We start from the raw sequence: 139,756 nt of genomic DNA, 5'->3' as shown, positions 1-139,756 counted from the left end.
TCATAAATGCAGAAAAAGGTGCTGCAAAGAGGGAGGAAATAATCTTCTATCCATGTCTAGCAGCTGGGGCAAGAAATTATGGAGTTTTACTGTAGCAAAACATATTTAGACACAGAGTTGAGATAAACCTTCCAGGAGGACAGTGCATGTCAGAATGGATTACTGGCAGGGATTGTCAAGACTCCATAACTCTGCAGAGGAAATCTTGAGGAATGCAAACTATAGATCTGTCAGGAATGCTACAGATATCATGGTTCTTCCTTGGGGAAGGGGTGTGGACTGCAGGATTTCTCATGTCCACTAGAGACGGATTATTTTTTTTTAACTGAAGAACTCTGTTTAGCTGACTTTTTTTCTCTTTTTCTTTTTTTCCCCCTCTCAGCTGGGAGATAAGAGATTAAGAGGGTGGGGTTAATAAGATCCCAAGAAAAATCAGGTGGGAAGGGCCCTCATGGGGATCTGTTGGCCAACGAGTTTCAAGCAGGGTCAGCTGTGAGCTCAGATACGGCTGCCCAGGGTTTCAACCATGTGGGTCTTGAAAACCTCCAAGGATGACGACACACAAGCAGCTGCTGTACCTCCTTCTCACAGGTGATTCCCACCTCATAAATATTCACCCTCATCCTTGTCTAAGTGCAAATGAACCCCTTACATATAGAGTTCAGCTCTAAAGGGCACTTCCTTCCTTTATAAAATTATACATGCCAATGAATACAAGATTTTTTCATAGTTTTTGATTTTAATGTTCCTGTGGATGTATTGGGGGGAACTGGAATGAAAATAATGTTTGTGTTACTTGAAAAATCATGGGAAAAATTCTGTGGAGAAAACCAAAATAGAGGAACACAAGGTAAACAGGTACCTTGGGAATGACTGATCAGCTGAATGAGTTGGAAGAAATGAATGGAAAATAGGGCATGATAGCTATTTTTGTATCAAAGGGAGAATGATGCATATTTAAAAACAGAGGGTTTTATTATTTCTTATCCACAGTGCTTATTCTTCAGTTTGTTATAATTTTCTAATTGTTCTATAATAGGATTGCTATGAGCAGGTACTCTTGCTCATAAATGGATTAATCTGCCTTCCCCTGAAGACAAGGAGACATTTCTATTGATTTCAGAGGGAAACTAATTAAGTCCATTTTCTTTAAACTTGGCACCAGTTGTCATCACTTGGAGCTACTCAGGGGAAGGTAAGCAGTAGAAAAGATGGGAATTAGTGTCTGATTGTGTTGCCCTAAATATGCTCTGGACTCGATCCAAATTAATTTCGTATTTGTGCAAACTGTCCAACATATTGAATTGTCCTTGTCCACTGACTTTTTTTCCCCTTGTTTGCTGCCATTCTGAACCATTTTATTTACTTTGCCTTCCCTCAAGCTCTGTGGACCCTCACTTTGTGGCTTTGAGAGTCTGTGGCCCTCAAACTGGGGATGGAGTTCTCATTGTGCAATGGGTTTAACAAGGACCATATGTCCTCACGATGTTTCCCTGTCCAGACCAATCCTGTCCTTTGGTGTTTGGCTCATCTAGTTTCCTTCTTTAGCAGACTGCTGAGTTGCAAACATCCACGCCAAAGTTCCCATTCCAGTGGGCTCCACTGCTGGAGTCCTATTTTATCTAACAGCTGGCTGTACGTCATTGTAAAATTGTAAATGCTTAAAACTTTTGCTCCCGTTCCCAGGGGTTCCACCATTAAAATTATTTTGCATTCACTACCTGCCAACAGGGCCTGTAAGTGAGCCAGAAAAGCAGCAGATTAGGCATAACTATGAATTCTGAGTGGAACAGAGGGGTTGGAGATTGAATTTTTAGGTGAAAAAAACGGGCCTTTCATGAGAAACAAAACTGAGTACAAAGTACTCTGTGGGGCCTTTATATTGAACTGTAGTTCACAATTAACACCTCTGCTGTTTTCTCACCATGGGAATAGAAATCCGCCCAAAAGTTCATTGTGTTAAGATTTGCCCTTCACATTTTGGAGATCTTCTTCCAGCCAGATTCTCTTATTTCTCTAGGCAGAGTAAGTCATTGTGGCTTTCTGTTTAAAAAGAAGCTGGGTATTAACTGCCCCAATCCAGTCCTTTCCCTAGGCTTGTAATCAATGGATGTAAAGTTTTAATCCTTTCAGTTTTACAGACCTGCAGAAATGAATAATGAGCAAAAAGCCTCTTGCATATTTTCACCTTTAAGTGCCCAGCTTTCCAGTGTTGTGAACAGACCGATTGTGTGGAGCAGCAGATGCTGGGGTCTTTCATCCTTCATAACAGGGAAGGAAAAAAAGTCAATTACAGATTTGCAACCTGGAAATGTTTTCTAAGGAGAGAAGCTGTCTTTCTATAATGAATATTTACAATATGATTCAGTTCTTAATTATCACAAGGAGCATCTCTCTTCCATTTTGCTTCTATAACTTATGCTTGTGGGAATGGCAATTTGATCTTTCTTGTGATGCCATTTGTTGTCAAATATGAGTTTGTGTTTCTAGCAACAGGCCATTTCTTTTAAATGATTCATCTGTTTTCCTTTCTCCTGTGATAACTTGGCCTATGTGCTAATGATTGCCTGCTGATGTTGAAATGTAGTGTCACTGTTCATGTTTTGTTAAACTGAAATGATTGTTCTTTTCTTTTAGTGTTTATTTTTGTTTGACAGGTGGGGAGAGAGAATGCTTGCCATCTTTTATTTACTATTAAAGTTCACTTAACATTGTACTGTGTTGTCTTTGGAGCTGTATTATCTTAGGTGCTTGATATTGGAAAGCTGTTAAAAAAGAGATAATTGAATACTACTTCAGCTTTGTGTAGCTGAATAAGACCTGATACCAGTATATAAATGCAGAAAGGATATTTTGGTGGTAGATATAATGGAAGAACTAAAATAGTCAAAAACAGGAAGACCAAGGCCACTTGTCAGTTTAACCTTAAGAAATCCTCCTTAGAGATGTGTTTAGAGTGGGGGTCACTCTGTAGAAGAGAACCTGAAAGGAAAACAACCCCAGCTAAGCCAAGGCAGGGCAACAGTTTCACTCTTTGTTCGTATTTGGGTTTTTTCCTCCTCTCATTCTTTAAGAGAATCCAGAAAAAAACTCCCAACTCCTATTCCCTTTCTGATAATCAATGTATAAACCAGTAGCCAGTGCCATAAATAACAGCTGTATAACTGCTGAAATGTCTGGGAACTGAAATATGTGGTGATGTATGATAGAACATTAAGTGATGGCTTTAAAATATTATTTGAGATGCATTTTGTCTTTCTCAACATAATTCAGGAAGAAAACAAGAAGGCAAATAATTGAAACAGGCTTTAAATGTGCTTGGATTTTTCTTTGAGTGGAATTGAATTAGAAGTTATATATATGTGCATGTATATATATTTTTCATGGTGTTTGACAATGTGAAGTTCTTGTGTTTAACATTCTGTATTGCCTGTAGTTTAAAATTCTTCAATCAAGTGAAGGAAAACATGCCAATATGATCATGCTGAAATATTAAACAAAATGGCATATTTCAACCAAATATAGATAGCAAGACATATAAAAACATTTTAGCTTTATTGGTTGACATATTTATCTTCCTGTTCTTCCTACTTCACAATGCTTGACTTGAGCTGTATTCTAAATTGTGACAAAGCCCATCATTGAGATTTGGAGATCTTGAAAAGAACTGGACCATGTTACAGAAATAAAGAAAGTAAATTTGGTAATTCTTACTCAGAGTCAGTTTGAAAGATGAGGAGTATACACCTCTAAGAGAATACTTGTGATAAAGCCCAACCCTTGGAGCAAGAAAATTTCAGGCAAAGTCACGGAATTACTAATTTCAAAAATACAGAAAGCTCACAACTGAACCTATGAAAGACAAGAAAAAGATCCAGTGTTTGTCTTTTACGTGGTTGTTATTGAAAATTTTGCTTGATGAGACATTCAGAATAATTTGCCATGTTTTGGCACAGGCAATTGTTCAATGTCTCTTGAACTGTCCCTCACACTGTACTTATACACCCAGTGGTTACACTTCTTGACCTGTACATGAATTAATTTCTTTTTGATTTTGTTGGCTCTGGAGAATTTTTCTCTTTCCACTCAAGAGACAGAAAGGATGATTGATCACAGGCAGCATTGCTGCTCCTCAGGTACATGATCATGTACTTATGTGCTTCATGTTCCCAGGTGGAAGGAATGAAAATTCTGGTAAAGTGACCTTCCCTGTGTCATCACAGTATTATTGATGACAGACATGTTTCTTTTATTTGCTTGCCTCTACCATTACTAAGTAATCTGTTGGTGTTGCAAATCCTTCCCCTGCCTGGTTCATGATATTCCACATTTTTATTATAAGCCTTAAGCTAATCTTTTTGCTCAAAACCCCAGACCATACCTAGTTTATTGAACAGGGATAATATAGCATGCTCTGTTTTTTCTCAGATTTGGACTAACCATAAAAAAAAAAATTGTAGCAAAATGGAGGTTAAAATGCAACTTATTTTTTACTACATCTAGTAGAATTCATTCTTAAATATTAACCCATTCTTATGAATCACAAAGTTTTAAGCTTCTATTTTCTTTCTCTTCTATATAAATCTTAAAAGTGCATTCATATTTTTAGATGAGAAAAAGATAGATGCCCTTTATAAATTGCAGTCAGGGTGGCATTAAATATAAATAAACCTGGCAAGTACAGGTACCAAGATTAGTGTGACCTTTCACAACTTAAAATGCAGTTTTGTCCTTAACTTTGATCTACACTGATGTAGTGTTATTAATAATAATCATGAGATTGTCTTTGTCTTTAAGAGTGGTTTTAAAACAATATGTTTTTATAGCAACTCATTTGGTGATTTCTGATTTTTTTTAATAGGGTTCAGTTATCACATTTTGCTTAAAAGCAGAGGTAAGCAATTGTTTTGAAATCTGACCTTCAGAACAGTCACAACTGGGATTTTAAAGAAAAACACCCAAAACAGTGAATATTTTGATAAAATTTTGTACTGACAATGTTATACTGTCTGCTTAGCCCATGCATTTTTAACAGTTAATAATACTGGAAGCATTATGCCGTAGTAGTGTTTAGATGCTTGGTATGACTGTTCACTTTGAACAGGATGGAAACTCTCTGATTATTTCATTTGAGATTTCAGAGCTCTGTCATAATTATCAGCTGCATTTGGGTTTGAAATACTGACTTGTAGGTGAACTGTGTCACACCTCTTATGAGTTTTTATTCCACTCAGAAAACATGGAGTTCCAGATATGCTCTTTTTTTCCAAATCCTTTCAATGAGTCAGAGGTACAATTTTCTGCAAAAATTCCCAGAGAACAACATGATTTAAAAAAAAAAAAAATAATTACCTGGTATCTTATAAGTTTTTGTAACCTAAAAGTGGTTTGTAACTCTTAGAAAATAGGGGACATTTCAAGAATATATTGATGCATTTTCTTTTTCACGGCTCTTTTCATCATCACTGCTGTGATACCTGAATGAAGGTTTCCACTCACCATATCCATGTGGAGGTCACTCATGGAGCTTACCTGGGAATGAATAATGCAGCTGGGAAATAACAGCAGCCTAAGAGCTGCAAATAAGGTATTTGAGCAGAGTGACATCCCAGTGATCATCAGGTATAGCTGACCTCTGAACATATTTATTGCTGGATTGGTCCTTGAAGGGGGAAAAATGTCAGAAAAGGTGGATAACGTGGCACTGACACAGGGGATGAGTTATGAGCTATCCTTCATGACATTTTATTTCTTAGAGCTCTCCTTTTCCAGTTGTGGCAAGCAGTTGGTTTTAGTTTTTCTCTTCATCCTTTCAAAAACCTCAACAGCTCCAAATCCCTAACCACAAACCAAAACAACAACAACAAAACAAAAAGTCCAGACCTGAAATGCACAGAAGAACCAGTTTTAACTCACTATTCTCCAAAAGCTCTGCTCTGGCTCTAACTTGCAGCTCCCTCCCTACCAAGTTCTCTGTCCCCCCATGAAGATGGGCTCTGCAGGGTGGGCAGACAAAAAGGGCAGTCCACAGATATCAAATCAACAGATATCCTTGGTTGATATAATTTGGCTCAGTCACACCAGGGCTGCTTTAGTTCACCTGAGAAGTCCTATATTTTCCAGGAAAAAAAGAAAAAAGGAAGATCTTGATTTCCTTCTTGGAAAGATCAGTGTAGGCTTGAAGAGATTTTACCCTGCATCATTGCTGTCCTTAAAGCCCTGAAGCAAACTTTATGTAGTGCAGTAGCAGTTTCATTTACTTGGTTGCCCTGAAAGAGAATTAGAGTCTACATTTCTGTCAGGTGAAAAAGTCATGTCTGATGCTTTTTCAAGACTGGAAAATCAAGAAGGTAGATCAACCATGGAACAGTAAGTGATGGCCTTAGAAGCAGTGCTTTTTGAAGTATGGCAGTGGTTTTAACTTTTTTTAAATGTATTTCCCATAGTTTCTATGCCTTTAGTAAGAGTGTGGCCTTTCTTATTTTCTACAAAAATAATACTTCAGGACGACTTTTGAAATAGGAATGGCTAATATTTTTACAAATACCTGTTAAATCTCAAAGCACTGCTTGTCAGCTTGAGGCAGATATTTGTGGATCTTGCATATTAAAAGTATCTCCCTTGTACCTAACAGTAATAATGATGCTATTTTGTACCTGCTTCAGTCCTTTTGAGCAGAAGAGACAGTTCATTCATTGTTCAAGATGAACAAACCTACTGAACATGAAACTTATTCTTCAGCTTTATTCATGAGTATCCTATAAGCTGAGAAGAATCTTCTCAGTTTCAGTATGCTCTCTTTCTTCCAGAGTTACAGGAGGAAATCTGATCAAGATGTTTCATTTGGGAACATCACATTTTGGAAAATATCTTGTAGAAAATTGTTTCAGGATTTTAATTCTGCAGAAATTTTCAGCTTTAAGTTTTTGGATGAGTCATACAAACAATTTTGGTGTAGTTAAAATCTGGTGTTCAATCAGGTCTTATTTTTGTCATAGGTTTTCATGGAGGCTTTCAGTGTAGTACTGAGAATCATCAGGATGTGCATGGCTAAAGGGATTAAGATTCTTCTGATAACCTTCATTCTGACATTGCTTGATTTTCTTTTAAGCATGACCTTATGAAGTTTCTCCAGTATTGTTGCTGTACCTCTAACTATAGAGGTTATATTTTATGAAGTCCTTGGTTTCTGGAATTTGTACTCCATTCCTTCCTTTGTGTTCCCTGCAGAGTTCCCATAAAGTTCCCTCTCAGCAGATCACACCAACCCTTAACCTGGAAGGCAAAGGAGAGTCATCCCCTGGAATAATTGTGTTTCCAGGGTGGGAGATGGGCAGGGGAAGCCAAGAGCTGCTGGCTGCTGCTGAGAAGGGGCTGAGTGGGCAGATTTGTGGGTGACAAACTCACTGGAGTGAGGCAGAGCAGAACATTTTCTTCCTGGCCAACCTCATTGCTGTGACCCTGCTCCCTCACCAGCAGCTTATTTCCAGAAAATGTGAGCTGTAACTGGCTGAACTCTATCACAGCAATTGGAGAAGATGCAATAGATACCCTGACATCTTGGGTGTTATTTTCAGCAGAACTTTGAAATCTGAGGGTGAGGATCACATGAGATCTGTTCAGAATCTGCCTGTGCCTCAGAGCATCTCAGTCCCAGCAGATATCAGCCATGTGACACCCAGAACTGGGAGTCATGTGTGCTCTGTGCCTGAGATACTTTGTGGGTACTTACAGACAGATTTTTCCTATCATGAAGCTGATTCAATCAAAACATTACAAATTTCTAAATAGCCTCTAACAATAAGAGCTGTATGTAAAGTAGGACAATTATCAGATGGATTTTCAAGACATGCTGACAGACTTCTCACTGATACTTTTTCCTTTTCAGCCCTGAGGTCATATTTTGTCTGTATGTTTTGCTGAGTGCCTTATAAGAACTTTATAAATAAAAAGTTATAACCATGTGTTTGCATTTTCCTTGATTAAAATGTGATGTAAATGTATTTAAAATGGCATGCAAATGATATGAAGGCTTCAGGCATATTTTTTCCAGCAAGACCCTCTGCATTGTAAAGGTTGTTAACAAAGTAAGGAATTTAAAAAAAAAAGAGAGGAGAAAAAATTAAGTCACTACTAGAAGCAAGAGGGCAATGAAGGACACCTTTTACAATTATAAAATGGGTTTAGAAAGAGGAGGCAAGACATGTTCGTACAGAATTCACTCATTGCTGGTGACTGTCAGGAAGAATTAACTGTATCCTTGGGTCTTTTGCTGAGGCTTGCTTCAGAAGCCCGTGCTATAATGTACTCTATATTTTCTACTGGTTAGAGTTTATGTATTAGGATGGAATTAGCTGAAATATCTTTCTGAAAATCAGACTTAGTATTGAAGGAATTTATGGTTTCAATTCTTTCTTGTCTGGAGTTTGACATATCACAATTTGGTGGTACATGAAATTGTGATAGGAACCTTTATGATACCATTTTGACTCCGGGTTATAAAATAAGAGGAAAAAAATGTGCCTTAAAAATGTCATGCACTGTTTGCAGGTCTGTTTTCACAAAGGGGTTTAGCATTTCCAAGCTCTGCACCTTCTCTGCTTTATTGATGCCATACTTGGGCTTTTTGAAACCATGTTTTCTTGTTTTCTATTCTCTGTGTGTGCATGCACGTATAAGGATGTGTGCATGCATAAATATGTCAGTGTGAACAACATGAAATGACTCTTCTTGAATGTCTAAACGATGGAAAACCAGATATTGCTGAATTACAGCCTTTAGACAATTCCTTACTGGATTTATAGCTCCATGTAAAAACATGGTAGGATGAGATTCTTGGGTTCATTGTGCATGCTCTACACCTGCTTGTTTAGTTTAACTGCCTTTGGAGCTGCCTTTGGTCACTGACTTGGCATAAATAAGGCATCAGGATCATATTAGTCAGCCTGTTTTGCAATAGTTTGCTGGAGGGAGGAATGGGGGCTGTGAATGAAATTGTTTAAAGGCACTTCCTTGTTAAAGAAGTCAAAACTTGCCTAAGCCTTACTGGCTGGCACAGAAAATTCATAGCCACTTCACAATACCTGCTGAAGGAGGGTAAGTCTAAGTCAATTGAGGATAGGACAGCTGAAGGTCAGAATAAAATACTTAATCAGGTAGTTTTATTTAAGCAAGAACAGAACTGTGATCCTGATTTTAACTTTTGCATATTCATTTATCTCACCACAAGTCTAAATATCTGTCATTGCAGCAGACTGTGAGTTTAAGAAAAGAAACACCTTTTCTTGGGCTGGAAGATTTTAAAGAGGAAGATGTGACCTCTGAGATATCCTTATTTTTATCCACAACAAAAGGCTCAGCAGTTCTGGGATACAACAGGATAAGTCAGATGCAATGTGCTGCAGAACTGATCAAATTCTGTGGCAACTGGATGCACAAGTTAAGAGCTGACTTGGCAGGTACTGTTCCCAAGGCAGATAATTGTTTCTAGCAGCTTTTCTTTTACTTGCTCTTTTTTAAGAACAGTTTTCCTGGGTGACAGAGAAGCCAATGCAAATATCCATAATGAGTACTGCTTTAGGTTTCATTCAGAACACAGGGCTTCCCTAACAGTGTGTGAAAACTCCAGACATTTCCCACAGCTCAGACTGAAGTGGAGTAAGAGCTGGCTTTGGACAAGAATAAATAAACCCCCATGAGAGAAAGCCAGGTTATGTGGCAGGTACCTTCTTGGGTCAGCCACCACTAAAATGAGAGAGATTAGGAGAAATTCCCTTTATGATTTAGTGTGGTATTTTACTTTTTCCCCTGAATGCTATCTTGATTAAATTAACTGGGGAAAGCCTGCCAAGGTCTCTTAAGATGTATAAAATAGGGTACGCCAATAAAGTCAAAAGGTATGTTAGTAAAGTTCAACATGTTTGTACTAATAAAAGCAGTGATTCAAGAAACTCACACTTCTGTAGCCTTTGAATGAGAGAATTTGTTCACTAGGTGTGAGTGAGTCACATTGCATGCATGTCCAGACATTTCAGGGGTTTATGTGTATGAGGCTAATGTTGTCAGAGTGCTACTGAGCTCATAAGGAATGTAGGGGGAAAAAAAATTCTTTACTCCTTACCAAGCCTTGTATGTTTTTGAGAGGCAAGGAAATATGTAGAGGAATTCATCAGATATGACCAGTATATTTAAATTGCTTGCAGTGATAACAGAACGAGATATTAATAACAGATAAAGGAGTTCTTAGTTACATACTTAAAAGCTTATTTAGAGAGCCCAGATTAGATCATAGATCAACACAGCCTCCCTGCAAAAAGCACTCGTCTTACACATCGGGCTGCACACTGCAGCACTTAACTGAGACTTTGGTGAGATAAAGCTGTTTGGCTTTTAAGTCAACCTTGAGATGACTTTCCCTTTAAAAAAAACCAAACCACTTTGATTATGTATTTGGTTTGCATGCTAAATAAGCTGCTCAGCTAAAAATATATCCCTGCAAGGAGCTTATGTCATCTCCCCCAAATGTGTGACAGAGAGTGAAAGACAGGCAAGGCAGAAGAGGCAATGTAAGAACCCAAGTTTTAATTTTTGTCAGGATGAATTGGTAAATTTGTATTAAATTATCTAATGCCTAGAGAACAAAGGTTTAGCTTTTAGATGACAAATCTATGACAGCTAGAGGTCAGATCTACAGGTAACACGATCGTGTGAATTTGGGGAACTGGGAACTTTGTTCATTCTGTGCTGTTTCACACCACTTCCAGTGCTCATGTGTAATCTCATGACCTTTCTGTTAATTTTAAAAACCACAGCACAGTCAGACATAAAACCTATGGCACTTTAGATTGACTCCTTCACCCCATTCCCACTGAGCACCTTCAAAACCAGGTGCACACTGGCTGCTGTGGGCTGGATTTTCAGAGATCCATGTGCAGTGGAGCTGCTGCTGCCCGCAGCTGGCACCCAGGAGCAGAGACAGGCTCAATAGATGTGCACTCCTTCCTGCCCTGTTTGAAAAGGACATGCCCTCCAGATAAATTCAGGCACTGGCAGAGCTGACACCTTTCTCCTGAATTAACAGGAGGCAAAGCTCTGAAATGCCAGATTCCCAGTAAATTCTCTCAGCTTTTCATTAGTTCTCTGGTTGTAGATATTTACCCCAGGAGACCTTTAAGGGCCTTTTTATTGTTCTAAGGAACTTGTTGGAGTAATTTAAATAGATAGGAACACTGTGTTCTCTGGATGGGAGGTGAAGGAACCATGATAGGGCTATTATTTTACTCGAAGGTGGAGGTTGAAAAATAGGGAGTGTTTAAATTTAGAGCTCTCCACCACTGAGCAGCTCTGCCCAAGGGCTGTGGAGAGCAAGGCAGTTTTCAAAGGCCTATTCTACTTTTTTTTTTTTTCTTTTGTAATCTCCTCAACTAAACATGGTTCAGAAATGGAAAAGGAAACCTCAACAATGCAGCCTAACCCCTGGGGAAGCAAAACTGATTAATGGACAATTTTATGGCTCATTTGTAAAAAGGGAAACTAGCAGAGTGCTCTGTTTACTTTGTCCATACGATTCATATCAGCGTTTACGGAAAAAAAACAGAAGATGTTTGGATATCTTGAATACCTTGGGAAAACAAGCAAATAGCTTATGGACATCTGCAGCGAAGAGTACAAACTACTGGAGGATTTATTACAAACACTTCATGTACTACAATGGTCAGACTCATGTAGATTTTTTCTTTAGCCTCATATTCTTCCTGTCAATTTATTTCTGAAGATTAGTTTGGAGTGTAGGGATGAGTTTCCCTCTAAGAGGGGCAGTGTTTGCAGACCTACAGCCAGCCAGACCTACAGACCTACTGTTTGGGGGGCCAATGACACTTTGGAGTCTCCCTGTATCTCTTTGTATGTTTGAGCTGCCATGGTTTGATTTGCTGCACTGCTGACTAAGTCTGGAATTAGAGCAGCAGCAACAGGCAATTATGCATTTCTGAAACTCAACAAGTTAGTTTAAGAGGCTCTGGCTTCTTTATTCTGAATTTATTTTGATTCAGTTGCCTATTTCACATGTCCTGTGTCTCCTCTCCCAAAAAAGAAGGAAAAAAAAGGAAAAAAAACAAATGGGAAGAGCTAGATAAGCCTCTGCCAAATTGTACACAGAGTGGCTGTCTTTGGCACTGAACTGACAGGACTGGGACCATTGGATTGTTTTCAAATGTGTTATGGCTATCATGAGATATCAAATGACTGGGAATCACACCTTGGGAAGAGTAAAAGGTGAAAGAGAAAAATCAGAAACAAAGAAGAGGTATTATACAAGGAGAGGTGAGCTGGGAGAATACTGGTGAAGTATCAAATACCTCCTAGATTTCGCCAAAAATAGCAAGCACATTATGTAAACCACAGAGGAGAATAGTCTCTTTAAAGTACACAGAGATCTGCATGTGAATGTACACAAACATCCATTACACACGTGGTGAGGCTCAAGGCAATGCAAGTGCACTGGAGTGAAAAGCTGTACTGAAAAATTTGCGTTTAACACCACCACCTCCTGCATCATGGATGTTAATGTTAGTGTAATGTTACACTTGTCAGATTTGCTTCTCTTTTGGTACGTGTATCTGAGTTACCTTTACTTTGATGAAAAGTTGCAGAGTGCCTCAAGGTAAAGTGAAACCTGCACTAAATACATTCTTAGTAAATGTACACAAAACTTGACTCACTATGGATAACTCTATTTTTGATAGATTCTAATGGTAATTGGCATTTTTTCACTGAGTAGTTGAGGTTGGGAGAGATGTCCAGAGATATTCAACTCCTCTGCTCAAAGCAGGACCAGCTGCAGCAGGTTGCCCATGTGTGATCAGGATTTCTCATGTTTGAATGGAATTTTCTTCTGTTGAATTTGGGCCCACTGCCTTCTTTCCTGCCACCTGTTACTGGATAGTACTAAGAACTTGGCCTGTCGTCTTAATCCTCCCCATCAGGTATTTATTTTTATTTGCCCTCCTTGTCCCAACTCCCCCACTGCATTCCCCCCAGCCCATCTCCCTGTCCCTTTCTCTTGTCCATATTCCATGTGCTGTCTGTGTGGATATTGTGGGAGACTGTGTCAAAAGGTTTGCATAGGTCAAGATAAGCAGTGCCCACAGTTCTCCCTTCCTTCTCTGCTCTAGCCATAGAATGCTGTCAGGTTGGGCAGGAATTATTTCCCTTTCATAAACCCATCTGGTTTCTTTAGGGGGTATAGCTGCACTTTGGAAAGCAAACCAGGGAAACAAAGGAGGTGAGATTAAATCAGGAAGCTTTACATGTAATGGTAAATTTTATCATATCGGATTCTCTACCCTAAGCTCAAAGTTGCAGTGTCATACACAGAATCTCCTGTGATAACATCCTACCCTAAGAGGATCTAAGGTATGTGTTATCTCTGATTTCATACCCAGCACAACTGAGAGCTCATACCTGACTGGTGGGTTCCATATTGTGCTGTATTTCAGAGTGTTAAATGAGCACCATCACTGAGATGCCCTAAATGTCTGTCTCTCCTTCCCTTTCATGACCTATGGTCTCCCTTGACCCTTCAGTGTAGGGGCTGCCCTACCAATGCATACCTGTAGTATTTGCTTTCTTGTGAGGCCACCTTACCTCACCAGACCTCTTCACTTTTCATTTAGCCTACTTTTGTATATGTTTGTACAGTGAATTCCTAAGTCTCTTGGCAGACAATTTAATTGGTTAATTGAGTTTTGTTACTCTTTCATGCAACAATCACAGTTGCCTTCGAGGGATTGTCCTTGCCTGTTGTACAGTCTTGTACATTGTGGAGATTTTGGCACTGATAATTTGCTTTTGGCCAGACTGGATGTGTGTTATTTACTCCTATTTCTTCAGAGGCAATTATTCTAAGGTTGACTGTTGCATCAAACAAATATCCAAACCTACAAATGCTTCTGATCAGCTTTTAGCTGTCTGACAATGCTGGGCTTAGTGGCATGTGTGTTATTGGGAACAAGCCATTGAGCTCTGGAGGGGATTCAGAGCCAAAAGTCAGCAGCCTAAATGAATTGGCCAGGAAACAGGAACTGAGCATTTCTCCATTCAGCACTCTGTGTTGTGAGTGCCTGTGAAAAGCTGGCCCTCCATATTTCCATGGGCATTTTAATGCCTTGGGGTACCATTTCTCAGAAGAAAAGTACAGGAAATCTGTGCTTCTCATCATCTTTCATTGCTAGATATTGGAAGTATCTTGGGGACAAGATCTCCTGTTGTTTCTTCCTCATAAGGGATTTTTTGAAGGAAACACTATCTTGGAAAAACACGGACCCATGAACCACCTCAGCTATTGAAATAATTCACTTTTAGGGGGTTTCTTGTGGGATACAGTATGCAAAGCTTGTTGAGCAAGATCCCTTCTGGGTGGCCTTTGTCCATCTCCCAGTGTTTTCATCACACATCTTTTACTGCAAAGAATAATTAAAGGCTTCACCTCAGAGGTTCATGAAGAGTGGAAGGAGTATTGCCTGAACGATGATGTGCCCAACACTTTTGTTCCTATCACTTTCCTGATAAGCTCAAGCTGTTAAACTCCCGCTAACCAATCAGGAGAACAATTTACTACCTCTGTGTCATTTTAAGTGGGCTGTCTGACTGGGGCAGGATGTATTCAAATGAAAGTTAACAAAGTATGTTTTCTTTTGAGGATTTGTCTGCTGTAAAGAGCTTGAAGGGAACTTTTGAATGGGCATTCTCATCCCGTTACAGCTGAAATATCCATTGTACCTCCCACAGCTTCAATAACTGCAGTTATTTTCATTTCCAGCACATTTAGAAACAAACGATGTTGAATCTACTTTATTTGATGGGAGAGGTTCATAAAGAAATGGCAAAGGGCTTGCATTTTTAAAATATTTGGCCTTCAGATATCCTCCTCTTTGCAGATCCTTTAAGCCATGCTCAGGTGACCCTTACAGGCTGAGCAGCAAAACCCTGCTGGGAGAGAGGGGCCCAGAGCTGCCACAGCCTCCCTTGTGGTCCCTGCCAATCAATGTCTGCTCTTATTCCACAAAGAGGCTGGACTGTCTTGGCAGGGAAAGCTTCATGGGATCAGGTATAATCCCCTGAGGAAAACAATTGTATACAATAAGAACTTGAAAGAATGAAAGGAAAAGATTTTCAACTCCTCTAAGCAGAGCTTTATTGATAAAAACTGCATCTGCCACTTTTCTCTAGTTAGTTTTCTATTATGCGAAAAACTGTGGAAAGCAAGGCTCATGCCATTCATAAATGAGCTTATCCTGTAATTGAAAATAAAATAAAGTTATTTGGCTGCAGACCGGATATAAGCTTGGTGGCTGAGTGCAAGGTATTTGTTTTCTTGTGCTGACTTCTCATATTTTCTCCTCCCCTTACTCCAATCCATCTGCAGAAATGTTTTCTTTTCTTGTTACCTCAAAGCCTGAATATTGTAGATTCTGGGTGAAAGACTTAATTCAAATCCTTTTCTCCCATTCTTCTGTAGAAATTCAAGACTTACTGGTTCAGAGAATGTGGGTTCTTCTTGTCTTTCCTCTTTTTTCCTTTCAGGATGATCATGTTGTTGAGTTTTAAAACTGAATGTTAGCTAACAGTGACATGATGGTGAAATACCTATTTACCTTTTGTGTGACTGCAGCAGCTTGTTTTCTCTAATAGAGAGTGTAAAACCAAGCAAGCTACAAGTTTATGGGTTTTTTTCCCTTTGCTGATGAGAGAGCCCTTGAGGATATTCTTAAATATTTTTATAGGACGGCCAAACCCCGCAGGTAAATGTTACCTGTAAAAAAGGAGCATTGAACTTGTGCTGCATGTACCTGAAATGTCTTTCTGTGTGACTGGGATGCCAATAGGAATTTCCCAGACACCACTCAGGACTGCAGCTGAGAAAAAAAAGGCACTAAACTGATCCTTTGTCTGCTCTGACTGCCTTGGAACTAACTTTATAGACCTACATTTTCTTTCCTTCAAATCTCTGAGCTGGCTGTGCACAAGCAGGAGGAAGGCATTGGCCTGGGCTGCTGCCTATGATGCAGGGGATGGGCAGGGCCAGAGTCCTGCTCTTGCCCCCATTCAGGGTAAGAATTGCACCTGCTTGTACCCTTGTACACTGCTCAGAGGTTATGGGCAGCATCAAAGCTTGGGGGACCTTATTGTTAGCTCATGTGTCTGCCTGACCTTTATTCAAGCCATATTTTTTTAGCCCCATGTGTAGATTATCCTGGTTTAATTATTGGGCTTTTCAAATCTCCCTAGAAGGTAGAAAATGAAGCTGCATTTTGTCTCTCTCTAGCTACCAAAGCTTAAACTTAACATCTACTCCACATTCTTGTAGTCTTAAAATCCTACCTGCTTCCAAGGAGTCTAAATGAATGTGGAGTGCAATTAAGCCAGTCTGTTTAATCTCAGCTGTGAAGAGAGGGTTCAGAAAGAATGATGTTTTTGACATCTGTCACTTGCACAATCACCTTCCAGTGCCAGCAGAAGAAATCCATTACCCTTTCTGATTAGAGAGTGATTTTAACTAGCACAGTTACAGGGTGATACCAGCCACAGTGACAGATATATATCCTGGAATGCTTTCCCAATCCTGCTGTGTTTATAAAAGGGATACAATCAAGACATTGTTATATTTTTATAGTCACATTTCTGGGAGGCAAAAAATCCTAGTCTTTCCACAAGCAATATTTTGATATGCACGTTTAAATGATATTGAAATTGCATCTATTAACTGCTAAAAGTAATAGGTGCACATTAGTATTGCAGAAAGAAAATACTACAACAGGCAAGAAGTGAAATAGAGCTGGGAAATTCAACACCATCAGTGAATGATTTGTAATGTTGGGGTTTTTTTGTTGATGATTATTTGTGATAAAAGTTCCCAGTTTTTAAAAGAAACAGCACAGAACAGGATTATATCCTGTCATGTTGGTAACACCTCTTCAAAATCAGAGACAAATGAAACCCACATTTAAATTAACTATTTAATCTGAGTAGTATTATTTAATCTAAATAAAGTAATAAGCTAAACTAGGAAATAAAGCAATGTTTAATTTAAATAAATTAGTAAACCCACATTATTATAGCTATGAACCTGTTCTGAAACTGGGGGACTGTAAAAACCTATGAGCTTCTATAAGCCATGGTCAAGTAAGTATGACTTTGTGGTGAGTCAAACCAAAGCTTCAAATCCAGAGATTCCTGAGCAGTGGAACATTTAAAATAGGACTCTGACTATGGATCTGTGGCTTGGTTCTGTGCTTCAAATAAAGGAGAAACATTTTTCCTCGGAGAAAAAAAAAAAGTAGAAGTTATAGAAAAGAAAATCAGAGGGCATTTGTATGTCATGTGCCTGCCTGAGGACCTAATGTCCCCCTCCTGTGCACAGGTGTGTATCTGACACATCTGACAAGGTGGATGCACTGATGTCCCCTAGCTGGGCTGTTATCTTTGTCTTACACACCTGCACATTCAGACTTTGCTGAGTGATGAAGAAAGGTGTTTGGATTGTTGGTAGAGAAGGTAAAAAGGAAAAGACTTTGGTCACTATGAAAAGTCAACCTTGGTATGTGGGTATGGTGATCTAGGAAAATGATGTCCTAAGGATGCCTTGGAAAATGGACTTCCAGGTGACTTCTGGTCCACAGGTCATTATTCAGTTATCTATGCTTTTAGCTGACCATCACCATAAAATCAGATGATATCTGATCAGAAATGCGCCAGGGTTTTTGCTTTTTAACTCCCAAAGCAATACCTGATAAGTCTGTTCGAATGCAGAGTAATTTATGCTGGTTTGCAGCTGAATCTTTCCAGAAGACTTTTTAGAGCACTCAAATTGCACATGCACAAAGTCAGCTGATCTTTCATGAAAATACTGTGATAATGTTTGATTAGCTTTACATCTTTCAAGTATTATAAGAGTGCATAATTGCTTGTTTTCCTTGAGTGTCAGCAGCAGTCTTTTTAAGAGGGAAATTTAATAGAAAATTTGGCAGAAAAGCTTTCAAACTTGGTGGAAGAAGGAGGCCAAACTCACCTTTTAGTATAGGAGTGTGCTGCTGATATATTTCTTGGCTCTGCTTAGCCTAAACTACAGCTAAGGTCAAGTCTTGAGAGGTCTGCAACAAATATAATTAAGCTGAGGGTCTTAGAAACTTAATATTGGTTTCAGGAGGAAAGGGCTGAACAGCACAGCTTGTTTGTCCTTGAGTTCTACTAAAAACTGGCTAAAAGTGGGGTTTGAAGGGTTCCTTGTTAAATAGTGGAGATGTTGTTTAGTAACTGATGATTTCTCCTGCCTTACCCCTGCTCTGAAATGTGCTGAAGTCCACAGAAGGATTCTTATCTCCTCAAATGAGTTTGGGATCGTGCCACATCAGCGAGGTGTGGGAAACAAAGGTAGTCTGTGCCTGGTACTCAGGAATGAGGAAGAGACACCTGTAATGTGGGTCTTGTTCTCTCCTAGTTTTCACATCCTTTTCATGCACTCATTCTTTATTTCCATGCAATTCATTGCATATCACTAAAGGCAGCTGCAGTTGTGCAAAGAGAGGCAGGAAAATGAGAGGAATTAGCGCCCCGGAGCAGTAAATGTGGATTAGGGCAGAGCAGAATCAGAGAGGGCTGGGAGCATTGTTTATGCTAAAAAGGCCATTTGCTGGTGCTCTCTGTGTTTCCCACTGTCAGGTGGCAGGGAGCCCAGTGCTGGCTGGCTGTGGCCCCAGTCAGAGCAGGGCTGCACAGAAGGTGGATGGGCTCCCTGTTGCACCGAGGGCAGAGCTATCTGCTGCCGACAGCCAGCATAGAAATGGCACCAACCCCCAGGGACCACACTCAAGGGGAACTGCAACATTCACCAAACCCCCTTTTTCAGAGCCAGCTGCCAAGTTCTGAGCCTGCCCTTATGGTCCTTTTAAAGAGACTGGCTGTGTTGAACAAGGTGAATCTCACTATTCCCCTCACCCTCCTGGTTTGTACGTGCTCCGTGTTAAACCCACTGTGAGCAGGTTTCCTGTTCACTTGGTAAAACCTGGGCTGTGAGCACTGCTTGGCCAATTAATTTTTTGTGGTACCCAGGGAGCAACAAAGCCTGAGAAAGCATGTTTTTCTTTCTTCAATTACATTCATTGTGGTAGCAAGGACAAGGTAGGAATCACTAAAATAATTTGATCCAAAGTTGTTTTGGCAGAATGCTTCTGTGATGAACTGCACTGTGTTTACTACCAATGTGGAATGATGAGGGGCTGCAGAGAGCTGCAAATAAATGAGGAGTTGGAGCAAACAGGTGAGTCAGGCTTCCTTTATGTGCCATAAGGACAAAGAGGGGCAGTGTCACACCAAGCATCCATGGTGGAGAATCAGCCTCCCAGAAGTGCTGTCATGAGAAAGCATTGTTGAATGAAGGATGGTTTAAAACAGCTGGACAAGGCAGGAGGCAGGCTACTCCAGACACTAAGCAGGTGCAGAGGACAGCAGGAGGGTAACAGAATTTGTTAGAAAGCCTGCCATTAATGATATTTTTTACTGGTAATTTTATTAGAGGAAAGGCTTTTTATTATTATTGTTTTTTCATTAGAAATAATAGTGCTTGTGTGTGAGGTATTTTTATATATTGTACCCCAGGACTAGATTTGCTCACAGAGTCTAAAAGAGCATATTGTGCAGTACTTTATATGTTTGGGGCTTTTAATTGCATCTTGTTTCCATCTCACTGAAGTGTTTCTTATTTGGAAAAGCTGACTAATCTTTGTCATTTACCTACACAGTAAGTGGTTTGAGTTTTCTAGATCTAGGACTGGGCTTTAGAAGGGAAAGAAGTGTTGTGTGTGCCTTTTATTTTGTTTGTTTGCTGGGTAGTTCTGGATGTTTGATTTTTGTTGTTTTGTATTCATGGGTTTGTTTGATTTTGTTGTTGTATTTTATTTTTTGTTTTGTTTTGGTTTTGGCTTTTTTTTTTGTTCAAGTGCTGTTTCAGGTGTCATTTTGGCAGAATAAAAGCTGCCAAGTAAAGGAAAAAAAAAATCTGTGCCAAAGTCCTGTAGAGAATTCCTGCAGGATTAAAACAGTGATAAGAATATCCTTCCTCCTCTTACATCCATGCTTTTGGCTTCACAAATACACATTTCCCTCTACCGGCACTGACCAGTTTTTGAACAAATCTCCTTTGCTGAAATTTTGCAAATGATTGCTGCCCTCTTTGAAATGGCTGCTCCAAATGCAGGTGTCTGCCATGCAGGACCTCACCAGATGGGTGGTTAAATGCCCTGCCTTTGCTGCAGCCTGCAGCTGTTCTACATTGCATGAGAGAAGTCAAAAAGTCAATTAATATGCTGACCAAGACAAAATAGTTCTTTGCACCTATAGTCAATCCCAGTGTGGACTCTCTTATGAGAAAATTATTAATAATAAGTATGTTGTAGTCTTCATGTCATCTCTCTAGGAGATACTTAATCCTACAAGTTGGATCAAGAATCTAATTTGCTTTTAATCAGATGGGATATAGCTTTGTGTATGAGGAGGAACTGCTTAATCTTTTGCATTCTGGTGGGGAGGCTGGGAGTCCAAACACCATTGTGATTTGAGGACTCATTCAGTGCTGGTAGAAGTGAATAAATTCAGTATTCCAGGGCCTTAGCATGACTCCTGTGGTTTCTTTTGCCTGTCCTTTTAGAAAGTGTTTCACTTAGATGCTCAGAAACAATCTGGGCAGGGTGAGCAGTGTGAGAGGGAGCATTTCAGGGTCCCAGGGCAGCGGCTGTCCCAATGTCTGTGGTGTCTGTGCTGCAGACTGGGAGCTCTGCAGTCCTGCAGCTGCAGCTTTGGGTGTGCAGGGTGTGTGCAGGGCCATCCCAGACACACCTGGGCATCCCCTAAAGCACCTCCTGTGCTGCACTCAGCTGGAGCTCAGGGGGGCCAGGAGTGCCCTGGCAGTGCCAGCTGCACCCAGAGGAGCCACGGGGGGAAGGTGTGACCTTCAGAGTCAGACAGGACTGCAGGTATGTGAGATTGCTGCTGATCAGCCTCAGCTCAGGCTCTCCTCCGTGTTTCAGTGTGCACCTTGGCAGCTGTGCTTGGTAAAACACAAAGTGAAATTGATCTCTGTATATGTTCTTCCCTCCAAAGATTGAGATGTGATTTTGCACTAAACACCGAAAAGCAAACTGGGATCAAGTCTGAGCCTTGACATCTTGGTTAAAGTTAGACTAAGCAATATACCTTATTTTTTCTTTTTCTCTAGGATCATTAGGAGAAGAGAATTTGGCCCATTAGACTTCATTTGCAATGCTGGGAGGTTGTGAAAATTCTACTTTTAAAAAGCTAGCTGCAATCTGTCATTTAATTTGAAGAGTCCCTGCAGCACTGAGATTCAGGTAAGAACCAATTAATGATAATGGTATTAATGAACTTTTCCAAATGCATATTTCATTTAGTTATAACAAGACAGTTATCTCTGATACACTGAATATCAAATCAGCTATCAAACTGGGAGAGAGATTAATTAGATAAATAAATAAATATACAATTCTTTTACTTTAATATGAGAGTTTAAAAGTCAAGACTAACTTGTCATCCTGGGCAGATAATGTTTAAATAATCACTACTTACAGAATTGGTAGTCCAGGGTTTTTTATATCAGTTGTAGTCTAAAATAGTGAAAGAATCACACTTGGTGATTCCTGTGGGGAACATGCCCAGGTGCAGACTGGAGGAAAATGCTGCCTTTACTTCCTTTGCTATGAGTAAATGCTGAGTAGTAAGATAGAGGTTTTTGTCAAGATACATGTGCTGTATCAAAAATGTTCCAGCAATATAACAGAAATTACACTGAATGGATAAAGAATAGGATGTATGTTTTATTATTTCCCTCATAGCCCAATTTGGTGGAAGTGGATCCTCTCTTTCTGGTGAAATTATTTTTAATGAGCTTAATATAATTCCTTCTCTACATACAGCCATTTGTTCATAACCCTGGCCAGTGAATAAGAGAAAATTATGTATTCTTTGAATCATACCAGGCACAGCTATTTTCTAGCTTCTCAAGGGCATATTTATATTAATCCTAACAGCAGCAGGCAAAAAGCCTGAGTGACAAAGCAGGCTCAAAGTGTCCTTTGTGTGTTAGGACTGCTCACCCATGTCAGCTGGGTCTGGCCATGGCAACGCTCAGGAAAGACTGGACACTACAGCAAAAGTTGTGTAGGCAAGAAGGCAGAATCATTTCCATAGATAACCTTGGGAAAAGGACAGGAGGAGAGATGGACAGAGAAATAGGGCTGGTTAACCCCCAACAGGTCAGCCATTACAGCAGAAATGAAAGAAGGGGATGCTGTGGAGGGCATGGCACGTATCTCACACAGCAGTCGTGCATCCCTGCCTCTCTGCTGAGGTGTCACATATTCAGCTGAGCTCTGGGTGTGCTACAGACATCAGTAGATGTCACAGCAGTGCCCAGGAAACTATTCCCACACTGGGCCCTCTGATGGATCAAGGTCACACCATGTCTGCTGTGTCTGTGCAAAGAGGCAGAGCAAGGTGAGGGGCTCACATCTGCCTTTCTCCCTATTCCACTCAGCAGCTCAGCCCTCAGAACACTGTAAATGTCCTCTCCTGCCAAGTGAACTTCACCCCTACACAAATAGCAGCGCTCCTTGTGGCTTTCTGCTGCCAGTAGTGATCAAAGATTGGCTTCTCACTCGGTTTCTGTGTCTTTGTGACGCCTCAAAGTGCTCAGCCCTGCCCCACACCCAAACCCCAATTACCACCCCAAGACCTGTGGTAATTTAGTCATAGTTTAGATTTATAGAAAACACAAAATGAACTTTGAAACCTGCAAACTTTTATTTGAAACCTGCAAATAATCTTGTTCCTTGATTTGAGAAAGGTGTCACCCAGCAAAACAAGGTGACAGCTGATTAGATGATGGGCACAAAGCTGTTAATGGGAATCAGCTGTTCTGTGGCAGGCGGTGCTTTAAGGGAATCCCCCTCTGCTGGTTCCTGAGCAATGCATGAGCTTCAGCTGGTGTCTAGCTGATATCTAACCTGCCTTTCTGGGCCTTGGTTTTCCATACCTAAAATGGGGACAGTAACTCTTTCCTGCATCAGAGAATTGCTGAAAGAAAACAGTGTGTAGCACTTTGGATTCACAACAAGTAGAATTGAGACAAGTAGTAAGCAGATTTACATTATATTCTAAGAGGTAATCATAGAAGACTTAACAACAGATTTCCTTTCAGAAAAGCAGCAGAACAAATAGAAATTTAACAGATATAGTTAAACAAAAGAATATTTCATTCTCTCGGTTGACTGTTTTTCATTACAGGCTAAGCAGGTACAATTCAGAAAAAGTTTCAGTGACTTGTATAAAGAAAAAAAGTAATTATCTGAGAATCTGATTGGTTTTTCAATATAGATTTTAAATTAGTTTTATGGCCCACATGGAAGAAACGAGGCAAATAAATAGTTTCCTATTTTATTAATTTTGAAATCTATAACTTAGTGTAAAGTTTGTTTATAACATTAATTGAGAGAGGTGATGAGGAATATTACTATTTAAATACTTATTACCAAAATGCATGAGCAAATCACTGTCTTAAATGTGATGCAATAGGTGGGCACTGGCCTTTGCAATGGCCTCTGAGCAGGGTCTGCAGGAGATGTAATTGACAGGGAAAATGGGAAAAGTGTTCCTAGATGTTCAGTTTGTGGCATATAGGGAAGGCATCAGGCTTGGCCCACATTTACAGTCTGACATGGCCCCTTATACTGGGACTGGGAAGAGACCCCTGATTGCACTTGGTGAGGGTACACAGGAAAAAAAGAACAAAGAGGTTTGAAAACCACTGTGTGGCTTCTGAGAAATGGTAAAAAAATATGCAGGAACACAGAAGGACCTTGGCTAGCCCAAAGGAAACTTGTGCTGGGAACATCTTAAGAACTGTCTCTGGGTTCATGTTTTGGGACCAAGGCTGGAGAAGGGGTGGGCTCTACTGTCTCTTCTGCAGTGGTAAGCAGAAGTCCAAAGCACAGAACTGTTCTGCTCCAGGAGAAGGGAAGGAAACAGGAAATGCCTGATAACAAATGTCAATTTTTGTGGACTCTTAAATCTCATATTCATTTATGTTCAGTGCTTTCAATCTGTTTTCAGAAATTCAAAGATTGAGTGTGGAAGGCTCATAGAGTGATCAGAGCTGTGCTTTTCTGTCTTTGTTTGCTTTCTCGTGACTATAAATGACCAAGCCACTTCCATTCTCTTTGAAATTAAAACTATTTCTGTCACAGCAGACAACGGTGCTGCTTTTTATGCCACAGATGAAATTTTCTGTATCAATACCAATTCTGTAGGGATTCCTGCTTTAAAACAAGAAGCCCCTTGAAAATGTGCCTGCAATAAATAGCAAAATAACATTCTGTTGTTTTCAGCTAAAACACCACAATTGTTCTGGTTGCAACTTAAGAACAGCTTTCCTTGGTTGAAGATAATTACATTTCACTAATTGTTGTGAACACTGCTATGCTTTAGTGAGTTTCTGCTCAACAAAATACCTGGGAATAAGTAAGAGAACACCTGAAGGGGAAGATAGTTAATGGTGGGTTTCAGGTACTGAAAAATGCCTCTCTCACTTGGAAACAAAAGCTGAGCAAAACGTCTGGTAAAAAGCGTCAGTGGAGGTTGGCATGAAGCAAAGCAAAGGCCTGGCTCAGTGGACTGGCTACTGCCAATTAAATGGTTTCATGCACTGCCTACCTCAGGTAATGAGGTCTGGCTAAACCTTCAGGCCCTGGGCACCCATTAGAAAAGACAAATATAGCTGGTAGGGAAAGAGAAATTCCATTGGGACATCTTTGATTTAAACAGAATCAAATGGCAAGCTGCCATGTCAGTGGTCTTTCATGGAATGCAAATAGGTCTGTCTAATGGAGAGAAAATGCACATCGCTCATTTTAGACTATAATGAGCTTTTAATTTAATCAAGTATTGGTACCAAAGCAGGCCTTGGAGAAAGATTTTGATATTAAAGCCTTCAAAGCTTCTTTGGAGAACTCTAAATGGTTTGTGTGGTAGTAAATCAAGTTGCAAAGTGGTACTATACAATGTGCATATCTTGGCTCTATCAGAGTCTATTATAAAACTTAAAACAGGGAACAAGTGGAATACAGCCCTTTTATGAAAGAGAACACTGAGTCATACTGTGAATCACTGTCTCGGGGAGACAATTTCTTTGAACGTTGGCTTTTAGTAGAGTAGTAAGAAGTACTACCAAGGACAGTGTGCAATTAAAGGTACTTCAATTTGCATTTTGGTGCTAGAGTTTATGGTATAGAATTATTAGTAAATAATGTCTAATTGCAACACAAGGGAAGAAAAATGAAATTAATAATGGATCTATCCTTTTTCATTATTATGGTCTTGTCTATGTGAGCAGATTTATTCAGTCTTATGTTCCACTCTGGCTGGTCTTTGAAAAAGGAAGAGACATCTTTGGGTTATGGAGTATGTTGGATAGTCTCCAAAATTATTTTCATCCCTGTCAGTATCCTGTCTTGTTCCTTAGGTACTCCAGCCCTGTGAAGCAGGGTGTAGCTGAACACAATGCAGCTGGAACTTCACAGTTTCTGTGGAGAGCAGTCATCACTTAGAGATCTTTCCGTTTCTAGAGTGCAGGCTGGGTTTCCTGTCCAGAGTGTCTCCCATCTTTGTCAGCAGCTGGTGTGTAAAGAACTCAGTGTTTTCTGATTGCTACTTGATAGTGAAAGCTGGGGACTTGGACCTGAGCCCTTGGAAATTAATAAGAAAACATTCTGTACTGGATCTTTCAGCAGATATTGAGTGTAGAACATGGAGAAGATCAGTATAATAATTTCATACCTGATTTTCAATTTAACATCCAAACTATAACTGGTATTATATAATCTGTATTATTTGATTTTGTAGTTGGTATTAAAAATGCACATACTCAGTTATGCATCTTAAATAATTCAAGCTCCCTTTAAATACATTTTTTTTTATGGTGGACAGAAAAGGCTTTTTTTACATTGAGTTTAGGAAAGAAAGAGGGCAAGAAAAATCCTATATTCCCTGGAAATGGTTCAGAAAAGTAACATTCTTTGATGATGAGATCTGAGCTGTGAAAGGGTGTTCCAAAACAGAAGAGGTGATCTTCAGAAATAAATACATAAAAACTGCAGCAAATGAGGACTACTGTGAATCATCATCATTGGGTCTGGACCTCAGTTTAGGAGCTGATTTTGTTCTTGCAGAGCCCACTGATTTCAAGGGAAAGCTTTAACCGGCTAGCAAGGCAGACTCTAAAAGAATTTACAGCAGGGTCGAGCTGTAAATAAGACAAAACAAACTTCATTTATGAAAAGAATAAACTTATTTTTCATCACTGACAAAGGCTTATTGACTGAACAGTCTATGCACGTTTGCAGCTCCTGCTTGGGTTAATTGTGACTTAGCAGTTTGCCTGCAAGAGGTGTCAATTTAACATCATCTGGGATAATGTGTTAACTCAAATAGCTTCTGCGTAATTAGGAGATTGCTCATTAGTTTGCCACTGTCCCTAGCAGAAATGTTACAGGCTCAGTTTCTTGGACACTGTGAGGAGTTGATTTCCTGCCCTGCATTGTTTTCTGCAAATTGTGGCTTATGAGAGCATGGGCTATTACAGTAATCACAGCAAAAGTAAACATCTTAAATTAAGACAAAGAAAGTTTGGTTGTTAGGAAGAGAACCAGTCAAGCAGGAAATGCCAATCAAAACAACATTCTTCAGGCACCTGATAGAAATATGATTTTCCAAGCAGCCTGTTCGGTCCTGCTGGCTGGGGTTTTCCTGCACCAAGTGCAGGGTTAGTGATCCTGGCTGAGGTGATTCTCATCTCATACAGAGCACAAATCTCAGACTTTATGTTTATTTTACACGGGTGTTACTCTTAGCTTGCACTGAAAGGTGAGGCAATCTTGGGACTTGCCCACTGCTCTTGGACTCTCTGAGAACTGCCAGCAGCTGCACTGTGAAATGGGAGTGTTTCCATTTGAAATATGTGGTGTGCCATTTCAAATGCAGCCTTCCAGTTTGTTCTGAAAAGTTTGTTCTACTAGTGTACATATTAAAGCATGTGGGAAACAGAAAGGATCTTGAAATACTTACCTGCATTCTTATACAATAAAAAATATTTTATTATTTCTTTTAAACACATTTTCCCACTGAAATCAATCAATGGAGAGGTGAGCCAAGAAGGCTGCTAATTTTTATGGAATTATGGATTCATATGTGTAAAATCAGGGCTATTGTTTCCATTAATAGTAGGCCTATGAGATTTCTTCTGATGGGCAAAAACTTTCTTGAAAGAGGCATTAAAAAGAGTTGTTATCTAGTTTACTGTACTTGCAAAATTTTAGTTTGATGCCATGTTGATTTCTTTGCTGTTAATGTGATTAAAATGACTTTCCCCTGCCGGTCATCATTTTAATTATGGTGCTCTCTCCTTAAACCGGATGAGAGGAGCAATAAGCAGAATGCCAACAGAGAGCCCGCAGTCTAGAGAAGCATGATCTGTACAGTGACCCTGGTGCTTCACCAAAGATCATCACTGAGGCTGCCTCAGAGCCTTGGCTCTGTAGCCACAACCTTGTGGCTGCCAAAAATGAGATCTGAAGGTTCCCTTGGGATCTGGCCTTATGATATCACCTCACAGTCCAACTTGGCCAGCCCCTCAGGTGGCCTGTGCTTACAGAAGGGCAGGAATGGGGTTCGGCATCTTGTGGGAAATGGTTTTTACTTTTACATTTGTTTCTGTAGGGTCCACTTCTTCAATGATTAGCTACCATGGGAACTGAATTCACAAATCCCTGATCTGGGTGTAGCTGGGAACACCCCTGTCCTTCCATTTCTTCATCCTTACCTTCCTCTACCATCCTGACTTGACCAAATATAGATGCATTTATAGTGGAAGACCTTAAATTTCACATTGAATTCCCAGGGCTTAACTAGAAATCTTACTTGTTCTCCTTTCTTATATTTTACATGTATTTTAATCCCTGAAGTTTCAGATCAGCATATTTTTTGCTTTAATAAACACTTAAGTTTACGGCCTTTAATCTTTTTTTTATTTAAAACCACAAATAAATGTACAACCTTTTATGAATTCAAATTAAAAATGAACTGTGATGAAAATGATTTACAGTCACTGTAGCTTAGCAGGGGAAATATACAACTCCTTTGCAGTACATCATATTCTGCTCCTTTAATTTATAAGCAAGCTGTAATGTAACATATTAATCATATGAAGAAAACGTACCTTCAGTTTGAAATATTTGTTGTAGCAGAGCTCCACGCATCTGCAAATTATTTATTCTTGAAAAAGAAAACAGGTGCAGCACACACTATTGCACTCACAAGAAAAATGGATATATTTAGAAAAATTCTGCAGGAAATTGTCTTTGTATATTTTTACCTTTTTCCTTCAACCACTTTCATCTTTCCTGAGCTCAGTTTCCATGCTCTTTCAGATGTTCTCTCCCAGGTGGAAGTTAAAGGTGGCTGGACAAAAGAAAGAAGGATGCACCCTCACCTTGGGTCACAGTTTCCTGTTTGAACTAGAAGATGCTCCTGCTACCCTACAGAGGAAAAAATAAGGTTTGATCTATTAAAATGTTTTTCAGCAACCATAGAGGTGGTTGCTATATTCACAATTTGGGTCTTTCAACCAGGAAGACAGGCAAAAAGACTGGCAGGGTGAAAAACTGTGCTAAACAAATAAATGAGCAAATAGACATACTCACAGTAGTCTTTGTTATATACCTGATTGGTAGTAGTAGAAAAGAAGGTTTCTTTTTGGTGCAGCAACACTTTTGCCAACACCTACAAACATGCACAAAAGCAGCCTCTGACTCTTTTAAGCATTTGAGTCTTGCAAGCAAGTGTAGGAGACTTGAAAGCAAGAAGTATTTGAGGCCTGATTTGCTTAAATTACAGACTTATTCACAAGGAGGACAAGATCCAGGTGGTTTGCAGCCAACATTTCAGAGGGTGCTCTGGATCCCTGCTGCTAACTTGGGCTGTGGTTTCTTTCTCTCTGCTTTCTGAATAAACCTGTCTGGCTTGAGACACCACAGTTGCCTTCACATTATGGTGATGTTTCTCTTGTTAAGTGCAAAATTATTTTGAAATGAGACTGTGGAGGAGGGAGAAATCATGATATAAATTTTGCCTTTTGTCTCCTTTCCCACCCTGAATGGGAGAGGTAGTTGGAAGATGATAAACAAAAAAGGGAGGAATGGGGAGCGAGAGGGCAGCGGCAAAACTCCCAGAGGGAATCATGAGTCTTGTTCTCACAAGTCAAAAGGCCTGCAATAATGAACCACTGGGGATAAATAAAAAGGAAAACATAAGTTGCAGGAAGCCAAATGCAGTGCCTTTGGGCATATAAGTTTGTGTAGAATGTGTGCAGGAACTTCTTTTAACTCATTCTGCACCATTGAAAGGGTAAAGTTGATCTCATGTATCCCCTGGTAGAGCAGATGCTTTATTTCCTTTACTGAAATCTCAGAAATGTGGCTGATTCTTTAGCATGCCAGCTGGCAGGAGGCGTGGCAGAAACCAGTTGCTGTTGAAGATTTCCATCAGGCTTGGGTGTTACAATTTCTGTAGGGTCACCTCTGTCTACCAGGCTTTCTGCTGTGCCTAATTCTGGTTGTCTTAAAGAAGAGAGTAGCTGCTATCATGTAATTGAGTTGCCAAGAAATAGGTTTGATTTGCTTGGCTGAACTTAATGCAGACCTGCTATTTGTCCCCATCAAATCTGATGATTCCTTTTTCATATAAGCAATATGTCTGTGAGGGCAGAGGACTTGTGACTCTGGAGCCTTTAGGTTTAACACCGCCAGATGAAGACCTAGGGACAAGGGAATGGCTTCTTCTGTTCGTTGTAGCTAGATTTATTCCCTTAGCTTTGGTGAAAAGTTAACATGCTAAATAGAGTACTGAGGAACTGAACTATACAACCATTGTCTGAGACTTCCCAATAAAGCAAAAGGAGCCTTAGCTGGAATTTGGTGGAAAAGGCATTGGTGCAGTGGGCTTGAGACAGATGAGATGTGTTCACTTTGGCTCAGGGTGCTGTTAACACCGCCATGCAGGTGCCTGACCCGGCTTGGTGTCCTCACTCACCTGTGTGGGTGGTGACTGTGGACAGGCTCCTCCTGCAGCAGCAGCACCTGTGTGTGCTGCTCTCCAGGGCATGGTGCAGTTTGGCTTTGGTTTGCAGCCTGCAATCCAGCCCCACCCTGCTGCAGGACTGTGCCTTGAAAGCACCACCTGAGACTGAAGTAGCAGCTGGCTGGGGCCCAGAAGCTCCTGCCAAGTCTGAGAGGCTTCACTGCAAGGATGGGGAAGCAGGAAGAGAAAATGAAAGAGGAGGAGGGAAGGGGAAGAGCATAAAAGGTCTGGGTATGTTTGCACAAGCCTAATTGTAGGATTCAGAGATCTGAGTCTGAATGCTTAATCTAAGCGATAGAATATGTTAAAACACAAACAAAACCCAAATCACTGCTGTCACCAGAAAGCCCACATTCCCTCCATGCTTTGGAGTGAGTAGTGTCTGGATCTGAACAGTTGACGATGTTTTTGCCTATTCTCCTCTGTTATCTCCTATTCTATAACATCCTCCATTGAATGCATCAATACTGATGGATTCAGTACATTCAAACATTTTGATCCAGAGCAATTTTTTTCAGTATCTGGAGAAGTTTTCAAATTCAGAGTGTTTGTTTCCCAGGGAAGACAAATTGAAATTGTGAAACCCTCTACAAAACTAACTTCCACCCTCCACATAAAAGGAGGATAAAAGGCCCAAGATATAAGTGATAACTTTGTTGTAGTGTTGGTGCCTTGAGAGGCTACCTAGAGCAGTGGCTAGACAGTGTTAAAGGAATGAAGTAGGTATTTATTAAAAGGGCCTTCAAAGGATAGACCTTGGGCAATACAAGAGCATGGCTGAGGCTACACCCAAGATGGACAACTGGTCACAAGTTTTCACACTTGTATAAGTATTGGTCCATTTACATATTGGGGTTAATTGTCTAATTACAGCTTCAGGTTGTGAAGTCCCATCCTCCCAGATTGCTGTCTTCAATTTGTGGTTGTTTATGCTTTTTGGGCCTGAAGTTGCAACAGTGTTCTTGGATTGGAAAAGGATGGTTTTGTCTGACTAAACTGTGAAGGGAACTTGCTAACACTTTATGTGAAGTTCGGAATTATATACTAATGCAGTACAGAATCTGGAAAATATGAAAGCTAAAACTTAAGGCATCCATGTAAGACACAAAATTCTAGTATTAAAACAGTTTATTTATTAGCAAGCTCTTGTAATGAACCAAGCACATCAGATGTGGGCAAAACTCTACTGAGCAGGTACAAACTGAAATAATAATGAAGCTAGGCAAATAGCTTGGCATTCAAATTACTGGCTAGACCAGATTTTAGTGTTGCTTTGGCTCAATCTCTAAATAGAACAAGGTAGGCTTGAACCTTTACATCACCTTTTTGCAAGGAAAGTTGGAGACACCTATCAGAAATGGCTGATGAAACTAATTCTGACTCAATTCAAAGTTCTTGTTGCTGAAATCACTGTTTTAGCAAAATGTAGCTTTTAAAGTAAATTGAGAAGAACTCATAGAAAAACTTGATTTTGGAGATTCCTCTATTTTAGCCCTCCCATACCTCCCTCCTTTACAGGTACATGTGTAGGTTCAGGTGCCCACTGACTCCAGCTGCCCTGGGCTGAGCAGTGCCCTTTGTGCTGTCTCTGATCAGCACTTACACCATGGCTTCACTTCAGATCCATGCTGTCACTGTTGTGAGGGTACAGAGGGGTTTTGTCAGCTCTTTGTGCTGCTGCCTCCTTTACAGCACTTGTCTCAACGAAGAATATTGCTTGTTGACTTTGTCTAATTTGTTGGGGAGTGTTGGTGTGTTGTTAATTGGCAAACAAACCACTGCAAGTTAGCATATGTTTGTAGTTTTTTCTATTAGTGCTCTTCCCACAATAGCAATTTAGATCCCTCCTAAAGACCTCCAGAAATGATGACAGAACAGCTTATAATTTTGTTTGGTGGTTCTAAAAGCTAATCATGTGCAGTTCTATCTTATTTTTCCTTTGTTGTATGATATTTTAGGCTTTATTTTAACCTATCAATATTCATCTAAATTTCAAAACAGGCTTGAATACTGGTTGGTTTGTGGTTTCTTGTGTTTTCTTTCTTTTTTTTTTTTTTTAAACAGGAGTGTTTGTACTTCGTGATCAGAGAGGCTTTGGAGAAACAGGTATTTCCCTCTTCTCTTTCCTCAGCCTGAGTTGATGAACTTCATGTCTTTCTTCTCAGCATTTCAGTTGTGGATTGGTCCTGTGCTGGCTGACTAAGGAAGTCCAAAGGTGTCTGTTGCTGCTCCCTGGCAATACTGTGTATGATAGGTACATATTTGAAAAGCAAGGAGGAAACTGTGAATAAGGCCAGATTCTGACTCATTTTCTGATGTTGAATAGTCTTTAGTCTTTGGGCTTCAATAGGGCTTCTTCCTTGAGTAAGCATTACTCATGGTGATTAAAGGCTCAATTTTCATGCCCTGTGTTATGTAATTAAACTATGCAAATAATTCAGCTATCCAAGACAATGCAGATTGTGAATGGAATAGTCAATTGTGCATTTCACAACTTTGGAACCTTCAGAATACATAGCTTATTTGCTGAAGAAATAAATGGAACAATTTGAAATAATGAATACATTTAGGACTCTAGGACTCTGACAATTTCTTTGTGAATGGTAATGGACAATTGGTTATGAATAAATTATTTTCCTATTTCTAGGACATCCCTTCTTCAATCTTTGTAGCTTGTGGGCTTTGCATAAAGAGGTTATCATCTATCTGCTGCAGACTCCATCCCACTCAGTAAATCACAGCTTGGCTCTTCCCTGCTGCCTTTTCATAGACAGATGATTCCAGCCTCTTTCACTTCCCAGCTGCAGAGATTACTTAAATACTTATCCATAGCACCTTGCCATGTCTGAGCACTGTTTACACCATCCTGAGGGATTGTTTTCCTTTAGTCAGTGACAGTCACATGTGCCTGCTGGGCACTGGCAGTCCTGTTCATTACTGACTGCTTAGAGTCATGCTGATGAGCCAGGACTAAATGAAAAATATTGAAATTTACTGAATTAGTTCTTGTTTCTTGCAATATTGTCTGCAAGCAAGTGATTGTCTGATAGCAGCTCATGATAGCAACTGCATGCTATAGGTTTTCGTGATATTTTCATGTAGTTGCTGGGGGTAGAGACTGAAAGCATAACGGTACAAATATACTTTTTCTTTAAATACTGCTTTGAGAAAAGTTGTGTGGTCAGTGGAGCTTTGAAATGACTCAGAAAATGCAGGGAAGTTGATTGAAGGATTCATATTGACTTTACTGGGATTTGGATCAGACCTGCCAATGTGAATCAAGAATTTACAGGAGCCTGAGCAGCAGTGTGCAGGAATTTAGTGCAGATCCTTTCAGATTTCTGGGTTAATTAACTGGGCAGATCATTGTCTTGAGTAATGCTCAGGGTCAGACAGGAGTAAATTTCTCCCACGTTTTCCTTGGCTGCCAGGCAGAGTTCCACCCTGTCCTCACTGCCTTTTCTCATGGGCAGCACCAATTCCCTGAGGGCCAGGCAGTCCCAGAGCCCTGCTGCCAGCTCCCCACCACCCACTCCCAATGCAGCTTAAAAATGTGCAAAGAGATGGTAAGGATTAGGGTGATGATTTCCTTTTACCATGGATTTAAAGGTTTCCTTTGAACTGCTAAAATCAGGCATGGAGCACCATTTTGGGGAGTGGAGATCTGCTTCTGGGAGTACCTGTGGGTTGGGAACAGTCCTGTGAGGAGCAGCTCGTGGAGATGGGGAGGTGTTTGGTAGTAGGGAATGTTTGGTAGCAGAAATGGGAGGTGCAGAGAGAGCAGGAAGGAGCTTTGTTCTCTGATGCTGCTCTGCTGGCTGCAGAGATTTCTCCCTGCCCTCTCAGGGCATTGGGCACCCATGGCAGGGCTTGTTCTGCTCATCTTTGTTTGCTGTGTACTTCTTGGGTGTGCCTAAAGTTCAGTAACTTCCCTGATCAAAAGCTGCCACTGTTTTTCAGAAGTGTGTGATCCATGGAGAGCTCCCAAGGACTGAGAAAATCTGCAACAAACACAAAAAAGGCAGGATTTTAACCCAAACCAGTACTGTCTTCCCTTCAGAGGAGAAGGAGGGGCTCATCTTACAGTGACATTAAGAATTCATTCCCCTAAATGAGATATGTCACCTTGCCATTTTAACTTGATTCATTAAAATAGTGGCTCATTAGTTATTCCCTTGTGCAGTATAGAATTTGCACATTAAAGGCTATGCATTTCATGTGCTTACTACATTTGGGGATAAATTTCTAGCCATCCTGTTTGTAAGGAAAAAGTGTGGGTTTTGAAAGAAAAAAAGGTAGAAATTCTAGTAATTTTTTTTCTCGGAAGTCTTTTCCAATCTATTCAGGCCCCTAATATTTCATTTTAGAAACTGAAGTTACTGTGACACAAGACACACTGAAGCAGCACTGATCTCTTTCCAGATGTGCTTGATGTTTATTCTCTTTTCTGCTTTGAAGTGTTGAGATTTTCCCATTGTTTCTTTTGTCTTGCCATGAGAATTATCATCTCTAATTTGAGATGATACCTAAAATTCTGGATAGGGAGGAATTCTGCCATGGTCCCAGTGAGACCACACCTCCTGAGAGTGGGGATGTACGGTTACCTTGTGTCAGCCTGGTTGGAGAAAGTTGTCACCCGCTATGTGCCAAACATAAACCTCTTCCCTATAAATTGATAGATCTTTCCATTCTCCAGTGGCAGATTTTCAGGTAAAAGCCCTGTGGTGTGAAATTCAGAGTGAAAAGGGCTGGTTCTTCCATCACCCTTGCTGTGGGAAAGCTCCTCAAGCAGAGGAGAGTAGGAATGGGCTGGGAGAAGTGCCTTGGGCAGTTGTAGTGAGCCCTCTCTGCTGAGCTGGGGAGGAAAGGACAGCACTGTCCAGCCTCCCTGCCCTCCCCTCTGGGCACACACACTCCCCAGGGCCTTGGGAGGTTCACTGGAAGGGCCACATCTCCCCAGAGTCTGAGCACTGGGCAGGTTAGGTGAAAATAGAAGAATTCAACATGACAAGGGGGATATTTCAATTGGGAATAGCCAAGAAGGAAAAGAATATGAAAATACTAAATTTGCTTGAATGGAACAGACTGGAAAGTTATTTGAGTCTTTTATGTAACATTTAGGCTTGTCCCAGAGCCTGGTTGATGAACTGCTTCCCTGTTCCTGGAATGTGAGGGCAGAGCTGTTGTTCATTTAGCGGTAAGCGCTGGGGCTGGAGGGAAGGAATGTCATTCCCAGCTAAAGTCGAAGCCTAATCCTTTGGTTTCACTGGTGACTCAGATTACAATAACTCAATATGGAGAGGGCTCATTCTCCCTCCTCCCTTTTCTTACTGGGTTACAAATGGCCAGTAAAAAAATCTAGCAAAATGCTGATCCTGCTCGAAATGCAATTAAACATATCCACATTCCATTGCCTGTATTCTCTGTGATTTTCTTGCATACAAGAACCTCAGCTCTTGTCTTCTTGCCTTGTCAGTCTCTCTCCAGCATCATCTTCTGTGCTTTCAAGATGCTTGTACTGTTAGTTTTTCACATTCTAAATGAGAACTCTTTCCCATACAATAAAGTTCCATACAAAAATAGCTAATGTCAATAAAGCTAAAAAGATATGTCAGCAAAGACCCAAACAGCCAATTTATTACAGTTAAACATCCTGCCCAGACATTTTATTTACAATCAAAGCCTGTTATATAAGGCAATCCCTCTTCCCTTGATATCTTTTTTTATCTCACAGTTTACAAATTATTCTCTTTCTTTTTGCATCCCATATGAAATACTGAATTCACTTGTGCATATTCTTTGAATGCAGCCTTTCTGTTTCCTTTCTAAAATGTTATTGAATGATCACTTGAAAGGTTGTACAAAGAAAATCTGTGTATTTGGTCTTTTTAACCAAAAGAAGTTGTACCACAATAAATTTAAGCAAATAAAAGACATAACTGAGCACTTTCTCTTGTTAACAAAGTCCCCCAAACAACTTAGAAACATGGTTTACAGAAACATGTATTTTCCTCATGATCTTAGATTTCACTCACTCTACTCTTTTCTCACTGTAAATATACATAGGAGGAAATGTGCATAACTCTTTCTATAGGTTTTCAGAATATGGCTGCCTGGGGACAGAAGAAAACCACAGGCCATTCTGATAGAAAAAGAAAATAAGCCAACTTTGTCATATATTGAGATACAAACCCAGAAATTCATATTTGCTATAAATTGGCTGCTTTTGACTTGTTATACAGACAAATCAAACCTCTTTCAGGTTTGCAAAATAACCTTTGTGTGACTTCACAATGTATGCTCCATGACTTCTAAACTGGCCCTTAGATATTGTTATGGGAACATTCAGAAAGAGACCTAATATTAAATTACACTTTCAAACAGTCACCTACATCTGTTTGTGTTTGTCAGGGAAAACCTGGGACAGGGGTGCAGCTTCTATCTGATGGAGTCTGCATCTGTGAGCAGGTTCCAGGACACTTTATCTGGCACAGGAGAACCGTAAAAGCTTCCCTTCTTTACCAGACCTGCTCCAGAGATACTGAATTCCTTCATGATAATGAGGTGTCCAGAATAGTAACAAGAGGCCAGGAGTGTGCTTTGGTTTAGGCTGTGCTGGAGTATCTGCTGACTGTGGGCAAATACTCAGCAGTGTACCTAAGTGAACCTGGGCCCAGATGAGCAGTGAAACCTCATCAGGTGCCAGATCTCCTGGGCAGCTCTAGGATTGCTGAGTGTCTGCCACAGCTGGGGCAGGCACTGCAGAGAAGACCATGATAAGTAAAGCTATTGCTCATCATGGCATTGTAGTTCCTTTTTATAAGATTTTTACCTGGGCTTTAATGCTGGTGGTGAGAAATATCTCTGTCTCTTCCACACTTTGCGTGCAAAATACTAAAAAAACAACATTCCTTTGCAGGTGCAGTTAATATGGGTACTGAGGAGTACAAATAATTACCTGCCTGGCAAAGTGGATGGAGAAATACTTCCCATTCAAGTATTTTGAGAGTGGAACCATAGAAATTCCCTGGACTGTGTCATGGTAAGTTTTGCAGATGTTCTCCCCATGGCATTTTCCTCCCATCTCCGGTTTAGCCACAGCACAAAAATATTTTGACCAACATGCAGACTCAGGAAAGGTCATACATGTACCTTCTTGTGACATGTTTTTCTAACCTCTCTACCTGCTGTGGGTAGTCTGCAACCTCCTGTGCTGACAAGCCTGCGATTGCTGGGGCTGTGATTAATGGGATTTCATTAGCGTTTGTGCAACCAGCCCTGAGAACCCTCAGAGGTGCTCTGGCCTCCTCCTCTCACTGTGAACTTTGCAATGGCAATAAGTACAGGCAGATATATTGGAGATTCTCTATCCAACACTTTTCCCCTGGGCAACACGGGTAAGTAGTGATTTGTATTGGAAAGGTAATGTATAATAATTATGGCTACAGTGTCCTGACTAGAAGGAAGAATAAAACATCCTGCTATTGCCATCATAGCATTCTACCTTTAACTGAGGTTGCTTCATGCATGACCATGTTGTAGGGTTAGCTGAGACTCCTCCTGGCTCTGAGCATGGATGGGAAGGGAGACAGAGAGAAATGCACTGGGAGAGGCTGCGCGGCAGGCATTTCTTCCTCAGTGTGAGCATACTGAGGGGTTTGTCTGCAAAGGAAATGGAAGGATTGAGTGCAGTTTTTAGGACAGGTATACAATGCTTGGGATAGACACACGTATCTTCAGTGTGCCCTTGTTCTGAGCTGACTGATGGGCTTGGTTCAAAAGTTACCTAGTTGTGTCAGCTGTGCCCAAATGAGTCAACATTTCCCCATCTTCCTTCCCTGGATTCCTTCTGTGCATATTTGACATTGTGTCATATGGCAGAGGTCTACCCTTAGGGCTTCCTTGAAATCATTAGGGTCAAACTGCTATTGCTACATTTTCCTGGTCTCTCTAAGTGTAGAACAGCATTTCATTTAAAGAGATTATTCCTGGTATTATGTATTCAATAACTGCAGTAGGCTGGAGGTATATTGGGGAAGGATTAATTGGTGTCTGCTCTCTCCTTCTACCTTTCACTGAGCATCCACAGTCAGATACAGCTCAGACTGTCTTATGCTCCAGTCTGTTTTTATCTTTACATCATGCTGCCAGCTATTTTTGTCCAAATTAGTTTAGTTTGAAATGACAGGGTTTTTTTGCTTTAATTTTGTACTATTGTGCTGTGATGACATGATATGTGAGTACACCTAAATTTCCCTGTGCCATGCTGCCTCACAGCAGGAGCTCTGGGAGGGCAAGGTGTGAATGACAGTGGGAGGCACAGAAGTCTGACTGATGTGTTATTCATCTAAAACTGACAGAAATAAAAGAAGAGCAGATTGTTGGGTTCCAGAGGACAATGTGCATTTCCACTGTTGGGTTGCATTTATACAGATTAAGGATTAAAGGTAAAATAAGATGCCATCCCATGGCTTTGGGAGAGACAGGAAAAAGGCCTGCCTTTTATCTCACCTGCAGGGTGAGAAAACAAGAGAAGAGTCAAAAACTGCTCATGGCTCTGACAACAGTAATCAAAGAGTCCACAGATTGTCCACTTCTCAAGGGTTCCTGCAGCTTCCTTGGGCAGAGAGTGCAAAATGCAGCTTTGTGCATCCCCTGGGGGACTGGAGAAGGAAGCTGGTTTAAAATCCATGTTCCAAATTCATATCTATCCTGGTTAGGGATAGCAACAAATATCCAAGTACCTGTTAGGTACAATAGTTTGTTTACAAGATGCAGAGTTGGTGCCAGAGTACACAGCCAGCAGGGCTTCTCACAGAGGGACATATGGGGCATCTCTCACAAAACTATGTTCCCAGATTCTAAAAGTAGTGAAAGAAGTTTTTCAAGCTCTTTACACTTTTCTAACCAAGGTCCCCTTGAAATGATCTAATTCTAAAAAGTGAAGTTTATTACTGTTCAGCTTTTTAGCCTATTTTAGTATAATTCTGAACTAATACTGATAATTCTCTTGAAAAAAATATTTTAGGAATCCATCTGAACTTTGTCTGATCCTTTCCAAAATCCATTTGCTTACATTAAAAATGTTTTCTTCTCCAGGATTTCTGATGCCTTCAGAAAAAGGGGTAATTGCCTTCATTGATCTTGAAGCTGTGTTATGAAATCCCACTCACAACACACTGAGTGTGTCTCTAGCACCAGGTTATGTCAGACCATGCTTAAAAACATCAACACTTTCACCCAGAGTCATTGTTTCTTTGCAGAGCACATTCTTCTTGGTGTTATTCCTCTTTTTTAAAAAATATCCTTGCACTGGGGGAACCAATGCGTTTTATATTACCACAGCCTGCTGCAGGGTATTATTCCTAAGCTGGGGATAAAGCAATTAAAATCAACAAAAAGGGCAAGACAAATAATTGATTCCTCCAGCTTTCATCTGGAGACTTAAAACACTAAATATAACTTCAAATATTCTTTAGAAAAGCTATTTGTGATGATAAAAGTGAATTCTACCTTAACTGCCTTTTCTGACACAAGCCAATAATGCAATGACATTCATCTAAGGCAGTAAGGGAGGCAGAATTCTTACAGAGTCACTCTGTAAAATAGAGTTCATATCCAATGCAGCAGTGACTGGTTCCTCCCTACCTGAATCATCCTACAGTCTTTGATGATCTCCTCCACATTTATATGGTAGGAAAGATCTTGTGGCAGACACACAAGTAAAAGGTTTCAAATTAGAAAACTCAAAGACCCAATTTCTCTCTAGTCTCAGCCCTTCAGCAATAGGTGTTTTTACTCAGGAGCACTGACACCTGGGTTTGAGGTTGGCAGAAAGTAATTCACTGAAAAGGGCTGGGGAGGTGCACTTGTGTGCTCTGGTGTTTCAGAACCAGGGTGAGCTGGATATTTCTCAAGAATAATGAAAACAGCAGAAGTGTGTGGGGCTTAAGGGTTGGATGGGTGTCTCTTTTGATTAGAAAATGTTTATTTCTTGACTAAAACTTTTGTTCAAATATTTTTTCATCGAAACTCTGCTTTTTTTTTTTTTTCCAGAAATAATTTTGTGAGTGTGCTTATACACCATTCCTCCTTAACCTCTCAAGTAAAACATTTGTCTTACTTGTCAGGTTCTTGAATTCAAATCCTTCTTTTGCCAGACTCAAATCAGTGACTTTGCAGCACCTCATATTGAATAGATTATTTTCTTTTCTAGTTGAACTCTTTCATTATTTGATGAGAGTGAGAGAGAAAATTCACAATCATTTTGAGTCTATCTTGTTGTAAAAGGGAAGTCATCATTACCATTTTCTATTTTGTCCCATTCTTATGAATATTTCAGGGGAATTGTTTAAATTTTTCCCCTGATGGTAAAATCTCTGAATTGTTTTTAATCCCAGAAGAGCTAACATTCTTTAGGCTATACTGATTTATCTTACCGTGTTTTCAGATGACCATTTCAAGAAAGTCTGGGTCTCATGCAGAATTATTACCCAACAGTCTCTACATGTCTGCTTGTTTTTTCAGATGACTCACTGTTTTGCTTAGCAGAGCTCTGTGTTGCTCTTCTACTTCCTGCTGAAGAGCAAATAAAGAGGAATTTTCTCATAGGTAATTGTGACATGGAGGTGGCCCAGACCTGCCATTAAAGCTCAGACTCATTTGGAAGGGCTGAGTGGCCCTGCCCTGGAGATCTCTCCTCTCATATCACATCAGGACACACAGTGAACAGAGGCTGTGGCCACTCTGGGCAGGGCAGGCACTGGGCACTGGCATCATGACCCAGCACACGTGGGACTCACTCAGATGTCCTGCATGAGGGTGAGTCACACAGGATGAAACCAGGAACTAGGATGAAACTGAATGGACTTTTGCTAAAATATAATAACCTCCAAAGAGGTGATCTACTCTATTTTTTAATATATTGCCTCAGTTGTGAGCTTTCTGAATGATGATTTTATACTAAAATTACAGATTGGTCTGATACTCTAAGTTTAGGGGTGTGCAAATCAAAACCAGTGAGTTTGGAGCTTGCAACTGAAGCCCTGTTCATTCTTTGGTTGCAGACTTGAAGGGTTTAATCTGAGGTTAACCTTTTTGTGTGTGTTAATATTAAAAATAGGAAATAACCCCAAAGCCCCACCCCCAAAAAACTCTTGTCAAAATTATCTAGCCATGAATGCAAGTGGAAATGAATGTGAGAAGTTTTTTTCATATTGACTGACATTCACTGCATCAACCTGCATTTTCACTTGACCCTGCAAGTACTTCTAAACAGCTGAATGTATGGAATAAAATCTATAGCCAAGATTAATAAATTGCAATGCCAGATCCTCAGTAACTGTAAATCAGTAGAAGTGCAGAAATCAAGTTGAGTTGTAATAATTTACACAGTCTTGGTGCCTGAGTGTTCAGTAGCATCATTAACATTTCTTAAGTGGTGGCAACCAAAATTTGAGAACAGCACCAAAAGCAAGGTAAAAAATATCCTCACACCTGCCCTAGGTGAAACACAAAATAATTTGACAGGTAATTAAAATTCTTGTAAAAATTATGGCTACATAGTTTTTTCTTTGCAGAAAATTAGCATAAAATCTACTGATATCAAACAGCAGCTTCCAACATACGCTAAAAGGACTCCTTGTGAGGTAAAAAACCCAGGAATTTGAATGGTTTCCAAAATTGTGTCATAAAAAGTGTTATGGTACAGCTCTTTTTATTTTCCTTTGCTTTAGACTGCATTCAAACACAAACAATTTGTGAGCCAGAAGAGCTTAATACCTGAGGAATTCTAATCTGCATATTTGCACTTTGAATCAGGTACCGCTTTCTACATTTTAAAAGAAACTTCAAAGCTCTTGATGGTTTCCCTCCAGCCAAAAGTTGGGGGGTTTGCCACATGCCATTTATTTATGTGTCTTCTTCAGCCAAGTCTCCAGGCTTGATATATGAACAGAGCCTTCCAAGCAAGCCCGTGCAAAGCTGTGTAAATGAACAGCAGGGCGATACTGCTGCGGTCAGATCGCTGCTGCTTCATTTTGGGCTGCCCTGATTGGGGTTTCAGAAAAAAAGGGAGCAATGAGAGCAGCACTCTGTCCAACAGGCTTACAGTGATGATGTCTAATTGTCAAATTCCAAACCAAACTAGAACATACTCTGAAGAAATTGTATTTTTCCCTTATGTTTACCTGCATAGAAGAGGAGTTTTGGGAGTGGGCAAATTGCAATGGCAGCTTTTTGAGTCACTGTGGAACAGCTGTTCAGTAGGTTGCAAAGTATTACCTGGATGAATTTTTAATTGAACAACAATTATTATAGGGTTTTCTTTGATTTTTTAATTTTTTACTTCCCTCCTGGAAACTTGCCTTCAAGAAGAACATTTTACAAAGCTGTGGATGTTGCTTATCTCTTGTACAGCTCCTGTCTGGCAGACAGAGCATCAATAAATCAAATCTGCCCTCATTTGAAGCTGAGCATTGCTGTGGCTCTCAGTAGAACAGAGCTTCTTGGACTCTGGTTGGCTTGTTCAGAAGTGCCTTTGGCACATTTGGAGTAGGAGCAATATGCAAAGCAAGCTGTCTCATTGGGACAGATGACTTTGCCATGACTGGATGTCTTTAGTGTGCAACTCTGTTTCCAAGGTGAACAATCACTGTCCTAAATCAAATATTTCCTTGTTATTCTGGCAAATGCTCTCAGTTTAGCAGACTGTTCATGAAAATAACCACAGTTCATTTATGTATAAACACAGTTTCAGGTCATGGAAATGTGTCCACAGACCAAATACAACTCTGTACAAAATTTGCAAAATGTTAATCAATTCTTAGAGAGGAAAAGCAATTTTTCTGGACAGAAAATAGTGATGCTCTTATCAACTATCTTACAGAATTATTTTTTCAATGATTTCCTTGTTCTTACTTATTTCTTTGGGTTTAATGGTTTGGTATTTTTGAGTAATGGAATATGTTATTTTGTATTTCTCAGCAAGCAGGATGATGGTGATTATTATAATAATAATTAGTAATGTTTTTAGATGCATTTTCTTTTCAGTACCTACAAATGGATTTGATTTAGAGTGTGTAGGATTCCCACCCTGCCCATGACAATACACCAGCTGATAAAGAACCTCCTTTAAATAAGAGACTATGCAAGGAATGAACTGGTATCTTGTGCGGTTAGTGGGGAAGAATTTGAGCTCTAATATGTGACTATCAGCTCTGCATTTCAGACTGTGGTACAATTTTGGAGCTAAAGGCTGCTTTTAGTTACTATTAAAGCCATACAGGAAGATCTTAAGAGCTAGACTAAAGCTGTCACCTCTTTACTAGCTCTCGAATCAGCCCTAGGGTGTGAAATATACCTTCTAAACAGATGGTGTGAGATATTTTTCTGTATTCCCTGATTGAATCTGTGAACCTGTTATTAAGAATGAAAGCAGTGAAAAATCACAGCCACAAACAGAGAGGCAGTCTGGGAGGTGGCTCATCCTGGTGTGTAATAAAGCCATTGATGTGATGAGGGTTCAGAAGAAATGCACAGGAGTCATTCCAGACTCTTCCTGTGCTCTTGTGACAGACTGAGGCATGAGAACTCAGCTCACAGGACAAACATTTTTATTAAGCTTTCAGATTTCCTACTCCAAGTCCTGCTTGTTGTTAGGTGACCTTCTCACCAGTGTGACAGGATGGGCACAGGAGGGACATGGGCTGGTAGTTGCACATGAGCTGTGTTATTCAGAGATAGCAAATGCCTGCTGCAAGAGGTGATGATGGTGTGTGTGTGGCACCTGCAGCCTGCTTCTTCCTGTGTGTCTGGTTGGTCCTGTTGAGCAATGAGTGCCTGTGTCCAAGGAGAACTGGCATAAACTGGATCAGCCCCTGCCCTCGTGTCCTGGAATTGCAGTGCTCACCTTGTGTAACCTACCAAGCTGGCTCTGGAAAACCACTTCAGCTGAATTCAAATAGAAAAACAAACTGGTGTAACTGCAGCTCCTCAGAACTGATCCCTTCGAGCCCTTTTTGGAGACAGCAGCATTTGTCCACTTGTTTCTTTGTGCCTCTTTTTTCCATTTAATTCTGCCTGATCTTTACTCTGTTCCACTGCGTTTCAAACATGCTCTGCCCATCTGTAACCCCTGTCTTTGTACCTAACACCTGACAAATCTCAGTGCAGAGCAGAGGGGCGCCTTGAGCTTGCTCTGGTTTAACTTTACTCCTCTGGTCACTCTTTTGGTGGTTCAGTAGTTGGTATTTGTCTCTGGTACAAGGTGAGGAGTGGCACACTCTGTTAATGTCTAATGCAGGGGAGAGAGTAAGTGCATAAATCAGCTCTCCCCTGTCACTTCTGCATTTCACTCCCTGCCCCAGGGATCCCAGATGCTCCAGAGACATCACACATGGCACTTTCTTGACATACAGAATGTCAGCAGAGGCTGAAACTAGAGATGGTGGCTGAGGTTCCTCTTTTATTAAGGAGTCACAAGGACAGCTCTAGTCACCTGTAGAATAACAATTATTTTGCTGGACTCTGTCTGCTGACTACTCTCAATTAATTAGTTGCTTCATTTGAATGGAAATGAGTCCCAGATTGCAGCCATTAATACTCTAATATGTCTTCATTGAATGTTGCTTTAAATATCAGTACTCTGTGAGTTCATTAATTTTGATTTTATGAAAATCATTGCTCTACATCCAGTAACAAGAGGGGCTAAATGGTAGCAGCATCATGTTGTTTTGAATGATCAGAAGGAAAAACAAGAATAAATGTAATGCTGATGCCTTTGTATATGGCACGTAGGAAAGCCTTCCCATCCTGCCTGGAGTTGGGTTTTGCCATGTGTTTATAACCAGCATGTCTGCAGATCAGATATAGTGCTCTCCCATATATTGAAATACCATTTCACAGCACCATTTTTTTACCCTGTTTTGATCCATGCTGTAATCCACTACAGGGTGTGCCAAAGATTTAGTCAACAGTCCAAAACAAATAATGAGGCTATCTGGTCAGATTCTATCATCATCTGAGTCAGATTTGAGTAACTTGATTAAATCAGGGCATATCCAGCACATTTAATACAGGGCTGGGTAGAGAGAGAGGTACCAGGAGGTCAGAATTCATTTCCAACAATGAAAAGGTTCAGACCCATGAATAAAAGATAGACTTGATTAATGCAGAGGTTTAGTTAGTCAATGCAGTGCAATGCTACATAGCCTGCATCACAAGAAATTCCTGGGAATGAGTTTACCTTAAATGGCACCTGAATCTGTCTATGTCCCATTAATTATTTCTCTCTTTAGCACTGGTGGTGTATAAAGAACTTGCAATGTAAGGCACAGATCCTACAAACCCTAATGCCATCTCAGCTTTGCTTGTGTGGCAAATCACATGGACAAAACTTGTAGGATCCAGATCTAAAATGACTATATTAAAATGAAAGAAAGAGGAAAATGTTAGTTCTTTCTGAGCTAATTCTAAAATATAGCAATAAATGTTTATGTTTTCCTTTAGCTTGCACATTAACACTTGTGGTTTAACTTGTGCTTTGAGCATGTGATGTAGAAGTGCCAGAAAATGTTTCTCTACTGGATTTCTACTGCAGCTCTCACAGAATTGAATCAGAGGGTTGTTTAAATATAATATATGTCTTTTCACTGTGGAAAAACTGTTAGCAAAATTTATCTCCTTGAGACAGTCTCTTTCCATCTTGTACCCATCATTCTGTAAGCCATTATTTTAAGTTAAGCTTTCATAGTTATTCTGGATAATTCACTTTGTCTCTAAGGATATTTTCCCTTGACTCCTTTGTTGTTGCAAACAGATTTAGTACTGACAGGCAGAGTCCTGTGTAGGTGTGGGAAGAAAGGCACACCTCATATAGATAAAACCCAGAAGTTTTTATAGGTAAGGTTATGGGTCAGTAAGAGATCAGCTTAGGGGAGGGTCTTTTTAGTTGTTTTGGAAAAAATATGTAGAACACAGCAATGATTTAATGTAAGATAGTATTTTCATAATTCATCTGCGAAGCAATTTGCATAACACTTGCATCTAAGAACTGCATGCTTTCCACCCTAAATAACTATGATGACCATCAGCTTTTATTTCAGGAAAGATCTTGGAAATTCCCACTTCCAACTGTACCAGAGCTTTTTGAGAAGTTTTTTATTGAAATTTCACCAAAAAAGAAACGATCCATGAGAATATAATCTCTTTAAAGAAATTTAGAAGAAAAATGTGCATAAATAGATGGTTTAGATATATTTTTACTCTTTTTATAATAAGGTATCTTGACTTTCTGCTATATTGATATATTTTGTGTGTGTTTTGGCTTTTGTGTTCACCTTACTGAAACCAAACATTAGAATTTTTACTATCTGCAATAATGTTTTCATTCTGAATTGGACAAAAAGTGAACACCCAAATTTTACAGTTGCAAGAGAAATGGAAATTCAGTTGTGCTGGAAAGAAGGGACTGGCCTTGAAAAGATAGATTTTGGAGCCACTCAGTACTTGATGTTTTTGACCACTTTGCTTATCAGACTTTTGTGGCTTGCTCAGCAAATTCTTTCCAAATAAACACAATTACTCTGTGCCTAATCTGTCCATGCCATTGCCTTGTGTAAGAGAACAACCTCACTCCTGGAGTTTCTTCATGTGGCATATGGCATATGTGGTAGGCAGAAGTGAGCCCATGGGCTTGTTCTAGAATTGGAGGATGACTTATTAGGTTTTGGTTGGGTAAAAATGTGGGCTGTTGTCTTCACCACCAGTTTATATGGGAATACAAGGCAATTTAATTGATTTTATTCTGACTGACGTGAGGGTAATGATGAACAAAGTAAGACACTGCCACCTTAAAAGGTTTTTTTTCCTCCTAATTGTTCTTTTAACTACAGGGAGCAAATTTAATTTTAAGTTTCTGTTCTTTTAATTTATTTTGTAACCATGAAAATATATCAGCCAAAAAAGTGACCAGCTTCTACCACTGTTTTGTGTGTGGGTTTGCATTTCAGGAAGAGTCTGTACTTTGTACTTTTAGGGACACCTTGAAATGGCAAGAAAAGTCAATGTTCCTCTGTTATGCTCTTTGCTCCCCGACATCTGAGAGAGAAGGATTTCCAGTCACCATGTTGTTCTTCAGTTCATCCATCTGCAGCCTGCTCCTTCTGCTTCACATTGGTGATGAATTATACTCTGCTTCCTCCGTCTAATCCTTTTCATTTATTTATATTTTATGAAGGAAACATAAAAGACTCCTCATAAAAATCCAACTGTTTTTGATAAACCTTGTCATGTGCAAATAATAGAGCCTTGTCAAGCACAAGCCCTGCTGGAAATTTATGCCTTCTAATAATAATAACAAGAGAGAATCAGGGACAAATAAGAAATATATTGAATTGGATTCAAAGTATGTTTATGGTTTTAAATTGGTGGCAATAAAGTATTTTTTATCCAGAAATGTTTTTACATGTTAGCTTAATTCAAATACCATGTTGTGCTTGAACTCTGCAGTATTTAGCAGAGCAGAGCTATGAAAGGCATCTTGTACTAAAACACAGTGGAGCAGACAGGCTTCTCTTTCCAAGGTTTGGTGGTGGAGAGAGGAAAGGATAGGCCTGACTTATTAATGCAAGAGGAAGCAAAATTTGGGGCAAGGAAGCAAACTGGTGATCATCTGAGGCCTCTCTGTGGGTTAGCAAGAAATGATAGGAACACAGAGGTTAAAGAAAACTAATCAAAGACAGATTTTTTATTAGAATAATAATTTTTTTCTCTTTCAGCAGCAGACTTTGCTGGCCAGAGTCAACTTGTCAGAAGCAGGAATGTTTATTGGTTTTGGCTGCTAAGGCTGTGGATATCTGCAAGGACAGCTTACCTGGTCATATGCAGGTAAATGAACCTCTAAAAGAAGGTATGATTGTCTCTTGTTATAGTCTTCAGCTATCCCTTAGCTGTATGACATTTTATTTCCTATTATAGTTTTTGCATTGAGAATAAAACTGAACAGAATGTTAATTGTTTGCTGATGAGACCAATTAGCATTTTATAGTACTTTACAAATGTCAGGAAATGAAGGGGATTTCTCAGGAAGAGGACTGTGTTCAACTGGCAGAGTCTAATCCAAACAAATGTGTCCCTTTAATGAAGAGGTTTCTTAGTAACACAGCAAATTCCCTGAATATATTGTCTGTGCATCTTCACAGAACTGATATTTATGCCCCCATGAGTGTTACTCTTTACATGAAATACTTGTTTTACATCTTTTCAGGAGTGAGAAAATCTGTACTTCCCTTTCAGTTTACATACCCAATCTGTCATGTTGAACTTCTGCTAGAAATAATATTAGAAAATGAAGAAACAAAGACAAAAAAATTGTTTTTCAATTTAGAAAACTAATCATCTCACGCAAGGCTTGTGTTCCAAGCTGTGTTTCACAAATATTGAAGGTTTCTATGAGAAAGGCAAGAGGAGAAGATTTACTTTCAGGGGACATGGATGTTTTAGTTTAATTTAATTTCGGTGTAGAACAAAGGCCCTTTCTGCCCATTCTCCCACCTCCTCATTCAAACCTTTCTTGGCAAGCTCAGCCTGCAGGTTTTGACTTTGCATGATAACACAACCACTGCTGAACTGGGCAGTTGCCAATCAGCCAAAGAAATAACTTAATGAGAAATCAGGCAGAATTGAGGGAGCTGGTTCTTTCACACTTCATCAATTATGGTTCCTAGAAAACAGTAGGACTTTAACAATATTTGACAAAGGTATCCTGCCCTGGCCCATGCGACATCAGTTGTAATGCATTTTAAAGGACTAGGTGAACCAATCGATTTTGCAGTGTTGTCACAAAATAGTGACCTTTATAAGAAAAGCGCCCCAAAAGGTCACAATTTAAGCTCCATAGCTTCCTTTATCAAGGAAAGTTCAGGCTTTGCAGGTATCAGCCTTTATAATGAGGTTAGTGACAACCTTCCAGCTACATGCAGCTTATACTAGATTTGGCCTTTTTGGTATTGTAAAGATTCAGCATAACTATCTGCATTATACTGTTGCCAGGTCTTTGTCTATGGCATGTATATAACTTTTAAATTACCTTCAGAACTGATGACACCCTCCCTATTACTTTTCCCACCATGAATCCCTGAAATAGAGCACGGATTGTTAAACAGAGCTCGGTGCACGTGGGTGTTTCACAGTAGTATCATTTTCATACAGCTCAGAACAGATTTAGATTTCTCCTTGTCTGAATTACACCAATGTAACTGAAGATGGAATAGAGGGCTGGCAGAGTTTTCTGGGGAATTTTACTCCAGGTGCTTGCAGTGTGACCCTTAAAGTCAAGAAGTGAATTGGCAATTGGGTGTTTGACAAGCGCCGTTTATCACTTGTGCATGATGGCACATGAGACATTACTTAAGAAAAAAGAATTGTAAATATGAATGACCTGTGGGACTTGGTTGATGTATACAAGCTGTAGATTTCTTGCTGCAGAAGGAAATTAATCAAAACCAATAATTTGGACATGATCTTTTGTATCTTGACAGATTATATATTCACATTCTTGAGACAGGTCGGTGGTTTTTTTGGTAGATTGGGATGAAGAAAATGGGGCTTCTGGTTTTATTTCTGCTTTTACTATTATGATAATTTTTGAAGGGTTACTATCTACAATATTATTGCTAAGTCTAATTGTGCTTGGATTCACCAGCCCTTTCCCAGTATCTAATGAACAGAATCTATGACATCCTGCATGAATACTATAACTAAACCTAAAAATTTTTGATTGAAAACCTTACTGGGTTTTTTTTCCCCCTCACTAGTGATGAGAAAAATAATATATATATATATATTCTGCTGTCTGTGGCAGAATATATATATACACATTCATTTATATTTGTATATATAAATTCTTTATTTTGTAATTCTGAAATCTAAATCTGATAGTAGTTTGTTCCCACACACAAAAAGGATACTTGATGAGTTGTATCAAGCAGCAAGAAAGAGCAGCTGCATTTATTTTTAATGATTTTATGTGGAACATTCTAAAACTTGACTTAGTAGTATGATACGGTCTATATGTAGTAATGCTGCTTATGAGTCACAAGAGCTTGTAAAAGTGTAATAATTAAAATTCCATGGGAAAAAGATGGTTAAATGTGTTCATTTAGAATCTGTGGGAACTCCATGTATTTTACAGAAATTGCTATTTTGGAGCACTTCACTCCTCCACTCCAGCTCCCACTGTCTCTCATGTCTCTTGCAATGCTTGGTTAGCAAAGATTGGCTCTGGCCATGTCCCCCCAGCCAGCCCAGCAAGGGCAGCACTGCCCTGGGCAGGGGGTTTGGAGCTCCCACGTCTGCTCTGGTGCTTGTGATCAACAACTGGAAGGCAAACATGGACTCTGCAAACCAAAGGAGAAACCAGATGTTTTAAATAATCCCTGAAATGCTGAAGTTTATTCTTATGATGTATACAGATTCAGGACATTAAATATGTTGATAATCTCATTCCAAAAAACCCCTTTGCTCATCTCTAGGGATTTGACCAGTGTGTCAGATGCCAAGTTTGGAAGACATATATCTTGCCTTTTTTTTTGTACAGCTGCAAATAAGACATGTTGTATTACAGTCTCCAAAATTAAGTCTGAATAAGGTCTCTCAGTCTTAGTCCTACTTTTCTTTTCTGCCTGCAATATGTGGCTGTAATAATTCATGGGGTTTATTCAGTCAGCATTTTAAATACTGTGTCTGTCCCCTCCCATCATTCATAATATGAGATGATGAAAAGCACTGCAACTAATTTTATGCAACACAATGAAATTAAAAGCTTTTGGTATTACTGTACTGCAGGTATAAATCTAACTAAATGTGGTGTTGGAAAGAGATGAACTATATAGGTAAGTGTTGGAATAATTTAAGGTTATTTGGCATTTTCTATGGATGTCTCTTCTCGTTTCTTCACAAATACCATAAGTAATTGTGTGGTTAATAAAGTCTTAAAGTGTCTGAGCTTGCAGTTTTCTACTGCCTTTATTCATTTGCTAAGAAAAAATAAAGCTAATGGAAAACAATCCATTTTAGTGAAACTGTAGATTTGCTTACCCATTATAGCAAAATATTAATATGTGTAATATTTTAGTGTCACATTATGTTAGGTACAGTATTTCAACTTATGCACTGATAAATTTCAAGGAGCTGGACAAATGATTAGATTTATATTCTTATATTTCACTTTTATCCTTCAAATTCAACATGTCTTTTGTAATTATCAGAAATGTCACTTGAGATCTAAAGGTCTGTTTTGTTCTTATATAGAAACATTTACATAGGTTAGGACACATAAGTAGCTTTTCCCACCTCCCTTATCATTTATGTACTCTGTTATTTACTTCTCCCAAACACATACCTTTCCTCTTAACAGCCCTGTTATTTCTACTGTTATCATAAGAGAAATTATGTTCTCTCTGGTATTCCTTATTGCACTTCAAGTGAATCTTCACTCATTTTTATAGACTTGGACTTGCTCCCCTGAGTCTGTTTTTGCATGCATCTTTTGTTCAGCTTTGCTTGATGAAGTTTTTCTGCCACCAAGCTCCATGTGGAAGGCATGAAGAAGACTTATTCATGAATAGGCTAAGGGCCTTTTCATGCTCAGTGGTTTGCAACAATTTTGAATTTCTTTTCTTGTCTCATTGCATTGCTGCTTTTATCTTGGAACTGCACTTGCTTAAAATTCTGTGCTCCTGATCTACTCAAGTTGCCCTGAACTCCATTGCTCTCACTTTGTATTTACAACTCTTTTCCCTCCCCTTAACCAGCATTTAGTGTTATCATCAGCTAAACTGGCATCGTGTTTCTTCAAGGTTGTTTAGCATTAAAAGAAAATCTTTTCCTCAATTAGCTGTGTGATTTTCCCTTCACAGCCTGCCCCCCTTCTTCTTCCTCCTTGTCTGCTCTTATTAAAAGCAGCCCTGAGACATGGAGCATCAGCTCATCTCCCAGCCCCTGCTTTGGTGTGTTTTATTTCTGGTGCTCACAGGGCTCCTGAGCAGCATCAAGGGCCCTTGGAGGTGTGATGTGTGTGCTCTGCACCCAGCAGCAGCCCAGGAACCACCTGCAGCAGCCCCAACACCCCAGCCTGTGCCAGCCAGAAAATACTCCCTGTCTTCTCCACCCATTGCTATACACAGCTCCCTAAACTCAGCTGAGAATAAAATATCAGTTTCTTTTACATGTCCAAGATGATCTTTAATAGTTGTTTTGAATGTTAAAAAGTTTGGAATCAAGGTGGATAGCTCTGGCTGAGCCTGGGCTCCAGTGCAGGGTGCAGTCTTTCCTCCACACGTGTTCACATGCAGGATTTTGTTATGCTGCTGCCAGTATTGCAGGGGTTGGCTCTGAAGCTCTGTGTGCAGCAAGCAGACTTTTTAAACACTTGTTTATCTTCCAGCATCTTCCTTTTCCCTCTCCATTGCTCGATCCCATTCAATTTCACCCAACATTCCCCCCTTTCTTCTTGCTGGCAAGTAATTCATGTAGTTATGCATCTTTGCAATGATGAAACTTTCTGAGCAATCTCTTCTCTGCAACAGAAAACTTTAAAAACTTTCCTGATATTAAATGCTCAGTCAAGTGCACAGTTATCTCCCCTGTGTTAACAGAAAACATTTTTCTGGGCAAAGAGTGCAGAGAATTTTCTTTTTAGTTTATTGGTTATTTCAGGACACAATGTATGCAAAACATAAGAAATCTCATTTTACTGAGATAATGCATTTTAATTACAATTATCATTTTAGGTTAGTGGTCTGAAAAGTGCCATATTTCAAGATGCAGAACCATAGACTGAGTACTACAGGAAAATCAGAGTAAACCAGCTTGACAGAAAGTTTTAGGAAATTCTTTATCTTACTCTTCACCTTTATTTTCTGTTTCTGATATTATGACACATATTTCTTGTAGACACTATTCAGTTAAGAAAGAAAACTTGGGAAATTTTAGCAGTTATCTTTCTTCTAAGTATTTTGAGAGATTGGTTGTCTAGTCAGCTTCTGGAAAGACTCTAGACAGCATCATATTTCTTAGTCAGCTCTGATATTCTGAATAAGCAGTCCTTAGTATCTCATCACCATCAGATCGAGGACTTTATGGAAAAATACCAGGACAACTGGAATGCATTATTTTTCTGAATTAATTAGCTCTCTTAAGCCGTTTTCTTTTATATGCCTTATTATACTTATTTTCAGAAAAGGAGCACCATAGTTTTCACACTAGTACTGGTGTCTCAGTTCTAAACTGACATGTGCAAGGTGGATTTTGATGGATCTCAAAAGAGATACCAGCAATTAGTTTGGGGAAAAAGGCCACATCTACTATTTTTCTGAAAATTAGAATTTAAACAAGCCTAATATGTCAGATCAGGCAGTTGAGGATTATGTAAAACATTGTTCAAGCTAATGTAATTTCACTGTTAGCTGTGTTTCTTGTGATTAAGTTTTTCATATCACAAGCCATTGTAAGACTGCCAGTAGTATATGTTGTCTGGAGTGGATGAACAAATTTATTCCTAAAGCATTGTTAGGATTGGGCAAAGCTACCTGGCAGTGCATTGTTTCCTTGTGCTTTTGCAAAAAGAGACAGAATTCATGATTAAGGAGAAAGACAAGAGGAGTGTCTCATACTTATTTGGGACCTACTGGGAAGGAAAAAGTGAATCCAGAGCAGTGCTCTGCCTGTTGGCTTCTCTATGGGGAAGCTGAACTTTGAGTACATAAAGTGACTTGTGTTGAAAATTGTGATATAGTAGGTACAGTGTTATCTTTTACCTTCAGTCATGAGTGCCAGTGATGTTATTTTAGGGCCCTGGCCCAGCCAAAAGCAAGAATGACTTTATCAGCACATCAGCACTGCAGGAACTGCCTGACTGCCAATGCTTCTGATGCCGAGTCTGATGTTGAATAACAACATTGTTCAGTAAGAGCTGTTTCCTTGAGGCTTAGTTACAGAAGTGTTTGGAACATGGTGGTTTCACTATTAGCATTTTTGGAGTGAATACTCTTCATTGTATCTTATGCAATTTATCACTAGGGTTGACTTTTCCTTCTGCAATTCACTGTAGAATGAGCCAGAAGAAGAATTAAGCATGTAAAGTTTAAAACAAATATATGTAAAAATACTTATCTGCATAAATCTTGCCATCCCATTCATCATTGATATGTTCTGAATACAGCAGGACAAAGTATGACCCCTTTTATCTTTAAATATATTTCAGGAATCAGTTTGAAGACAATGTGCAGCATTTTTATTTGATTTAACATGCTACTTTATTTCCTATATCTGGATAATGGGCTGCCTCCTCTCTCTATTGAGAAACTTCTCTGTTCAGGGTAGACAGATCCTTGTCCAAGGCTTAACCAATAGAAGATTCATAATTGACCTTAATAATTGTGCCAATGCATCCAAGACAGCAGAACGACCAAAAGGTTCGTCTCTTCATGCATCAAGATGAAACAATAAAAGTTAAAAGTTAAATATTTGATGGTATAAAGCCATGAATTCAGACTTTTGTAGTCAAAAGTTCAAGGACTTAGACTTGTCATAAAGACAAGTTAGTGTGATGTTTGGTGCTTACACATCTTTTTCTAGGTCCCAAGTGTCCCCAGAGTCCATCACTCCAAATGGAGTCATCCGTACATCAGTGTCCATGTTTTCTGTACTGTTTTCACAGGTTTCTCTGTAATTATATGTAGGTACACAGTTTGGGTAATTAGGAGTGGGTCTGTAGGAGCCTCATCCCTAATGGGCTACAGCTGTGAGCAGCAGGGGAGCAGCATTGAAGGTAACGAGCCATGGAGTGCCCAGGGGCACTGAGCAACCACCAAAGGGAACAGAGGGCACACAGGTGCAATGCATGAACCATGAGGGGCACACAGGTGTGGTGCATCAACAGGAGGGGATAAAAGGCTGGGCTAAACAACAAGGGCAGTTACTTGCAGCTTTCTGAAGTGATAGGATGTTATTCTGTATGGGTTGAAGCTTTCTGAAATTGTGTGGTGGTACTCTATGGATTGTGGCCATCTCAACTGTGACATTTGCTGCAGCAATTGCAGAAAAGATCCAAGTTCCTGCTACAGCCTTTGTTTCTCTGGTAGGCCAAGTGTGTATCCCTGGGACTGGAAAGGGTCTGAAGTGTGTGCTGTGCAAGGTAAGAACCTCACCAACACATCATGTATTTTTTACCTTGTGAATTAGATTTTGATGGAGTATGTATGTATGTATGAAATTTATATTTCAATAATTATGTAGGTTTTTTCCAGGGGGTGAATAATGAGGACATGTGGGAACTTTGTGGTTTTATGTGGATAACAAAATACTAAAACAACCCCAAACTTGTCAGTCAATGGAATTCATGCATAAAGACTGGGCTCACAGTTTGATATTTTAATTTATCCCATGGATTGCTTTAACATTCATGCACAATATATGTTGAAGTGGTTTTGGGTGGTCTTGGGCTGTTTCATGTGAAGATGATGAGAATAAAGTGTAACTAAAGCAAATCACTGATACTGCTGCTAACATGCCAGGCTAGTCAGTGAGGCTGTAGTTGAACTTTAAATCACCAGGGAATTACTTGGAAGTTCTTGCTCAGTGGACAGAGACCAGTTTCAAGCTGAAGCTTAATTTTTTTTTTCTAATGTTCCTAGAGTGTCTTGAACTTAGAGCAGGCTCAGAATTCCTTGTTTATAGTCCAGTTCATGTTAGTTTCAACAATGTTTTTTTTTTTTTCTCCTGATCAGACCTTGAAACCAACTGACTAATTCAACATGATAAGGCTCATTTCACTCCTAGGTGAATGAAGTCTATGGGACCAGGAAGAATACCTTTTTAAACAAAAGGATATTATTGAAATCTGAGAGGTACATTCAAGAACTAAACTGGCACTTTTTTCCATAATAAAACTGGCTTTGCTTCAGAAGCAGTGGCTATTTTTGAATGACTAAAGATTACAGCTTGCTAAAAAAATCTTGTTTCAATGGAAAGGAATGATTCTTATTTAAATATGGTCTATAAAGCACTGTACAAATAAAAATTTGGCAACTTGCCATTGTGCTGTTTGTCACCTACACAATGCCTATGATCTTGTTCATTTCAGCATTCATTCAGCTGAGGAATATCCTCTGTCTTCATGTTTTATACAGAGCAAGTTATATCTGCTAATTCCTGGTGGACAGATTTCTGGTTTAGTCTAAAGGCTCTTTTTAAAAAAATATGCATTTCTTTAGGAAAAAAAGTGCTTGAAGGTAGAAGTAGGACTTTGGATCTTCCCAAAGATAAGTTGGGATCAAAAACACATAAAGCACCATAAAATCCAATCCATTATTTCTATTTTAGAAGATTATGGTGTTCTCTCACTGGATGGTGCATGAAGCCCTTGTGATTGTCTTCTATAAAAAAGGACCTTCATTTAGTTTAGTGGAATTCAGCAAAATAGCATCAAAGACAACACTGAGCAAGATGAACTAACTGCCATTAACAAGTACTTGGGGAATTCAAACAACATTTTTCAACAAGGGATAATTAATTATGAATTAATTAGAAACTACACATATAGGTGAATGTGTATAAATATGACACAAAATGATTCTGAGAATGTTCACTGAAATACTCAGTGATTTAAATAACTTGGATTTGTGCTATGAGACATGTAAGAACTTTGAGACTGCTTCTCTAGATATGCAGGATTTTCAGGCAAATGTTATTCTAACTTTCCAAAAAGAAGCATTTCACATCTTACTGCTCACTGAATAAAAAATTTGTTCTGGTTTTTGAAAGCATTTATGTAAGAGTTTTGTAGGCATACAGGTAACATACAATGTACACAAGGACTGTCTTTATTTCAGACCTTGATAAGTGGTGTATGCTAATTCTGGAGTAATTGATTTCATCCCAGGTTTGGTACATCTTTAAAGTTTAATTTTTCTCTTTCAAGTCAGCTTTGGAGAAACATGTAACTGCAGTTGTTTTGCAACTTGACTAAGCGTCAGATTGAAAGGAGAAGGAACACAGATCTAAGAACATTAAACTGTTTGACACTTCCAATAGATGTGTGTAAAATCTAAAGAACGTACAACAACAGACCACTATGATGCTAAAGTAGGGACATAAAAATATACAAGCCTATCTGAGCTGTGTTGATAACTGAGCTTGAGGAATGTGCATTATGTCCTGAGCTCTGACAGCTTTAACTAGACAGGAAAACACAAGCACCTTTTCTCTGATAACAGTTGGTGCATTGATAGTCTTTACCCACCTTATCTGAAGAATAATAAATGCTTCAGTTCCTCAGTTTGTCCTTATTGCATTTCTTGGTTGATTTTTTATTTCCTTTGCCTTTTTAGTGTCAGATTCCTCAGATAATCAGGAAAAAAATCCCCAACCTTTCGACCTTCACTGAAGGGATGACTGAGGAAACTGGCAGCAAGACACTTCCAAGTGCTCTATGGATTAAGAATGGCCAGACATTTTCCAAGGCCCTGTGAAGTGGTGGCTGTGTTAACACTGATGTCAAAGGGATGCAGAGCAGTTACCCCTGTCAAGGTAAGACCCTAAAGATGCCAAAGAAGCTGCTGTGTACAAATCCCAGGGTATAAGCGTGGGCAGGTGAATTCTCTTCCCTCCAGCACACAGCCCAGGTGCTCCCCAGCCAGAACACTCATTTTGTGCAGCTGCAAGTAGCAGGAGAGTTTATAGGAAACAAACTTTCTAGAAATCCCAAGATAACCTCAGAAACATAATGAACCAAATAAATGTGAGTGGTCATCCTACACATAGCACCTTCAAGTTGGCTGGGCTGTTCAATTATTGATCAGGAGGAAAATATCACAAAAAATGTCAGACCAAAGTCTTTTGCTTTCTCTGGGCTTAATGTGTGGAGGTTTTTAGGTCAAATTCCAAAGGATACTGTGACAATCATACTGTCTTCGAGAAAACCAAACACTTACTAGTAATTTCACTATTTTACTGCATATATATTAGAGGCTGGATGTTCTCCACAGAATGTAATCCTAGTTTTTATTTTTTTTTTTAAATTGGTCTTCAGCAAGTAAAAATACTTTCATATGGTTTAAAGAATGTTACTTATTATTTAACACCATCCTTTGAATCAATTGCATAAAAGGCCACCACAAATAGTCATAAAACAAATTCAGATATTAAGCCACATCATGAGCTCTTCCTATGTTAGCCTAATTCAGTTTCTTTGTTTACAAAATAAACATCAATATAAATATTTAATACAGTTGCTGCAGTAAGGAAAAGGACAAACTGTTATTATAGTGAGAATGCTGAGCACTGTGGAAACTGTCTTTTAAATTACAACTTTCTCTTAGCTTGAGCTAGGCCCTTTTTTCATAAAGGAAAAAGTCATAGCACATTAATGGCAAATATCCATCAGGAAATAAGTCTTAAAGCAACTCAGGAAGTATATTGCTCTGAGAAAGATGGCTTTGCATTTGTGCCATGTTTATAATAAGCTCAATTCCAATATCTTGAAAATAACAGTAAATATTTAACACAAGGAATATTTCATAAGATCGCAATAAATGTTTAATACAATGTAACTTTGCAGTACTTCAAAAACTTATTGCTACAAATATTTATCTAGAAATTTAATTAAATACATGTATAATCCATGAAATAAACTAGCTCAGCTTTGATTCAGCAAGCTGCTCTGCACAAATGCAGAGATGTGTCCCCATGCAGCTGCTCTCTGTGCCAGAGCCTGACACTCTGTGTTTGAGCTCTCAGCCCTCACCCTGATTGCAGATTCATCAGTGTCAGGACTACTCCTCTTTTCCAACTATTCCTACACAAATTCACTGACTAAAAAATCAGTGTCTGGCTTGCCCCAGTGTTGTACAGAGTTGGGACTGTAACCTTTGCCTGCTACTCCTGGGAGTTAGATGATCCCTTCTCCTTGCACAGCCAGCCAAAATGGAACCATAATTGCATTAGCCTTAGGAGATATCCTCCTTCTGGATTGCTTCCCGGATCCTGAATATCCAGCCTTCCTTCCCAAGGCTTTGCTACTTGTGAAAGAAAATGCACATCCTTTAATGTGCTGGCACAGGGGTAAATTTCATTTATTTCTTGTAGTGGAAAGAATAGAGGGTGCATTGAATCTGGGGAAGGGCAACTACAAACGCTGGTAGACAGATTTGGGGGGAGGAGTTTCTAGCTGAAAATCACTCTGTGGCTTTGCCTGGAACATGAGGAAAGAGCCTGTAACCTCCTGTGGTCTCAAGTAGTTTCTGACTGTCCTGTGCCCCTCCTCAGCCCATCCTTGCACGCAAACATCCCCTGAACTCCTCAGACTGTGTCAGTTCCCAGCAGTCATCAGTCAGCCTTGCGTTTGCTCATTTTTTCTGAAATGTCCTTAAAACCACAGGCAAGGGATTACTTTTGCACAGTTAGATTTCTTGTGGCCTAAAACACTTAAAAAACTTCTGGAATACTTTCTTGTAGTGCAATGTTGCTCAGGTCTGTGACATGTTGGTAGGGCACCACTGCAGCTTTCATTAAAATGAGTTATTTATTGGCCAGCTAAACCACTCTCTACCGGAGCATCAGGACAATAAGAAAAAAATTCTGATAAATCTTGATTTAATGCTGCAGTGGAAATGTATTTCTGGCAATAACATGTTAACAAAGCAATGAACATTTCCTTCTTTTTGTAAGTCATGGTGCAGTAGTGTGTGATCTCTTTGACCTGTTTTGGAAGGATTTTCAGTGTAAAAAAATTGGCCGTCTGGGAGAGGGGAAGTGAAGAAAAGTAATGCGGGGAAGAAATTATCTGCAGCTTGAGTCTATTTGCCACTTTCTCTTTCGGAATCCATAACTTCATTTCCTGATTCTGTTTTTGTGGAACTAGTTATAAAAACAAGTAAGGAAGCAAAATATTGGTCTTGTATGTGTTCATAACCAATAACTAAACCCATTTTCTTTAAATCCCCTTCCTCTTATATTAGTTTTAACAAAATTTTATTACTCCTTTTGCTCTTTTTAATGCTGAAGAGATACTATGATTGAACAGCTAAAATACAGAATTTCATTTGACATGTTCTAGTGCTGTGAATCTCTAATTTTTTTCTACTGAAGTGCTGCTAGTCAGTAGAAATAGGCCCTGAGATGAAATAGAATTGAGTGATCTCAGTGGGATTTGGATAAAACTTCAGAACTGCAGAGATAGTGAGCATGTCATGAGAAAAAGAATCAAGATATTTCAAGGAAGAGCATCTGCATGCTTAGTGAATATTTAGTAGCGGTGATCATTGCTTCCTTTTTCTTTAGCCAAACAGCTGAGCACATTGGGAAGTGATATGGCACCAGAGCCAATGTGGAGCTCTAGAATTTGATCTACTTCTATGTGTTCTGAAAACAAGCTTAGGCCAAAAATCAAGGAGTAGTTTTCAAATTTTAAACTTTACATGACAAAATTACATTATGTTCATACCGAAATGAATTTGTAGAGCTGATTTTGGCAGGACAGCCTCAGATATTAGGGACCTGCATGACCTGACCCAGCAATTCCTTGCATGAAGAGCCTCCTCCTGATCCTCAGGCTCCTGCCTCCTTCTTATCCTTTATAATCTACCCTGGAAGATACTTGCCCCTCAAAATTCCTTCAAACCAGTGGCTATTTGCAAACAGACCATCCTGAAAGTACCATCCCCTATAATTGCTTTTCAATCTGCACCCTTTCCTTAGGAGCCCATTTGAACCATCATCAGCAGATACATGCTACAAATAAAGGCTTTTCTGAAGCCAGATTTTGATGGTGCTGAATGGGGAGCCCTTAAAAACCCCACCTCTGTGTTGCTATGTGATATGCTTAGAAAAAAATCAAGTATTGAGTCAGACAGAGAGACACTGTATGCATAGAAAAGATTTGTATCACAGCTTGATAAACCTGAATGCATCTGGGGTTGAAGAACTTTTAAAAAAACCCACTATTCCTGTAGTTTGGGCCATTAGTTATTCCATGCTGGGATCTGTATTCTTTGTGTGGAATACTTTGATAGAAGCATTCCTTTCTTATGAACTGTGCACTGTTTGTCATAACAGCATGGGATGTTGTGAAAGTTAAAAATGACTCTGTCAGATTAATCTTTTAAAAAGATTTCTTTTACTTGTTGTACAAAAGGATAACCTTTGAAAGTGCAAAGATGAAGGCAAGTAAACAGCTTTTTAGAGGACAAAACTGGTTTAGATTTTTTCAGCTGACTTGGTGTTCTGTTGTTGTTTATGTCTTGTAGTTTAGTGTTTCTGGTCCTCAGCAGACTTTGTGTCCTGCAGCCTGGCTCAGTTATTGCAGTGGGATGTCTCAGTTGATTTACCTGCATATCCCCTTCCCTGGTGCTCTTTCCAGAGTGGATCCATGCATTCTCTCTCTTTCCTGACAGTTAGACTGGCTTTTTCCAAACACAGTGCATGGTGAAAAGGCAGGAAGGCAAATCATCATTATACATGAAGCATCAACCAATGCTAATTGCAGTTTGAAGGGAACATTGAGAGACATATTTGTAAGGAAAATATTTCCTCTAAACAATAATATAGAGGCCTATGCCCATTCCACCTGTGAGGAGTAGGGAATTTGGCTTTACTTCCTTGTGCTTCTGTTTAGGTAGGTGGCAATCTCAGCCCTAACAGATACAGGGACAATGTTTACAAAACAGGAATATTTCCACCCAGATTACTTTCTGGAGAAGCTGCGTGTATCTGAGCAATGTTCAGAAATCTGGGGCCAAAGTCCTGTGTGCTACATTCATGGCACAAGCTTGAAGAAAATCTGTGTGGAGTGTTGGAAAGAGGGGATAAATGTGAACAATTGGTTGTGAACCTCACCTCAGGGTTAACAGCCATTTTCAAAATGTTGTAGGAAGACAATCATGTCTTCCTACAAAGAGCAAAGGTGCAACCGGTTAGAGGAGTCAGTGTTTACTGCTCCTGTCTCTGCTGTTTACAGACCCACTTGGACACGTGGAATGCTGAGCCTGTGATTCACACATGAGAATTCTGCATCACATTCTTTCCCTCTCCTGTCCTGAGATCTGGCTCACTCCTTTGGCAGCACTGGGAGGAGAGTCCTGGGACCTTCCATCCACAGCACCAGGGCTCTGTGGGGGTCCCTGTGACTGCTCTGCAGCTGGGGCTGTGCCACATTTGCTGGCAGGACCCCAGGGAGGCAGAGCAGACCCCACCAGCTGCTGGACTGGGATTTGTCCCCCGTGTGGGACCTCAGATCCTGGAGCTGTGCCTGACAGTGGGACAGGTCATTGTGCTGACACAGCCACCAGCAAAGGAGGTGCTTGAAGGACCTGCAGAAGAGGTGACAGCTGTAGATAAGCACACAGACATGCTTCATGTCAACAGGAACTGCTCATGGCCAAGCACTTCTGAAAATGTTGGGATGCTGCAGTGAGATGGCTGAATGGGTGCCAGGGCCTCTGGAAAATCAGGGCTCCATTGTGAGGGCTGAGCACTTGTGCAGAGGCAGCCTGCAGACCTGGTGCAGATGGCCTGGCCCCCTCTCAACAGGCTCAGATCACAGTTCCAAGGGCAGCAAGAGGGATTGGGGACTTGGGGAGAGGAGGCAGACAGGAGCTGGCAAAGGATAGGCTGTGTCAGGTGCAGCAGCTGTCCCAACAGGCACGTTTGCCATGTCAGGATGCTGCTCTCTCTCTGATCCAAGCACTAAACTCTAATTATATTTGCTGTGTCTTGATTATCATGGTCAATCTTGTATTTTTGTTTGAGAGTTGTGTATTTTTGTTGTTTGAAATGGTTCCAACTGCTGGCTGAAGAGATGAACTAAAACCACAGTATTAACTACAGCCACCTGAGAATATTAGAAATTCCCAAAGAGGGAACTCAACTGTAATCTTGACTCTCTTATTCACTAAGAAAAAAATCTATCTGATCCCGAAATTCCCTAGGCTAAAAGAGACATATTCTTCCCCTCCTTTTTTTCTTTTGAGACAATTTATTGATTGCCTCAACCTTTTCTACCCCCTGTATTAACCCTTAGAGAAATGCTGTAGTATTTCAGATCCTATAAAAGCAAACTTGAGAACCTTTTAGGAAAAACCCCTCAAAAATAGTTAAGCTTATGACACAGTAAAAATTTAAGTTATTGTCACTCAAGTAACCTTGACTCTGAACCTGACTGGTTCCTTGACTCTGAACCTAACCATTTCCTGAAATGGAAACAAAATTTGGGTCAGCCTCAGCTTCCTGCTCCCTCAAGAGCAAATCACTCCAGCAGGCAATGAGGACATAGCAGAGAGCTCAATACCTTGTCCCAAAGGTTTGCAAATATGGATGCAGATGAGCTGTTGGAAGGAAGCCATTGCACCCTGTGAGGTGTCATTCTGTGGAAAGTTAAAAAACAGAGTATGGGAAACAAGTTTCAATGGTGAAGGCAACAAATACTAATAATGATTGCTGTAGATAGACAAGCAATGCATTGCTTGCCACAAAACTTAGTAGAGGAGGATTTACCTGAGCCACTCCTGCTGTGGAGAGCAAACCTCTGCTGCTTCCAGCTCTGGCACACAGGGAGAACAAATCCTGAACACTCACCTGGGCCTTGGCACCACTGAGCCAACACAGTCTGAGGTTTTGGGTAAATCACCTGTATTCCAAATGATTACACAGAATATTTTTGTAATAATTTAGTGTACAAAAATTTGAGTTCAGAAATGACACAAAGAGGATTGAAGTGGTGGGACTTTGAAGAGAAGATTGATACAAACTAAGTTGAAGATCTTTATTAGACATAAATCTTTGCTCTGATCTTTTCAATATTCAACTAGGCAAAAGGAAAGATTATTTGAAGAATGATAAATTACCAGGAATCTCAGGGTTTTATTCTATGAATGAAATATGTTGAGCTTCCACAAGATCATGCTGATGACTTGATCCACCCAAATATTTTCATTGCTGTAGTGGACACGCTCCATACCAGGAGGGGATTTCAAAGGGAAAGGCTTTGAGGAGAAGGTCCCAGGGTTGGAAAAAAGACAAATTCTATATCAGAGCTCAGCACATGGAGTTCTGCCACTGCAGGCTGCTGTGCTGACATGTTCATTTATGGGGTGTCCTAAGGAAATGGGGCCCTGTATTTTAGACAGTGGCACCTCCATAAGAGGAGATTCTGGTCTCTGGAGCTTTCAGAAGATTAAAGCAAGGGATCAGAAAAGAAATTAATTTTGCCAAGCTGTACATGCTATTTTTGATCAGTGAGCTGTGCTGAGTGATAATCTACATAGCTGAATTAGGGGTGATACGTTGCATTATATCTGATTAAAAGCATTGAAAACCCTAAAATAATAATTTTGCCAAAAATGACCTACTGACCTTTCTAGTTGGTTTTCCTATATAGATGGTTATCCTAGACATTAAAACTAGACCATGTCTGTAATTTTTTTTCAGGTGATATTTTGCCTAGCTTTCTCATGGCAGTCTCCTCTAATATAAAAAGATGCTTTTCTAGACCTTGATGCAAATAATATGCTTCTTCTATCCTAAAATTAACTCCTCAAACCCCAAACACAATGTCAGAGTGGGATTTTATAGCTGATAGGTGAGATTACCTTGCACCAAAACTAAAATAACTACAGTTTGACTTCCTTTTTGCAGGAGAGGACCCTTAATGTGATAAGCTGTGTTGTTCAAGAGTCACACGCATTTCACTGCCTGAAAACTGCTCTACCCTTACCTTTTGCTACCCTTCAGCAGCAGTTAATCATTAGGGCAGGATCATTAGAGCAGGATCATTGCTCTGTGTGAGCAGAAAAGGGGCATTGTTCCTGATTGCAGCTCTAATGACTCCAAGGGTGCAATCTCATAATTAGCTATGTCTTTAAATGTTGTTTACTTTACTTCACAGAATTCAAGGAAGTGCAGTTACTGTGGGGAAGTTTTTGCAAGTGTTGATGGCTTGCTTAAAAATTCTACCCAACCTGTCTCCATCTCAGGTCCTTGTGACTTGAGCATTACAAAACTTTGGAAAAATTTGGATTCCCTTCTGAACCAGCATCTGATGGTTATCACCCAGGCACAACCTTCATTTTCAGCAAGTGACCTGGGCTGAACAAACACAGAGTGCTTACATATTTTACTAACCCACAGTTTATACAGAGATTATTTTATGTTTAGATACCACTCTCGAGCAACTGGGACAAAGCCAGCTTCAGATCTGTATAAACAACAGATTTTGCACATTAGGTAGTTCTAAAGGATCTGTTATAGTATGAAGTAAAGTGAAAATCTAGCAGTGGAAATCTAGCTCCACCCAACAGATTTTTTTTTTTTTTTTTTGCCAAGAAAAGCAATAGGGTGGCATTTAGACCAAGAAAATATTGAAAGCAAATTGGATAGGTGTTGTGTTCTGAAAGAGGAGTTGCTTGGGCTTTAAATGACTGCCAGATGTCAAATAACAAAAAGCCCCTCCCTCCAAAAGAATTCCAAAAAAATAGTTGACTAATAATTCACTTTAGAAGACTGGGAGACCAGATCTCTGTCAGAGATGTATTTGAGCTGTAACATTTGATATGGGATGGGAGAGAAGATGCAAATATGGATGTAATAGAGTTTACCCTGTAATCAAAAGAAGAGGGAGAAAAGTCTTTGCATTTTTGGATACTGGATCTCCATAAAACAAGAATTAATAACAAATGCCAAGAGCAACTTTTCTTTCTTCTACCAGAGAAGCAGCAGTAAATTATGACATTGGTTAGAGACTGATGGTCAGTCTGTGGGCATACATTTCCCTGTAAAAAATTCTCATATTGCAGGAGGAACCATGGCTGATCACAATGTGATGCACTTCTACACACACATGCAGACACCTACATCCCTATGAGTGACACTAAGCTGAAATTCCATCTGTTTAGGAGGCTTTAATTTCTATATTTTAAATATCTTTTATCATATACAGAAATTAAACCCAGCTTAGTTCATGTCTCCTATATAATCAAAACCTACCATGTTTATGAATTGAGATTTTTCAAAATCATGTCCTTAAACTGGCTGTGCCACCACAGGTTCAGCTAAAGAATATCATGTTGCACTGTTTGCTAGTGTAGGTGGAAGGAATCCTGCAGCAGTGGAAAGAAGGCATTCTGACTCTATAACTTGTTTACATTTCAAAAGGCTTTGGAGAGGTTTAATCACAAGAGACTGGAGAAAAAGAGAAGTGAGGAAGTTAAAGTTCAGTAATTCATCAAGAGACTGTGTGAGGCAAAAAATATGAGTAGTAAGGATAAAAGGTGAACTTTTATAATGGAAATCATAAAGTTTTGTGCTAGGACTAGACCTGATCTGGAAAGAGAAGATAGGCAGAAAAATGACAAAATCTGTTACTTTTGTGAAAGACAAGGAGAAAGTTTTGGAGAGAGTTGGAGAAGCATGGTGTGATAATAACGTCAAATTCTATTTTTTCTTCTGCTGGGGTGAGTTTACATGCAAAAGAAGCTAATGTGCTAAATCTACTGAATGGTCCTACAATAAATTTAATAATTTTTGCATTAAGCTATGGTTACTGATGGAGGAAAGAATAAGAGGTTTTATTAAATATCTTAAGACTGCTTATAAAATTGAGGATCATTATCAGCCAGCATCAGGCTTTGATTAAAGTATGCTGTATGCATTCTTTAGCACTATATGCTTGTATTAGGAATTCTAGTTAATTATGAAAATATATGGGACACGAGGATAGGTTATATGTATTAATTGGCAAGTATCTATGTGTAATTTATGCCCACCCCCGAACATGAGAAATGATTGAAATAGATTTTTTTTCAATGATAGGTTCCACTTTTCTTAACTCTGATGGTTCAGTTATCTGCTGAGCTTGAAGACAGATAAAAACAAATTTGTTTCTTTTCTTACTCATTGTAAGGGCTTGGTGGCCCTTCAACCACCTTTGCAGAACTGTGTCCTGCAATGTTTTATGGATGCTACTTCTGGACTCCTCAGAAACATATCTAGTTCTGTGATGAGGTCTCCTTAAATTCCCCAAAAATTTTTTCACAAACAAATCTTTCAGTTGAGCACCAAAAGCAGGAGACGGCACTAAACCCATCCCCACTGATAACCCCTCTCATCTGTAAGATGGGAGGCTTTGCTGAGGAGCTTTAAAATAGAAAGCTGAGGAATGCTTGAAAATAACTGCTAAAATATCTCCCAACACACAGGCATAAAGATGTTACTCAGATTAATTCACTGTTGGAATATGGTGCTTTATGCTCTGTACAAGCAGCAATTGTGGCCAACTCACAGGACTGTGATTCTTGTGTGAGAAAGTGGGAGTAAAGAGGAGCTGAAACCCTTTCAGATCTGCATAAAAGGCTGGGGAAATGTGGCCCTTTAAGATTACATTGTTTGTACACTGACTGACACACAAACGTGCTACAAACATTAAAAACCTGCTTGTTTTTAGTGCTGTTCTGCTCCAAGAAGTCTGTAAATGAAACTGAATATAAAAATCTGGGAATGGTAGTGATGCATGTAGGAGTCCATCCCTGTTGTGGTGTGCTGTGAGAGAAGTTATTTTGGCTGAAAAGAGCTGCAACCTAGAGAATGAGATATGTGTAAAATTGAGATTACTGTGATTTTTATAGGTGACAATTGCATTACACTGACCTGGTGAGGCAAGCGAGGCTGGAGACTGTGGAGGATAACTGTATGGTGCCACAAATTTTACTCTTAATTGTACCTTTCTTTAACATCTGGTTTCCATTCCTCCTCTCCTGCATGTCTATTGTATTATTTTGGGGACTTTTTTCATACTCTCAGCACTGTACTCAGAAGGCACAGTAATCAAACTGAAAAAAAATATTATTTTGAGTTTGGTTATTCACAGCCTTTTAATACTTCCCCTAATTTTCTTTTTTACATTTCATGCTAATTTAGTTCTGGTTTTGGAGTCCATAGAGGGGAGTTCAAGGTGTGCACAGGCAAAGCCTGAGGAGCAGACTGGCTGGTGTGTCAGGAGCTGGGCAGGGGCTGTGCCCAGATGTGGCTCCAGCCTGCGTTTATAGAGGATGGATGTTCGACAGCCATGGGGAGCTCACTGCATCTCTGGGGTTGGATTTTTTGTTTGTGACAAAGAGAGGGAAGTAGCTGATTCCATTATTTATCTTCTTATTTTAGTACAACTCACCACTGGTTTTAGTGGTGGTTTTTGCTTGGACTAAGCTGTAAGGTGCCCACAAGACATGACTCAGTTTGGAGCAGCATTTCAGCAGTGTGGGTCAAATGTAACATACCCAAAGATTAGCCAGGAAATGTTTTAGCAGCTGCATTTAATTAGCAGTGTTAGTCACAAAGGTGTCTATCAGTGTTTTAGCCCAGAGTGTGGTAGAACCGACAATGGTGGGGTACTCCTACCCTCCAGAATCCTTCTCTTTTATTTTTGTTTTCCTCCAGATTCAAATCTCTTTCAAATTGCTAAGAGGCAATCTTATTTCCTGTGGTACTCTGTCTTCAAGCAAATTATTTTTTCATTTATCCAAATTGTATTTTGTTCTCTTTCTCACATAAAACCATTCAACAATAGCATGTCAGCACTAAGTTACCTTCAGGAAGGTCAATGGGAAAAAAATAAACCAGCCATGTGATTTGAAAAGATCTCTCTGAATACACATGCATACTCTTTTTGTTGGCATAGTCACCACTCCCTGAAGAGTTTTGCTGTGCCCAGGAGTTCAGAAGGCAAATATGCAAAATAAACCCAATTATTGTATTAGCAACTCTCCATGTTAATTCACAACATAATTTCCTGCTAAACCTTTAATAATTTACAGACACTTTTGGCCATGTGGTTAGAGCACAAGGCTGCATTTTAAGAATTCTGGTTTGATTCTTATTTCTGTCAGAAGTTACTTATGGTGGTGGGGAAAATCTTTTACTCCCTCAGTGTCCAAGATCATAAAGTTCATAACAAGGCTTTTTTTTTCCATTCCCTGTCTTTATTGTCTATTTGTACTGTAAGGTCTTACTGGAAGACATCATTTTTACAACTGGGTGTTGGTATTTTTCCAGTCTCAAGGCAGGATCTCAATACAAATACATACATGTAGAGATTTATATATTAGAGCACCTATTTATTCATTATAATAGAATAGAAACACTATTGCTTCTATATTATGCATGACAAGTAAATAAAAATCCATAGAGAATTTTATGTGATGCTTACTTTCTCAATAACTAATGTGGATAATTCCAAATTTTAAAGTGGCACAATTTTGATTACATCTTTGCATTTTTAAAGTACTGATAGTAGGATGTTTTTACACACCTACCAGTAAAAGCAATCTGTAATGTGCAGAGGGACATCTAAACTCACACAAATCAATTTGTGCTTATGGTTCCATGTCCCTAGTAGTTTTAAATTAACTTCTTAATGTATATTTGCCTCCTGTCAGTATATGGATTCAACTGGAAAGCTATTTTTAATAATTACAGTTCATTTCCCAGGAATCAGATGTTAGTGTACATGAAAGATCATTCCTGACTGGTTTTCAGCTGCCTTGAGAGTTTTAGTTATTACAAGTTAATTGAACCAGAAAAGTTGAGGATAAAAGTTGGTTTATCAGATTGAATTCTGTTAGAGTGGCTGATTGTTGTGTAAGGAAAGGCAACAATAGGTGGGACTGTACTATCATCACCGGCTTATTTTTAGGGGCAGGATCAAAGAGGCAAAGAGGATGTTTGGTTCCTCATGGATGCCTGAAGTCAAAGCTGGGTCTCCAATCTTTTAGTAACTAATTGCACATTGGATTTGCTACCTGAGCAGTGCTGGTGCAGCCCCAGGCAGACTCATGGTAAATTGTAACAGAAAAGCTCTATTCCCTTTCTGTTAAAAAAACCCTTGGTGGGACTATTTTGGGTACTTGTCTTGGGTCAAGCAGGTGGGGCTCATGAGAAGCTGTCAGGTTTCCTCTGCCTTGGTGTTCAGTGCTGCTTCATGAGCCCAGAAATTCTGTGAGATAGGCACAGGATCAGCCAGCAAAGCACCTTTCTAACCTGCCACTAAGTGTCCCTTCCTATTCCAATTAAATGAGACAAAAGAAAAAATCAAAATAATTATTTAATTTCAGAATTGTATTTGTTATGTTTCTTTGCCGTTTTCTTTTTATTATCATGATAAAAATAGGAGGGCAGATGCAGAACCTTGAAGTGCTATTCCATAAATGCACAAGACATTTCTTTACAAAAACCCTTTGAGGAAAAAATGTTTCACTCAAAAATGTTCTAATAAATACATGTTTCTATGTGTGGGTTTTCATTTTAAGGTAGGGAAGGCAACAACTGTTTCCCAATATTCAAATTATGTTGACACTATTTCTTTGCTTGACTGAATTTTAAGGCTGATGGGATCATCCATGCTGCCCAGGGGATTTGGCTACTCAGATCCCATTAGAAAAATCTCAATCTTGATCCCAGTATTGACTGGAGAAACCATTATATTAAATTCTATTATAGGTTGTTATCTAACATGCTCAGTGTTGAGTGACAAGAAGAAAATGATAATGTGCTCACCTAGGGACTGTAAGACAAAGGTTTCATGTTTTCTGTGGGCTTCTGTTAGATAACATTGTGGTCATGTTAAATAGGCACATCCTGCTTTTATACTGGAAAAAGAGTTTGAGTTATTGGCACAGGCAGATTCTTAAAAGGCAGATCATGGTTTTTCAGCTTGATTTTTGAGATGAGTGCGTTTTCTTGACATATTTCTGGAATTGCAATATTTCACAGAGCTCACATTTAATGTTATATCAAGTAAATATTCTCTGTTTGAGTTACAAAATGGAAATCACAAATACCACTGTACATTATGCAAATTGCAAAAAAGGCCTATCCCTATTTTTTAAATGGCACCCTGTCCTTCACCTGACACCACGAATTTGTTTGAAAGGTACAGAAATGTGATCTCAGAAGAGATCTGTCCCTCTAATACTGATGTTTCTAAATACATCCATTACTTGGCACAACAAGGTTCCATTTAAACCTTCAAATTAAGCCCTGGTGGTAGCCAGGATGGTGGCACTTGGCCAGGACAGAGCCTGTCCCCTAAAATCTGCTCCATGGCCACCTGTGTCTGAGCACAGCCCTATGCTGGACTGCAAGGTGCCCTCAGCCTGGGCAGACTTTCCCCTGCTCAGCATTCCCTACCTTCAACATCTGAGGCAGGCCAGGGATGGAAATGCTGGTTTTATTCTTGTTTTCATAGATGACCTTTTCTGGGTGTCTCTAAGAACAGCATATTTCCTCTGATTTCTTTGGGTGTGACATATTATTGCTTGCTTATCTCAAAGAGGTTCAGGAGGTTTCTTCTGAAATTGAGAGCAAAATTGTAGCAGGTCTTGTAACAGGAAAACTGATTGCTCTGAAAAAGAATTGATATGAGGACATATCAAGGCAATCAGTAAGATCTCAAACTAGGAAAAATAAGGCAATATTCTAGTAAAACATGTGAATCTGAGCAGACTTGGAATGATTTGCCTCTTTTTCCATTTGTCTTGGATGCTAAAAGAGAATAGAAATGTACTATGAAAAGCTTCATGAGTGATCAAGCCTTCTGAACTGTCAGATTTCTGTAATAAAATGTACCTCAAGATGAAGTTTTTCAGTACAACTGTCATTTTCAAATACCAATACATCCTCTGTGGTTATGTTTCACAAACCTGTATTTCATCTCTTGTAAATACAGATCCTTCCCCTCAACTCACAAAGGTGACTCCAGTGAAAGCATTTTAAGTGTGCTTCCACCTCCTCACCTTAATTATATGATTCAAACTGAAAATAAAGAGGGCTTTCAAAGGCTTATTTTTTAATAAATAGTCTCAAAGGAACAAAGAACCATGAGCTTACTCATAAGGTACAGTAGCTTCATGGCTGAGAGCAGAAGAGCTCAAAGTTTCACATTCCCTTGTTGCTTCAGTAGCTCTTTTCAAGATGTTTCCCATTTGACCTTTGCCACATAGATGAGGTCTGTCCAGAATCTTTGAAAAAAGCAAAGGAAGGTCATGCAGAGATGTCTTAATATAAGCTTTGCACAAAGCTCTTTTCATATGTACCTAAAAGCAGTGGACTATAGCAAATAAGTTGTGGACAGGAGCACTCAAGCCCCCGTGGCCTGGAGGGACACATTTTGGAGTGACCTTTGAATGTCCTTTGTCAGAAATCTGCATAGGTGAAGTCAATTGTCTGAAAGCTCTGGCAAATAAAGGATGGTGAGTGTCTCAGTTGTCACATTCCTCTGCAGAAATGATGCTAATCAACTGCCCTAAATTTTTATCTCAGATTTTTCTGAGATTCTAAAGGCTCTTTTAGGGAAGCAGGGGGGTTGCTAATCTTTAACAGTGCCAAAAAATCCAAGCAAAATTATTTTGTACTGACAATCAATAGGAAAAACTGAACTTGGCTAATAAATGGTGCTGATCTCTAGTAGTTTTTCCTCTGCTGTATGATTTTTATTGAAACTGTCTTTCTCTAAAAGGAAGCATATCAAAATAAGGAGTCTCAAAGACATATTTTAGAAATTTGATGAAAATGTAAGATTAATAAATTCAAATGGTATCTGAACTGAAAATGGATTCAGAACAAGAATTTTCTGCTTGTTTCTTAAATATTTTCTTGCCCTTCACTTTTAAATTATATGAAAATCTCGCCCATTCTAAAAAGTTTTTCAAATACTGGTATTTTTGGACAAAGTAAACTGTGGAAAGCTTTCAGTTCCTGCCTGCAGAGTAATTGTATCTTGACTCTGTGAACAAATTATCAAGTTTAACTGAAAGGAAGGTAAGAAGCAGCTCAGCCTGACAAAATGTCAGCTTAGTTAGAGTGCAGGATGTGGGGAAGCATTCAAATGGGCAAAGCTGATTAGGGTTAGCAAACTACAGGGTGGAGGGAACTATAGAAGGTAAATTCTCTAATTAGCTGTTTGAGCCAGAGCTTCAAACTTTAGAGGTGGACTTGGGAACAAGAAAGGTTCTCAACAGGGGTTTTATTGTGGGTTACAAGACTGGTGAGGAAACAAAGGAGGGAGAACAGGGAAGAATGACAATTTTGGGGTACCTCCATCCTTCTCCTTCATGTGTCATGCAGTCAGGAAAGAGTAACTGATTTAATAAAGTCTGTCCAAGAAAATAACCAGTCTACAAAGGACCAGAATAGCAATAGGAAAGTTCTAAAAGTAGTAACCAGATTCAGAGGAAAAGGGAATTAAATACAGTAATAAGCACTGGTGAAGCTGCACCTTGAATACTTTGTTCAGTTTTTTGGAATTTCATTGGAAGAGAAACATTGAGGGGCTGAAGTAGGTCCAGAGAAGGGAATGGAGCTGGGCAAGGCTCTTGAGCACAAGGGTGGCTGAGGGAGCTGGGGAGTCCAGCCTGGAGAGAAGGGAACTCAAGGGGGGAATAATCACTCTCTTAGCTAATCATTACCATGAATACCTGAAGGAAGGGTGTAGCCAGGTGAGGGTTGGTCTCTTCTCCCACCTACCAAGACAGGACAAGAGGAAACTGCCTCAAGTTGCACCAGAGGAAGTTTAGTTTGGATATTTGGAAACGTTTCTTCACAGTAAGGGTTATCAAACACTGGAACAGGTTGTCCAGGGACAAGGTGGAGTCACCATCTCTGGAAGTGTTTAAAGTACCCACGGATATGGTGTTTAGTGTTATGATTTAGCGGGGACTTGGCAGTGTTGGGTCAATGGTTGGATTTCATGATCTTAGAAGTATCTTCCAACCTAAATGATCCTGTGGTTGTATCACTTCATACTTATATTTGCCTGGGTAAGATTTACAGGAAAGGCTTTAGCACACTCAATCCATAGGGAACCACCTGATGGATTTGGCCAAAACAAAAGACAGCCTGAATTCTGAGTATTTGAACAATGCTGCAAACACATTGTTTTCCAGTACCAGCGTGTGTTTGAGTAATTCACAGCCTCCTTGTCAAAATTCCATAAGCAGGACCTCCTGAATTAAGTTCTGTGTTAATAATTCATTCATCATTATTATTGATTACTGAGGCTTTGGAATGGCAATATTTAGGCTCACGTCTACTACTGCTAAGAAATTAATGCTATACATTATATAGATGTATATGTACAAAGCTCCTAATGATTCTAAAGGCATCTGCTATAAGCACATTGCATTCCTTGGCAACCTGCAGTGTCCATCATTGAGAGCTGTGCCATGAATTTTGGTGGCAGCCCAGCTGGATCCTCCTATTAAAATCTAAGGTAGATTGATGAATGAGTTCAGCAGCAGACCAGCTATTCAACTACACAGAATAATGAGCAATATAATTTTTCTGGGAGTAGCAGCAAGTTTAAACACTGGGAAGTAGCTAATTTTTGATATGTTGTATAAAATCTAGGCTTCATAGGGAAAGAAAAAAGTGCCTGGACAAGCCAACCTTTTCTCAGTCAGTGGTTTTGAAAGAGGTAAATTAGATATTGTCTAGGAAAACAGTGCAGATGAAACCAACAGCTGCATTCCTTGGTTACATTCATGTTAAAGTTCTGTGTGTGCTTTCTATTTCCCAGTTAACTGAATCTGCCTGGGGTAGCAGCATCTCTGCGTTCTGAGGAAGGCACTTCCCAATCTCTTGTGTGCCTCCTGGACATCTCCCTAATTTGAAACAGAACCACTACCACCCCATGAAGCCTTTGAAAATAATTGAGGTCTGACCAAAAATGTTCAGTGGTTTTATATGAAATCCATTTATTTCCTCTTCCTTTTTCTATGGAAAAGTTCTGGCTCCCTGGTTTATGGAAAGGAAAATATGTTGAGAACAAGTGGTTTTCTTGGTGCTGCCTAATGATAACTGTTTAATATCAAACTTTCCATTGCGACATAGCAAATTCCCAACTCTTAATCCTTGCCACCAAAAAAGTGGAATATCCCAGAATTAACAGTAATATTTATGGTCTTTCAAGTCCACTTTGCATGATTCATTTTTATTTTCTCAATATTGAACAGAATACTATTGAAAATAAACCCTAATTGCATGTTTTTAAATATGCTAACTGAATATATTATTACTGGGTTTTCAAAGAACAAAAAAATTGTACCCTTATGACATACCACCACTTTATTTTGGATATTTTCTATGAAACATTTGGAAAGCTTTGCTTGTTTTGTAAGACATCCATGAGGCAGAACTAAAAACTTGGTTGTGGTTGTAATCCATGCCAACTGAATCCCCGCTGATTAACATCAGTGTTTTTGTTTTTCTGTCCTTTATGCACATAAAAATACACCAACAGCCACTTGCAAAGCTCAAGTTTTTGGTAACAAACTCATTTAAAATCTGGAGGGAATTAAAAAATTACTGCATGAACAACATCCCTCACGAAAACCTCATATATTAGTCTTTAGAAATCAGGGCTCTTGTCAGTAATATCAATTAACAGATCTGGCTTTTTTTCTTTGTCTGTCACTGCTTTAGGCAAAAAAGCTCCTACTATGAGGACACCATGCTTTAATGAGTCTAACTGAAGGAAAAGGTGTAACAGTGGTGGAACTGGTGATAGAAATTGTGCCAGAGAAGGATGAAGAGTAAAACAGGACTGTTGGTGTTGAAAATACCTTGCAGTTTCAGTAAGTATAAATATCAAATATCTCCCTGAAGTTGAAGAATCTGGGTAAATTAAATGTTAAGAGTTAGAAAAATTGGGAATTACTCTAAAGGTCCATGAAACACTTGAAAGCAAGAAGCCTGCATCCAGCCAAAAGAGGATTGTCATCTGGCACTACTGCTGCCCATTCTTCAAAAGAGAAAGCATTCCTGACTTCAGAGGGTTTGTTTTCCTAGCAGACAAAACAATTATTTTTGGATGCTAGGTTGTTAACCCAAGTCATCTTTGGCTGACCTATAACTGAGCTTTTCAGTCAGGAGAAAGGGTATCTCAAACTTAGCTCCTTCTGGCCAATTCAAGTGAATTTAGCATTGCACCGACCTTTTAAAAGATTATTCCTTTGCCATCTCATCCACATGAATTTCCTTTTGTGCTGGCATGTTGAGTACTGTGAGCAGAAAGTGACACACGTGTTTGTGTGTTCTGAATAAAAGCCTTTTGTGGATGGTTCATTACATAAATGATCTTTCTGTTTGATGAGGGGCTGGCAGAGCAGAGCTCATGTTTGAAAGATCAGGAGCATTTTCACAGGTCACTGGCTCTGTGTGTTTGCAAGAGAGCAGGTCTGGTGCAGCCTGTGTATCCAAGAGAGAGGGCACACAGCGACAAAGGTAGGTCTGCTGGTGCTTTTCAGGGTGTTTGAGTGTGAACTTGGTTTTCTGCAGACATTTTCAGTTGTGTTATGTGTGCAGCTGTAAGAAACAAAGACATGTGCAGCCTTCCCTTCACTGTTACAGGCGTGGTTCTGCCCTTCCTCTGGAAAAGGATCTGGCCCAATGTGAACCCTGAATATTGCAACAAAACACCCACTGAAAGAAGAGAGAGGAGAGAGAGAGAATCGGTGCCAAGTAGGTATTTCCAAGTAGGAGAGGCTCATTTTGCAGAGCCTAATGAGGGCTGAGAAACCATGCTTCTGGGATCTGTCCAGATTCCATGAATAAGCCACAGAGAAACTGATGAAAGCTAATAATAGTCTCAAATTCCTCACTTAAGTTTGTGTTCACTGTAGGCTTGGAGTCATTAGGAGAGCAGCAGCCTCTGCTCTGCAGCACTGTCCCAGCCTCAGCCATTGTTGCTGTTGGCCACCATGAGCCATTAAAAATGGGGGGTTTTTTTCACAGACATGGCCCCTTAAAATACTTTTAATCTGACTTTATTTTTATGAAACAAGGCATGTTTGAAAAATCACTTTATGGAAAAATTTTCCTTAATCTGAAAAGTCTTTCTGATGGACGGTTTGCTAAATTAGCCCCACCTTAATTTATGAAAAGCAATTTGGAAAGAACAGAATATTGGCATTGCATGGGACAGCTAAAGGAAGTGCAAATGTGCCTAGAAGTCTGCTGCTTAGAACTAAAAGTCACAGGGACTAGAGCTGATACAAATCAGAGGTTTTATCAGAAAATCCCCCTCTGAAGTCATAATTCTTATTCATGCCAGGTGAACCCCCATATTCATGCAGGGAATGAAGTGTTGCTGTCACATGTCCTTGCTATTAGCCTCTGACAGCTTTTTGGCATGCTTTAGCCTCATGGGATTGATCCTGCAAACTGAAATGAATGGAGACCTTGTGACTTGAAAGGGATGGAGGATCATTTCAAAGAGTCTGTAGGATGAACTACAAGGGTGCTAAGTCCTTGTCAGCCAGTTGTGGCTGCCTTAGATTTTTCAGAATTACTTGGATACCTTGAAGACCCCTCAGTATCCCTGGCCCTTAATATCCCTATTACTCATTTCCTCCCACCTGAACACAGACTATCAGGAATCAGTTCTAAAAGTGCAAATACACACAAGTTGCAACACTGAAAATTATTTTCCAAAAGGCTTAGCTCTTGGAAGTAGATTGAGAGGGAGAAACATAATAGAAAGAAAAGTAACTGGGAGGAAAATTGTATATGAGTAAGGTGTTGTGTCCTGTAGGCAAACATGATTTATGAATTTACCTACAGAATAGTTCTGTGTTGACTTGATAGTGACTTCAGTTCAGGAGGAATCAAAAAATGGTTCATGGCAAGTTAATGCAAATTATTCTTTTTGACTGCAAATTGCTTAAGTTTGGTGTATGGAAAATGAGGCCAGTGATGAGTGCAGTAGATGATTTTGGTAAAAGGATTTTCTTTCAAAAATCCCGACCTAAACATTTATTAACAAGGAAATAATGACAATATTTTCAAAAGTTTTGATACTAAGGGACCATCTATTTACCATGTTCAGCTGTCTTTTGTGATTACATAGGATGATAGCTTTCTCAGCAATACCAAAAAAATGAGGAAAGAAATATGTGAGTGCTATCAGAGAGATAACAGCACACCTCTTGCTCTAGGGCTTGTGGCAGTAATTCATACATATACCAGCACTGACATGACATTAGGATGTTAATTAACACTGCTCTCTGATTTTCACTTCTCTATTGAAAAATGAATTCAAGATTATAAGAACTCTTTTGGACTCATTATTTGAAGCTTTGTATTCTTATTCTTATTAAGATTTTATTCTTATTAAGATTTTTTTCCAAAGCTAAGCATCTCAAAGTTTTCTTGACAGGCTGGGGGAGAGTTTCTTTTATTTTCCCTTATCTATATTTATTCTTAAATTCTAACATTCTTCCTCTTTACCCTTTTCCATCTTTATGCTTTTATTTCACTATCCCCCTTTCATTCCATGGATTCCTATTTCCAGGGGGCCCAGGTATGGGCATGGCCATTCCTTGCAGCTCAACTAGTATGCCCTGGGAGAACTCAAGGTTTGGGTAAGAGAGATGCAGAGGGTTTGACTGGGATTTACTGAGCCTGTGCAGAAGCCTGTGTAGCCATAGGTCACAGCTTTAGGCAGGCAGGAAAACAGAAAGAAGCTGGGAAGAGTTAACTCCTATTTCATCTGTAAATATCAGAAATTTAATGTGGGTGGCCTGTGGTTTGGGTGGAGTTGAGGTCATGTTTCCTCACCTTTCTCGCTGCTCCTGTCTGTTCTGTGCTTCTTAAACCTGTCTGACAATCGTCTTCCCCAGCTGTTTCCTCAAATTGGGAAACATTATTTGCCAACAAACACCCTGCTGTTTTTATTCCTGCAATACCCTTATCAGTGGAAGTGAGCATTTCGTTGGGATAGAAGGCCATTAGTCAGGAAAATCTACTTTTGCAAAACCAGGAGGCTGTACCTGGTGTTGTGCAGCTGAACTGACATAAATGGCACAGCTCAATTTTCAGAATGAGACCTTGGGCAACACTGAGTGAAGCAATGTTTAATCCATGGAAATGCTTGGGCCCATCTCTTTAAAATGCACTTTGACACATTGGATGGAAGCCCTATCCTTATAAACTGCCACTGGTTCTGCTGGACACAAGGGAAGCTTCTGGCACCTTCTCAGAGAAACCACTCTTGTAGCTCCCCACTACCAAAACCCTGCCCGGCAACCCAATCCACATGGGCCACCATCAATTCTCATTCTACAGAGCAGACATTTGCTGCAGTTTAACCAGATTTCATTTTAACTGAAAATCATTGGAATGTAGGAAGGCGAATCACCTTTCTATTTTTTTTCCACAGTTCAATTAGCATAGAAGTGCTCTGAGAAGAAAGGAAAGAAATAGGGAAAGAAACAGCACAAGATATGTGTTTGTGGCTTTCTTACCCAAGTTATCCATAAGATTCTGAGGGTCACAGCTGACTTGGAGGTCCAGAAATGGCCATGGTTCAGTTCTGGTACTGCCTTAGTGCAAGCCATGTGGCAAAGATTCAATTTCCTCTTGACTTCTGATGATCTCTATTTGCATCCAGCTGCTTGCTAGGACTTCACATGCAGAACCACATTTGGTAGTCTAGTTGCATAGATTTTCTCACAAAAAAAAGATGAAGAATGCAGGGCAACCTAAACCTGACACAGAGTTTGACTTTTAAGTGGTGAGCAGTGAGTGAACATATTGAGATGTATTTATATGCACTCTCTTCCTTGTGGAAGTAATATTTCTACAGAATCTGCAGTCTTCTGTGTTCAGGTAACCCCACAATTAAGACAATTTTAATTAATAAGTTTGGCAGCACCTCCAGGCTGCATAAAAATTGATTCCTAACTGAGAGAGGGAAACTTTGATGGCTGTAGATATTTTTTCATTGTTTCAATAGAAAACTTTGCTGTCTCTCATTTAATACACTCCCATTGAATTTACTTCCTGCCCTTTAATGATGGCCTACTCACTTCCCTGGACTTATTATTTCAGAAGCTTTCATTTAAGAAAGTTCTTTCTGTAAATTAATTAAGCCTTAGTGTAGATTTATTCTTCAGCATGTCCACATTTGATATATACAGTATTTAAGTTTGTGTTCACTTAGCAAAGCATTTACTCCATTATCATCTAATAATTTCCAGTCCAAATACAGAATCTAAAGATTAATGTACTATAAATTTCTTCTTGCAGAAGTTTTATTGCCATATTAGTTATTAAGTTATGTTTGCACTGATATTCCAAAATAGGCAAGCTAGATAAGAGATTTGTTTATGTTTTAAATTAAAGTGAGTCTTTTACAGTCACTTCAGACTGAAAGGCTAAAGATTATGGCACACATGCTATCTCTTTTTTTACAGCTGGACAAATGTTGCCAATCAAATTTGAAAACAGTCAGGAAGTGTTTTGACATAGTTTTATGAGCAGCCATGCTTTTCTGTTTTCTTTCATTTGCTGGGAAAGTGATATTGTGTTATTTTTTTAAAGACCACTAAATGCATGCTGTGAAAAAAATATTCTCTCTTCAACTTTTTTTACTTCCCCAGAAGAAAATGTTGTCTCACACTTCCAATTCCTTTGCTGTTCAAAGTGTCCTAAACTCCTTCACATCAAGGAGACTAAACAAAAAATAAATAGCTAAGGCAACCCTTGGCTCCTAGATCACCTCCATGTGGAGCTGGTCAGCAGCTCAAAATGGAACATAAATACTTAACAACAGCTTAAGAGAGGGCGCAAGGGTGTTTTAGGATTCACTAAGTCATAACTTCCTTGGAACTGAAAAATCCATAGGGTCATGATTTTCCCTATGAAGCTGAATGTTCTTAACTGAGAGTCCCACTGGTATCTGTTCCAGTTAATTACTATGATGTGTTTGTTGTGCTTTTGTGAGGAAAGTTGCTGAAATATCAGTCTGATCTGTACAGAAGTCTCAGAGATTTTAGAGAAGAAATTATTTTCTGTACTGTTTTTTCTTGATATCCAAAATCTCTTTTCAGTTTCAGGAATATGATCTAAGACTGTCAGAAGAAATGTGTCATGCATTAATCTCTGTATGTCATATTTACACACTGATTATATGATACACACTATATGATATGACTCCTAGTTATTTGTTGGACAAAACCCACATTGTGTATATCAGATTTAAGAACATCTCTGTAGCTCCAAAAGTTATGTGCTTGCATTTACCTACACAGATACTGTATGGGTAATCCAGATAAGTATTTTGCTTGGCTGAACTTCTACTTTCTCTGCATTCTTTAATCTTAGACAGTTTACCACTCCATATTACTAATCCCCATTAAGAACAAGACAAAACAACAGCAACAAGAAAGCCCTAAGCAAATCTTTTGAAGCACATTGGTGCATTTTATATGGTAAAATGTGTATCTGTTATACAAGTTACTTTGAGGTGTAATATATTTTATAAGAGATAAATGCAGTTATCACTGTCCCAGCTAAATTTCTAGTCCTTTAAAATGCAACTTAAGCACAAGCATGGTGGGTCAGTTGAGAAGGGAAAATTTACATTCTCTGTTTCACTTCCTGAATGTCATTCCCATCTCTTTTTTTGTCAGTTATTAAAATGCACAAAGCCATGGCTGCCAGCCCACTTATCCCCTGCCACAGTGAATCAGTGTATCCACAGAGAGTGTTTCCTGTGCTCTTGGAGCTGTCACAGATGGACTGGAAGAGCTTTCTGGTGATGCGGTCCAGCAGGGGACATGTGCTCCAATGACAGCAGTGGTGCACAATTAGCATAGGCTAAAAGAGCACAAAGGAAATTGTGGAGCAGAGTGAAAGCTGCAGAACCCTTAGCTGTAACTCACTCAGGGCTTTCCAATTCTCTCTGCAATAAGGCAAAAAGGCAAGTTAATAAAGAGCTGAATATTTTGGTAAGGCAAACTATTGGGCTATTATTATATAGAATTATGAAATATCAATGGACTAAGGCTGACTTCCATATGAAAAATGTTCTTAGAAGTTTTGGAACTCAAATGATGAATTATCTTGGGTTTTGCCATTCTTTGGTAAAGATTTACAAAACACTACCTCAGTATTCTTGATCACTTTAATACCTTAAAAAAGAAAAATGTTCCCAAGGGATCTCTACTGAGAAGGAGGCTTTACTGTGAGTCCCTGTGCACTGCCACACTAATCAATAGTTGTGACTGATTGCTGTAACTAATCCATAAGATATAGGACTGAAGCATGGAGGGTTTTTCAAAACTTTGTTCTGTGTCTCCCAGGAGGAGAGCAGCCCCTCCACTTGGAATGATGGGCTTATTCCAGCCTTTGCTCAGTGCTGTGATTCCCTGGTTCTGTCTGTGTGGGCATGAGAACCACCCCCTGATCTGGTGTGTGACGCTGCCTCCCCTCCTCAGCCCTGCACCACCACTTTAGCAGCCACGTGCTTGCCTGGTTAAACAAACAGCTCTAATGACCTCCACAGAAGCCCCTGCAGACTCTGGAACTCTTCTCCATTTTCAAGGTCACAACTCTGCTTGAGGTTGATAAATTCATGAATTAATAATACTAAGCACTTTTCATCCAGGAGTGTCAAAGGTGAGAAACCATTGTTAGTCCCGTTTTTATCAGGGAGGAAATTGAGCTGTAGAAGTGACATGTACAAAATGATTTTGGAAGCCAGTAGTAGATCCAGGAAAAGAGCACAGTTCTGTGCGCTCAGCTTGCACTGTAGCCATTGCATCACTCTGCTTCATGGTGCCTTTTGTGCCGCAGCACACTCTTATTAAAGCTGAGATTTAAGTTCCACAAGAGCCAGGAAATTAAACTCTGTTACACAGTGTGCTCATTGTACATTTTTATTGGACATGGCCTATACATTACCTAGTGATCATCCTTCTCACAAAGGATAGTTTCCAGAGACCCTTATGTGAATATTTCTTTTGTCTTATTTGTGTAATACTGTAACTGAAAGCAAAACAGCAAACACTTTATTATTCTAATTGTCAGGACTGTACTAAGCAGGATATTATCTATTATTTTGCCTTTTTAAAAATTACTTTATCAAATGCTTAGAATACAAATAAATGTCTTTAACACTTTTCTGGGATAGCCCAGAATTGATTCAGACACTTTAGAGCTCTCATGGAGCATGAGAAAAGTAATGGGAAAGTATCCAGGGTGAAGACCATCCCCTCTGGAAGAGATCTCTTGTTATGCTTAGCTTAGACATTCCTTGAAAAAATGTTTTATTCAGCAAGGATCTTCTGTCTGTTCCCACCAGCCCCTTTTCCCCAAAGGATCTCTTGACTGTCTATTATAATTCTTGTTTCACTCACAAAACACTTCCTTGAAATGAGTACTTCTAACAAGCACCTCTATTCATGTAAGCACTCCAGAAAATCCTCTAGATGGTTAAGAGGAGATGCTGAAGAAACACTCAGAACCAGAGTAAAGCTTTTATCAGCCAGAAAATTCTGTGAAAGTTATTCTAGAGAAACATTGAATGCTCTGCCAGGCACATCAGCTGCTATTTAGCCATTTAACAAGTAAAATAGCTTCAGGTACAGTCCTATGCAGAATATACAGATTAACCTGGGGGCTGAGACAGGCAGGCTGGTTATTTGACAGGCTCTGGACAGGTCAGTTTTATTGTTAAAATCCTGAAATTGCTTCTAGAAACAAACTGTAATGTCATCTTGCATTTATAAAAATTGGTTTAAGCTTAAATTTAGCAGTACTTTTTTTAACAGTTTATTTCTACAAAAGGCAGCCATGATATAATACACATTACAATAGGAGTGGTCCTAACTATATTGATTTTATTGCATGATTATTTTTCCCAAATCTTGAGCCCTTTTTTTTTTCCCCAATTTCAGCAATATTTTCATTGAAATGCTTCTGTGTTGTCTCTGCTGCCTTGGTCTGGGCCATTTGTGAATTTGTTTTGAAATAGAACTTAACAGAGGAAGGAAAGTCTAAGAAACACACAGCAATGGCAGCACAGTGTTTGGAGAGTAGTGGCAGTAATGAAGCCTGGAGGAGTGAAAGGAGCTGTTTGCCTGTGTGGCCAGGGCAGCACATTCACTGACAGCTCCTCCACAGCACCAGAGTACCCAGATCCTGAGTTTCAGACACTCTAGCTCTGTCTGTTGGAGAAGTGGGTCAGCTTTGATTTTGCAGAACATTTTCAGTCCATAGCACCTGTCACTCCCTGGAGGTCAGGCCTTATCATCTGCTTAGAGTGGCACTTTCTGCCTTTTCTGTTTACTTGACTTGGCATTTAGGATTTCTACTACTCTGAACATTTAAATCACAATAATTTCTGCATAGAAATAATTACATAATAATATTTTCTACTGACATTTCCTTTTTTTTTTTTCTCTCTCTGCTTCTAAGGGCAGATGCCTCTAATTTCCTGTTAGTGATTCCAAATCCTTAGTTTAGTTATGTGGCAATTTCCCATGTTAACAAACAGGACGACTACCACTAGAGGGCTTGAATAAAGACCCAAATCTTACCTCTGTTGCGCCTTTACAATCTGCAGTAATTTAATGGAAATTGTAGTTGCCCATTTTCCTTTAAATTTGAAAGACAGGATGACAGCTTTTTTTTATATTTTAAATTAAATCGAAGTTTGGCTTAATAAATCATGGAGGAGATATGCTTCTTTAAAGTTCTGTTAAAAAGGAGACAGAAATTTTCCGAGATAGCACTTGGAAAATGAGAGAGTTGTGAAGACCAAGGATTACTCTTTAAAGTCAGTTTGCAGCCTGGTCCTTTAAGTGCCTTTAAGGTGATTGTGTTTAAGGGCAGAAACTCTGGTGTGCCACCTGGCAGTGCTGAGCCAAGGGGACCCAGGGGTGCTCCTGTGCTCCAGAATTCACCATGGCTCAAACCCTAATCCACAGAAACAAAACTTCTCCAGGGTCTAATGACTAAAATTCATTTAGTAACACTTAGCACTTACCACTTTGGGTACATCTTCAAAGAGCTGAACTAATAGCAGCTAATTTAATCTTCAAACAAGCTGAGTGAGGAGCATTATCATTGCTGTTAAACTGGGGGCAGAGCAAGGGAAAGGCACTGCAGAGAAACACAAACCAATGCCTCCACCCAGCTGCTTTGTGCCTCACTAAGAGGAAAGGTTTTTAGTGGATTCAATGCTGGTGGGTATTTTGGGGTGGCTGCTGACTCTTCCCAAATCCTAAATAGCTATTATTTTAAAATCTAAAGGTAAAATCAAGGTTACAAGAGGCGGGGGGGACAGGTAGGGAAACTAAAAATAAAGGAAAAAGTATGTTTCTATGGGCCTGGAAACACATTCCCTATTCTAGGATATGTATAAACTCTCAAGGAGGAGAGACATTTCTGTTCCTTCTCCCCAGAGCTGCGGTTCTTAAGGGCCCCATTTATCCCCATCTACATTACTTTAAAAGGAAACAAAGCATGTTGAGCTGGACACCTTCAGCAGCCTGCTCTATCACAGGATTCCTTCCATAGGAATACCCTGAGGTGGCTTAAGTAGAAAAAAGATAGCACAGTAAAATGGGAATAATGCCAGAGAACAGATAGAGGAGTAAACAGGGACATAGGAGGGCAATGTATAACCTACAAAGGAACAATGTAGTTGCTTCTAAATAAAAGATGAATCCTGGCTGGAGACTTACTTCATTTAGTGAAGCTATTGACAGGTCTTCAGCTAAAACTATCAAAAATCTAGAGATCTGGGCTCAGAGAAAGAGAGACTTGGTGAATTTTTGCAGTTTGTACTCAGCCGTCTCCAAAGTCTGCAAGAGGTATGAATTAATATGCAGATGCAAAATTAGCAAATTCAAGGCTTATTCTCAGGTGCTCAGGTTTAAGAACACATCAAGTAGCATCATCTTCAGAAAGTGGTTTAGTGAATAATTGGTTTTCTGCCATTGCAAATCCAAACCCAAGCATGGACTGTAAGTACTTCTGTGTGTATATATATACATATATATATATGCATAAAATTAACACTAGTTTTAAGCAAACAACCCAGTTTAAATAATTCAATAGCACCTGTTTTTTCACAAATACACCTCTACATATTAATATGTTTAAGTGTGAAAATCTGCAGGAATTGCAAAAATCCTTAGGTCAAGTGAGATGATTTGTTTAAGGATTCAAGTGTTTTTAGGTGTTATACTTTTTAGCAATACTTCGGGGCATTTGAAAGAAAAGATATTTTGAATTAGAAAATTAGGATTTCTTGCTTCAGGAATGGAAAACAACCATCATCATCATAATAATCATTATTATTATAATATCAGGGTGGGGTTTTTTAATGAGTACTTTATTGCCTAGATTTTTACACAGAAGAGAACAACTATATTTCTTTACAATGCTGGGAAATTTGCCATGTTGTTCCATACTCCAGCACCTTGGCTCCAGTCCTCCCTGGCAATGACTGGTCCAGTAGAGCAACAATCCCTCCTGCCAGCCAAGTCAGTATTTCTGCAAAGTGTGTTGGTCCATCTCCTGCCTCTGCCTCCTCACATGCAGAGCTTCAGGAGATCCAGAGTGGTTATGGGATTCCACAGCTCAGGGCACATGATAATGAAAAGCACAAATCTCCTTCACCTCTTCCTCTTACATGTCTCTTTTATGATGATTCCACTACATGAACACTCCCTGCAATGCTGAAAATGCTGCACACTGCTGTAGCAGTGTGTATTTTTTTAGGTTGGCTCATTTTCCTGGCCTTGCTCTTGTCATGGATCCAACTCAGGTGAAAATGAAAAATGATATAATACAACATTAACCATTGCTTTGGAAGGTAGGTACAGGGCAGAAATTCTGGGTGCCTTAGGCAGGTAAGCAATAATAGGTTACCTGCCTGAGGCACTCACTCAAAGAGCAGTGATGGTCCCTTCTATGTCTGCAGCAAAAAAATCTTGGAAGAGGTGTAATGTGATCACAGAGCGCTCAGAAACATATTCATTGCTCTGCTTTGTCTTTGTAAATCTTTCCAATGTTCAGCAGGACAGCTGTGCTGTAGCTGCTAGCTATTAGGGCTGCACACTGCTTTTCAGATTTACAGCTGTGTGCTTGTCATTTCCAGATGCAGTTTTACTAAGACAGTCACTCAGGAAACGTTGTGAGAAGCAGCAGGTTTCCAGTAAAACATGCCCATAAACACCACGGTTGCTGGCAAAATAAGACTTACACCCAGATGCTTCAGGAGAAAACAGTCTATTCTTTGTTCCCTTTTACCCTGAGGGTTCAGCTGAGCTCCATAAATACGTACAATGGAGAGCCCATCCCGCTCGGCTGGGGGACAGGACACGCAATTCCCCCTCTCTCAGACACTGCTGCTATTTCTGCTGCATGGGTCTGGACAAGGATTCTATCTGAGGCTAATAAATCAGAAAGCTGTTTCAATCAAAACTCAAATTGTAGGCTATGTGGTTATTTTTGCTCTCAGCTCAACTGAGGCTAGTTGAAAACTGGACCTCAGCTGAGAAATTCAAGAATCCAGAGAGTGAAATGCACAAAACTCCTGCTGTTTCTGAGTTATCCCAACAATACCCATTGCCAGTCCCATTAGACTCTGGAAACAGCAGAGTGCAGCACAAAAATTGCAAAGATTTAATTGGCACCTGACAAAGGGTAAGCAAGGTGGGGACCATGGGCTGCTCAGGCACTTCTGTCTTGCTGCTGTTGGATGAAAGCCCTCACCAGCATCAGGAGCTTTTGTGTGCTGCATTTTGCAAATTAAGGTTATAACTGTGACTGGTAATAATAGATCACATGACAGTTTTTTCTCATTTGTTTTCCCCAGCTTTTCTTCTTAAGTGAAAGAACTTCCTCACTCAGTTTCCACTCAGGCAGCAAGCAGCATCACATGGAAGGTAGGAGCTGTATCTGTCTGTATTGGTATTTGCCCCTGGTAATGAGGGGAAGGGTCTGTAGTCTGCTTCAGTTCAGATGGGAACCAGGTGCCCACCAAGCTGCTCTATCACTCCCCTCCTCAGCTGGATGGAGGGGAGAAAATAGAAAATTCTCCTGGGCTGAGGACTGGGAGAGGTCCCTCACCAGTTACCAACCTGTGCTGGCAAAACAGACTCAACTCAGGGAAAAATTAATTGAATTTATTACCAATCAAAGCAGTGTAGGATAATAGAAAAATCCCCAAATCTTATAATACCTTCCCTCAATCCTTCTTCCTCCCGTTTAACTTCCCATTTTTATTTTCTCCTCCCTGGCAGTGACACAGGGGGATGGGAATGAAGGTTTTGGTCAGTTTCATATTGTTTCTTCCACTGCTTCCTCCTCAGGGAGAGGACTCCTCACACTCTTCCACTGCTCTAGTGTGGGGTCTAGTTCTCCATGAACTTCCCAACAAAAGTCCATTCCAGAGGCTGCAGTTCTTCATGAGCTGCTCCAATGTAAGTCCCTTCCATAGACTACAGTCCTTTGGAACAGACTGCTCCACTGTGGGTCACAAGTCCTGCCAGCAAAACTGACCCACAGCGGTCACCCCATGATCTCACAGCCCATTAGGGCATCCCCCTTGCTCCAGTGTGGGGTCATCCACAGGCTGCAGGGGGATCTCTGCCCCCCAGGACCTCCAAGGGCTGCAGGGCAATCCCAGCTCCTGCCTGGCCAACCTCCTGCCCCTCCTTCTGCACTGACTGGGGGCCTGCAGGATTTCTGCTCTCCCACATCCTCACGCCTCTCCCCAGGTGCAGCTGTACAGGCTTTTTCCCCTTCCTTAACACATTATCCTGGAGGTGGTGCCCCTGCTGCTGAGGGGCTCAGCCTTGGCCAGCAGTGGATCTGTCTTGTGTTCCTTTGGACACAGGGGAAGCTTCTGGCACCTCCTCAGAGAAGTCACCCCTGTGGCTCCCCGGTTCCCCAGACCTTGCCATGCAAACCCAATACGATGGCGTAGCACAAACAGAGCTCTTTATCTTTCTCCCTCATCTCTCTGATGGAGCAGGGCATTTATTTTTCTGGCAAGTGTTGTGTTTTCTTTTTAGCCTGTGTACCCCCTCTGTAGCATAGAAATAATTTCCTTATAGCTGTTTTTACAGTACAGGGTAAAAGTTGATGTATTCATTACCAAGGCTCCCCAGGCATTTTTTTGTGCAATTTACAGAGATGTACTGAATGAAAGATATCTACTGCCAGCTTGTCAGCCTGAGCAGGGGACTGGGCAGTCCTGCTCAGCCTGACTTCTGCCTGCTCTCCAGTGGCTTTGCAAAAAAGCAGGGGGGACTGGAGAGCCAAAACAATGGTGACAAATTGAAATGTAGAAGTCCAGTTCAGAGCACACACACTGTATCCTGATCTCCACCCCTCCTGATCCTCACTCATTTTGTGGAATGCTTCATTCCAGAAGGCAGGAAAGGCAAAGCAGCAGCTTGTTCTCTTTGCTGGGCAGCTAATTATAATGTAGGAGATGGTACCAGCAGCATATCAGTAATGCTGTAATGTACAAATTTTGCACCTACTACATGTTGACAAGAGCTGATACCTCTTGTAGGAGAAAAAAAATGTATATACCCTGAGAATTACTAGAAAAAAATGTTGACATAAACTGCTTAGAATTGTGAGCTGAGAAATTTATTCCCAGCCATTGTCAGATTCTTTTCCTAAAGGATGACGAGCTCCATCACAAATGAAAATCTCTCTTGCTTTAGTACTTTTTTTGTGATCTGGCTTCTTTCACTCTTTCTGCATGGAAGTGCTCCCCTTATGAATGTTTTTACTTCTTTCCCACTTTATTTTTTCAGGTGTGCCTTGAGATTGGCAAGCCAGTGCATAAAATACCAAACTCTGGAAATTTCAAAATAGGATTTTTTTGCAGTCTATAATAGAAAAATATTTATTTATGCATTTTAATAAAAATTTTGCAGAGTTTTAGGTTTATCTTCCTCATTTCTTTCTTTCTGCATATTTCCTTTTTTTTTGCCACTGGGCATTGAGTTTCAGACTAGTAAGGCTTCATTGCATTTCCATCTCCATTTTAGATTTCAATTTTACTTTTTATTCTGTAAAGCTGTGAACTCTTTAGAATATTTATTTATTTTCTGAAGTTTCCATTCCTTTATACAGCTTCAAGAGCCATAAATCAAGAGACTTCAGTCTTGTCTCACACTGCTTTTTGTCATGTCTCTTCTCCCACGACTGTCCAGTGAGTATCCCAGCATTCCTTGACTCGATCACACTTCTCACCTTTTGTACCAACTCCAAGTTTTCTCCAAGGTGTTGTGGTCTAGCACAGCTTTGGCCATGAGGTTCTCCACAGCTGTGAGCAGTTCGCTGGAGCAGTTGTGAGCTGGACCCTGGATGTTCCTGTGTGTTAATGCAGCTTCAGCCTCCCTCAGTTTCTCTGACCTTGGCTTGTACAGGTTTGGTGCAAGCAAACCTCATCCTGAGACACCTACAGTGGAGAAAAAGGTAAAGAAATGGAATTAATTGAAAAAGGTAGTTAATGCAAACAAGAAGAATTGTCAGAATTGCCTGCTTGTAGTTCTGAGTGAGAAGTTTCATTCTCTCAGCAGTGAGTGCATCCAGGTCAAAGTTAAAAATAGTAAGATAAATGTTTACTTTGAGTGAGTGTGAATAAAAAGGTATTGGTGAAGATTCTCTGGAACTGCCTTTCAAGGCAGATCCAGCTCTGAACTTCTGTAAGTACTGTAGAGTTAGATGATACAGGGTCAACAGGATGTCTTTTGAATCATTAATTGAGGTATATGCTTAAAGTTGATTAGGTAGTTAAAGCTTAGTGGGAGAAAGGTGATTCTTTGCCTCTTGTTTGCTGTTTTCAGGGATTGTGTTGATTACATCAGGCAGGCAGGGAAGGGTGAAGCACAGTGGTTAGGTCACCTTAATGAAGGCAAATAAAATGTGTTTCTTTCAAAGAGGTGGAGAACCTTTTTAATTAGACATTTGTGGAACACTATTACTTTTTTATATGTTATTTTTATGGGGATTGTTTTCCCAGGAATCTCCATTTAACAGAGGGATGCTTTATGTGGTGTGTTCTGGTGTTGTGCATGGAGGCAGACTTTTTATTTTTTAATTTTTCTTCTCAGGAGCAAGAAGTATATATAACATATATAGTATTTATACCTGCTCTTTTAGTCACACCATTTCTATGACTCAAAAGTAACAGAAATAGCAGCTTTTCATATACACCATTTCCCACAAAGTGCATGAAACATGACTTCTGAGGGGATCTGTTTGGTTAGGCTTTGTAGTTTCATATGTCTGCATTCTGCAGTAAAAAGGTCTATAAAAATTCCTTTATCGTTATTTTAATAGATGAACCTTTCTCATACAAAACTGTTTAAAACAGAAAAGTCTCCAAGTAGCAGCCTACTGTATCCATTTATCAATTTTATTTTGAAATTAAATTAGAAAATTTGGGGATTTGTAAAAGTTTTGAAAATTTTTCACACCCTTGATTTTTTGGTGTGAAATAATCTAGAATAGAGTTGGAAAGAAACCTGAAGAGGCTGAAACCCGAAGACCAAATGCTTGATCACTACAGATGTCTGTCCACCCTCTGTAAGGAGCAACTTCCCAAAGAGGTTCCCTGAGGGATGTGTGTGGATGTTTGAAAAGAGAGGAATAAGAAACAAAACAAGCAAGAAGGCAGCCACCTCTGCATTTGATGATTTAACAAGAACAAATATGTGTGTTAAACGTTACACTTCACCAGGACCTCATGTTCAGATGCTATGAGGATGTCTGGAGGAGACAGTTAGAGTTTCCACTCCAGCTTCTGGGGCTGGATTTCTAAACCTTTTCTTTCAAAGCAGAGCTGCCATGAAGGAGCTAATGCCCTTATTTAATATAATAATGCTGTGATTAATATATCCTGTCAGTGTGTGGGAAACCTGAATTCAATTTCCTCATCTGCCTGAGGGATTTGAACTCCAGACCACACAAAGTGACCTGATCAAGCTAAGCTATTTTGTGGGTGAAGAAGATTCTCTTCATATTTTCTTAGTCACCCAAGCAACAAGCTAAGCCAGGCGTGAATGGGGCTGATTTGCTCTGATATCTGGTAGCTGGTGTTCAGAAAGCACAGGGCCTTGAACACAGCTTCTCCCATCCTGAGCAGTGCCTCTGGCAGGAGCTGGGTACCCAAACTGCCTGGTCCAGCCTTGTGCTTGTGCACTGAGAGACAGCGGGCCCTGGCTGAGAGGTTTTCTGGGCTCTGCAGATCCAGCACATGGATATGCTCACACTCACAATCCAACACAAGTGTGTCAGCCTTCTCCCTGCTGTTTGAAAATGTCCAGAAGCTTTAGGGAGCAGGACTTCCCAAAAATCCAAAAGGATGAGGCAACCATGGGTTGCACATTTGGTGCGGGCACAGGAATCTGCCCAGAGCTTTTTGCAGGGTCAAGGCAAGACCCTACAAGACCCTTTGCCCTTTGCTCTCTCAGCTGAAGGAGAGGCTGAGATTTCTTGATCAGGTTAGTGAGTTTGCAGGGCAATACCATGCTTGGCTGATTGCATTGGGTATGGTTGCCTACTATTCCAACTCACAGTTATAACTGCTGCATTTTATTGGCCCCTTAGTTATTTTCATTCCCAGTGCCACTACAGCTCTGAAACCAATTGTGGACGTGTGTAGGTCAAGGGGAAGGAAAATTAGGGGTCATCTTAAGTTTATACAGTGGCGCTTTTTCATTTTCTGTAAAACTAACTACATTTAGGCTCCCTGTCGGGTAACCCTTTTTTCCCTTGTCTGTTATTTTCAAAGAAGAGAGTGCATATGACAGTCTGAGAATAGCACCAGCCTGAACACAGATGGTAGGGATTACACCACACTGAGCCTTGACCTTCAAAAGCTCGCCGTTCCTTTTCAAGGTTTCTCTTCTTTGACAGGTGTACTGGCTTTTGTCAATTACTTTCATTAATGCCTTTTTGTCATTATGATCAATTGCCTGTGGTTTAGATCGTGTCTCAAAATTACAGCAAAACAGGTTCCAAACTGAAAAGCTGAAATTGTTTACCATACTTTTCCCCCTTCTGTTGCCCCAAAGTGCTCTGAAGCTCTCAAAGACTTAACTCATAATGGAGAAATATCTCCCAGTTTCTGCTCATTTCCATTAAGCACTTGGTCTGTGAGATTCTGGCTGGAGCACTAGGCTAAACCTCACAGATCAGGTTTGCAGGGGACTGTATTTAAAAGATAATATTTTCTGAGGTATTGAAAATAATCTAAAAGGTAAATATGGGAACAGAATTTAAGCATAGACTTTATAATGTGGAAGGAAACTTTTCACAGGCCAGATAGAGCCATTCCTGTAATGTATTGATACAGAGTGTAAATATCAAAAGGAAATCAGCTATTTCAGGACAAGGTAATTAAAGTAAATGCTATGCACTGGTACAGATGAAACAGGACTCAGCCTTTGCTTCCTGAGAGATACTGGCAAGCAGGTGAGAAATGCAAATGCATATTGTGAGCCTCGTGCCTTGAACAGCCAGAGCCACGGCAGTCTGCAGAACTGGGCTGCTGACGCAAGAACAGATTCTCTTGGGAGGTTGGTTTTCCTTTGCTGTTTTGGGTCTAGCTGAAAATGCCATAAATGGCTCTTCTTAACATCACAGAGGGATGTCTCTGACTGAAAGAATGATGAGAGTCAATGAACAGTCAGTGGAGAGTGCAAGTTTCTCCCACTGTTCAGCATCTCACTGAAAGCGTGGTCTGAATTTATTTCCAACAAATTCAATTCATTTATTTCCATTCAAATTTCTCTGATAACAATCTATTTGTTCCAAACCTGAAGCTGTGTTTTTAGGATGAATATAATGAGGAATCAGACCTCACCTGCCAGTTTAGGACACTAAAGCAGAATGAGGCTCTCCATCCTCTCAGGTCCCTCCTGTGGCCTCCTGGCTCTCTGCAGCTGGAGCAAGGGGCAGAAGGGCTGGGCTGGGTTTGACCTGCTCGTGCATTTTGCCCTTTATTCACCCAGGAGAGCATCAGAGCTGCAAAAAGTCTGCACATGGCTTGGCCTGGCTGAGACAACCCAGTGGATGGGTTCTCAAGGGCAAGAGAGATGAAGGGAAGAAGGATTGAAATGTTTTCCTGGCTCAGTGCCTCCTTTCACACAGTGCTGAAACTGGAGGGACAATCTAGTCCCAAACCAAACCTTAAAAGGTGCTAACATACAGGACAGCCAGAGGGATAGAAACTCCTCTCAGTACACAAGGGAGATAAGCAATTAATGCTCATTAATGTTCATGAGAGTTAGTGTGTGAATCCTCTGTTTCCTGGACTAAGTAAAAGAAAGTCTAAAACCATAATAAATCTGTCTCAAATTTAGTAATATTTATTCCAACTACAGAATAATCACTAGAATAACATTGTGGTGCTGTAAAACATGTTGAAATATAGTGTTACATCATCACTGCTATTTGTTACTATAATTTTATCCAATAAATTATGGTGCAATCCATGGCTTGGGATTAAAATGACAGCTTTAATATGGCATTTTTAGTCTGCATAATGCTTGTGGTTCAGGACAATAAGAGTTTTGATCTAAAGTAAATAGGTGATAAAAAAAGCCACATGAGATTTGCTTTCATTTTAAAACTTCATTAAAAAGGGATTTGTCACTATCACTAAATATGAGAGGGAAAAAAATCAAAATCTGAAATGCTTCATAAATTGACTGCATTTTTACCATGACTTCTAATTTGAAAGTTACTTAACAAACAAATGGTACTAATTTCCTGTAAAAATCTCAATCACATTCAAAATGAGCTATTCACTTTGAAAGCCACGAGCTACCTAAAAGCTAAAGACAATTACAGAGTAGGGTTTTTTTTTTTTGTTTCAACACTGAAATGAAAATGATTTTCAGACTCCTCAGATTCCAGAAAATGTAACTTAGATCTCTCATGAGTACTCTGCAGTGAAAAATGGAGGAACTAAGCCAAATATGTGCAGGATTCTGGGGTTTGTTGGTTGCTTGGTTGATTTTATGTGGTTTTTTTTTGTTTTTGTTTTTTTTTTTTTTTAATAAATAATAAGAGAGTAGGAACATATAATACTTTCCAGAAATTGAGGTATCTAGAAATAATTTGCTCAGGTGGAATCTTCTTAAATTTGAAAACAGTACCTACACTGTGTCTTATCTGCAGGTTTAGCAGATGCTTTAGCAGTAACAAGAAGTATTTATTTTAAACAAAAAGGCTTTGGAAAAGAGGGAATTACATTAATTTCTTCTTTATATACCACCCCTTTTAAAAGGTGCTGGAACATTTTGCACATTAAAACCCTGGAAATAATTTCATCACTGAAGTGATGCATCTGAGGCTGCACAAACCCTAATTTGCATCCTTCCTTTACATGGCAATGACAATGAAAAAGTCAGCCTTTATTTGCATGAGGTGCTTGCAGACTCTCAGGAAAACCTGACCAGCGGCTGCTCAGGTTAGGGAATGCAGCAAAATGCTCTCATCCACTGGGTCTCTGAGGAATGGTCTGGGAATAGCCAAGCGAGAGTTCCTGACATGGATTCTGAGTATTTATGGGTTATTGTTCCATTCCTCAGCAGAAGAGCCTCTGTAAAAACCCTCTAGCAAGAAATTGCAGTATTGCAATGGTACAAATGAAAGCAGTTCCTTAATAATCATTTAGGGTATATTATCACACTTCTTCTCAGTGAATTCTCATAAAATTAGTGCTATTATAGGTGATAAACCTAAATAAAATTATATATATAAAATTATCTGAGATAGTTAATCTTTCTCTCATGGGCTTGGGCTTATGAAATGATTTGATTATTAATGATTTGATATTCTGTAGAATAAAACATAAAAAGAGCAAAAGCTTTTCTAAATGATGTTAAATCATTTATCAGAAATATTATTATTCACTGATGAGAGAGTACCTAATTTGAAAATGTGTTTCACAAACTGCCCCACTCCAAAAAAGTTCAGCAAAAAGTTTTTAGCAAAATATTTTTCCTTTGTGATGTGTACTTTAATTTTATTAAAATCCTGAGACTTTTTTCTTTGTTTGTTTGGTAGTTTGTTTTTTTTTTTCCCAAAGAGAAGCATTCTATATCACTAGTTAATAACTTATGATTATGTTCTGAAATCATCTTTTTTTCCTTGCCGATTTGAATGTAAAATTGGAATTCCTTGGGCATTTATTTATTGTCGCCATGAAAAATATGGAAAAAGAGGAAAACAGAACAGACATCAGTGGACGATACCAAATATTTGCTTATTGATAAATCTGTGGTTAAATTATGCTGAAATGTTTGAGATTAATTCCAGCAGAAAACTAAAAAAATCATGGGAATAAATGTGAATAAATTATGTTGTTCATCAGATCACTCTTGTTGAGATGAGCATGAGTATCTGTGAAAGGAGCATTCCACAAGAATTTGTAGGGGTAAAATTTGCACAAGAGTTTAGAACTACTCTACTTAATTGGAGAGCAATTAATTCAGGTTCAAAGTGAAAGTTTATTGAAAACTTAGGTCCTAAGGTTCTAAGCACTCAACAAGAATGCAAATGTACAGATCTTAAGATTTGCCTAAACATGCTATTGCTGTGAGAAATTATCCCAAAACTTGGTGCACACTTTGTTCTTTAACTCAACACTTTGTTCTTTAATTGGAAAGCTCTTAAACACATAATATGTCAAATTAAAGTAAAATAATCTGTTATTTTTCATATTAATGACATAATTACATTGCACCACTATAAAATTGCTTCCAGTCTAATTATGTCTAGGCAGAGATTACTGGTAATTAATATAACAAATAATTTTGACTACAACTAGCAATAATTGCTTTCTTGAAGACTTTCCTAAAACCTTTGAGTAATTTTGTTACTTCTACATACACTATTGCAACAGTTCTTTAGCACATAGCAATTAATTACTTATTTTTTTAAGTAATTAATTGCTACATGGAATTGCATGTTTGAAACAGGACAAGAAGAGGGGATACCTTTGTTTTAGAGGTGTTGGTGAATGGCTCCTTTGGTCAGTGGCTCCACCTTGGTGAGTGTGAGGCTTAGGGTAAACACACATGCCCTGGTGCCTGGGAGCAGGAATGTCATCCAAAGGGAAAATGGTCCAAAAAAAATTTCTATTTTATTTAAAACAGGATCAGTGCTGTGGAATAATTTGGGGACCTCTGATATAATGTATTATCTCAGGGCATGGCACATTAAAATACAAGCCTGTGAATGTTTGTCATTTAAAAGCCCATCTACTACCATGTTTTATACCCATCTTATCAGTAAATCTCTTTTTAAAAGATACATGATCTAAAATTTAAAAGTAAAATTTAATTTCCCGTCCTTACCAAATACTATGCCTCAGTACCAGGCTCATGTTTCAAGATCCATTTCACTAAGGAATCATTTTCATCTTCTGTACTCTGTGAGGCCTCTTTATGTCAGATATTTATCCATGCTTTATGTTTTTGCCTGACCTTACCTTCCCACTCAGGCTGAGATACCAATTGCTGCTACTGCTGCCACTCCTGTCTATCCATTCCCTAAAGTCTTTGTGACCTGTTAATCAAGGTGGGAAAAATTTCACTGCCCTGGGGAAGAAGGACCCCTTAAAGTAAGGGAAAATTAAGGAAAATAAATTATTTTTAGAAATAATGAATTTCTCTCTGAAATGAAATTTCTAGTGCTCTCTAATAGATGTACAAGACAATAACATGAATTAGTACATCTCTAACAAAGCACCACAAACTTCTTTCTCCAGCATGTCATCTGGGAATCATCCAGAGGTGTTTATACAGTGAACTAAGGCTTGTTTCTTCTTTCTTTTCCTCTAAAATTTAAGTTCTATAGTTCTGTAACACCACTGACTTTACTGGACATGAGGATTTTTCAAATAAGCTTTATTTTGGAGCCTTTGGATTATGGTCTCCTAAACTTAAGCCAGTATATAGACTGTTATTGTTAATATTATTACTAAGCTAAACAAAATCTAAAATGGACCTCAAGTCTCTCCACAAACACTAGAACCAGAAAATCAAAATGTTCTTTTCCAAACATGCTACAAATATTGAGCAAAATACCCAGGATTTGCAAGAGTAAAACTCATAATCGTCTTTCACTATGTTGTTCTATTAATGCAATAAGCCAAAAATATCCTCTACATACTAAAAATAATAAGCATATTCTAAATCCCAGCCTAAAGGTTTAGTGTGGAGATTCTGTTTCAGATCTTATTCCTGTGGAAACTGAGTGCAAGCTGTAATGAGTGTGATTCCAGAAAGCATTCCTCAAGCTGTTACTTGCAGGCTTGGGTTTAAGAAAAAACCTTCTTTGGGAATTTATTATTGCATTACTCATAAAACAACATCCCATAGTTTTATTTCACTGGCTTGTGACACACAAAAATCAGACAAGGATTAGCTGACTGTAATGCCAAATATATGAGAACAATCCCTTTGTACCTGACAGCAAATTGCAAACAGCAGCTCTGATTCCATGAGTTCATATTTCACAAGTGCTGAAATATTCAGCAGCTTATTAAGACTTGATACTTATTGTTTCCACTGATAGAAAATGCAGAGTTCCTCCAAATATTTGAAGTGACATCAAGAGGTCTGTGTTCTGAAAAGAGAAATCTTGGGGATTTCAAAGCGGCCTTGTTAAATTAATAAGCATCAGCAATGAAAGCCCTACGGTTGTGATAGACATGCACATACTGAAATTCATACACCCACCAACTTCCTGTAATCTATATTTTAGCACTCAGTACATGAATATTGGTGGTTTATACTCACAGCAATGTTTGAAATAGGCTCTTAAAAACTTTATAGCATCTTTTACATTGGGACTTGTGCAAAAGGATTTTGCACATGGTGAAAAATACTATACAATTTAAGGAAAGGTAATGCAATTAAACCAATTCCAATGATTTACAGGATAATCTAATAATCTAGAAGTCATATATCTTATATGTAAAGGTAATAAATGCTAAAATTGTGATGAGAAGCAGCTTCAATTCTAGCATTAGCTCATACTCAGAGCTGAAGAAAATTAATGTCTTTTCCCCCATAAAGGAAAGATTTCAGAATGAGAGGAATTATTAATTTTGATTTGTTCTTCTTCTTTCATTTTTAAGAAAATGGACGCTGCTGTAGTGGACAAAGAACAGGAAAGAGGGGGCTCTTTTGTGAATACCAGCACAAGGTATGCAAAAATTTATCATAAATGTAAGATTTGAGAAAGAATTATGCAAATACGTGGAGGATTCTACTCCTTTTTTGAAGATTTCTTATGGCTGCCCATGCTCCAGGCTTCACAAAGAGCCCTTGCAGAAACATGCAAAGGCAGAAACACTTTATTTTTGTGTTCACACTATCAAAATTTACTGTTGAGCCCTTCAGGAAAGAGTCCTGGCAGCTTGCAGGAGCACACTCCAAGCAGAGCAAGGCTGCTGAACACAGCTGATAAGCCACATCAGAAGCCTCCCTGGCAATATTGCTTTTCTGTGGAGATTCCCTTCATGTACATTTGCTATCTTACAACACCTGCACCTTGTGCTACTATGCTGCCATTTGTGCTCAGGTGAAAAGAGGGAATTTGTTTTCCAGGGAGAAAAGATGTACATGGTGTTTTCAGTCAGACACTGGGCTATAAATCTTCCCATGACTACAGATGCTTTGTGCCTCAGAGTGAATATTTAAAAGCTATGAAATGCTCATGTAATGAGATGCACAAACAATGTAATATGGGAACTTTTCTTAATTTGGCATTCATTTACTCATAAATCCCACTGAACAGGACTGCAGAAGCATTTGAATGATTTTTAATGAAGGAATGTATTATTAAAGTACATTTTCTCCTTTTGCTTCATGTAGTTTAGCTAAAAACTGTTTGAGTGCTTTAGAAAGAGAGATGTAATGTTAGAAGCTGAAATGCCTGCTTACAGACCTCACTGTCACATGAAGAATACCACACAGGTTGCCATGAGCTGTTTGTATTCCTTGTGTTTATTTTATTTTTAATGCCAGAGCCAAAAGTGCTGCTTCATTTTATAATAAATCAGAAAATTTGCTCACACAGTTTAAATGTGAGTATTGCAAGGGGTGACCTGCTGCATCCTTCCCAATTCCCAGATGCTTACATCCATGGGTAGGTGGATATTTCTTCCTCCTGTGTCTGAAGAGGAGAATTACATGAGAAATCCACCCCCTGTTTCAGGGAGTTGGTTAAGGTTCCTAACTTTCAGCAGAGGAAGGAGCTCTCTCTGCCCCCTCCCCAGAAGATCACTGGAGGGAATACTGTGTTCTCCTCATCCTGCTAGATCCATTATCATTAGCTAGAGCAGGTAAGCAGATGTGCAGGTTGCCTAAATGCAGGACAACATTTGTAAAGGGAAATACAGACCAGAATACCCCATTCTTATTAATTTGCACACATTGTAGGCTTGTCCAAACACATTAGGTGCAATTGTCTCCCTTCCTAAAGATCTCTGAAGCGTAGCAGGGTAGACCACAAGGTCAGGAGAAGAGGGAATTGCCATAGCAGCTGTCATTGAGCAAATTATTCCAGTGAAAAGTTTGCAAAACCCTTCCCAAAGTGCAGTCCTCAGCTCCAAGCTAAGGCTGCTGCTCCTGGCTAAGCTACAAACTCTGCCTGGGTGTGATGAAATGTTTGCATTGAGCAGTGGCTGAGCATCAGGACAGGCTCCCTGGCTGGTGCGTTTCTGCTCTGCAGCACCAGGACTGTTTGAATGGCTGCTGAGCTGACACCAGGCAGGCCACAGCACAGAGCAAAGGGTGATTCTCTGGGGCAAATCCAGAACAGTTATTATGCAGCTTTTGGGCTCAGTCTGACTTGTGCCAAAGCAATTAAATTTAGCCCAATTGTGGTGTTTAAAAAAGGATCACATCTGGGTAACCACAATAAATTAAATGGGAAGGCAATTTGCAATCAAGCCTCAGGTGTAGAGGAAAGGTTCTTATATTCCTTTAGGTACTAATTTGAAAATGGAGCCATCAGTATAAGTTTTGAGAATGGACTGTCAGAAACACCATGTAACTGTACAATGAGGGAGTTATTTAGTCAGATGAGGCTGGTTTGACATTAGAAATTTGACTGATTCCTTGAATTCCAGTCTTTCCACATTCAGGACAACCTGTTTCTAGTGATCCAAGGCCTCTATAAACATTTCCTTTGGGTATCCTGGCACTGTTGTCCCTTAATCCATATTAGTACTTTGGATTAGATGTATTTCAGCTGTTTTATAGGCCACCATTTCAGTGTTCTAAAGGTCTTAAAATGAACTGGTGCACAAGTGAAGCCCTCTAGTCTACAGGAATGCTGGACAATGCCTGGGAATGAAAAACCCTAAGGTCAGTAATCACAGCCTAGGGAGGGTAGGGTCAGTTCACCAAACAGCTGGGCAAAGGGATTGCTTAAAGAAATCAGAAAATCTCAACACAAACCAGTAACATTGGCTCTCTTAATAATTTCTATTAACACTACCAACTTCAGCAGCAGCAATCATTATCTAAACTGATAAGTGATTAAGAGAGGAGTCCTGAATACATGCAATTCACTAGACAAGATTATTCTTTAAGCAAGATGCACTCAGCCTGGATGGTAAAATGCTGACAGCACCATAGCTAGACTTATATTTTTTCACTTAAATTTTCCAGTCCCCAGTCTTTGCTTATTTTGCTTTGCTGCTCTTTCTCTTTCTTTTGGAAGTCCAGAGATTGAGCAATGTCCATGTGTTTTCTCACTGAAGGCTAACAAGATACAGATGATTCCTTTTCTTTCTTTGTTTTTCATCAAAACTTCCCCTATTATCTCTCTAGATCACAGAATAATTATTACTTGTAACATATCTGTATCAGACTTTTTAGACATGGCATCTGCCTGATTTCATAAACACATAGCTGGGAAAAGCTGGTTCTCAGCCTGGCCACCTTCTGTTGTCCCAAGATCAGTAGGGACTTCTGTTTTAAAACACAGTTTACTACTATTTTGTAGTTTCTTGCTTCCATGCTTTTATCAAATGTTTCACAGTGTTTGGTATTTCTCCTCAAGTCCCATTTCCTAGGGTAATGTGATTATGTGAGACTCTTGGGCATCATTTAAGAAAAATTAATTTCTTTTTCTTTTAGCTTCATGGAAAAGTGTAAAAACATGACCCAAGTGCATTCTAAAATCTGGAAAGCCGAAGGCAATTAAAAAGAACACACAGTTTATTATTTAAAAAATAAAATTCTTTAAATGCAATAGTGATGATTTTTGGAAGGTCAAGACCATTTTTTTCAACACCTGGGATACTCAGTTTGACATGGCTGTTACATGGACTTAGCTATGGAGGCTTGCAGTGTATATTTGTAGAAATATATTTTAAATTAACAGATGGTGGCCTTTCATGTTTGTCTGTTTTCTTAGCTTCCTGTAAAAGAAATGGGTTGTTTCTGTTTGTTGAGGGAAATGATGCAATTTCTTTGCAACTGTAAAATTAAAACTGCTAAAAGCAATGCTGAGCTTTTTACAGTAGTAGCAAACTCTTTCTAAATTCTGAGATATTAAGCTGGCAGCCAATAAATCAAAATTAGCAATTAAATTAATGTAATTTTTTAAAGTTTCTTTAAATTCATCGGGGAAATAATAATGAGTATTCACTAATAACTTTTCATATTCCTGCTTTATCTGTCCTTGAAAGGACATCTGCCTTTTCAAGGCAGATAAGGCCTACCTACAGACTTTCCCTCACCTATGCATAACAAATATGATGAAAGTAGGATGAAAATAGCCCTCTCCTGAGTCCTGTGGACTACTTTAGTAACAGATATTTTGGATTTAATCTGGAGGCAGTGTCCTCAAATAAGTACAGATATCAGATTGAGATAACCAGAATGCAAAAATTAATTTCAGAATAATAAAAAAAAGCTCATCTCAATTCCTTTGTATAGTGCCAAAACATCAATTCAAATTATTTGTGGTTAAGGTTGTTATCTTTATTTCAGTAATATGTGAAGGTAGCCAAATATTCAGTTTCATAAGCATGTCAAAGTGCAGATTTCAGTCCTAACTTAAACCATCATGACCATCTGCAATAAAAATCATTCTCGCTTTGCTTTGCATAACCATTGTTAAGCTTGTAGACTAAACATTCAACCACTGCAAGCAGTCAGCAGCTTTATTACTTCTCCTGCCCCTGCAGAGGCATCCTGGATTCAATTTGCCTAAATACATCAAAGTATTTTAATTTTGAAGTACCCCAAGCATTTTGAAAAGTTTAAAGGCTATTTGTCTTCTAAAATGTTTGAATGTAAACTCAAATGAAAATCATCTTGATGATTTTTTTCCAGTTTAAATGACTGTCACATTCCTGTTCTGAAAAGCCCCTCAAGCTCCAATATACAGTTTCCCCTGCCCTTTTTTCCCTCCAAGTAATTATGAGTGAGCCAGTTTTAAGTTACGTGGTCTTCCTTCATTCTGAGACTCCTCTATTTCTGCAGAGTTCAATGAATTAAACACTTACTAAGCCATCAATTTGTCTTAACTTCTCAACTTCACTTCAAGCTTTATTTTTTTCTATTCTTTAACACTAGATTGTGAATAAATACACAGTCAACTGATCCACCAGGATAAGATTGCACATAACTAGTTCTGAGCTAAAAATGGCAGGAATGTCTGAACTGGCTGACAGTAATCAGCAAGCACAAAACTAGATGACATATGGGTATCTGGCAAAAACAGTCACAAAATAATTCTCTTTGAAAATACATTAAGTACTTGAAATATTTGAAAAATCATACAAACTTAGTAAAATATTTTGTATTATAGCCATTAATTCACTGACATTTTTACTTGTTTTTTTAAAGTTTCAAAACTTACGTGAAATACATGTATATGCATAACCAAAATTTTCATTTGGTCATTATATGTAGTATTAAGTCAGTGCCTGGAGAAACTTCCTGATAGCACCTATATCCATTCAAACCTATATCCAAATCAAATTCTAAAGTCATAGAATTCTCCTGATTCCCTGCATAAGTTTTTGCAACCAAGTGTGCTATTTGGATATTAGAAATATATATATATGCATTCAATAATTCAATATATGTGCTTTATAAAGTCCTTGGGCTGAAAAGGCCATGTGAGTTCAGCTCAGTCCATTCCTCAGTCCCAGGATAGAATCACCTGAGCCCATGTCATTCCTACCAATGTCACTCCTACCAGATGTTTGTCAAAAAAGAGACATTGGCAGGATCAAGACATCCCCCCTAAAACTGTCTGTCCCAGTGAGTCCTATCTAAGTTGAAAATTTTCTCTCCTAACCTTTCTTCTAAAATGTAAGCTCAGTTATTTTTAGTGCTATTAATTAACAATGTGAATAACAAGTTCTAAGCTTCTCTTTTTTCAGCATCTTTGTACTTGAAGCCCATTGTTACATTTCCCGTCACCCTTTTCCTCTGCATTGCCAGTCTCCTGCTTGACCAGCCATTATTTGCAGATCATGGGTTACAGTGCTTGGTTTGAACTCACTGTTCTCCTCTGGATTCCAGTTTTCAGACTCCCTCTGCCCTGTCTGTTTCTCTTGGATGTATCACCCAGAGCTGAAGCTCCAGGGGAAGGACCCAGGGACATCTCTGCAGATTGCACAGCCTGACTTGTGCTTGGTGCTCTTTGTCATACAGGGATGCCAGAGCATCATGGATAATTCTGCACTTACAGTCATTTAAACAACTGGAAATTGCTCAATATATCAAGCCTAAATACAAAGGACCTGATTCATTGGGAAATCCACACTTCTGTCTTGCGTGCTTTAGAATGAAAATTTCTATAAACATGAAGTCTCACTTACATAAATTTTGTTGTTGTTATTGTTGGTTTTTAAGAAGAAAAGAATAGGCTTTTTAAAATTGCTGTGCCATTTTCCCTCCCAAGCTGGTAAACTCTTTGGCTGCACACTCTTTCAGTCCCACAATATTAGATACCACAAAATTACAGAGTTGTGAGAAGAAAAATGTAGCACAATAAGTTAAAGGATGTTTAAATATAGTCCTTATTTTACAACTTGGGCACTATATTCCCGTTTTCAAACTACCAATGAACCACTGGGAATTTTCTTTTTCTTGCTGATTCTCCTTAAGACCTCTATGAATAGCAGAGAAAACAACTTCACTGTAATAAAAACAGGGAGTTGTTTTCCTTTTTTAAAATTGAGGCATTGGGTAAAATCAAGGTCGTTGCAACAACCTTTGAAAGAACAGAAAGAGTAATTTCCACACCCCCCCCTTTTGCTTTTTTACTGGTTTTCGATGAAATGTGAAAAATCATTTTTAAGTTTGCCCATCTGTTTTACATAAAACCTTAGTTGACCTTACACAAAGTGAAACAAATGCACAAAAAGCTTTGCTGTTGGGCTCTTGCCAGTAGGAGGGAGCAAAAAGAAAAGAATATGTAAAGTTAGATTCTGCTCTGGTGTAAATTAGCCCAGTTCCAGTGGGGACTTAGGTTGATTTATACCAGCAGAGGCTGAGGCTTGTATTTCTTATAAAAGCCAGACTTGTTAGACCCAGCCCTGCTACCACTGAGATCACCTGGAGCTTTGCTATTGGTCTTTGTGGGGAGAAGAACCCTTAGTGAAGGATTTGCCACATTTGGTGCAGATAAGCAGGACCCATCCAGCCATGCAGTGGATGTGGCAGCTTGAGGAGAAATGCCCCAGTGTGAGAAACTGAGGCTGTGGAAGGTGTGAAGTGTGGCTTGAGCTGCAGCCTGGCTTTGTACAGCTGCTGTACCTGCTGAGCTCGGCACATCTCCAGGCTAGGGAGATGCTCTGACACCAGATTTGAGGCAGAAAGATGCTCACACACCGTGGTGGGGCTCCTGTCCTGCTGCTTTTCTCCTGTTAGCCTGACCTGGCTGATGCAGGGTCAGCACATGGAACAGCAGTGGGTGCTGAGGCAAGGAGGATGTGCCATGCATGGAATCAGGCAGAGCATGCAGGAGCAGAACACACCAGGAGAAATGTTCCACCTTTAATCTTCACTCATCTTACCCTGCACTTCCATGACACTTCCATTAATGTGTCTGAGGGGGAGCTATGCCCATTATATCAACATTCCAGTCGGATATGATTAATGAGTATAAAGTAAGGTTCAGGCTTTTAATTAAAAAGGTACTGAGCAGTGAAGGTCTGGCTAAGTTTCTCACAAGCTGGTTATTTTATAGAATGAGATGCCCCAAAGAGGCAACGGGTCAAAAATCTCTCCTCAGTCATATTTTGTATTCAGGTACTGACTTTTGATTTATAGCAAAGAGCAGAACTGAACCTATACAGAAATGAGCACACATATATGTGTATTACAGTGTGCACATATGGTGATGCCTAAATTAAATGATTGCCTAAATTTCCCAATAATAGCCATTTTTTCCTGTTTCTTGTTAAATTGCCATATCTCTCAGAAGGAAGATGCTTTGTAGGATAACTGCCACACTTTAAACATTTTCTTGTGTGTAAAAAACCCTAAGAAATGTTTTGACAAGGCCAAGAAAAGACTTTAGTATAGACTCTCAAGAGGCTCTAGACTTCTGAGTTTCAACATTTGGATTGAAAGTGGTTGCTGTGTACTTATCAGAGAAATGCCTCTTTTTTCTTTCTTATTGAAAATAGTCCAAATTTGACCATGTCACGGATTTTAGTTCACCCATGTCCAATAAAGACTTGACAGAGGTTGACATATTCCACAATTTTATCATTTTATGTTTCAATTAACTTAAAATGAAATGTACAGTATAGCTTATTTCACACATTTTTCTCTGGCCTCTGAACAGAGTATCCTCTGTCTACCTTTGGAAGGATGAAATAAAATTGAATATTTGTAATGAATAGCCAGGGTTTTTTTAGGAAAACAAATTACTTAAATAATCTACATTCTTAAACACAAATAATATACTATAAGGCATATGAATACAATTATTTTACCTGAATGGATAGTCCATTAAATACTATGTCTTATTGACCAAGAGTGTTAAGAAATGTGATCAAAATGTGATCAAAAACAATTATTGTATTTTACAGAAGTTCAGTTTTAGGGGTAATTAGTAGTTTCCTTCTCAGTGAACGTGCAGGTTTTGTGTTTTTCTTCATTTCTATCCTATCCAAAATAGCTGTATTAATCATGAAAAGGGAAACAACTGACATCAAATACCTTCCACTTTGTTTAGAATGATAAAACTAATCTGTAAATGAATGAACACTCAGTGGAATGGCCAGCTTTCTTTTCTTTTTGTGTTTTATGGTGCTATTTAAAGTGGGTGAAAGTCACTAATTCCATACTGAAAGTACTGAAGTAATCACAAAACAGTGTGTTGGAGGAGGAGAATGCATGGCAAAAGTTAAGAGTTGAAATCACTCACATTTAGGGCCATTCTTCATACAAGAGCACACTTCCCTAGAAATGTTTATGTCAAGCACAGAAATTCTTCACCTAGAAAAAAGTCACAAATGGTTGAAGCAATGGGAACAGGAATATATCTATGTCTATATATCTATAACCTATATCTATTCTATGTATGTCATCTATCTGTATCTATATATCTGTATCTATCTATATCTCTGTCTCTATCATATATATATAATCTCTGTATTTCTATATCCATATCTATATATCTATAATCTATAAATCTATCTTTATATATCTATATAATCTGTATCTATCTATATCATCTATCTCTATCATATGTATATATATATATATAATCTCTGTATTTCCATATCCATATCTATATATCCATATCTAATCTATATCTATATCTATCTATATCTATATATCTTCCTCCACTAAGGGCAGCAGGTTTTTGTCACCTTCCAGACTTTGGGAGCCTTTTCTGGCCATTCCACATCTGATGAAAATGCTCACCTAATTCAGCCAGAGGTTTTTGGCTCTCTTAGCTAAAGGAGTAAACACTTGAGGCAAGAAGTGGTTTCCAGAGTCACAGAATGGTCACCCTGTCTTTCCCAGCTGCCAGAGGCAGGCAATCTGCAGAGCTGGGTGTTTTTCAGACCTGTCTAATGCCATGTGCCAGCAGGCTTCCAGAGGCATCCCAGCTTCTCTGCCAAGCCAGAGGCTGAGCCTGCAAAGGCTGCCTGCAGCAACAGTCCCAGGGCTGGCAGTAGGAGCTGCTGAGCAGCTGGGGGAAGCTGCTCCTTAAAGGACAGGGCTGGGCTGGGGCAGGGATTGCTCAGTTTGAGCAGGAGGTTTTGGCTGTGTCTCCTGCCAAACCTGTCCCTGGTGTGAGCTGGGATTTACAGCCTGCTGCAGCCTCTGTGTGAGCTGATGCAGCCCTGATCAGATGATTCCCTAGGCGAGGATTCCTGCCTGGCCATTCTGGCTGGCAGCCAAGCCTCCTCCTCTGGGTGTCTGTCTATCTGTCTGAAGTCTTTGGGAATTGCTCTTGCAGCTCAGCCTCAGCAGCTTGTCCCGGATATTCCTCTTGTGCTCCAGAGTGGTTCTGTGGTTTGGTGTGAGAGGAGGCAGAAAACACAAAAAGCCAGCAGCTCTGGAACTGCTCTCTAACAGCATTTAGGTATTTGATCGTTCTTACTTGAACCATTCTTTGCTATCTATTCTTTTGTTTCCCCATAAAAATAATAAATAACCAGAGTGATAAATTGTACTCCTGAAGTATTATATAGGACTTGCAGGTATGCTAAATTTTTGGTTATAGTTCAAAAGGCATTTCAAAAAATACCATTTGCTGTCCTTTTTGACAGCATTTTGATACTCTCCATTTTTTTCCTTTTTCTTAAGGAAAGTTAAGGATCTAATCAAATAATTTTTGCTTAACTTAGATAATGCACAAGCTACTTCATCTCTGCAATGACAAAGGGGAAACATCATACCAAGAGAAAATTTATTGTATAAGTTCCCTGCATCTCATCACCTCCACACTCTTTTTATTTGTTCTCAATTTACTAATGGGGTACAAAAACAACAAAATGTTGCAATATCACAGCCAACCTCAGCTTATTCAGATATAGTAGGTAGAGTTCTTTTATTTCCTACTCAACTCTTATCCACCTGCTTGGAAGAACACAGTTCAATACACCCTTAGCAGAATACCTCTAGGCTGTGTCAGTAGGATTCATGGTCAAGTCACCCTGAGTGACTCCTCTCTCAAAGCACTTTGGCTGTGTTGTATCATCTGTTGCATTAGTGCTGCCCTGGTTCTTCTGGACAATTTAATGTGCTGCAACAATTGAATTATCTTATAAATATGTGAGTAATCAAATTCTTAAGGAAGGATTGTTCCAAGAGTAGCAGACCTTGCAGCAGATAGCAAAATGCAGATGCATTTCACAGAAATGGCAAATACTGCACAAAATCAGACTGTTGTGCACATATTTGGTCACTGAATGAAGCATTATGTACTGACAGATATTCCCTGGCTGTTCTCAGGTAAAGGTAATTCACAGATTCAGTCATTGGCTGAACTTGAAAGGTCTTTAAGTGTCATATGAATGTACAAAAAAAATAAAAAATAATGACAATAGTTTTTCTGCTATTTTTGCATCTTTCTGATGGGAGGCTGAGAGTTCTCTCTGAGTATTTCTGATCTTAGCTACAAAATTTGGGTCTCTGGAATAGAGACAGCAAATAGCTGACTGCTGAAGTATGCAGCTGAGTTGAAGCCCTGTGGTCTCTACAGGTATCCCTATGAGGCAGATGAATCTGACTAAAGGTAAAATAACAGAAAAATCAAAAACCTAGTGTAAAGGAAAGATTTCTACTTGTTGGGCCAAGATTTGCTTAAACTGCAAGCTGCAGTGCTTTAAAAGCATGCTGAAATGGAGCGAGGTGCTATTTTTTAAAGTGCTGTAGGGCATTCTTCCAATCATTTGAGGAGAATGCACTACATATTCTGAAAAAGAATATTGTATCCATTCTTGTAATGCAGGCTCATTAAGCATCAGATTGATTTATTGTATTGTTTCCTTTATAAATTATTTTCATTATGTTTTATCACAGTACATGACTACTGCCCTAAGGGAATATGCAGGAATGAGCTGAATGGCAAGTGTAATAGACTGTTTTAATTAAAATAGTGTAATGCATATTTCAGTGCTATTAGCAAAAACAAAACTGATTTTGTTTTCTGGATAATTGAATAAATTAAGGCCCAGGTGCTCTTTTTCTATTTTTTAACCCTCTAAGTTCAGCTTCATTTGATGCTTTGAGCAGGAATTCCTGGGGAAGAGCAAAGCATAAACAGGAATTTTATCAATGAAACCTCCTTGATCCTTTCCAGTGTCTTTGAGTGAGCTCCAGACAGTGAGGAGACTGATCCACAGCAGAGAAAAACCCATTATTCCTCTGCACTTTTTAACGTGATATTCTGTGCAGACAGCAGTCACTTGCCACCATAATTCCATTAGTTAATGAACATCTCAGGAATTTGTCAATCATAAGAAACGCCCTTTAAAATTACAGTCAATCAATGACACCTACTCTTCTAAGCTGCTTTATTTTCCCCCTTTTCTCTTGATTTATATTGGCTATGAGTCTTTTTCCCTCCAGATACCAAAAGTTTACCTTAGCAAGAAGATGCATTGTGCCAGATGGTGACAGACACGGGCAAAATCAGGTTCATAATTTCTGAGCAGAGAAGTCAGATGAAAACAACCAACCAACCTAGAAAATGAACTGAGAGCTGGGTTATATGACCCATCTGTCCTCGAAGAGAACCATTTTGCCTAATGATTTTTGTCTACATACCCTAAATACCAGAACCTCCCTCCTTTTCATCAGTGGACTTTTCACCAGAAACTGCTACTTTGCAATAAATATTGTAGAGGGTGTTTCTGATTCAGCTATCATGGTCCCCTGGATTTTCATCACATGTCAGGGTGGAATGTTGTATCAGTTCCGAGGGGTCTTTTCTTACAGCCCAGACACAATGGATATGTAAGACCTTATCTCCCATTTTATGGGGTGAAAAATGGTGGTTTTCCAAGAAAAAAGTAAAATTCCCAGGAGGTGGTTCACCATTTGTAAAGACTGCCCTATTTCCCAGGGACATGCAACTTGCTAAAAAGGAATGGTATTGCGAAATGAAGAAATTGTAACTGTAATTTTAGCTATGTCTTTTTAAAGTAAAAACCAAACCAGACCAAACCCACTCCAAGCATCCTGAAGCAGCATGAACTATGGTGATATCTGTCTGGGATAGATATCATTTAGAAATAAATCAAACAGCTGAACTGAAAGATAAGTCAGAAATTCAAAATAAAGCAATGCCAGACAGCACAAAAAGAGTTACTGCTGCTCCATTCAGTTACTCTGGGGATACCCAGACAACACTAATCATTGTAGTAGTCTGAAGATGTTCCCTATAAATCTTATACCCTTTAAAATAAAATATGGGTATCTTCTTTTCCCTATCAAAGATTTTCTGTTGGAACTCATTTACTCAACAAGAGCCTTTTACAAATGATGGTCCTGCTTTTACAACAGAAGAAAGCCATAATTAAAGTGGTGAGTCATCTCTCCACTGGGTTTCACAGGAAACCCCTTATTACTTTAAAGCACCTGCTGTAGCTCTTCGACTCATTTCCCAGAGAAGAGTTGCAGATACAGATTGGTTCCAAGTGGTTCCCATAAAAGAATAGACCAGTGAACTGATTTTACATAAATTTCAGTCTTTATAGTTTCTCTTCCTCTGCAATTAATGAGATCTGGCTGAATCCCCAGTTACTTCTGGGTCGTGATTTATAAAGCACAAGTTGAGATTCAGATTTTTCAAAAATGATTTCCCACATTTTCTTGTTATTAACTCATTTCTTACAATGCATCTCTCCATGTTTCTTCTTCTTGGAACTGGTCACCTTCAATCCGTTACAAGATGGTTTTAATTATTAACAGGAACATGCTAAAGTGTACTGAAAAGTATTTAAATACTACAGCATGACAAAATTACACGGACATTGGCTATTTCTCTATTTTGATAAATGGCTATTAACTATTTAACTTTTCAATACTCAATATTGAGTCCAATCAATGCAATAAAACAATCTAAACCATAACATTCTAAGATCAACATACTATATACTGCAGCTAACATTAGATAGACAAAAAATATTGTGTGCTCATTTGCTATATGAAATTTTAAAGATAAGAAAAATGTGTAAACAGCAGAAAGCAGAGCAATTAGTTTAGATTCAGTAAATCAATTATATCAGAACAAACCAGAAAATTTCATCCTGAAATATGCTCAAATATTCAGAGATTTCAAATATGTCAGAGATTTGGTAACTATTTTTAAGTACTGCTCTAAATGAACTATAATGATCAAATAATCCTAAACAAGCTGTGATAATTTAGGCAGATAAAAAATATTTCAGAATAAGGAAACTAATATTTTCATAGATAAGAATATTATTATAGAATCAGGATGTAGACAGTTTAGCTTTGGAAGAAGAAACAAGTCTTCATTATTCATGATCAAACACAGTTTGTATCCTCACTTTGATCGTGGTACTTTGCTCAATACAAATGTTCTCTAATAAAAGGATAAGGCCCAAACTTTGAAGCAACTGCTTAGAAAATAGCATGTTCTTACTGTGCCAATAAATGCAAGCAGAATAGGAATCAAAAGAGTTCCATGAAAAGAGGTAAGTTTAGAATTAATAAAAATCTAAACAGCAAGTAACTGCCCCGGCTAATGCACTACATTTACAAAATGCAGGGCTAAAGACAGCTTTTATTTAGAGTACAACATTTCATTGCAGTTGGGAAGTAAAATAGAAGGGCTGTTTTTTAAAGGAATAACATGAAATAGTTTCACTCAAACATGTGGTCTGGGAGCTAAACTTTTGCACTTTTTTTAGCTGACCCATGTTTGCAAAACACAAAAGATAATTCAGTTTGCTCAGAAACTCACTCAAACCTTTCTGGGTCAAATCTTCACCTTCGCCAGGGAGCATTCCCATTGAAGTCAACCTTTAGCACTTTCTCTTCTCGAGCATCCAGCTCTGGTGTATTCTGTGAGAAAAAAAGATCCTCAGATGTGTGTCTGCAGCGTGTTCTGTGGAGAACTGCTGCAAAAATAAAAATGGAAGCAAATACACTGAGTATCCTGGGTTGCTTTAGGAAGCTCACAGCTTTTATCACCACTGAAAAGGAATTATAAGTTTTTCAGAAGTAGCCAGCCTTCAATGTTTTGCTTCAGCAGAAGTGATACAACAAAAATGCATATTTACCTTTGACTTTTACCTCACTCTTGTTATTTATTTTTTGTTTGCATTTTTATAGGTCAGTTTTGAAAATAGTTGTGCGTTTGTAAAGTTCATGTGGGAGTAACCTCACTAGTCACTGTCACCAGGGACATTGTGCCCAGCAGACAGTGGATGCTGTCAGGTATCTCCTCAAGGCTTTGCACCTTCCTTAGAGGGTAAAGTCTTCAGGATTTGGGTAAAATTTTTTTATTCAAACTTGTATTTGCACAAGCTGTTCAGTGCTCAGCACACTGGGTGTCAACCTTTTGGAATCCCTCTTCTCAAGACAAAATCCATTTTTATCACTAAGACCTGCAGTCAAGGATTAATAATGTAACCATTAAAGTTTCTCCTCCTAGATGAGACATTCTCTACTAATCTGTGTCTGAACCTTGTCCTGCCTTTCTTTCTGTCCTTAAAAGTCAGCCAGCCTTGCTTCTCTCAAGTCAAAATGTTTGGCAAACAGAAACTCTCTGCTGCTCTCAGACCAGCTACTAATGTAACTTAATTTTCCATAAATAGCTTCTGCATCATCTAGATTCAGCTATTCCTGTCTGCTAATATTGTCTGCACACACTGACTTGCTCATATAGAGCTTCTCTGAAGTCCAATCCACTCCAGCTAAATATGATTTTTCAGGCTGAGCTTTATGCAGCAGCTTTGGCTCTGAACCAGAGCTGGAACTGGACAGCTGGAACAAGAACTGATCTGGCAGCAGGCTCAAATATAGCTGCTGTGGAAGCCTGTAAGATTTTTCTATATCAAATGCACACAGAACTGGAAAATAATCACAATAAACCATCTTTCCTAGAACTGAATGAAAAAATGCTGATTTTTTTAATAGTCTTCTCAGTCAGTCAAGGGTGAAAATTCTTTTCCTCCACTTTTTTTTTTTTTTTTTTTTTTAAGGAGAGTGAATTCCAGTCTTGTCTATACCATTATGGGGCAGACCCTCATGAAATTAGAGCACTGAAATTAATTTACCCAATATTTTGGTAATCCAGGATACCTCTGCCCCTTAATGCAGTGGTACTTACGAAGGAATTTAGGTTATAATGAGATCCTAAGTCCTTGTATTACATTTTACCAGTAGGATCAATTTAATATCTTAGGCATTGAGTCTAGAAAAGACTTTGAGGATTCATCTCTGGGCACACCCTATGGATGTGTGACATTCTCAGTATTTCAGACACATTTATCTAACCTGTTCTTAAACTAATAGTGGTCTCACAACCACTTTTTTGTTGCAGCTGAATATCAATTAGCCTTTCAGATGAAATATTTTCTCAGGCTGGCCTGTTTCTTATGTATTGAAGTGTTATTATTTTTATCTCATTTCCAGTACAGAGAAAAACATATTTTCCATTGAGGAAAACTGCTTTGCATGTATGTGAATCGTTCTGACTGTCTCTTCTTTTAGACAAACCCAAATCTTTCATTCTTGCATCTGCTTATATTTTTCAGTTTGGTTTGAGATCTCTCGACTTTCTTCACATTTCCTCTTAATACTTCCACAAGACAGCTCAAGGAATCAGAATCAGGTCAGAACCTGGATCAAAATACCTTTGCACAATAATTTAATGTCTGGAAGCAGTTAAAAAAAAACAGATCCAAGGCTTAATGAAGAGAAAAAGTAATAAGAAATAACATATTTTACTCCTTCCTCAGACAAGGTCCATTCCTTTTTACCTGGGGAAAGATAATTTGATTACCTCTTAATCTCTTTTTCTCAATGCATTTGGATCTTTCACAGTTGTTGTGACACTTTTACCCCTATTTTGTGTGTTTATCCCTGTAACCACATCAGGAATGTGAGAGATTCAAGGGATTTCTGAGTGGTTGGGATGGTGCTGTGACAAATACCCCCCTGAAGAGCAGAAGCAGGGAAGAAATGATGTGTAAATCTGTCTGCTCTGCATTATCCTGGCCATTGGTTTTCTCACTGCTTTCAAGAAATACAGTGCAACAATTCAGCCAGAGTATTCTCATGCATAGTCAAAAAATGAAACCATGCAATTCCAGAAATATGAACCATAAGGGGCTGATTCCTCATCCATTTGAGAAATTCTATGTAAATATTTAATTAATTTAATGAATACTTAGTTGATTAAATAAATTCTGGTAGTGTAAGCTATAGAAGGATTAATTGTCTATACATTTCCAATAAAACTATTTTGTCTGATTGAGTTCTTAGAAAAATTTGTATTGTCTTTAATGCCCTAACAGAATTTCTTAACAAAATATTTATCCTTTTTTTTTAAATATGGTTGAGGATTTTCTTTTGCAGATTGTACAATTTATATACCTATATAAACTATGACTATATATTTGAATACTTTTTGGACTCTGGTGGAACAAGTAACTATTCCAAAACTGAAGAAATAGCAGGAGGAATTTAATATTGGAAAGGTGTGAACATGTGTCTTAGCAATGTGTTATCTAGAGGTTTGGAAAAGGGATTAATTTTAAATGAAATGAAAGAAAGCAACAATGTCAACATATCTGAGCTCTGGTGCTTCTCTGAGTCATGAAACTCCCAAGTTACAAGGAAAAGTTACAAATGAGACACTGAGAAAGAAACCAAAAGAGAAAGAAACCCAAACAGTTCTTTAAAAGACACAAATTCAAATTTTACTCCTTGATAAAATGTGATTAATTGCACACAGATTACTACCTACCATAATAAAAGACAATTATCTCACTAGTGGCCGATCGCAGGGAAGTAGCACAGAGAGGGAATTGTGCTCCAGATTACACCCATTCCTTCTGCATTTAATGTAAAAATATATGAACACAATTACACACCAATAAGTTATTAAATATTACACTGAATGCAATAACACATAAGATACCAGGATGTGAAAGGATTTGATGAACTGGCAAGCACCTGTATGTGCAGCTAATGCCCATTTGTTTGGGAGCCCCACAGGACGTGATGTGATTCCTAACAGCACTTGCTTTGTTTCCTCCATTTCCTCAGCTTGACCTTCAGCAGATTAACGTGGCATTACTCTAAAAAAGCTGGAGGAATGTAAAGAGGGGTTGTATGTGCACATTAGAGTAAAACAATGTATTGTGCAGGGATTAAAAGTAATAGATTGTGCTCAAGGGTATTTACATGACGTTTTATCACTCCTTGCAAGGCTGGAACATTCACAGATTTTGATTCTTTTGTTTTGGAGCATAAGATTACAAAGAGTATGAACTTCATCTGAGATTAACCAGTTTGTGTTAATTCAACTTCAGTAATAGGGAAGTTAGCCAGAAGTCATTAGAAGACAAAAGTCTCAAACTTAGACCACCTTACCTGTGGACAGAGACCTCTAAGAGGTGAGAAAAACACAGTGGAAGTTACTTTCTGGATGTTCCTCCTAGTTTTGGCTGGACATTGTTTTGTACACATACAAAGGACCACATGATTTCATTCCCACCTTACCCACATCTTTCTATGATTCTGGCAGTAAATATGTCTCATGTTTATGTACCAGATTCTTAAAAATGCACACATATATCATATAAAACCGAGTATTCATAGGAATGGCATTAAACCAGACAGGATCTGTTTTCCCTTCACTGGTCTGATGTACTCAGGGCTTCATAACAAAATATTACCTTGCATCCATTTTATCTCTTGTGAAGTCATTTCAGAACACACAGGTGCTTTACATGTACAGCTCTGCAAAGTGCATTGCTTTGGTAAGACAGAAGTGTAAACACATGACCAAAGCAAATGGAACCGGCTCTGTACCATGTCAACATGTGCTAAACCCTGTCCTTCAGAGAGCAGTGGTTTTCTCCAGCATCTCACTGACAACTGCACAGGGGGGATTAGTCTAATACTGTCTGCCTCACAGCTCAGGTGGAAAAGTGTCATGGTTCTACACAAATAGAAGAAACCTTACCAGGACTGAGCCTAGAAGAATTGGGTTTTTATCCTCTAGAAAAAAAAAGGCCAAATTTTTGTTCAGAGCACAGAGAAAAACGTTAGCAGCCTGTATGTTTCCCATACTCCCAGACACAGGGAGATTCTCAATTTGAACAATTTTGGAGGTGATGGCTTGTATTTTATACTAAGTGGTTGTAGAACTATTTTGTCATGGCAGAAGTCTCTCAGGCACTTTTAAAAGCTCATCTACATAAGGCCCAAATTAACAGACATCTTAATTCTTCAAGAACAGAATAACAAAACCTGCACTTCTGCTTTAAACATATAGAAATCATGCAGCTAGAGGGAATTCTATCTTCCTCATTCTTCTGTGTTTGAAAATAAGAGTATGGAAATAACCCCTAAACCCTGGAGCTTGAAGACTGAGTCTTCAGTTTCTTGCTTGAATCACAATTGAATTACCATATAGGCTTATTGTAATATTATAAATACAGCATTTATTCTAAGCTGTAAAATAACTACTGAATCATTCTGTGCAATGGTAGAAATAAAAGCTGCTAAACTGTATTTGAAGCACATAAAACACAATTAGAGATGCAGATTAGCCTTGAGGAACAAGCTCAACAAGAAACCAAATGAATCAACTTCAGACAAGTTTCACTAAGAGCTTTATGATATTCAGACTTCAGCAGTGTTGCTCTCCAGAACAGATAATTAAAGAATTAAGTCATGGTATCTATTTGCCAACTCTGGCACTTCTTGGTCTGGTATCATGCTACTCCCATACTCATTTCTGTACTAATATATATCAGCCAATTTGGCTTTCACTTCTCCAAACAAAATGAGGTAAATTAGTCATCAGGGAGTAGGGAAAATTGTAGCAACTGCATCCTGCAGAAACTGTCTCTATGAGTTGTTACAAGTACTCACATCCTAAACTGGAATCTACCCTCTGTGGTTAAACTACAATGATTTATGCCAGATAAGCGTTCTGGTCTCTGCCTGTAAATGTGTCTCTTGCTCACGGGCTCAGGCTGAGCTCTTTGCAGGCTCAGGCACAGAGGAGGACAGAGAATAGGAGATTACTGTGCTCACTATTAACATTGTGCAAAATTAAACTGGAAGGGACCAATAAAGTTTTCAGCAATACCTAACATTCAGTTTGCATGCAAATTCCATTTCAGGATAAGGTGTACCTGAATGAGCCAGGTCATCCCTCTGTCTGATCTTTCTTGATACTCTACTGTGGACAAACATAAGTGACCAGAATGAGTGAAATTCAAGCCAGGGTAGGAGGAGGGAAGCTACATCATTTCCCCCTGCAAAGAACCAACCCACAACAAACAAAAATCAACCCCAACAAACTACAGCAAGAGAGACATCAAAACTTTAAATTTAATTTAACAATGCGTTTAAGTGACAACGCAAGAACATATAGAATATAGTGATCCAGCAGAGCTCTCACTGTAGACAGGAACTGCAGATAACTATTGCCACTGTGCTATCACCTCCTTTCAAGTTCCCAAGATGCCACTGATCAAATGTACAAGTAGTTTTATTGGTAAGAACCTTCATGAAAACTGAGTAGAAACATTATTTTTAAGCAAGTGCTCAGCAAGTGGGCATCAATACTGAATTAAAAGTACTTGGCCCAGGTTTTTGTATTTTTCTGATAAGTAGTTCAGAAGTAACACTCCTGTAAAACTGACCCCAGGCATTCCCTCACTGGCTCTTCAACCTTTTCACTGGGTCAAGGATGTGATGTGTAAAAGAGAGAAGGATGAATGTGAGCAGCAGCTTTCAGTACTGCTCTGACCCCCACTGGGTGGGATGGGCAATTTATTTATTGTTTGCTGCAAGACAGATTAGAGAAGGTCTCATATGTGAGATCCCAGACAGTGTCCTGACTCAGGTACAGAGAGAAAATCAAGTGTAGTGCCTGTGTTCAGTTGTCTGTCTGCAAATGGAGATGGTGCATGACAGCTTTTCACAAGTGACGTTCAAAATCACTGATACAGAGAAAGACTTTCCATTGATTACAGCAGCCTTTGAACCATGTTATCAATGGGACAAAAAAGAAAAAACAAATAAAGGAACTAGCCTATGTTTAAGACAATGGGGCACAGAGAGAGGTGTTTTTTAGACCATTGAAAAACCCACCTGACCTTTATGCATATTTTGCTTTCTTTCAGAAAATCTTGGCTTTTCTAACCTAAGTGTCATGGGGTTTTCTTAAGATTTAAATACCCAAGGAGTGTTGAAATGGGATCTAATCTCATAAATCACCCAGGCAGTTCTGCAAGCATTGACATCTTGTTCCTTAAACTGAGGTGAGGTTCAAGCCTGGTTAGACAACTCCAGTGTTCTGCATCCCACAGTGTTCTGTCAGCACCTGCCTCTTGCTGCCCATCAGGCAAAAGCTGGGTTCAAAGCTGAACCATTCCTCGGGGATAATTTTACCTGTGGAGCTCAACACCATTTCCTGATTTCTCAGCCCAGGCCCCTGCCTCCTGTTTATGCTTGGGTTTTGAAATTTAATTTGCTGTATAGCACAAGCCTCATTGACTATAGTAGCACAAGCCTGGTATTTAAGTAAATTAGTTGATAATTACTTCTAATGTGCAGCTAAGTATTTATAGGAAATTTGGATTGTTTTCTTTATCTTTTGCTAAAATGCTGTTCAAGGAATCTAGATGGCATTAATTTTAATTAGGAGGATATTGTTCAGAACTAATAAAATACATGAATAATAACATTTTTCTGTTGTTAATAAAACACATGTACTTTTGCATTTGTTCTTTTTCCTTTAAAATGTGCTCTTAAGCTGCAATCAAATAGGTGCCACCTATTTGATTAATAACCAAGTATGTTAATTTTATTTAATTTCACCATTTTTGGACAGAATAGTCAGCTCCCTTATTCAGAAAAATGAGCTAATTTGAAAAAGCAAGAACTAATTTCAGACAAGTGCTTCCACAAGATGATTTCCCCAACTTGTGCATGCCCTGTTTCCAATGACTTAACAATCACATTAACTTTGTGATGGCTCCACTGCACTGCTGGACAGGCTGATGGAGTGACCTAGAGATGTTGTTCATCCAAATTATATTCCAGCAAAGCATTTAAGTGTATGAATACTTTAACATATCTGTACTCCACTAAAATCCATCCAACTACTCACAGGTTAACCTCTGTGTGTGCTTTGTTGGACAGAAGCCACAATTACCAACCTGCTGAAGTAGACCTTAGTAAAATATATTGAGAGGAAGCATCTCTGTGAATAAAAATAACACTTTGGGAATATGTTAACCATAAAATTACTAGAATTTAATTTTCTCTATCATTATAGAAAAAGGAATTAAAAAATCTTTCCACATTGGTCTGTGTAGTAATTCTGAGCTGACTCTTGAGACTTGATACATAACTCACCCCCATGGCCTTTCCAGTGATGCCCATCCTCAGCCTTTTGGTCTTTCTCCATTTGAACACAATTCTCTGTCTTAACTGTAGATACACAATGTAGTAGGGTCTTCTGAGACCTCTTGAAAGGTCTGCTGCTGTTCAGTCTCTCTGAAATAAAGCACAAATATTGATGCTTTCATTCATGAGAGTCAGCCAAGATATAACACAACTTTTTTATTTGCTTTCCTTGAGAAGGGACACTTGAGATGATGCATGATGGTTTTTCACAAATGATGTTCAAAAATCACTGACATAGAGAAAGGCTTTCCATTTATTTCAGCAGCCTTTGAACCACGTTATCAATGGGAAAAGAAAGAAAAAACAGCATCTGCTGGTGCCTTTGGGGCTTTTTAATATAGTATCTCTTCTTTTCCTTAACTTTACAGAAGTCTCCTTGCTCCTGGTGATATCCCACACCTGCCATGTGTGGAGCTGGTGCAGTGGAACAAAGAGGAGCCTTTGCAGCAGCCACCCATCATGCTACCACTTCACCATGAACTAAAGAGAAGCAAGGAGCTCTGTGAAGAAAACTGACATTTTTATTGGTTTGGAAAGTACTTAATCAAAACTATTAGACTTTGGGTAAAATTCCAATATGCTGGCTGAGATTAATTTTATATATTTTTAAGTAATCTGATTATCCCATTCTTGGCATGCACTGAACATGTACTATGTTTTTCTTTTTCTGTGGTTCTGTTCCTCTCTGAGCTGACTTCTAACTTAAACAAACCTCTTGTATTTCACACAAGTATGCAGTAATATAAGTATGCAGGTCAAGCAACTTTAACATAAATGGGAAAATAGAAATTATTTTTCTTACATGCGAGTTGGAAATGGTGGAGTCTTCAGTCATGCTCCTTCAGTGGACAAATAGGACAGACTGAAATCTATACTGAAGGGTATATTAAATATTGGATTTATATCAGAGAGAATGGGAGAGAGATCACAGAGTAGCACCCATGATGTTTTTGCTATTACAGCACACGAACTGTAATGAAATTATTTTTTTTATTTAGTCTCTCATCTGTGGATGTTCATTGCCACTGAGCACGTTCACTGGAGCTGGAATAACTCCAGGGGGGTTACTGCACACCTTTTGTGTCTGGGCAGGGGTGGAAGTTGTGTTCCTTCAGGAGCTCCTGCTGTAGCTCCATGCTGCAGGGGCAGAGGGATGCTGACAGAGTCAGGAGCCCGTGTGGCACTGGAGCTGTGGCTCCTGCCTTCCACAAACCAGGGCTTTTCCCCACAGAGCCACAAAAGATGCTACACTGTCAAGAAGATGCTATTTACAGACAGGGCAAATATGTAGAAATAAAAGGGCCTCAAATGAACTGTAATCAACTTATTTTCACTACTTATACTGGCTTTATTATAAAATTTCCAGGTTTACTGATAAATTTTTCCTTTGTAGAGAAGCCTGGAAAATTGTGTTAGCAGAAGAGTGACCTCCCTTAGAGTTTATGAGATTGAAAACCTTACATAAACTATCCTTCACTCCACAATAGCTCATTATATTTCGATTGTATTTAATTTAAGCTGTGTGGCTTATAATCAATGAAGTTCCTCTGCTGAAGAGAAGGTTTTAGCTTCAGAACAAATACACAGCATTTTTTCATTTCCTTAATCTTGTGCTGTAGGTGGTCAGTTCCAACTGCTGCATTTGGCACTGGAAATTTGTCTAGTTTAAAGCCAAGTAAAACAGGCAGAGAATAGCTAAACTGAAAAATTGAATTTAATATGTTAAGTATTATGCTGCAGTTTACATAATATCAGTGCTCCCCAGGGTTATATATTATGGTGGTAGTGCTCTTTGACACAGATTGCTATGAACCAGGAGTGATCCAAGGGCAGGTAGAAACAGTAGGTTTGCTCTTGGGGAAAACAATATTGAAACAAGAACTGCACTTGCTGCTCTTCAGGACTGAACATTGATCAGTTCAGTGCTGGGGGCAGCCTGAGGACTTCCTTCACTTAGTAAGTTCTGCAGAACATGGCACAGCTTGTCCTGTGCTGGGAGAGCTGCAAAATGGCTTTGGTAGGAAAAGCCCTGGGACACATTTCAGTGCCTGTGGATGGCTAGGCCCTGGCAGGGAGAAACCCACACTGATCCACTGACCCATTATAACCACAGTGCTCCCTGGAGCTGAGAACCCAGCCTGGACCTTCCACCTCTTTGATCCCTCTTTAACTGTCATACTCATCAGTCTTTTCATGGACAAGCTGTTTGGTTTGTGTACTGCAGCAGGTGAGCTCTCACTGACCAATTCTCAATCAAAAAATGTGAATTTTGAAACTCTTTTTTTTGTGCTACTTTGTTGCTTAGCAGTGACCCTATATCTAAAACATTGGTGTCCTTCTAGGGGAATTCCCTTTTTTCAGGATAAATCTCAGAACTGTCCCAACTAACTGCAAAGGTCACAGCCTTGAGGGTGTTTTCTACCCTTGAGCCTAGGCAACAATAATCCTAACATGGGTTTAATGGGAAAATGGAAAGGTGACCCTGGCCTCAATGTTAAGGAGAGCTTTGTGTGGTTCATTCCTGGAGTCTGGATGTGTGCCTTTCAGGCCAGTCACAAACTGTTTAGAAAGCTCATAAACTGAAAGAAAGCACAAGAGGAATGAAAATAAGCAAATTTGTCCACATTTTTTATGACCAAAAAGTGTTACTTTGAACTTCAAATTCATGCCACAAGAACTGTAGCATAATATTCTATGTTTATGTTATCTGCTTGTGAAATACTAATTTCCTTGCAAATCAAGGGTCTGACTCTACTTAGAGTTCAAAGGCAAGTTCAAGAAGCATTTGGACAATGCCCCCAGGCACATGGGAATTCTTAGGGTGTTCTGCATAGGGCCAGGAGTTGAACTCTGTGATCCTGACGTGCCCCTTCCTGCTCATCATGTTCTGAGATTCTAGAAAACATTCTCACCATGAGAATTCAATGAGAGGAAAACGGCCTAAGTTTGCTATTTCTCCAGAACCATTAAAATGTTAAATGCTATAAAGCTTTTATATTTTTGACATCTAAGCAGAATAAGTAGATGAGCAAATAATTTTTTCAGTTAGCTGAGAAAAATGCTTGTCTTTTTAATATCTGAAAATGACAGCTTTGCAGTTCTATTCTCATTTTATCCATCACTTCTAATTGCAGAGTAGAGTGCAACTTTCTCAACTGCCTGTAACTTCTGTGGTCATTTATTCCACTGCAAAAAGGGTAGAAAAGACACTACTCAATCCTGTTTAATCCTTAAACTGCCTATATTGAATTCTTGCCTTTTGAAAACTATATTTATTTTACTCTATCTGTGACTGCTATATTTTCTAATGGATACAGTTACACAGAAGAGGAAAACTGCAGTGCTAGTTAAGAATAAGAAAATGTGAAAATTCATAATGATTTATTTTTCAGTGCTCCCCATGCTGAACAAATAGTTTTGTCCATATCCAGTAAAATTCTAACAAGAAGCCTGCATTGGAGTCTGGGGAAATTATCATCCTGAAGAGTAACTTAGATCTCCAAAAATCAGCAGACTCTTGAAATAGAAACACCAGCTAGTACATGCAGAGCAGTATTTCTCTGGGCTCTCTCCCCTGCCCAGAATCAAATCACTTTGGAATTAAAGCTTGAAAAATGATAAGTTACAACGTTTAGGGGAAGAAAAAAAAGATCATGTCGGATCTCAAGATCTCAGTCCTGAGATGCTAAGCCACCGAGACCACCTTGGGGGGCTCGGGAGTCCTGGAATGTTGCCAGAAGTGTCTGGTGGCTGGACTTTGGTCCTACACAGGAGACGACAAGGATGAGGGCTTCACCGGGGTGAATGGTGAAGGGATTAGTTAATTAGTTAATTAGAGGGTGAGACACAGGGTTTAGGATTTATGTACAGGGGGGTTTAGAGGAGTAAGATGGAGGAATTGGGGTGTGTCCTGTCCTTCTTCTTCTTCCTCTTCTCCTCCATCTTCTTTGGCCACGGTGGCACCTTTGGATTGGTTATTACTGAGAGTGCACCGAGTTATAAGAATAAATGGTATTGGGGAAAAATGATAAATATTGTACACGTAACAATGGGTATAAAGATACGTGGCTGCCCGGGAGGGCAGACAGTGTGCTCATGGCTGACTGCTGAGCAGATCTCTGTTCGGCTGAAAGAACATCTTTTAGATAAACAATTAATAAACATAAAAACCGAAAGAAGAACTGAAGCCTCTTCTCGTCCTTCGATACGCGGGCTGCCCCAAGGCCACCTCGGGCCTTTCCAGGCCCCTCAAACAGCCGAGATAACCGGACAAGATCACTACAGTACAGGTCAATGAAAGAAATGATGAAAATACAGAAAGATATTCGGAATAGTTTCACAGCACCAAATTCACATTAGCTGATTGGTCATATATAAATATTTATGACAGAAATTGCAGGGATATGTAATGCAGGGGTGGAGCTGGAGAGAAAGATGATCAGATTTGTGTGTGTGACAGGACAGGCTCGTTCCTGCCATTCTGGCTGTGCACCTTTCCGAAAGGGGAACCTTCTCATTGATGGCAGTAACTGAATGTAGTAAGAGCCAGCCCTGGCTCACCCAGGATTTCATTTCATGCAAAGCTGAACAGGCTGGGGCAGGGTTGGAAAGGTTATTACAGAGGGTGCATCAACTTCTGAGTTTCTCACCATGACAGGTCAGGGAGAACCTGGGACAGAAGGAGCAGGTAAGAGCAAGTAGAGATACTCCAGCTCATAAATTCAGTATATTTGTGTACCAAAGTGGGCATGGAAGAAGTTATAAAACACTATTTCATTAAAATTAATTAATATTTGAAATTTATTAATATAATTATTGATATCATTATTAATAATTCATGAATACATTTATTCCCTTTACAGTCACATTTCTGGTGTACTTACAGCAACTTAATTCTCCTTTTGTGGGTTTGATCACAAAGAACATTGATTATTTGGAATGACCATTCCTACTGTCAAGGCTGACCGTATAAATTTGAAATTGATCAATCACTATGTTTTCAAAAATGGATTGGTGTCATTCTTTGTTTCATTCTCTATGTTTTAAATTAGGTTTTTCTGTGTCAGATTTAGGTGCATATTTTCCTGCTTCTGTTTCTTGAAAATTGAGCTCATATTGAGCTCACCATCCACCCAAACTCCTTCACCCCCTTGTTCAGGACTGCATTGCAGCCTCTTGTCCCCCAGTTCACAAGCACATCCAGAATTACACTATCCCAGGTGCAGAATCCAGCATAATTGTTCACAGTAAAATTGCTTTCTATAGAAATAAGCAAAGAATTATATCAAATATATACCTTCACTATTCTACACTGAACAAATTATGGTGAAAACATGTTTCCAAGCTGTGGGATAAGAGAGAATGAAACCTGCTGTAAGAATTTTGTATCACAGCTCCCTGCAAGCTGAGCATACCTGTTAGCTGCTGCTTCCAGATATTTGTTGATGAGCTGATGTTGTCTCATCGTTATCCTGACATTTGTAATTTCTTTCTTCCAGGATAAACCACATCTTTCTTTGTCCAGCTTTTCTAAAAAAATACATAAAGCAAAGATATTTTTCTAAGCTAGTCAATGGATATGCTATGATAATGTGTTTAAAATTCACTGTAAGTAATTTTGTTGATGTCAGTATTACGAGATACTCTATAAATTAAATTGCATTGTATTGTAAATCTGCCCAGTAGATCAATACATATTATGAAGTACCAAACTAATTTATTTCACCTTCCTCTTAAATGAAAACCTAAGTGGTCTGAGAATGGATTATTTATTAGAAAAAATTTTTAAGGAGAGAATTTGGTCTTTTTGGATAAAATTTAAAAAAACAGAATCAAGAAAGACAAGACAGATATCTGAAAGATTAATAATAATTTACTCTTTCTCTAACCTTGTTGCATGACAATTTTACAGTAGTAGAAGCACATCAGGGAAAAAGGGAGTTGATACTATGGCACTTTTACAGATATTCTCTGTGTCAGGTACCAGATGTCCCTGTTTGCTGGTGCTGACACCGCTGGCAGGAGCTGAAGGCACAATGGAAGGGTTGCAGTGCTTTGTCCTAGCCAGGGTCTGTGTGCATTTTACACCTGCTCATCATGCCTGAGCTGCAGGGCAGGCTGAGCTCACCTGTGTCCATCCCTGCTCTCACAGCAGGGTCTGCAAGATGATCCAACTGATTGTTCAGCTGCTTAACATGGATATTAATTGAACATTTGGTAAATTAACCAAGTGGTATGGACATGTGTTACTTCTCTTCACACCTTCTTAAGTATGAGAGAATTCACTAAGACAAAAAACTTTAAACACTTTGTCCCAAAATTTGATGTTCTATTAACTTCAAAATGGGGTCTGGGATATCTTCTGGTGGGACGCATGTGAACTCTTGCACTGATAAATGCAGAATGCATTTGTCAGGTCAGTTCAGGCATACTGACATTTCCACAGCCAAATAGCTGCCTGCAACCTTTTAACTACCACAGGTACAGCCTCCTGTGCAGCTAGCACAGTCACCTGGATCTACCAGACTAAATATTTATACACATTTGAACTATAGGCACTGCATTAGACCAAAAGCTGCTGCCAGACTGGATCTCAGATTGGCATACTACTGCTACAGCTTGCTGAAATGAAAAAATTATGTTTGGGAGCTCTCTATTTTTAAACAGCTCAGTTTTCACATCTCTCAGATTGGGTGCTTGCCCCAGAAGTAATTTGAAATTACCTAAACCATTTACAATTTCTCTGTACTTTGGCAGCACTGTGATAAACGAATGATTCCTGCTAAGTCATAGGATACCATGTTTATTCTGAGATGTCTTGCACTTTCCATTTCAGAAAATCAGATCATTGTTTGCTGGCATTTGAACTGAACATGGCAAACTAATTTATGCTAGGAAACTCTGAATTTGTTTATTAAATGAGAGGGCATCTGGATGGTTCTTACTTATATATACACATATTCGAAGCAAAAGGCATTTTTAAAAAATTCACATTTAATCCTTTTTCCTGGAGTTGCAAGTGGTTGGGAAAATGATTAGTCTTCACAGTCCTTCCTTAAGTGCACAAGCAACAGCAAATTAATTGTGAAAACAAAGTATTAAGGTTACTGTACCCTGTTCTTTCAACTTATTTTTATTTCCATGGTTAGAACTAGGAATTATCTTTTCCTGTTCCTTCTCTTACACATCTATGTTGTTTCTCCAGGCTGTGCTTAATCTGTTATTTTTCTGCTGAAACATCTATGCTCACATCTATCATACTCTGTCATATCTCCCTTCTTTCATTGCTGCCAGATCTCCATCTCTGGTCTCCCTAAATTTCAAAGTCCTCTATCCAAATAATTTCATTAAACCTGTACTTAAAATATGTCCCTCAGCAATTTTGGCTCAATCAGCTTGACCACTCTGAGCCATCAATTACCCTTGTTTTATCAAACTGGGTTCAGGCTTCCAACCTTTATCTTAAGACATCTTAATTCTGTCTTTCTGCAATATGTCTGTTTCAATCTCCCAGAGGGAGATTTATTAAAAATATTGGGCATTTTAAGATGAAAGAATGCATCTGAGTGAATATTCAAAAGCTGCAGCTCCCTAATTCCCACTGAGAGTCACAGCCACTCCTTCTCCTTGCCAGGATGATCCACAGTCCAGCCTTGCAGGCTCCTTCCTCACCCTCATCCTGGCTTCTCTGCTCCTCCTGACAGGAGCCAACTTCCTCCCCTTTGTCCTAAACAAAATCCAGTGCCATCCAGGCTGTGGAGAAAGTTTGCAGCAATTTGGAATGCTGCTCCACCATATAGTCTTTCATTGCAAACACAATGGTTTTTAGGTTTTCCCAATTAATCACAGCACAAGTGAAGAGGTGTAAATGAGGTTATAAACCCAGAGAAACTGCTGCAGCCTAATAATGGCACTTCCAACAAGGACCTAGGGCTAAATAAGGGAGCCTCTTATTTGATGGGTTTTTCTTTGAAAATCTTTCTGTGTCAATCTGAAATGAAAGTGTGCCAAAATTTTTGGCAAAAATAGGACTTTGGCCAAATGTTTGGCTAGAGAAATTCAGGTTTTCCATCTTTTACTCTCATCTTCCAGAAAGTTATTCTAGAGTTCAGAAATAATCATATGAACCTTCATCAAAGTTAATATTGTTGCCAAAATGTTCCAGTTTTGGCACAATTTCAGCTGAAGCATAAAATGTTGTATTGAAAAAATTCTGACTGGTTCCATTAATGTCATTGCATTCATTAAGTACATATGTCAGTAGCTGAATTAGGTACCTGTTTGCATACATCAAATCATCCGAAATGTTATGAAGTCAAATTCAGCTCAAGGGTTGGTTGAGTAACAGCATCATAAATTTTACTAACCATTGATCCTAACTTGATGCTCATTATAACATGTCTGTGAAAAAAAACTAATTAAAACATCAGGAAATGGTCAAAACTCATATGAAAAACAATAGCAAACAAAAAAAAAAAAAGAAAGCATTTTAATTAACTGAGAATAATGCTTTAGTGGGACTGACAAATGAAATTTCTCTCCAATCCTAGCACACTTTTCTTATTTGAACCCATTACAGGATTATTTACCAAATGAATTAATTTTCTGTTCATAGAAACATCAACTTTTAAGTGACACATTAAGACCTAAAAATAGTTTAATACAAGGTTTTAGGTCACCAGCATCCTGTAACCAGGAACAGTTTCAACAAAAAGATATTTTTGGTAAAAATATATAAAACCTTTTTGAGGTTTTTATACTCATCTGATTTTTCTGCTAGTTCATGCAAAAGTAGTCAAGTCTTCTCAGTCTTGTCTGTCAATGTGAAGGAATAATGGAAGTTTTCCAGACAGCTACCAAAATAAATATATTCATTTAATATATGACTAAAATGGCTATTGTGGAGTAAATTCTAACACATTTTAACTAGTTCACTTCAAAATTTAGTTTAGACCTAGTTAATGTTTTTTTTTGCTTCTTATACGAAAGAGACTCTGATCTCAAAAAGATTCACATTGGAAACTGAACCCATTCAGTTCCATTTTGTTTCTCCCAGAATGGACTTCAGAATGAGTCAGAGTGAATGCAGCCAGTGCAGGGGGTCTAAGGAAATGGAAGATTTTGTTCCTGTTCAAACACCTTGGGCCAAGAGCCAGTGACCCAGGACCATAACCAGAGGATTTTTGAGTATCTCCTGGAATGGAGTCTCCACAGCCTCCTTGGGAAGCCTATGCTGGTCACCCTTGGTCACTCTCACAGTTAAAAAGAGATTCTAGCAGGAGCCTTCTGTGTTTTAGTTTTTGTCCATTGCTTCCCCCTGTAACTGGGCATCATCTTCTTTAGACAATTGTAAAAGATTCCCCCCAGGCCTATTCTCCTCTAGTCCCAGCTCTGTCAGCATTTCCTCACAGGAAAGATGCTCCTGTCCCCTCATCATCTTTGTTGTCCCTCACTAAGAGCTCTCCAATATCCATATCCCTCTTGTTCTGGGGAGCTCATGTGGTCTGGTATGGCATCGTGTTGAGTGGAGGGGATGGATCACCTCTCTCATTCCACTGGCAACACTCCTAATGCAGCCCAAGATGAATCAGCATTCCCTACTGAAAGGTCAGGTTTCTGTGTCCTAGTCCACCAGGACCTCTGGGGCCTTTTCTGCAAAGCTGCTTTCCAAACAGGTGTCCCCCATCACATCTTGGTGCTTGGGGATGTTCCTCCCCAGGTGCAGAAGCTGGCACTTGATGAAGTTCCAGAGATGAGCCCATTTATTCACTGTGGTCTCTCTGGATGGCAGCTACGCCTGCCCAAGGTACCAGCCATGCCCCCCTGTTTCATGTCCTCAGCACAATTCTAATTCATTTTGTATTTCTCTCTTCGTACAAACTTCAACACTTATGCTATTTTTAGAACTTTTTCAAACCATAAGCTGAAGTTTGAGGTCTGAAGAACAGTTTAGAAAGTCACTTTAGGCTATGGAAATCTGTATCTGAAACATGGTAAAGGAAAGATATAAAAGAGGTGTTCAAGAGCTTGCACTTGTCATAATTTTCACCACTACACGTATACCTTTATAAATATTGAAAAACTCAAGTCACTTTTATATCACTCAACCACTTAACTATGAGCACTCAACAGTTTCAGCTTGTATAGTTATCTAATAGAGATGAATTACCCTCTTGGTTATGCAAAATAGGCTCAGGTTATACAAAATAGGGGCAAAGGTCTCAGAAAAACATTTTCTTTAGCAAGCATTAGGATTTTATACTTAACTTCTTGCTCGGGAGAGGAAAAAAATTAAATGAAACACTTTAAAATAAATGTGAAGGATTTGCTTAACTTTCTGTTTGGGTTTCAGTTTTGGTGAAACACCGGACCGACCAATTTTCATTGCTTAGGCAACACACACTATGTACATAAATACATCAAACCTCAGATGCACACTGTGTCTGCCAGCACTGAGATCTTACCAGACCTGCCAAGTCTGAAGCAATTTGCATAAAACCTGAGGAACCTTGCATGACTTTCCCCTGCTGCTGATGCCTTCAGAGCACACTGCTGGGAAGACACTGCCTTCCTCCTGCTGTAAGGCCGTGCTGGGCACAGCTCCTCTCATCAGCTCAGGAGAGCCGGTTCTGTGGCTGCAGCCACCTGCTGACTCTGGGGATCTCATGTGCCGGGTTAAATGGGCACACAGACAGAGATCTGTGTGTCTGACACCAATAGCCCACAAGAACTCTGCAGAATCAGTCTGTAGATAGGTAATGATTAGCTAGAAAAATTGAAAACCTTTCTGAAGTATATTGTAAAGTAAAATATAACCCTCAGTCCCCCCATCAGTCTAACTAAATCATGTGCTATTTCAATTTAAATCTGACTGGAACCAGAGTTCACATCATTTGGCAGTACACAGTCTGTGGCTGAGGTAAACAGTGTCATGATTAACACAGAGAAAAGACCAACCAAAGTCTTCAGAAATCCGGCATAAAGAGAATCTTTGCCCTTTTGACATTGCTGACACGGTTTCCATTCCAAGAGCTGCTTTATACATTAGGAATGTGCCCTTCTATGTTGCATGGTGAGTAATCAAGTGTGTTTATCGTGGGACAGTTATGTGGAGTCCTTAATATCAGTGGGATTCCAGTTGGTGCAGGGCTTGGCTCATTCCAGGTTTAGGGCTTTGCTTTGGGTCTGTCAGAGTGTAAAGTGTAGCTAAATAAGAATGATAAAGTTTTACATTCTCTTTTCCATTAATTTTGCATAAACTTAAGAGAATCCAGGTGAATCAGGCCCTTTGTGCAACACATAACTTACACAATCTCTGGGAAAAATATTTTCATGTCAGAAGTTAGGTCAGCTGAAAACTTATTAGTGCAATTCCTGTTGACACATGGTAGAATCCCAGTTGCCAAGCTGAAGAAACAATTTCATGATTTTTATGTTGTTGCTGTACTGCAAGAGGTTTATCTATTACTGAAAGTGCAGATACATATGAGTATATAATAAACTGAAAATAAGTTACCTACCCCACTATATTCAAAAGAGCTAATCAAGTAGTACAAGAAAAATAAATGCAAATAAAATATTAATTAAGAACTAAAAGGATTCTAATTATATTACTTCCAGAAATAATTTAATTTAACCTGAACAGACAACTGGGAGCAGATACTTTTTCTTAGCATTTTAAAATTGCTAATTAAAATTTCCAGAAGGATATTCAAGTTTAGTGCCTGGATTTTAAAGATAAATAATGTTTGCTTCATTTCATTATGAATTTATCAAGGTTTATGTGATGCCAGAATGTAATATTGCATGTGCATTCTTTTAAAAATAATCAGATGACATGGATGCTGTGTGTAATACACTGTGGGTATACAGTAGTTTTCAATTAAGAAAATTTGGACTTTGGAATGTGATTCTGGTTACATCTATTACATGTTCTCATATAAATTTAAATCTACATTATTTATGGAATTGTTGGGAGATAACTGGTGTTTTGGTAGGATAAAACTCTAATAGTGAAAGAGCATTTTTTGTGTGCCCATTCCCACTGAGGGGCAACTTTACTATTTATTGGAAGAGAGATGTTCTTTATTCTCTGCTATAAAGACTTGATCCAAAGCTCAGGGAAGTGAGAATTACTCATCTCTCTATGATTTTGTATGGAGTTTACCCTTCAATGTTGTTTCCTACTTTACAACACATTTTTTATTAGACTTTTGATTACTTACATACACTGTCAAATGGAATGGGACTGCAATAATAAAGAAACACAATATTTCAAAGACTTCTCTGAAAAATGTTTACTGTTAGAAATTCTTCTTTTTACTATTGAATTAACTTCTCTCACCCGCTGTGGATGCAGAGGGGAAGAAAACTGTCAAATTAAAGCAGAAAGGATGCTATTGAGCTTCCTGCCCAAACCTTCCAGAGAAAATAGGAGAAGAAGAAACCTCCACTGATATCCAATAACACCAGACTCAAGAGCAGTAGCAGGGTGCCCTCCTCATGATAAAGTTAGGGAGGAGAAAAGATGCAGAACTGCCCTGAAAAAAAATAAATGTGTGGCACAGAGGACTTGAGTGTCCTTTACCCCTGACTGCTATGATCAGGAAGTCACAGAGCCCCTGACACACCACTTATATGTGCTTTTAAACTGTTTCCATAAAAACTGTGCAGTCCACATAGATCCTGCAAGAGTCAGTTTCCCTCTACATTCTGAAGGAGTTTCAAGAATATCCTGACAAGTAGATTTGGGTGTAACTTAAAAAAGGAAATTCAGAGAAATAGAGAGAAATCCTGTCAGAGCCCCCAGTAATTTGCAGCACAGTTTTGTGTATTGTCAGACACAAAGGCAGGTCTGTGCATTTGCACACCTGCAGGAGTATCCAAAGGCTGTGGAGGCAGAGCAGAGCTCCCTGGCTGCTGCTGTGTATCCAGGGCACAGGAGGGGCAAACAGCAGCAGAGGAAAAAGACACTGAAACATGAAGTGTGAGCTAAAGGGAGGATTTGAACTGCTCCGGGTCACTTGATGTATGGATAGGCAAAGATGACATTTGCAAATGCAAGTTATAGATCTGCAGTTTTCACTTCTTGCCCTTGCAAAGCCATCCTTTCCCCATCCAGCACAGAGGAAGAAGACACAGGACACAGACAGGTCACTGCACTGGCCTTTCTTTGGTGGGCCTCAGCTAGCCTACTCTATTAGCCTTTGCTTGCCTCCTCCACCCAAGCTTTAAATGCATAAACCCAGGATTCATAATAATATATAAGATATTTCTCATGTTTCATTATGTGGAATTTCATTAAGAAAGATTTTATTTCTGCAAGTTGTATCCATTAATGCAAAATGAATATTGCTATAAACTCATCTTAGCCTAATTCAGTATCACACTTTCAATTAAAACCAAAGTCAGTTGGGCACTTAAATGTTTCCTTTGATCTGAGCAACAGTGGTATAGTTTCCACTCTAACATTACAAGTTACTTGGCCATTTACAACCTTTTCCCCCAAAATATTTCATTTTCTCCACTGTAGGCACAAGAAAATTATGCTCTATCAGGTGTTGTGAGGATGAATAAATCTGAAATGTGAGATGTTTGGAGTCTACAACTAACCAGGCTGCATGAGTAGGTCAGACAGATGGTGACTGCCATAAATGAAGACTGTAGCACTTCAAGGAGTGCTCAGCAAAATGCCATTCCCTTTTGCCCTTTGAACCTGGCCAACTGCAGCATGAAGAACATTCAGAGGGACTTGAAACATATACTCCTTGCTCAAACAAAATAACTTTAAACATGATTGCCATACCCCTAGGGACACTCTACAGCTAATATGGCCACACTGTTAAATTTTTACCTGTCTGAATGTGCTGCAGCATATATTGCAGTTGAGACAGTCATGATACACAGAGTGTCACCACACAATTTCACAAAGCTTCAACTCATACACGGTAACACCTTACCTCTTCAGAAGGCATCAGCCCATGCAGAGGAACACCATGGCACTTCAGAAGGCTGCAAGTAACTGCCTGCCCTTCATGTTTAGCCCAGCCTTTTATCCCCTCCTTTTGATGCATTGCACCTGTGTGCCCCTCATGGTTCATGCATTGCACCTGTGTGCCCTCTGTTCCCTTTGGTGGTTGGTCAGTGCCCCTGGGCACTCCATGGCTCGTTGCTCTCAGTGCTGCTCACCTGCTGCTCACAGCTGTAGCCTATTTGGGATGAGGCTCAGCTGAAGCCCCACTCCCAATCACCACAAACTGTGTGCCTACATGAATGGAAAATAAAAGTGATCTAAATATTGGTATATTTTACTTTAAAGTAAGTGTGTTCAGAATCAAAAATATGCTTCCAAGGGATAACAAAATAAACCCCCCACAGTTTTATCAGTCAGAGTACATAATTCAGGGAACATAATTTATAAAAATATCCCAATGTATTTATCAGTCTATTCCATTTATTTTGTAATTTTGCATAAAGCTCATTTCTTACTTAGCTCCTGATTCTGTACCTCCATTAAGAGAGGATGATAAATATGTATGTTTGCAATTTCCTTTGAAATCTGCACAGAAAGCAGGAGTGAACCCTAAATCCAGATAAATCACTGCAAAGACTCAGTGGCTGACAAGTATGTCTTGCCTGAATGTGCCCAGTTGCTTGCACATGTGTCTGCTCATTCCTGTGCTTGACAAGGAATCACCTTAACAGCACAGAGATGACAGCCTTTAAACTGTGACCCAGATGTGGGCTTTCCATTGAGGCATTTAATTACAAGAGCCTCTTTCTAAGGTGAAGAGAGCATGGCTCTAAAACAAAAAGAGAGGTAAAATTGTGTGCAGGGAATATATATCCTGTATTTCCTGACATTTGTCATAAGGTTTCAGTTCTTTACTGTGAGTTGGATGAATTCCACAAAGTAGGATGAATCCTACAAGCCAGACCTTTTTCTTAAAACCATTTCTCTACACCATATCTGCTGTTTGGCTGTTTTCTCTCTAAAAGTAGCTTAATGACAGATTCAGTTTTACCAAAGTGACAAAAGAGAATCAGACTCACGAGGGGAAGCACAGACACTCAGGTGAGGGTTTTACCCAAACCTCTCCTTTTTCTGTGCAACACCTGCTTTATGTTTCCTTCTTCTCAGCTCAGCCATACTGCTAAGGTGGCTTAAGGAAGAAAAGAGACATTGCTACCCAGCAACCATCTAGACACAAGGTACCCCATTTTCATTCCCAATTCAGAGCCAAGGAGACAAGATGTATCCAGCCTTCAAATTCTTTTAACTGGGACTGGCATAAGTACAGTTGCCAAGTCTGTGCCTAGAAATACCAGCAGCAGGTGTTTCCCAATCCTTTGTAGCAAGTCTTGAGAAAATTCTCCTGTTTCCTGGTGCACAGGTAAGGTGATAGGCAAGCACCCATGAGCAAGGGATTTGCATGCTGCTACACTGAACAGAGGATGTCCCTCAGAACAGAGAACCATGTAGGAATACAAATTTGTATATTCATTCATTAATTATGTCACCTAATGAGTGAGCTGACAAGATTAAATATAGAGAAAATATTAATGACCCTTTCCTTATTAGCATGAGGTAATGCTTGCATTTTTTCATGAAACCCTTCAGAGTGAGGGGTGGGAGGAGACGACTGTGGTGTCATGAGATCGTCTGCAAGCTGGAACGATACTGGGTTGAGGGAGTGGTTGTGGGATAGTCACTGGCAACTTGTGATGGTAAATATTTAGCCTAGCACACTCCTGCAGTGTCTGCAAAATCCTGAGGATGGGATCTGTGTGGAGATGACCTTGAATTTAACTAAAATTACATTGGTTGGGAGAGATGCAGTGAGATGGGCAGGAAGGATACAGATGTCACCAGGCCCCTGTGCCTGAAGCAATAATTGCTGAGGGCTTTGGAGACCAAAAAGATGCTGAAGATGCTGGGCTGAAGAGCACAGTGGATTCAAGGGTGAATCCAGTACCAGGGTGTGGTAATAAAGGAAAGTACCCAGGCACAATATTGGTGTTGATGGTGCTGGGGCAATACTGGGGAGAAGAGTGGGGAAGAAAGGCAGGCAGTTCCCAGGGAGATGGGACTGCAGGCATGTGAAACCTGGTGCAACCAGGCTGTTGATGTTCTCTCTCTTACAGCATAGCAGTGATCATGAAAGCATCTCTGGGTCAGACAAAATGGGTGAAAAGAGCACAGCCCTTGCACTCATGTTGATGCTGTCACAGGGTAGACAGGAGGAAGACTGGACCAAGTTTGCTGCTCCTTCCAAGTAAAGAGGGTTCCAAATTCAGGATGGAACGTGGATGATCAGTCTGCAGCCATAATTTAGTTGAAATATGTTTTCACATTTATTTTAGTGTCCCAGTAGTCCCAGTAACAAGTCCTGAGAAGCACATAGCCTAAGGTGTTTGTCCTCCAGTGCCTTAGAAGTATGATTAATATTTACTAGTATCTCTTGGCAGGCCTTTGTAGGTTAGTAGGTAGATTAGTAGGTTATTTTGTAGATTAGTAGGTAGACATTACTTATTAGTAGATAATTATGCTGGTTAGTAATAATGCATAATTACGGTTACTTATTGAAAACCAGACTAATATTTTCTAATTGCTTAATGTAACAGAAACTATGTTAGGCATATTTCTTAAGATGACAGCAAACTCCAATACCTGAAGTCATCAAAAAATGCTCATGAATGAGCATTATCAGAACAATGTTTGAAAAAAAAAATACAGAGCTTACTCTTAAACAGGTTATGGATCACAGAAGACTAAAGTTTCTGAATCCAACACCCTCTGACATTCTGTGAATAAATTATACATAGATTATCCACCTGGTCCTGGCAGGATAGATTTGGTCATAGCTTTGCCATTCCAACTGTTTGTGTTTTCCCTTCTCCTGGTGAGTTTCAACTGGCATTATGGCATGTTCTGAGATTTTCATCTTCATGCAGCAACTTGAGGTTTGATTTCCACCAAAGGAGTTAGAGGGGTGAGGAGCAGAAGGATTTCTCAAGCAAGAATTCTGCCTGGGTGAGCAGAGTCAAACTCATGTCTATGAGAGCCTTTCTGCTCTGCACAACTGTGCTGTACTTCTGCAGCACAAAAAAACTCTGCCAAATGCTTCTGTAGTTATTTATTTCTCTTGTGTCTTTGTCAAGCTGGAAGATTCATAGCTAAACAGGAAATCTCATTGTATGTGAGCTAAAGAGGGTGAAATATGATCTTCAAATGGATGAAGGCCAACCTAGATCCTTTGTTACTGAGACCTGTTTTTCTTCTATATGGCATCTAAAAGAATGTCCATCTTTCTTTTTTATTTTTTTACTTTTGACTGGACTGTTTGCCACCTTACAGTGTGTACAGTTGTTGTTACATTTTGTCATTAAATTTTCACCAGGCTCTTATCACTGTATTCTATGCTCAACAATTGTCAGCAAAATGAATGAAATAAGAAGAAATTGTTTTGAAAAAAAAAGGGATACAGTATTTATGAAACAAGGGAGTTTATCAGGAAGATCTAGTTATAAAAAAAAACTTGCATAAGAATCACTTTCTGAATATTCACACCCTCTTGGATGAAGGTCATTGAAGCTGTCACAGTTCACAATAGAGCATTACAATGGAACTGAATTCCCCACTTATGCCTGAATTATGAAACAATAGAATTATATGAGGATTATTTGTATGCAGCATCTGTGTTACTAGAATTCTTATTTATCAAGAGCTTTTAATGTTTTCTAATTAATCTTTGTCTTTTGTGTTTGTAAGACTTGTTGCAATCCAAGCCATTCAAATCAATTCTCAAAGCTTGAGACCAGTGAAGAACATCAGATTAATTTCATATTTTATTCTTTCTCCTATGACATTACTATGATGTCATAATCTAATGATGAGTCCTCCAAATATGAGTCTTGTTTTTTATCCACAGCAACAATACAGGAACTCTAATGGCACCTTCCTTAATATACATTGTATTTAGGGTATTTAGCAGCCCTGCTGCTCTTATTACATAAACCATGAACAATGTTAAACTCTGAAACCCTGGCTAAAGAAGAAACATAAATCAAATATCTGGAAAAGAACCTGATTCAAAGTTTTTGGAAGACCACAGAATACATTTCAGAGATTTCAGCTGGTTCAGTTCTCAGTTTCAGAGTCCTGAGAAGAGACGTCAGAGAAGAGTGGCAGACAGTGACTGATGTTTGCATGTGCCACCAATTGAACAGATCAGGTCCAGAGAAATAATTAATTAATTTTTTTTACTCTTAAAATCACATTGATCATCCATTGATTTTTGTTCTCTTTGTGTTATACCAAAGCAAATCATGCTGAGAAAGCCCATACACATAATTAATATCTTCTACAACACATTAGTGGTTAATGTTTTTAATTCCTTGTAATAAGGTAATCTTCCCAATTTCTGTGTCTTCTTGTTGTGGAACATGAAAGCATGAACATCTCCTTTTTGCTGGAAAAAAGTACCCTGGCACAAAGAAGGCCAAGCTGGGTGATTTTTTTGGCAGAAAAGACTAGCATTAAAAGTGAGTGTTAATTGCTGAAATGAAGGTTATAGAAGCCTTTTAGACTATTTCAGAACTGCCTACTATCTGAATAATTAATGTAAAAAGCCAGTTTGTTGGAACAATATATCTAACTTGCATCTCTGACATAAAGCCACACAAAAAAGGACAAATTAAAATATTCAAAATATCATCATAACTTAGTGCAATCTGCAGAAACAGGGATGTTATGTGGTCTTGTGGGCCTTGACTTCAGTATAATTGAAATCTGATTACTCTGAAATAGGACACTGCAGCCTATTTGATAGTATTAATTAAATGAAAACCTCTGGTGTAAAGGGGCAATTTTGAGATCTTTCAACACGTCTGAGAAGCTCAATAATCACCACTTCAACACATTCTGGAGAGTTTAATTGTGCTGGTGGGACACAGATCCACTTTTGATATATTTCTCTCTTCAGAGG

The 139,756-nt window shown here is 39.2% G+C and overlaps 2 long non-coding RNA genes across 5 annotated transcripts; one reads left to right on the top strand and one right to left on the bottom strand.

Moving 5' to 3' along the window:
- Positions 1–55,218: 55,218 nt before the first annotated feature.
- Positions 55,219–104,986, top strand: LOC135451607 (uncharacterized). Of its 4 annotated transcripts, none has more exons than XR_010441375.1 (9): positions 55,219–55,450; positions 57,645–57,843; positions 75,775–75,926; positions 76,702–76,812; positions 87,965–88,034; positions 90,244–90,322; positions 90,394–90,588; positions 99,272–99,339; positions 104,688–104,986. It is a non-coding gene; the product is annotated as an uncharacterized LOC135451607 (long non-coding RNA). The 4 variants fall into 4 exon arrangements; XR_010441377.1 differs by adding an exon at positions 74,870–75,007 and having other exon boundaries at positions 90,244–90,588; XR_010441374.1 differs by having other exon boundaries at positions 90,244–90,588.
- Positions 104,987–111,814: 6,828 nt separating this feature from the next.
- LOC135451886 (uncharacterized) lies at positions 111,815–134,796 on the bottom strand. Its single transcript, XR_010441459.1, has 4 exons — positions 134,729–134,796; positions 126,185–126,299; positions 120,720–120,860; positions 111,815–113,171 (listed from the first exon to the last, which is right to left on the bottom strand). It is a non-coding gene; the product is annotated as an uncharacterized LOC135451886 (long non-coding RNA).
- Positions 134,797–139,756: the final 4,960 nt, after the last annotated feature.

The sequence above is a fragment of the Zonotrichia leucophrys genome, chromosome 9 (assembly GCF_028769735.1).
Source record: "Zonotrichia leucophrys gambelii isolate GWCS_2022_RI chromosome 9, RI_Zleu_2.0, whole genome shotgun sequence".
In the NCBI taxonomy this organism is placed as follows: Eukaryota; Metazoa; Chordata; class Aves; order Passeriformes; family Passerellidae; genus Zonotrichia; species Zonotrichia leucophrys.
This window is presented reverse-complemented; position numbering and strand designations above follow the sequence as displayed.